The sequence below is a fragment of the Silene latifolia genome, chromosome 9 (assembly GCF_048544455.1).
Source record: "Silene latifolia isolate original U9 population chromosome 9, ASM4854445v1, whole genome shotgun sequence".
In the NCBI taxonomy this organism is placed as follows: Eukaryota; Viridiplantae; Streptophyta; class Magnoliopsida; order Caryophyllales; family Caryophyllaceae; genus Silene; species Silene latifolia.
In genome coordinates, this window is record NC_133534.1 from 687,076 (window position 1) to 829,927 (window position 142,852).

The 142,852-nt window shown below is 39.8% G+C and overlaps 6 protein-coding genes, 2 long non-coding RNA genes and 4 other non-coding genes across 16 annotated transcripts; 6 read left to right on the plus strand and 6 right to left on the minus strand.

Moving 5' to 3' along the window:
- Window positions 1-34,751: 34,751 nt before the first annotated feature.
- LOC141603484 (small nucleolar RNA R71) lies at window positions 34,752-34,858 on the plus strand. Its single transcript, XR_012525356.1, has one exon. It is a non-coding gene; the product is annotated as a small nucleolar RNA R71 (small nucleolar RNA).
- A 14,668-nt stretch (window positions 34,859-49,526) lies between these two features.
- On the minus strand, window positions 49,527-56,323 carry LOC141598582 (uncharacterized). Its single transcript, XR_012523597.1, has 2 exons — window positions 55,660-56,323; window positions 49,527-49,881 (listed from the first exon to the last, which is right to left on the minus strand). It is a non-coding gene; the product is annotated as an uncharacterized LOC141598582 (long non-coding RNA).
- On the minus strand, window positions 56,287-56,358 carry TRNAT-UGU (transfer RNA threonine (anticodon UGU)). Its single transcript has one exon. It is a non-coding gene; the product is annotated as a tRNA-Thr (tRNA).
- A 5,413-nt stretch (window positions 56,359-61,771) lies between these two features.
- On the plus strand, window positions 61,772-61,920 carry LOC141604049 (small nucleolar RNA snoR137). Its single transcript, XR_012525874.1, has one exon. It is a non-coding gene; the product is annotated as a small nucleolar RNA snoR137 (small nucleolar RNA).
- Window positions 61,805-76,600, plus strand: LOC141598589 (uncharacterized). 3 transcript variants are annotated; one of them, XR_012523600.1, is made up of 8 exons: window positions 61,805-62,206; window positions 68,141-68,231; window positions 68,330-68,503; window positions 71,132-71,234; window positions 71,335-71,580; window positions 73,406-73,491; window positions 74,105-74,266; window positions 74,911-75,292. It is a non-coding gene; the product is annotated as an uncharacterized LOC141598589 (long non-coding RNA). The 3 variants fall into 3 exon arrangements; XR_012523599.1 differs by lacking the exons at window positions 61,805-62,206; window positions 71,335-71,580 and adding exons at window positions 67,552-67,725; window positions 75,946-76,600 and having other exon boundaries at window positions 74,911-75,380; XR_012523598.1 differs by lacking the exons at window positions 61,805-62,206; window positions 71,335-71,580 and adding an exon at window positions 75,938-76,600 and having other exon boundaries at window positions 68,142-68,231; window positions 74,911-75,371.
- Window positions 62,036-62,214, plus strand: LOC141604051 (small nucleolar RNA snoR137). Its single transcript, XR_012525876.1, has one exon. It is a non-coding gene; the product is annotated as a small nucleolar RNA snoR137 (small nucleolar RNA).
- LOC141598583 (protein SIEVE ELEMENT OCCLUSION B-like) lies at window positions 63,911-68,576 on the minus strand. Its single transcript, XM_074418266.1, has 7 exons — window positions 68,322-68,576; window positions 68,118-68,222; window positions 67,128-67,576; window positions 65,991-66,100; window positions 65,582-65,724; window positions 64,787-65,278; window positions 63,911-64,697 (listed from the first exon to the last, which is right to left on the minus strand). Exons 1-7 carry the CDS (start codon window positions 68,520-68,522, stop codon window positions 64,083-64,085), a joined length of 2,115 nt encoding a protein of 704 aa, XP_074274367.1. The 5' UTR covers window positions 68,523-68,576; the 3' UTR covers window positions 63,911-64,082.
- Window positions 71,574-75,106, minus strand: LOC141598584 (protein SIEVE ELEMENT OCCLUSION C). Its single transcript, XM_074418267.1, has 7 exons — window positions 74,957-75,106; window positions 74,438-74,512; window positions 73,878-74,330; window positions 73,336-73,453; window positions 73,129-73,256; window positions 72,364-72,852; window positions 71,574-72,217 (listed from the first exon to the last, which is right to left on the minus strand). The coding sequence occupies exons 1-7, from the start codon at window positions 75,104-75,106 to the stop codon at window positions 71,609-71,611; spliced, it is 2,022 nt and encodes a 673-aa protein (XP_074274368.1). The 3' UTR covers window positions 71,574-71,608.
- A 2,162-nt stretch (window positions 76,601-78,762) lies between the features above and the next one.
- LOC141598586 (cytochrome P450 86B1-like) lies at window positions 78,763-82,121 on the plus strand. Its single transcript, XM_074418268.1, has 2 exons — window positions 78,763-80,098; window positions 80,941-82,121. Exons 1-2 carry the CDS (start codon window positions 79,427-79,429, stop codon window positions 82,015-82,017), a joined length of 1,749 nt encoding a protein of 582 aa, XP_074274369.1. The 5' UTR covers window positions 78,763-79,426; the 3' UTR covers window positions 82,018-82,121.
- Window positions 82,122-88,125: 6,004 nt separating this feature from the next.
- LOC141598588 (proteasome subunit beta type-7-A-like) lies at window positions 88,126-93,176 on the plus strand. 3 transcript variants are annotated; one of them, XM_074418271.1, is made up of 9 exons: window positions 88,126-88,236; window positions 88,642-88,822; window positions 89,978-90,119; window positions 91,258-91,354; window positions 91,461-91,530; window positions 91,619-91,723; window positions 91,865-91,963; window positions 92,081-92,168; window positions 92,840-93,176. In XM_074418271.1, exons 2-9 carry the CDS (start codon window positions 88,688-88,690, stop codon window positions 92,914-92,916), a joined length of 813 nt encoding a protein of 270 aa, XP_074274372.1. In that variant the 5' UTR covers window positions 88,126-88,236; window positions 88,642-88,687; the 3' UTR covers window positions 92,917-93,176. The 3 variants fall into 3 exon arrangements, with proteins under 3 accessions (XP_074274372.1, XP_074274374.1, XP_074274371.1); XM_074418273.1 differs by having other exon boundaries at window positions 88,662-88,822; XM_074418270.1 differs by having other exon boundaries at window positions 88,681-88,822.
- A 707-nt stretch (window positions 93,177-93,883) lies between these two features.
- Window positions 93,884-99,494, minus strand: LOC141598587 (E3 ubiquitin-protein ligase RGLG5-like). The gene is made up of 13 exons (XM_074418269.1): window positions 99,220-99,494; window positions 97,057-97,508; window positions 96,724-96,808; window positions 96,503-96,643; window positions 96,287-96,400; window positions 96,077-96,174; window positions 95,861-95,940; window positions 95,604-95,709; window positions 95,084-95,211; window positions 94,779-94,995; window positions 94,432-94,488; window positions 94,240-94,321; window positions 93,884-94,106 (listed from the first exon to the last, which is right to left on the minus strand). Exons 2-12 carry the CDS (start codon window positions 97,411-97,413, stop codon window positions 94,241-94,243), a joined length of 1,464 nt encoding a protein of 487 aa, XP_074274370.1. The 5' UTR covers window positions 97,414-97,508; window positions 99,220-99,494; the 3' UTR covers window positions 93,884-94,106; window position 94,240.
- A 1,540-nt stretch (window positions 99,495-101,034) lies between these two features.
- Window positions 101,035-104,511, minus strand: LOC141598590 (E3 ubiquitin-protein ligase RGLG5-like). Its single transcript, XM_074418274.1, has 9 exons — window positions 103,050-104,511; window positions 102,869-102,953; window positions 102,648-102,788; window positions 102,419-102,532; window positions 102,166-102,343; window positions 101,966-102,071; window positions 101,758-101,885; window positions 101,415-101,664; window positions 101,035-101,327 (listed from the first exon to the last, which is right to left on the minus strand). Exons 1-9 carry the CDS (start codon window positions 103,299-103,301, stop codon window positions 101,190-101,192), a joined length of 1,392 nt encoding a protein of 463 aa, XP_074274375.1. The 5' UTR covers window positions 103,302-104,511; the 3' UTR covers window positions 101,035-101,189.
- Between the last annotated feature and the right edge of the window lie 38,341 nt (window positions 104,512-142,852).

The window sequence follows — 142,852 nt, forward strand, 5'->3', positions numbered from 1 at the left end:
AAGTGATTGAGGTTTTTAAAGACTCTTAGCTTAAAGTCAAATTAAAGGAGTAGAAGATAACGGGAGATGACAATAACCCTACACATTGTGAAGCGAGGGAAAGTCTCACATTATGTAGATGGTGCTCTTAAAGTGATGGTGAGACATGCCGCAAGAAGGTGAAATGGGCAAACCCTCGGAGGAGAGGGTAACATTATGTGGGAGTACAGCCCACTAAGAAAGTCAGAAGAAAAGAGAAATATGGTGTTGGTACGTGTAGACCACAACCAGTTAGGTTGCCAAGAAAAGATGCATAAGGTGAGTAGACTTGGCAATTCAAACGGGTCAGGTTTGAGTTATTAGGGTTTGGCAGCATTCGGGCGGGACTAGGTTGAGTTGGGTCATTTCGCGTTCAAGTTATTTTCGGGTATATTGTTTTCAAGTTAATTATTTGGAGAGAATTAGCAGTTTGCGATAATAAACATTCAGGTTGGGTTAAATAGGGCGAGCCAATTTAGGTTTTGGTCATATTTGGATCCTCAATTCAGGTTCGGGTCGAGTTTTTTTACCGGGCCATTCGGGATGGTTTAGTTTTGCTAGATTTAATAGTGAAAGTAAGAGCACTCTTTAGAATAAGAGATGCCTAATGAGAAACTTTTGAAGGAGCAAAAGTTAAACTCATTGCCACAAACGTTCTAAGAGCCATTGATTATAATGGAGGAAATCAAACACCTGTTTAAGATGGAAATGAGAGGTCCAAAAAAAGGGATCTAAGAAGTCCAAAGGTGTAGAGTGTACCACATATATATTAGTCATTATCATACTTTAGTTACAAAGATGCAAAGAGAGAAGACGTACTGTGTACATATTGTATGCAAAACACACAATGTCAAATTAATTAAAACACAAATGAATTGTCATTTTTATTTTGTTTTATCAATAAAACCTCTCAAAACTACTATTTAAAGGAAAAAAATGTGCTATCGAAATGTCAATTAGTTTACCTTAAAAAATCTTTTGGTAGCTCATAAGATGGCTCACTTTGTGCCATGGCAAGAGGGACGTAGGGCTTGGACCGATACGATTCCTTTCGATATCGTTTGTATCGCGGAGCGTGATTCTATGGTAATGCATTGATCTCCTTCGGGGTTCACTTCAAAAAAAAAAAAAAATAATGATCGTTAATCAAATTATAAAGCAATAAAATTGTTCTACACTCCCCTTTACACAAAAAAAACTAAAACGTCCATACACGTTATACATTTAGCCAATTACTTAAAATATGCGCAACGCACGGGCAACATACTAGACAGCTATAATTTGGAAAGTACTAATAGCAGATATATCAATGAGTTGCACAATCTTAAGTACCAGTTAATTAATCATATGATCAATTTTTTTTTTAATAAAATTAGTCTAATCGAATTTTGGAGTAGTACCTATTAGCTATCCTAATCTCTAAAAAATAAAATATTTATTTAGTAATTCTTTCAAATATAAACATATATCTATATACTAGAGCTGGAACTTTATTAATGACTCATATCTCCATACATGCGCACGAGAATAGTGATGACTTCCTCGGATACAGAAATTTCTTTCATGCTTAAGCGGAGACAATATCAATTGTTGTCATGCTACTCCATTATATTAAATAAGAGTTAAGGGCACTCACTTAATCATGTTAAAGTTTTTCTACCGAAACTAGATTTTAGTCATGACTAGCTTTATGTAACAACGTCAAGAAATATCACCGAGGGATTAAAGTTCTATATACATTGATAATAGGGAACAACTGTACCTGGGCCACAAGAAAAATATCGTTTACAAAGAAATTTTTACACATCTACCAAATTAGGTGTCTTATTATAGAGCCAAAGTTCTCTCCATTTCCTAAAAGAAATGGATGGTCCATTTCTTTTTAACGGACCGGATCGTATTCTAGCTCCATCCAAAGGCTCCAATTTTATGCATGAAAATAAAGAGAAAATGAGGTATGATTTGCACTAATCTTTGCATATAAGTTATTTCGTGGTCGTGTATACTTGTTGTTTATGTTGAGAAATTTCTATCCACTTAGCTTTTGTTGATAAATTAGTTTTATATTACATTTTTAAATTCTTTTACAAGCATTCATTAATAAAACATGATACATGATTATAAAGAATATGTAGTTTATAGTTTTATTGTTAATTTAGATTACACAAATAGGATTATACATCCAGTTGTACCATGAGTATTGTACAACCAAGGTATAAGAATCCGAGCTTATATGTATTTTTTCTGAGCTAATTCAAAATTCATGTTTTTAATGTCTAAATGAATGAGTTCAGTATTTTCTACTAAAGCTCATATTATTTAACATAAAGCTCGAATACTTTATTACAAAACTCAGATTTTACACCGTACAACATATACAACTCGTTGTATAATCCATGAATTGTTTAGATTATGCAAGGAAATATAATTTAGGTTACTTATTATTTTGCAACCTCTAGTATATTATTATCCCATTCTTTTTTCCCCCTAACCAAATGCCTCGTAATATGTTTGGACATACCCTCTTAATATGTTGTTACTAACCTTCATGTTTTGTCGTGTTGTTGTAGGTGATCGTAAAGTGGTGGTTGGTCAGAATTTGGCTAATCAGTGGTTGAGTGTTAGACCAGCTGATTTGATTAACTTAACTGATTCTTATGAACCTATCCGCGAAGGAAAAGTCACCGTGTATTGCCTCCTGTGATTTCCACGGGTACAAAAAAGACAACAATAATAACAAAAATGATAACAATAATCGTGGCAAAATACTAATAAACATAACAATATTTGTACCAAAATACTAATAATATGTGGCAAAAATTTAGTAAATTGGTCATATAGACCACATAATTATACTTTGACGATATATTATGGCAATATACAAGCAGTAGCAATGATTGGTCCGTAATTATCTCTGATGCCAATCGGATTATTTGCGGAGACCGTACACATTCCAACAGGGACAATCACATGAGGCACTATACGGTTCACATCTACAAAATAAAAAACAACAAAACACTTACATAAACGTAACAAGAACATAAAAAAAATTCGACACACGAAAGGAAAAATACGTGCGTATATGAGAAAGTAAATTGCATATCGCATAATCGCGATAAGCTCTAATGCAAAATATGAGTATTAATACATGTAAGCTCACTTAGATTTTAATATTTGACATCAAAAAATTAAAATATAATGAAAATTTATAAAAGCTCGGAAAAAATACATAAAAACTCATTTAGATTTGTTATGGTTGTACAACGCTCTTGTACAAATGTGTACTTAAAACCTTTCGGCATATATCCCCTACTTTTCTAATAAAAACATCGCCAATATATAAGCAGTTGCCCTCGTGGTACGTAAATAAAACTTTACAAGTACCTGCATTCATAAGCACAATTTACGTTGTTTTCACCTTGTCTATTGATATGGTTCATGATTGATTTCTTATTAGATATCTAATTGGTTTATAAATTCCGAAAATATATACTAGTGGTAAAAATTCAATATGAAAGCTATAAAGATAAGAAAGGTTAAAATACTTACATATATGGACAAGTAAATTGTCTATCACATAATCTTGATAAGTTTGAATGCAATACATTCAGTTGCCGTTGGAGGTTACAAAGGGAATGTTGCGCACATGCCTCAATGCTGGGTTAACCGCTGTATGCCTAACTCGTCTAACATCCCGAGTTACCATACCACTATACAGAAAATAAAGGGATATCACCGGAAGGACTGCAAGTTCATGAGGTGGAATTAAAGGACAGGAGGATTGTTGGTCATGCCAGATGAAGATTATTCATGTCATGCACACCGTGGAGGGTGAGTCCAACTCTCGGCACCCTCTCCAACTGGATAAGAGAAGCACGGCTAGTATACATGGAGTAGCCCTCTTGGTACGTAATTGCCAGTTTACAATTACCCCTCCAACTCTCGGCACCCCCAGTTTATAATCAGAAAAATAAAGTAAATTTACCTCCTCCACCACCACCACCTCCACCTCCACCTCCGACAGGACCTGCACAGGCACCGACACCTCCACCTCCGACAGGACCAGCAACGCCACCGCCACCCCCACCGCCACCATCGTACCCACATACAATGTGATTTTGATTATTTTTTTGATTCCAAGATTTACAAAAACAAATACAACTATAAACCGTATTACACTAACTTGTGCAAAACCGATCTATAATTTCTATAAATATAAATATCGATGAATTAGGGTCAACAAAATTATAAAAATACATAAAACCAAAAATTAAGGATGCCTCTTCCTCCCTTTCAAGGGATTTTCACTTCGGTTTTGTGCCTTAGCAAAAACATAAAAATACACTAAAATAATCAGAAAAATAAAGCAAATTTAAACCTCACCGCCACCGCCATGCCCACCGACAATGTGATTTTGATCAACTTTCTATGATTCCAAGCTTTACAAAAACAAATACAATTACTCATAAGTCAAGTTTCAAAGTTTTTGACAGAATATAAAACAACTTGAATTTCACGCAAATCATCACAGGTCATCTCAATTAATTAGTCATAATTATTCTCGTGTAAAACCATATTACACTAACTTGTGAAAACCGATCTATAATACTATAAATATAAATATCATCACCACTTTAAATGAAAAGTTGGTTACTAAAATAATGCCGTTTTACAAATCTTTTGTATAAGACGGTTTTGCACAATAATTATCGATGAAACAATATCAACAAGATTATAAAATTACATAAAACTAAATTTTAAGGATGCCTCTTCCCCCTTTCAAGGGGTTTCCACTTTAGTTTTGTGTATCAGCAAAACCAAAGAAATAAGTCATAAAACGATATTGTTTTGTTCACATAACTCCCAAAAAATTTACCATAAACACACTAAAATACTAAAAAAAATAAAGTGAGCCCATAAAACATATCAAGAAATCAGTAAAGAAACCAGGTTGCGAAACGTCGTCGACGTTTTTCATAAAAAAAAAAAACAAAAACACCCTTAATCACTCAATCTCTCTATCTCCCTCTTCCCTCTCTTTCAAAAAAACCAAAAAATCCGTCCTCCCCACTACCACTACCACTGTCACTCCCACTACCACCACACAATCGAACTGCCACTGTCAATACCACTGCACCATCACCGTCGTCGAAGCCCCTTGCTCACCGTCACAACGAACAAACCACCAATTTGATGTAAGTCTCCCTCCCTTTTTGCAATTCGTTTTTTTTAATTGGTTTGTTGTTGTTATTTGAATTAGTTTAGTTGGATTTGTATTAGTATTGTTTGTTTGTGTTGATTTGTATGAATTATTGTCTCATTTTTGTTCGTTTTTCTTCATTCTCATTTATCATTAGATTTGTATTAATTCGCGCTTCATTATCATTTTTTATTAGATTAGATTTGTTGTTCTTGATGTTGATGGATTTGTTGTTGGTGGTGTTGATGTTTATATGAATAAGATGGATTTTTTTCTTGTTGTTTGACGGATTTATTGCTGTTGTTGTCGGGTTTGTTAATGGAGAAGGGTAAGGGACGTTGAATATAGACGTCTGGGTTGGAAGGGGATGATAATGATGGGGGCTCCATATGGTGTTGGACGTTGAATGTCCACGTCTGGGTTGGAAGGCGACGATGAAGATGAAGGTTTGTATGGGTGTTGGACGTTGAGTCTCAACGTCTGAGGTAGGAGGGACGTTGAATTGGGGCGTCTCTCATGGGGATGGACGTGCAGTTTCATGGTATGACCTGGGCACAGACTATGAAACTCAACATCTTAGTATCTTACCCATAGACGGACTTTGAAATTCATTGTCCGTCTATGGTTCAGACCTATAATTATGTTTAGACCGTTAATTTTGTATTTAATCAGTTTATTTATACTTGTTTTTTTATTAAACTTGTTTATTTTTATTTATCTAACATTTAATCTCGTAAATGCAGATGTCGGACAACGAAGATTACATTATGACTTCCTTGCGTCGTACGAAAGACCGAAGAGTAACGGGCTCTAAGCGGAGTATCCCCTTACTATTAGTGCCACGTCGTGGTCGAGGAGGTAGGGGTAGGGATAGAGGCATCCAAATTCGTTCTTCTCCCAACCCTACTCCCGAGCCCGGTATGATCGAGGTTGATTTACCAAGTGAGTTTTTTAGGGAGCCAGTAACCAATTCTGATGTTGAGGAGGAGGAGCATTTTGACTATGTGGTTCAGCATGAGGATGATGATGATGATGAGTAGGAGGAAGAGGAGGAGGAGTAGCACGGGGAAGAAGAAGACAAAGACTCGGGATCTATCTTGGCGTTTTCAGGTCCGGTTGAGGGTGGTCCGAGTGTCTTTAGCGTCCTACGTAAATTTGGTGGCCACGTAGCTTATAGTTGTTTGACCGGTCCGGGAAACGTGAGATCGTGGATCATGTGTTACAAGAGACCGGGTGCTCTAGAGAAGATAAGTAGGATGAAGGTCTGTGATGGTGTTACTAAGAGAGTTAGTAAGAATGGCCTTGATCATTTGAGGCGTTCTTTGACGACCGGTTTGGATGAGAACCTCATTAGTGCTTTTGTAGAGAGGTGGCAACCCGACACCAACACTTTTCATATGCCGTTTGGTGAGATTACTATCTTGTTGCATGATATTGAGAAGATTCTTGGGATACGGGTGGATGGCCTGAGGGTTATGGAGGAGGGTCCTACGAGGGAGGAAATCGGTATGAAGGGGAAGATGGCTGCCTTTTTTGGTATGCCTGTGAAAGTTGTGAAACCATCGTTTTACAAGGGTGGTAGAGTGACGGTTAAGAAATTGATAGAGCTTGCGGAGACGGGTAACCAGTATGACTCGCTCAGGGCTTACATGATATTGTTGGTAGGACATACTTTGTTCACGGACAAGTCTGGTGATAGGGTTATTGCACGTATGTTGCCGTTGTTTGATCAGTTGTCTGATATCAGCAGTTATGCTTGGGGAGCCGCGACATTGGCCTACTTGTATTGACAGTTGGGGATGGCTTCGCGTAGGGAGGACCAGGGTGTTAGTGGTTGTTTACCGTTGCTTCGAGATTGGATATATGAGTACTTTCCCATGTTCCGACCGCACTCCGGATATTATGTCGAAGGGAGACCACTTGTCGAGGCTTGGTCACGGGACCGCAAATTGTTCTACTCCAAGTTGACAAAAGTCCCTTAGTGTAGCGTGTCTCCAATGGTGCACCAATCGGTCCTTGATCAAAATCATCCACTGTATGTTGAACAAATGTCATCGCAACAGTAGAGCTGACTTCCTCTTTGCATGCTCAAATCCCAACTTATTCCGAGTAGTAGAACCCTGTTGGGGTTGGTGTCCTTAACAGTTAGTGCAAGGACTTATAAACCTCTAAAAGGATCAAAGGGCATACTTTGGTATTATTATCAGTTGATCCACGTTTATCAATAACGGTTGGCTTGCTAGATAAGTTTGACGTTATTGTCATACAGATGGCGGTGATCAACTGGTCCCTAAAAGTCACACCTATAGGATACGTTCGAGAGATGTGACAGTATGAAAATACTGTCATGTAGATGCCAAAATTGACTAACCAGTTAGTCCGAGTTATTTGACTAGTAAGGCCCTGTTCTTTCTGGCTTATTTTCACTACTTGATTCGATTCATTTCGATTCGATTGATTCGGCTTCGATTGATTCGATTCACTCCATTCGATTCGATTGATTGATTCACTCCATTCATTCATTCAGTTATTCAGCTCGACTCTCCATTCAGTTCGATTCGATTCGATTCGACTCCATTAAGTTCAATTTCATTTAAACCTTACTCATCTTAAATTTAATAGTTATTATTAATTTTGTTATCAATAATACTATTTTTTTAATATTATTCTTTATTATTATTATTATTATTATTATTATTATTATTATTATTATTATTAATAGTGTTAATAATAATGTTATTAATAATTTATTTATTATTATTATTATTATGAATATTATTATTAAAATGAATAATATTGTTGTTGTTATTGTTAAAATGAATAATAATGTTAATAATAATAATATTATTTATTATTATTGTTGTTATTATTATTATTATTAGTAGTATTGTTGTTGTTGTTGTTGTTATAATTATTGGTATTATTATTATTAAAATTAATAACATTTATTATTAATATTATTGATGGGGCACGCCCAACCGACTTGACCCAGTAGCCAATACGAGGTCATACAAGTCGACACGCTTGCCAACATGGTTACGGATTCGCTTGATACTCTACGAATCACGAATTGTTAAAAGCGAATTCTATCAACTGATTACTGGAAATACATATAACACATTTTCTATAAGCGAATCGCGAATCGATAAGGCGTATTCATAGCGAATATGGTAACTATGCTTGCCAGCCATCATTTGAGGTACACATAAAAATCTATAAATACCTCATTATTCACCCATCAATGGTAAAATACTTCTCACCAACAACTTCCTCTCTCTAGAAGTAAGACTATTCGAGCTACTATGAGAGGGCGCGGAAACCTTAGCTTCAAGCAAGGTCCCAACTATTCAATAGTACCGTAAGGCATCAGAAAAGGACCTATTGCGAACCCTCTGAGGCCCTATTTGTTACGCGTGAAAGATCCATCCGGAGAGAGCAAGCATAGGTTCGAGGTGCCATCGTCTGAGAGGAGCGCGTTGACCCGACCCGGATTCGAGCAACGCTTACTTGAGTGTTTTTATTCGAAACAATTATTTTTACTAATATCATTATTAATATTGACATTATTATTTATTATTGTTATTAGGAATATTATTAGTAAAAAATTACTATTTTTTCATTATTATAATTTATGATTATTCATATACTCCTCCCTCTATCCCGGTCAATCGTTGTCCTTTGGTTTTGGCACAAAGACCAAGGAAAGAGGAGTGGCCAATTATAAAATGACAAGCGGACCAAATTGAGTGTGAATGATCAAATTGTTCATCAAGTTCATTCTTAAAATAGAAAGGACAATAATTGAATGAGACACCCCAAAATGGAATAGGACAACAAATTACCGGGACAAAGGGAGTATAATATTATAATTTTTTTCTTAAAAATATTAATTTTAGTATAAATAGTATTATACTATGAATATTATTATTATTATTATTATTATTATTATTATTATAGTTGATAATAACAATAATATTAAATATTATTATTATTATTAATATGATTATTTCATTCGATTCATTTCAATTCACTTTATTCGATTCATTTCGGCTCTATTGATTCGATTGATCCACTCAGCTCCATTCGATTCATTGATTGATTCATTTCAGTTCGATTCATTCATTCGATTCGATTGATTCACTCCATTCGATTCGATTCGATTGATTCAGCTCTAAAAAGCCAGAAAGAACAGGGCCTAATTAGTCAAATATGTGATGTTGAGATATTATATTTAATACGGATTAAATATCATGGGCTAAGGCGAATTAACCCGATCACCATCTATTGCGACAATAGTGGTGCCATCTTCCAAGCTAAGGAGCCAAAGTCTAGCAACAAGTCTAGACATGTACAACGGAAAGCTCATCTAATCCGGGATTACGTGGAGCAAAAGACAGTAGTGATAGAAAAGATTGCTACAGATGATAACATAGCAGATCCTCTCACTAAAGCATTACGACAAGATAAGCATGAAGGGCACGTTAATTCCATGGGAATCAAACGTGTTCCTGAGTTGTAGTACTCTTTTATGGATCAGATTCATTCTCCTTTGTACTCTATACGACATCATCGTTTTGATATTTTATCTATATATATATTTTGTTTTTCATGTGGAATTGTACGACAATTTTGAACACCACAAAGTGAACTGAACAAACATCATATCTTGTTAGTCCTTAATTGCCCACATGAGCCGATAACTCGCAATTATTACGTGACGTTGGTTGATGGTGGGTTCAACGAGCCATAAGTCAACCGGTTGACTGACCAATCACAGAGGCGATTTATACGGATATTTCGTAGGACACAATTGTGACATCGACGTGGAGTCCTAAATGTTTTATAACATTCATTGCCCGGTCGTGGATAGGACTTCCGTGGTGATCCTAAGAGTCGATTCTTTGACTATCGACTGTCTCTTGAGACTACGGCAGTTTTTTGGGTGACTTTGGTTTCTTTCTCACGGTCATCCGTAACCGGGGGCCAAGTAGATTTTTTCTGGGTCATTTCATGTTGTGCTTAGATCGGAAGGAGTCGAGTTGAAGGAAATATTCAGCCTTTATCGGTACTCGATATTTCTCGGGGCCACTCGAGGAGTCAGAATCGAAATGCATGGCCATGCTCGGATACGGATTCGTTTTATCGGTTAAGTTACTCTCTAGTCGGGGAAACCACTCTAGATACAGATCGATTGTAAAATACGACCTTTGTGGATCCAGATCTGCAAATTGTTTTACATTGAGTGGGAGAAATTTTAAATGAATATGAGAATCGGTTATCGCACCTACACTTGTTCGGACAAGTGGGAGTTTGTTGGAGCTTGTGTCCTCCAGTTAGTGCGGATAACGTCATTGCACATACACTTGTACGGACAAGTGGGAGCTTGTTGGGGTTGGTGTCCTTAACAATTAGTGCAAGGACTTATAAATCTCTAAAAGGATCAAAGGGCATACTTTTGGTATTATTATGAGTTGATCCACGTTTATCAATAACGGTTGGCTTGCTAGATAAGTTTGACGTTATTGTCATACGGATGGCGGTGATCAACTGGTCCCTAAAAGTCACACCTATAGGATACGTTCGAGAGATGTGACAAGATGAAAATACTTGTCATGTAGATGCCAAAATTGACTAACCAGTTAGTCCGAGTTATTTGACTAGTAATTAGTCAAATATGTGATGTTGAGATATTATATTTAATACGGATTAAATATCATGGGCTAAGGCGAATTAACCAGTTAATTCGTAAAATTAAATATACGTGATTTATATTTAATTAAATGTATATTGAATGTAATTATACAATACTGTTTTGTCGGACACGTATTAATAATTCAGCTAACCCGTATTATTAGCTGATGCCTTAATTTCCGATAACCGATAACAGTTTATAATCAGACCGCGTCATATACACTTAGCGAGTTTTGGACCGGACCGCGAGCTTAAGTGAAGAGGAAATTAAAAGGCCCATGAGGCTCCCTCCTCACGGTTTGGCCGAGCCATCCAAGGACATAAGGAGAGCTTCTCCTCTTGTCCAACCTAATCATCATTAGGAAAAGAAATTAGGGTTTCGAAAAAGAGCATTCTTCTCTGGAGAAACCGAGATCTCACATCTCAAGCAAACTCACATCAGTTCTCCCAATATTGCAAGGCAATCGGAGAACACTGTTCTAGCACAAGGGCATATCTCGGACAAAGTCTTGGGTGTAACGATTAGGAGGAAATCTGCTTTGATTTCTGTTCTTTACGCCGCAATTTAAAGGACCCGAGGTTATTTCTATACATTAATCGTTTCTATTGTTTTTATCGTTTTATGACTATAAATTGCATGTTTAAATTTACGTTATAGTCCTGCAATTAAAGGGTAGTATACGGATATTAACCCACAAGTGGTATCAGAGCGAGGCCACGTAAATTTTTATATGTGTTTTTCATCAAACGATTGTTGAAACGATGAATTTTGGTTAAAAATTTGTCTCGGCAGCCTATTTTTTTTTACTCGGCAGAAATTTTTTTTTAATTTGCTGCGTGTTTTTTGGTTGCTTTGGGAACCGTGTCTTGTTTACACGGTTGCTCTTGTTGTTGTTTTGTCTCGAAAACCATACCGTGCCATGTTATACACGGCGGTTTTGCTACAAATTTCATGTTGTTTTTACATGTTGTTATTTTATACAGAGATTATAGCAACATGTCAAGTTTTTGTCAATTGTCAAATTTGTTTTAATGCGTTTTTGATCATATTTGCAATTGATTTTGTCTCGAAATATGTTTTCACGAGGGTTTTGAAGTTTCAGCCACTTTAGCATTCGATCGAGCGTATTTCTACTCGATCGAGTGCTGTTTCTGTCTTGTTTTTGATCGATCGAGTCCCTGTTGTACTCGATCGACCCTGTCTCAAAAACTTTTTGCTCGATCGAGTCCTTGCTTTGTACTCGATCGACACCGCTTCAAAACCCCTGCTTTCGATCGAGTTGTCCTCGTACTCGATCGAGTAGTTTTGCTTGATCTGTACTCGATCGACCTCCGAGTTTAGTCGATCGAGCACCTCTGATTAGCTTACCTCTCGATCGACTTGCAGTTCAGTCGATCGAGCCCTCCTGTCCCTCGATCGAGCACTCGTGTCCCTGGATCGAGGGATGTCGTCTTTAACAAGCTTTGAAAATTTGTTTCTTTTGATTTAAATTTTCTTTTGGCTTCAAAATGTACTTTATCCGGATATAGTACACTCGCTATGATTGTGAAACGGTTCACACACGTACCATTAAGTTATTTTAAATTATATTTAAAGTAACGGATTATAATAGATTAAAATTAAATGATAGAAGCGGTTTTATCACACGAATTTTAATCATTAAAAGGTGGTTTGGATAAATTTAACATAATTACAGAATTATGTCACGAATGAATTTGTTTTTAGTTGATGCATTTTTATTTATCGTTTTGTTGAATGCCGTGAATGCCTTTTAATTACGTATTTAATTTTACAAGCGATTGTAACTTAGTGTGGCCTTAGTAGAACGTGTTACCGTAATGATGGAACACGGTCTTGGTTGTATTTTGAGATCTTGTATCTCCGTTTTGGATTTTTCACTTGTAATTACTGTTTTAATTAGAATGTAAATAGGTTTATATTTGTAATTTTAAATTGTAATTTTTGAGAAGACTAAAGATGGAGACCGGATGCTCACTCCCGCTACTTGGATCAAGATGGAACATCAAGACAAGCTTTTCGGGTCCAACGGTGGATTCCAAAGTTGTATCTTGTTCTTTTACTAGGATAGGCCACACTAGGAATTTTTATTTACGTATCGCATTCCTTTATTTATTTTTATGCAACGATAATATGCATCATATTCCGCCTAAAAACCAAACCACCTATAATTTATTGCATGAAAACTGACACATATAGAGGTCACGAGTTAGTTTTCATTGACATTCTCATGTCACACGTTTTAAGCCATCATCCAAATAAATTCATTCACGACAGACGCTAGTTATTCGTTCACTTAAAATGAATTATAATTTTGTTGATGGGATCTTCCTCGTATAAACCAAAATTGAGAACGGTCTTTATAGGTCAAACTCCAATGAGTCCCTTCTTCGTCGGTAGGCATACTATGACCCCTTCTACGTCGGGTAAGTTGGAACCGATTGACCTATTTTATCTCAACACTATGGTCACTCGTACGATCCTGTGATCATGGTGGACTATAGATAGGATTTACGGAAATCTATCGACCAAGAGTTCTTCCGGAAGAATTAGCTAAACAGTTGGCTTATCAATTTACTGAAATTGAGTCTTGGGATCACTTGTATCATTCTTGAGGGAGATCAATTATGCAAGTGCGAGAGTCTACATGTTTAAAATGAATTTTAAAATAGACTTAAATCACCTCGATGAGTTGCTTTTTTCGTTTTGTTTTTCTTTCTTTTTCAGTGTAGATCACGTTTTAACTGCTAAACAACAAATGGCTGGTTCAAGTGATAACCCAATGCCAAGTGCCACATTGGACCGTGAGTCCTGGCTTAGGATCTTCATGAATCAGATGAATCAGTCTACTCGATCAAGAATGATGGATCCAACTTCGCGGACTGGGAGGCGGCATTACGGAATGCGCCACCGCTGCGACGGGAAGCTCAAATTTTTGTTAGAGCCCCTCCGGCAAACCCAGTCCCACGGCTGAGCTACCGAAATCGCCAAGTTTAACGATTTCTGTATGGAAGCGGGTGCGATTAAAAACGTACTCATTTTTGCAATGGAACCCAATTTGCAGAAACGCTTCATAGCCCATGGTGCAAACAAGATTTTCACCACGCTCACTAAGGAATTCTCGAAAGCACCGAGAATCGTGACCTATGAGCATACCACTCGCTTCTTTGATGCGAGACTCCAGAAGGGCCAACCGGTTAGCCCACACATTCTCAGCATGATTGAGAATGTCGAGAAGCTGGAGACCTTTAACTGTAACATCAGCGAGAACATTGTTATCGACCGCATGCTTCACTCACTCCACGATGGTTTTTCGCAATTTAGAGCGAATTACTATATGAATGATTTGAAGAAAACTCCCCATGAACTGCACTCCCTCCTCGTACAGACCGAGAAGGACATGAAGTGCAGTGGGAGCTCGAAACAGGATATTCTCGTTGTGTCAAACAAAGGGAAAGGTAAGGGCAAATCTCCCAAAACCTAACGTAGGTAAGGCGAAGTTCAAGAAGTCGGGTTCAGGTAAGAGTGGTCCTGGTGAGTCGAGTAACTCATCAGGCATGACAAAGAGCAAGAGTGAAAACATGGAATGCCATCATTGCCACAAGACTGGGCATTGGAGACGCACATGTCCTGTTTATCATGAGGACTTAAAGGCAGGTCGTGTTAAACCTGTTGGTATGTCTTCTCTCTCTTCTACTTTTATTCATATGATTGAGATTAACCACGCAAGTTACGGAACTTGGGTACTTGATACTGGTTGTGGTTCTCATCTGTGTAATCATGTGCAGGGGCTCCGAAACATCGAACCCCTCGTAAAGGGTGAGGTGGACCTGCGTGTTGGGAATGGAGCAAGAGTAGCTGCCATCTCCAAGGGGACATATGTGATCCAGCTTCCAAGCGGATTTGAGTTGTCATTATATGACTGCTATTATGTACCTAGTCTTTCCAAAAACATTATTTCAGTTTTTAAACTTGATAAACTCGGTTTTTCATTTGTAATAGAAAACAATGCTTGCATTTTCTCATTACACGATATGATTTACGGCAAGGCAGTTTCCATGAACGGAATTTATGTTTTAGATCAGACCTCGGAAATATTACACGTAATGAATAAAAGGTTAAAGGTTGGTGACAAAGATCAAACATATCTATGGCACTGCCGTATGGGACACATTAATGAGAAACGCGTAAAACAGCTCATCAAACATGGAGCTATCTCGGCCTTTGATTTTCAATCATTTGGCACGTGTGAATCATGTCTCATCGGTAAGATGACTCGGATTTCCTTCAAAGGTGTTGGAATGCGCGCTGCTGACCTATTAGGGCTCATACACACGGATGTATGTGGTCCTATGTCAATCACCGCACGAGAAGGCTATAGGTATTTCATCACTTTCACGGACGATTTGAGTAGATATGGCTATGTCTACTTAATGAAGCACAAAAGTGAATCCTTTGAGAAATTCAAGGAATACCAAAATAGGGTACAGAACCTGTTGGGTAGAAAGATAATAACACTGCGTTCGGATCGTGGTGGCGAGTATCTTTCTCACGAGTTTGATCAACACCTGAAGGACTGTGGGATTGCCCTACAGTTAACTCCACCTGGAACACCTCAGTTGAATGGTGTGTCCGAACGGAGAAATCGAACACTACTTGATATGGTTCGATCCATGATGAGTCACACGGTTTTACCTGATTCATTGTGGGGTTATGCTCTTATGTCGGCTGCTCTAATACTTAACCGAAGTCCGTCTAAAGCTGTTGACAAGACTCCATATGAACTATGGAAGGGAACGGTCCCTAACTTGTCCTTTATACGGGTTTGGGGCTGCGAGGCTTATGTCAAGTGGAGACCTGAAGATAAGCTCGGCCCGCGATCGGTCAAGACATACTTTATAGGTTATCCTAAAGGATCACGTGGTCATTACTTTTATTCGCCAACCGAACAACGTGTTTTTGTTGCGGCTAGTGCGACATTCTTAGAGAAGGAATTTCTCGAGAATGCAAAGAGTGATAGAACCTTCGACCTGTCGGAGATTCCAGAACCAAACACCGAGCAACCATTGGAGGAACCAATTCCTTCAATCCCGACTGCGGTGAATATTCCTGAGGAACCTAGGAGGTCGGGTAGAGTCTCTATTCCTCTGGACAGATACATCGGTATGGTCGAGGAACATGACATAGATGACGTTCTACTCTTAACGAGTAGTGAACCCGCAACCTATAAAGGTGCCATGACCGATTCGACTCAAAGCTATGGCTTGAGGCCATGCAATCCGAGATGGACTCCATGTATGAGAACAACGTGTGGGATCTTGTTGACTTACCTGCTAAGGTTCGTCCCCTTCAATGCAAATGGCTTTACAAGATAAAGCATTCTGTGGAAGGTCACAAAGATATCTACAAAGCACGACTAGTTGCTAAAGGTTTCACCCAAGTGCCAGGTTTGCACTACGATGAGATTTTTGCACCCGTAGTTATCTTTGCGTTCCATTCGGATTATCTTAGCGATCGCCGCTTTTCATGATTATGAAATTTGGCAAATGGATGTGAAAACCGCCTTCTTAAACGGCTTTTTGGAGGAAGAGTTGTACATGGTACAACCCGAAGGTTTCATCGATCCAGTACATCCTAAGAAAGTGTGCAAGCTTAAGCGTTCCATTTATGGACTTAAGCAAGCATCAAGGAGTTGGAATCATCGCTTCGACCAAGTGATAAAAGAAAATGGATTTACTCGATCTGTCGAGGAACCATGTCTATATATCAAGTCGAGTGGGAGCAAGATTGTCTTCCTAATATTGTATGTTGACGACATACTCCTGATTGGGAATGACATACCTCTCTTAACTTCGGTGAAAGTATGGTTGAAGAACCATTTCCAGATGAAAGATCTGGGAGAGGCACAAAGAATTCTTGGCATCCGTATCTATCGAGATAGACCACGACGGATGTTATCTCTCAGTCAAGAGTCTTACATAGACAAAGTCCTAGAGAGATTCAGCATGACTAACTCCAAGAAGGGGTTTCTTCCTATGGCTCCGGGGTGCATTTGAGCAAGTCTCGGGCACCGGAGACACGGAAGAGAAAGAGCGCATGACACGGATTCCTTATGCCTTGGCAATAGGATCAATCATGTATGCCATGATATGCACACGTCCGGACGTGGCATATGCATTGAGTATGACAAGTCGATTCCAACAGCAACCAGGTGAACCACATTGGTTGGCTGTCAAGAACACTCTTAAGTACCTCCGGAGGACTAAAGATTGGGCTTTGACTTATGGAGGCGAACAAAAGCTATGCGCAACCGATTCTGTGATGCTAGCTTCCAAACGGATCGTGATGACTCGAAATCTCGGTCGAGGATTCGTCTTTACTCTTAATGGCGCTGCGATCACCGGAAGAGTTCGAAACAAACTCATTACAAAGATTCTACGACGAGTCCGAGTACTATGCCGCGTCTGAAGCAACAAAGGAAGCGATATGGATGCGTCAATTCTTACATGGGCTCTCTGTAGTGCCTAGTTCGAATGACCCGATCACCATCTATTGCGACAATAGTGGTGCCATCTTCCAAGCTAAGGAGCCAAAGTCTAGCAACAAGTCTAGACATGTACAACGGAAAGCTCATCTAATCCGGATTACGTGGAGCAAAAGACGAGTAGTGATAGAAAAGATTGCTACAGATGATAACATAGCAGATCCTCTCACTAAAGCATTACGACAAGATAAGCATGAAGGGCACGTTAATTCCATGGGAATCAAACGTGTTCCTGAGTTGTAGTACTCTTTTATGGATCAGATTCATTCTCCTTTGTACTCTATACGACATCATCGTTTTGATATTTTATCTATATATATATTTTGTTTTTCATGTGGAATTGTACGACAATTTTGAACACCACAAAGTGAACTGAACAAACATCATATCTTGTTAGTCCTTAATTGCCCACATGAGCTGATAACTCGGCAATTATTCTCAGACGTTGGTTGATGGTGGGTTCAACGAGCCATAAGTCAACCGGTTGACTGACCAATCACAGAGGCGATTTATACGGATATTTCGTAGGACACAATTGTGACATCGACGTGGAGTCCTAAATGTTTTATAACATTCGTTGCCCGGTCGTGGATAGGACTTCCGTGGTGATCCTAAGAGTCGATTCTTTGACTATCGACTGTCTCTTGAGACTACGGCAGATTTTGGGTGACTTTGGTTTCTTTCTCACGGTCATCCGTAACAGGGGGCCAAGTAGATTTTTTCTGGTCATTTCATGCGTGCTTAGATCGGAAGGAGTCGAGTTGAAGGAAATATTCAGCCTTTATCGGTACTCGATATTTCTCGGGGCCACTCGAGGAGTCAGAATCGAAATGCATGGCCATGCTCGAATACGGATTCGTTTTATCAGTTAAGTTACTCTCTAGTCTTGGAAACCACTCTAGATACAGATCGATTGTAAAATACGACCTTTGTGGATCCGGATCCGCAAATTGTTTTACATTGAGTGGGAGAAATTTTAAATGAATATGAGAATCGGTTATCGCACCTACACTTGTTCGGACAAGTGGGAGTTTGTTGGAGCTTGTGTCCTCCGGTTAGTGCGGATAACGTCATTGCACATACACTTGTACGGACAAGTGGGAGCTTGTTGGGGTTGGTGTCCTTAAGAGTTAGTGCAAGGACTTATAAACCTCTAAAAGGATCAAAGGGCATACTTTTGGTATTATTATCGGTTGATCCACGTTTATCAATAACGGTTGGCTTGCTAGATAAGTTTGACGTTATTGTCATACGGATGGCGGTGATCAACTGGTCCCTAAAAGTCACACCTATAGGATACGTTCGAGAGATGTGACGATGAAAATACTTGTCATGTAGATGCCAAAATTGACTAACCCGTTAGTCCGAGTTATTTGACTAGTAATTAGTCAAATATGTGATGTTGAGATATTATATTTAATACGGATTAAATATCATGGGCTAAGGCGAATTAACCAGTTAATTCGTAAAATTAAATATACGTGATTTATATTTAATTAAATGTATATTGAATGTAATTATACAATACTTTTGTTTTGTCGGACACGTATTAATAATTCAAATAACCCGTATTATTAGTGATGCCTTAATTTCCGATAACCGATAACGATTTATAATCGACCGCGTCATATACACTTAGCGAGTTTTGGACCGGACCGCGAGCTTAAGTGAAGAGGAAATTAAAAGGCCCATGAGGCTCCCTCCTCACGGTTTGGCCGAGCCATCCAAGGACATAAGGAGAGCTTCTCCTCTTGTCCAACCTAATCATCATTAGGAAAAGAAATTAGGGTTTCGAAAAAGAGCATTCTTCTCTGGAGAAACCGAGATCTCACATCTCAAGCAAACTCACATCAGTTCTCCCAATATTGCAAGGCAATCGGAGAACACTGTTCTAGCACAAGGGCATATCTCGGACAAAGTCTTGGGTGTAACGATTAGGAGGAAATCTGCTTTGATTTCTGTTCTTTACGCCGCAATTTAAAGGACCCGAGGTTATTTCTATACATTAATCGTTTCTATTGTTTTTATCGTTTTATGACTATAAATTGCATGTTTAAATTTACGTTATAGTCCTGCAATTAAAGGGTAGTATACGGATATTAACCCACAAACCCTTCGGTCTCTCTTTGAGGTTTTCTCTAAAAAGAGGTGGTAGAATTTCCTCGTCTTTCGGATGAAGACCATCTCGCATTTTCTTAATAATTACCCATCTCTTAGCCGAGTCACTAGCTCTAGCTTCTGCTATAAGCTCCTCCAACACATCAGTATCGGTCTTAGGCATCGCTTGGCCATTGTCGTACTCCAAGATCCTCCAAAAAGCGGGAACCTCTTCAAGATGGACCCTCTTACCCATTCTTTGCAATTGGATCAATATACAAGCACAAGGTAACCCATGAGTAACTCATAGCACATATCCACAATGGTCTTCCAACTCGTTCCCGAGCTTAATCCCTATCTTAATCTCGACTTCCATGATCTCAATGGCAATGATAGACACATTTCATTGCAACTAGGAAAATACACAATCTCCAATTTGCGGCCTACTCCTTGATACTTCTAGCTCATACCTAATCGTGGAGTGTTGAGCTTCAAGCATGGAATGAATACGAGACCACATCGTATCAAGGTTTAGGTTATTACTCTTCAACCAAGACTTTAAAAGGGAATGAGAGGACTCAACCCGGGAAGTGGTCGTGTTTCCAAGATGGAAGTATTGGTTTGTATAGCATAAAACGAATTTGTTCCTGTATTTACCCCATGTCTTGATGACATAAGTCGCCAACTCTTCCCACTTTACACTAAAAGTTTCCCAAGCGCTCCTAAACTCATAAACGGTGGATGCATTGATCACGCGGTACCAACCTCTTTCTGGACTTAGCATTATGATATCTTTGTACCACATCAAATTCTCCTTTGAGAGTGCTTGTTTCTGCATAACACGGTTCAAGTGCCAACGACACAAAAGGTTAGGAGTGCTCGGATAAACGGACTCAAGAGCGGCGATCAGACCCAACTCTCGATCAGTGACAAAGGCAGAAATAGATGAACCCGTACAACTGAGTAGCTCCCATAATCTCTTCATCATCCACCCATAATCGTCTTCTGACTCTGACGGAAGGAGCACCGCAATAATTAAGAAGGAAGAACCACATGGTGTTACACCAACAACCTCAACAAGAGTAATTTTGTAAACATTGGTCTTGTATGTCGAGTCAATAAGAACCACATGTGGATAAGCACGAAAGAGTTTAACGGCTTTCGGATGAGACGTAAAAACATGACTAAGCTCCTTTGTCCCGGGATCTGATTTGTGCGTTCCACATACTTAGCAGCAACGGCTAGAGACAACATTTGTTGAGCGGTATTTAGTGTTCCTCTAATTTCACGCCGAACCTTGTTTGCCTCGCTATAAATTTGGCTGCTTGTAGATTGGGGTTTATCGGGGGTTCTTTGATGAAGACTGTTCCGGGTGTAATTCCAGAGCAGATATTTGATACCACTCGTAGCTCGTAAGATGTCGTCTTTGCTTGAATCCTCCTCGCGGCCTCCTGAAACGATGAACAAACTGAGGGCTCGGCTTTGGCCGAGCGTACTCACTCCGACGCTCAAGTCAGTTTAACTTAGAGAGGTAAGTTGTGGTAACTTGGCTAAGAGTGTATAGTAGAGAGATAAGGAAGATATTACCAAATGAACAGTGGTTATTAGGTCAATTTGTGGATCCTTTCCTCAATGAAGGTTGAGGAGTATTTATAGGCTTTCACCTTTTGTCGCGTAGTGGCCAAGTGGCCAAGTTGCTATCAGGTGGAAAGACCGTTCTACCCTCGGCCGATGGACCTGTGGCGGCCTGGCCGAGGGTCTTGGATATGAGTACGCGGATATGTGCCCCGGCTGGCAGGTTGTCAGGCCGAGACCCAGGTGACAGGCCGGTGGGTTGCATCGGCTGGGCTGTCTGAGTCGTTGACATTGCTGTGGATATCTTTGACCTTGCTCAGTGTGTTGACTTGGTCAGCGGTGCAGAATATGCCCCATCAATTTGCCCCCAGCGTAGTCTATGCCGTGGTATGGGCTCCGATGTATGTTGAGCGTATATTCTGCGCAAGTAATTTGCAAAATTTTCTGCATCGGCTTCTTCTGATTCTTCTGATGCATCGGCTTCTTCTCCGTCGGCATAATCATTCGTAGGCCGTACCATATCCCCCCTCCACATGGATGTGTAAAGGGCATCCGATGTGGAAAAGAAAGTGACGCTGGCCGAGACCAGGGTTGAGAGTGCCGGTTGTTTTTGATTGCCCCCAGGCCGGTGCTTTCTAGCTTGGTTGGCCGTGTGGCCGGCGGAGAGCAGTTACATATGAATTTGTTGAGGAAGATGAACAGGTGAAGAGATGTGAATGGGCGTGTTGAAGACGCTTGGTCACTGTTGCATTGATTGACATTCAACTGTTGCAACGATTGACATTCCGCGGTTGCATGTCTGACATGTGTATGTTCGCTGATTGGTTGACGCTTCATGGGCTGTGCCTTGATTGGTCCTTCTTCATGGGCTTTTCTCTATAAATAGGGCAGTTATTCCGTGATTTTGGCCTCCATTTTATTTTCGAAAATTTTCTCCAAAATCTTCATCTCTCCAAACTTTCAAGGGCTGCCTTTGTCTTCTTAATCTTCGGAGTATTTGATCCGGCGAGTGTTTTTTCTTTAAGGTAAACAAGAATTTTTTTTTTTATTTTTCTTGCTAGTAATTTGTTGTGAATCATGTCTTCTGCTGATGCTGGACCTAGTAAACCTGCGTCGGGGGGCCCTAGGTCTCCTTCTCCTGAAGTTGATCCTCAAGTTTTGGAGGAATGGGAAGATGATGATTCCTTTGGTGATCTTGGTGATGATTTTGGTGATGATGTGGAAAGGCCTTGCCCTAATGAGGGGAGGCAGTACGTTATGGATCACGGCGACGCCTGTAAGGTCCGTCTCGACCGTGCTTGGACTCATAAGCTTGCCAGTTGTTCTGGCGAGAAATTTTTCGAGGGTCATTTTTTCTTTGGCGAGGGATACAAAATTGTTATCCCTGAAGAAGGCCAGGCCGTCTGTTGCCCTCCACCGGGCTACACCGGCGTGTATATGCGGCATTTGGAGTACGGGCTCCGATTTCCGCTGAATGGGTACGTTATGGCCATAATTAGAGCCATGAACGTTGCTGTTGCCCAACTGCACCCGTTGGCTGTGAGGGCCATAGTCGGCTTCGTCTGGCTTTGTCTCTTCAAGGGAGAGGCTCCAACGGTGAATTTATTCCGCCGGCTTCACCATCTCAAACCATTCTCTGGCCGTGTCGGATGGTACAGTGTGCAGATGGAGCAGGGTTATGTCTCTGTTGACAAACTTTCTTCTTGCAAGGACTGGAAAGGTCGGTGGGTGTACGTTAAGGTGCCGGATGACTATCCACTGCCCTGCTCCTTCCAACACCAAGTTAATTTGCGGTGCGAGACTAAGGCGGAGCATGACAGATGGGTCAGCCGGAAGAAGCTTAAAATGGATGCCAGCAAGGTCCTTCTTACGGATGATGAGAAGCTGGCGATGAGGCTTTTTGAGGTGGACAAGAGTGGGGTGCCGAAAAGATGGATTCCCCCGGCGCAGATCATTCTTCAGGATGAGCCGCTCTGTTATGTCGGCCTCATACCGGCTCTGGCACAGGGTGAGCGGGGTCGGTGTGAGGCCCATCACCGCTCTCAATGTTCCTGTTTTTCGAACTACGATTTACTTCTTCTACTTAACTCTCGTATTGTTTCTTCCGCAGACCACTTTGGACCGGACCTGTCTGAGGATATCCTCCGGAGAATGGGGCTGCACAAAGACAAAACCGTTGCTGACCTGCATCCCAAGGCCCTAGCCCATGACCGTAGGGCGTCGCCGAATGATCTTATGGAGCAGCGGCTGAAGGGTTTGAGCAGGGAGGAGGCCCAGGCGAAGGTTGTTAGCGGTGTAGTGCGTCGAACGCGGAAAACAAGACCTTCGGCGGCGACCGCGTCGACACTGGTTCCACCTCCCATCCCTCCCCCTAAGAAGGAGACGGTGGAGATTGTTGATATTCTTGATGGGGACTCCGATGAGGAGGAAACTTCCCTTATCCGTAAGAGGAAAGGGACAGCCTCTACTGCTGGCAAGGAAATGTCTCCTCCGGCCAAGAAGGCCAAGCATGGTACCTTTCTAGCTTGTGGCTTAAATTTAGCCGTGCCATTAGGTGCAGTCGGCAGTCGGCTTTTGCTAAGTCAATGTCGATACTGATGTTTTAATTGAATTTCTGCAGACCAGCCGCAGTCGGCTTTTGCTCTCGTTGGGCAGCAGGCGGAGGGGTCCTCTGCGCAGGTTGGTGATCAAGGCGCCACCGTCAACCCTTCATCCCAGAAGGCTTCCGTCTCCCAGCCGCAGGCTGGTGGTCAAGTCGTCACCACCGTCCCTTCATCCCAGAAGGCTTCCGTCTCCCAACTTATAGAGGAAGGCACGAAGCTAATTAGGGAGCTGGCGAGGTGGAACGTGGTTACCGGTGCTCGTCTTATGGAGCAGGAGAAGGCCGTGGCTCGAGCTGTTTATGAGCGTAATGCCACTAAGCAGGTGGCTGCGTCGGCGAAGTCGGATCTCCTCAATGAGCGAGGCTTAGGGAGATGCGAGAAGGCGCTCTTGGCGAGAGGAAACTTAGGGAGGACGCCGAAAAAGGAGGTCCTTCTTGAGAGAGCTAAGGCCGAGGCTGCGCGCCGAAGGCTGCGGCTGCCTTGGGAAAGTGTGACCTTGTTCGGGCGTGCCGACCTCTATCTCCAAAGCAGAGAGAAACGAGTCCAGGGGCTGTTTAAGGCCCAGGCGGAGGTGGTCCGGAGCAAAGAGGCCATCATCAAGCAGAAGGAGGAGGACATTGAGATGCTCCAAACCGTCATGCTCCCCAACCTGTGCGCTGAGTTCCGGGACTTGGCCGAAGGAGCCGCTAGGGAAGTGATCGGGGAGCTTTTCCCTCTTGATGGTTCCTTCCCGTGGGGCAGATTTGACGAGCTGCTTGATAACAAGCTCGAGGCTAAGGAGAAAGCCGTGGCGGAGAAGGCCAAGGAGGCGGCGAGGGCGAAGATGGAGAAGGAGGCGGCCGCGGAGAAAGCAGCTCTTGCTGAGAAGGCTAAGGCGGCCAAGGAGGAAGCCGAAAGGATGAGGGCGGTGATCTTTGCCGAGGCCAAGGCTGAGGCTGCTAGAAAAGCCGCTGGGGTTGCCCTCTTTGAGAAGATGCGGTTACCGCTGCGATGGCACGAACAACGAGCTTAGGAGAGCAAGTTTACGAGATCGCTTGACTCCTCACCTACTACCATGTGCTGCTTGATGAGAACAAGTTTACAGCAGATCTGCTTCAGCTGTTCGGGGGCCAATTATTCAGCCCTTCCTCCCCGCTATCTTTTGGTGCTTCAAATGACATAATTGTAGCTTTTGCTTTTCTTTCTGTATTTTGTACAACTTTGGTAGGTTGTGTTTCGGCTTATCCCTGTGGGGACGGCCGTCGCCTGTATTCTTTTCACTTGTAATCTCACTTGTAACTTATCTTTTAATAATAGTTCGTTTCTTTTGCCTTCGGCCTGGCCGAGGTCTTTATCTCATCTTCGTCAGAGTTGTCTTCCTATATTCCTAATTGAGCGCCCCTTTTGTTTCCGCCTTGGCTTGGCCGGGGCAGTTTTAGAGTGCGTATCTCAACTGTGTTTCAACGCTTCCAAGGCACTTCGATTGTTTTTGCGAGTATAGACTGCGCTTGCCGTTACTGTCGCGGTGTCTGCCTTATGAGGGTGATTGCCGCTCTTGTCGGATTGACAGTGGGAGCCGGCGTCGGTTTCTTGATAGAGATTGCCGTGGCGTCTACCACTTGGAGTGACTGCGACGGCGCCTAACCTCTTGGGGTGACTGCCGTGGCGTCTACTACTTGGGGTGACTGCGACGGCGTTTATTTCTTCATAGAGACTGCCATGGCGTCTACCACTTGGAGTGACTGCGACGGCGCCTAACCTCTTGGGGTGACTGCCGTGGCGTCTACTACTTGGGGTGACTGCGACGGCGTCTATTTCTTCATAGAGATTGCCGTGGCGTCTACCACTTGGAGTGACTGCGACGGCGTCAAACCTCTTGGGGTGACTGCCGTGGCGTCTACTACTTGGGGTGACTGCGACGGCGCCTTTTTCTTCATAGAGACTGCCGCTCTTGTCGGTATGACAGTGCGAGCCGACGTCTGCTTACTAATAGAGACTGCCACCCTTGTCGGTATGACAGTGCGAGTCGGCGTCTGCCGCTTCCTAGTGACTGGGGAAAATGAACATTTTGATGGAAGATTTGGACGATTTTTCATTAGATAAAAACATGCGTCGGGGTGCCCACAGCCGCCTTGGACACCTCCGCCGTTACACAGAGTTTTCCCGGGATTACAAGTGTCCTAACGGTTTATCAAATGCACACTTTCCTGTTCAGCCGTTAGTTATATCCATGAGGTCGCCCTCCTGTTGTAAGGATAGACTTTTCCCTTTCTCTGATTTCTTTGCTACTTTGAGGGATTGCATGTTGCATCCTCTGGCAGCTATCTAGATGTTGACCACCTCGTCTTTCTCGTCTTTGGAGACCAGCTTATGCGCTTCCCCCCGGTCCGAGACATACATCAGTGTTAGAGCCCGGATGGACATTACTGCGTCAGCCTCGCTCAGGGTGACTCGGCCTATGAGAACGTTGTAGGCGGACGAGCCGTCGATGACCACGAACTCAGCTAGGACATTCTTAGCCGCGTTCTTTTCGCCGAACGTCATCGGGAGTCTGATCGATCCCAGTGGTACCAGGCCGGCCCCAGAGAAGTTGTATAGTGGGTTGGTGCAGGGGCTCAAGTCCTTGACTTTCAGGCCGAGGCTCAGGAAGCACTCTCTGAACATGATGTTCGTGTACGCGCCGGTGTCAATCAGGCACCTCTTGACCAGGTGGTTGGATATGTCCAAATTGACCACAAGGGGGTCGCTGTGAGGAGCGATGACTCCCTCGTAGTCCTTTTTCCCAATGGTTATATCGGGGATGTTGGAAGCAGGGATCGCTGTGTTGGGCACAAAGTTGATGGCCTGATATAGCTCGTTCAGGTGCCGTTTGTGCCCATTAGCGGACCCTCCGTTCTCGTTGCCCCCGATGACAACATGTATCACTCCTATCCGTTCGAAGACGGATTTCTTACCCGAACTGTCGGTGTCAGTCTTTTGGCCTTGGGCAATGTACTTGCCGAGGCTCCCCTTTCGGATCAACTCTTCAATGGCATACTTCAGGTGCCGGCAGTCGTTGGTTAAGTGGCCGGTGTGGCCGTGGTACTCACAGTACTGGCTCGTGTCACCGTCACCTTTTGGCTTGGGAGGTCTCTCCCACTTCTGGCCCTCGTTTTTGCTCAGGGCGAAGACCTCGGCGGCCGATACGACGAGAGGGGTTTTATCATTGTACCGCCTCTGGTGGTACGTTCCTGAACTCCACCCGGCGCCCGTCGAGTCCTGTTTCCTGGCAGATTTGTCCGAATGTGACCTATTATTCTCGCGGCGTCTTTCGTCGGATCGTGACCTTTTGTCGTCACGGCGTCTTTCCTCCGGGTTGTCCTCCCGGTGGCTCTTCTTTTCTGAGTGCTCGGCCTCGCTAGGGCCTACCCAGGTCTTGTGATAGTCCTCTACCTTGATGGCCTGGTCGGCCATCCTCCCCGGCGCATCCCGGCCCGTGCCTCCGCACTTGATGAGCTCATTTTTTAAGTCTCCCCTTGGGAGGCCCTTCATCGCCGCGAAGGCCGCCGCCGGGATTAATCTCTCGAATCTGCTGGACCTTTCCATCGAACCTCTTCACATAGCTTCGTAGAGACTCGCCCCCCTCCTGTTTGATGGTTAGGAGGTCCGATGTCTCCACGGCCCTTCTCTTGTTGCAAGAGTACTGGGCTAGGAAGGCGTCCCTTAGGTCGGCGTAGTAGTATACCGAGCCGTCGGGAAGCCCCTTGTACCAACTTTGAGCCATCCCATGCAGAGTTGTTGGGAAAACTCGGCACCAGACCTCATCGGGCTGCTCCCATACCGACATGTAAGACTCGAAAGCCTCAGCGTGGTCGGCTGGATCACTGTCTCCTTTGTATGATAGAGGTGGCAACTTGAGCTTAGTTGGCACCTGGACTTCTAGGACGTAGGCGCTGAGAGGCTGTCTGACCACGTGTCGAACGACACGAGGCGATCGGCTCCTCGCATTCCTAGTCCGGCTCCTCCCCTCGTATCGGGAAGGACTCCTTCTTCGACTCGGACTTCTCCTCCAACTCTGCTGAGTTGGACTCCTTTGGCTCCTTTGGGGTATGCCTCGTTCGTGCTGCGGGGACGCTGTCCCCCCATGAGTACGGGAAGGACTTAGGTCTACCACGCCCACTTTGGGCTCCCCCGGCGACTTGGCTGGGTCAGCTTCTCCTAGTGCTCCGTTCAAATTTCTCGGAGTCACGTTCTGGGCCCTGGTCTCCTGGACGGTTTCCGCCGCTCTTGTCGGCGTGACAGTGTGAGCAGGCGTATTACTAATCGGTCCGGAGCATTTTCGGTTTGCTATGTCAACCACATGTCCCATGATGGTGACCTGGTTGGCTGGCAGCGGCGTGTCTGGTATTATTGGCATTCCGAACTCCGGTTGGATTACTCCGCCGGTGGAGGGCTGCACGACTCCAGAATTGTTGAAGGTATCATCTTGGTAGAGCGCGGTTTCGTCGGTCACGACTGCGTCTTGTTGTTTTGACATCTTAGCTTTTTGGGTGGGTTTTTGTGTGTTATATTATTTTTTTTTTTTTTTGGGAATGAATGTGACTAGCTTCTAGTATCTTTCCCCACAGACGGCGCCAATTGTTCCGGGTGTAATTCCAGAGCAGATATTTGATACCACTCGTAGCTCGTAAGATGTCGTCTTTGCTTGAATCCTCCTCGCGGCCTCCTGAAACGATGAACAAACTGAGGGCTCGGCTTTGGCCGAGCGTACTCACTCCGACGCTCAAGTCAGTTTAACTTAGAGAGGTAAGTTGTGGTAACTTGGCTAAGAGTGTATAGTAGAGAGATAAGGAAGATATTACCAAATGAACAGTGGTTATTAGGTCAATTTGTGGATCCTTTCCTCAATGAAGGTTGAGGAGTATTTATAGGCTTTCACCTTTTGTCGCGTAGTGGCCAAGTGGCCAAGTTGCTATCAGGTGGAAAGACCGTTCTACCCTCGGCCGATGGACCTGTGGCGGCCTGGCCGAGGGTCTTGGATATGAGTACGCGGATATGTGCCCCGGCTGGCAGGTTGTCAGGCCGAGACCCAGGTGACAGGCCGGTGGGTTGCATCGGCTGGGCTGTCTGAGTCGTTGACATTGCTGTGGATATCTTTGACCTTGCTCAGTGTGTTGACTTGGTCAGCGGTGCAGAATATGCCCCATCAAAGACCATTTTTAATATCTCTCGGGGGAATGGATGCTCGGACTTGTTGCCTCACGAACTCTTTATCTCCGCCATCCAAACCCGCAAAATGCGTATCATCGTATTTGTACTTTGCTACTTGGTGTTGTGATATCCACCGCTCTCCGATGTCAAAATGTTCCAAAAAATCAACTCCTTCCCAATTATATCATTAGCCCGACTCTCCACGGCTCGAACCCGGAACAAACACCCACACTTAGATGTCCCTTTCTTCTTAGGCTTGTCGGGAATATCGGGCTCGTCGGGATCGATCTTATTTCTGGTTCGCTCGTACCTTGAACAACGAAAGTATGAGCCCTGCAACTCGGGTTGTTTACGATTTTTGAACCCATTTGATGTTTTTATTAAGGCAACCCCATTATCAAACGCTATTGTCCCATTTGTAGTACTTTCCTAAATTAATATTTAGGAAACTCTACCTTGATAATCATTTTTTTTTTTGGTAAAAGGTAAGTATATAAATAAAAAATAAAAGATCGTAACCATACACGAGTTATATTTGGGCCGTGTAAAAGCCCAACCAACTCACAAGACAACAAAACCGGATGGGAAACCGGATAGCTAATCTTATCCTTACAAGAAAATCAGATGAAATCCAACCCTGTCATTTCCCCTAATGCTCATTACCTTGATAATCATTTGATGTGGGACAATTCAATTATTTATATGTAGTTTATTCACCATACCTACATTATTTTTCAATGTGGGACAAATAATATACTTAGAAAAATCATATCGTATATATAAGTATAGAAATTCGTACGAATATAATGTAGTATTTTCTCATTATTAATCGAGTTGGATGTCGAACTGGGTGCGAAAAAGATAGTGTACTTCTGCTAATGTTATTTGTTCCATATTGAAAAATAATGTAGGTGTTGTTAATATATAATGTATAAATAGTCGAATTGTCCCACATCGGAAAATTACCAGAAGGTGGGGTGAACCTATAATTATAAATAGAAGTCATCTTTGAAACTTAAATATCAACCAAAAATCTTATCTTTTGAGTCTCTTAAGTATTGTCTTATTAGAGATCTCTGATTAGAGCTTCTATTATTATCTCTTTAATAGCAACATTTATTTATTATTATTTCTCTTGCATAATTAATAAACGGTAGGCATGTATGTATTTATCATTTATTTTCATTGAAAGAAATATTTTAATCATATGTAAACAAATCATTAGATATAAACATTAAAATTTTATATCACTTTTTTCATTATAATCAAGTTAATTAACATGTTACATCGCGCACAGACTTTCAACCTAATTAAGCAGTAGTACCAAACTGGAGCGCAACAAGATATGCACAAATAATACTATACAACCAGTTATATAATAAGCATTGTACAACCCTATACATTAATCCGAGCTTATGTGTAATTTTCCTGAGTTTTGTAAGAGTTTATTTTTTTTTTTGGTTAAGTGTGTAAGTTCAAAAACTTTACAGCATAGCTCAGATTCTTCTAAACAAAACTCGAAAAATTTAGTACACAGCTCGGATTCTGCATCATACAACTGCATACAACAGGTTGTATAATCTACTCATTGCAAGATATGAGGACCCGGGGCCTTCGGAGTTGAAACGCGTTAAAAGGCTAAAAGAAGAATTTAGAAGAGTATGAAAGCAGGTCAAATGCTTAAGTTGAGCTGGCTACATGGCTGGCATGAAATTGAAAGTTGGCTAAAATATTCATATTTTTTGGCAACTGGTTAGCTTAAAGTTGATACATTGGCCCCATGGTTGAGCATTTAGGTCCGGTGGTCCGTACCCATTTTGAGTTTTCTTTTTTCTCTTTATCTTTTCTTCCCAAGTTCGATGAATGTATATCGATAAAAGTGGCGGATTTTAGAGTAAACGATAAGGGGACAAGGGGCCTGTTCGGCTGTTTACTTCGTGTGTAAAGGTTTAAGATACGGTCACTAGTGAATCAAAGACGTCGAAAGATCATTTTAGACTGAATATGAAAACCAGCAGGGTATGAGTTCCTTCCGACATAACTAAGATCCTCTACTAATAACATAATTCAAATGCATATAGAAATTGAAATTGTAAATATTTTACAAATGAACACTTGATGTAATTTGTAATCCATTAGAGTGTTGAATACTTTGGACTTTGCAAATATTATATAGTCGTAGAATAGATTCATAAAATTTTAATACGAGTTTTCTAATGAGATTATTATCGATATTCCCCTATTAAGATCTAAAATAAATACAGAATTTTCGTGTTATTATTTTATAGTCGATTTATTACTTTGTGAGACAGTTGGACACGTGGTGACATTTTTAGCTGGCATGAATCTCGGAAAATTAATTATAACTTGCACTCGTTCTTACATCTTCTATAATTTTACAAACTATGCTAGTTAAAATCTGTTGGAGTTGGAAGTTGCTCCAAACTTAAGTGTGGTAATATTGTCCGGCTCGGCTCGGCTCGTGACACGGGCGCGGCGTGGTGAGGCCGTTTTTGCTACTGGTCCGAACTTTTTACATCGGATTCTTTTTCTAGCTGTTGTGAAATTTTATTACACAATCAATTCCGCATTCATTGTCCGATATTATGGCCATTGTAAAAACCTCACTCTTCCACAGTTTTACATACAACAGAAAAACACAAAACATGTTCTTCTTATTTCTTCTCTACTACCTTCTGTCATATTGAGAACAGTTCCCACCTCCGTCTGTGGAGTGCACCATTGTGCGGAAGGAGACGTTAACCCTGAAATCGATGACCACGAAACCCAAGGAGCACTTATATAGAAGTCTAACTGATTTAGAACAGTGTTTTACACAACGTCTCAATTAAGAGTATTTCTGATAAGCTAAGTTGATACTCCCTCCTAGTCTGAGTGTTGGTTCCCTTTCTTTTGGGCACCAAAATTATAGAAATGAATTTGGACCACACAAAACACCCTACCCCACATGGAATTGAATTTGGACCACACAAAACTTACCAAAAAAGGAAAGAGGAATCAACACCCGACTAGCATGAAAATGGAAAGAGGAACCAACACTCAGACTATGAGGAAATATTTCTTTCAAAATCTACATCGCTCCAAATCTGTACTTAACACTCCATAATACATTGACTAACAAAGTAACAAGTTGATGAAGTTGATTATGTTGAAGTGGACGTAATTCACGTAAACCATGAGGTTAATAGGCGCACTCATTTTTGTTACTCTTTTTTTTTTTTTTTTTTTTTTTTAAGAATCATTTTTCTTACTTTAAGGATCATTACTTCCCACTAATTCAGGTGTTTAATAATTTACTAATTAATTAATGGGTTAATTTAAAACGAGGAAAAAGTTGAACAGTGAAATGATAATCTTTGGGCCGACATACCGCATTTTGTAACCAGCATATATTCTATTTCAACTTTTCACTAATTATGTTCGTATTTTACAAGTTAATGGAGTTTGTTGCTAATATGGTGTATTCCAGCATCATACTTCTTTGAATTTGGCTTTTCATCTAATTATATTAAATTAGAGGCGATTAATAACGGACTTGATTATGACATATGTCGAAATTAATATAAATAAAATTTGTAGTCCACAAACAAGCAAATTACCAAATTTAAGGTAAATTAATATTCCTTCCGTCTCGGTAAATAGTTATCTATTTTTATTTTGGGATGTATCATTGAATTGTTATTTATTTCCATTTTTCCCACCCTTTTGTGGATCACATTTCATTGCATGTGAGACTATGTGATTTGTGTGGTCCAAATTCATTTATATTCTTTTCTTAATTTTTGCGCCAAAAGCAATAGATAACAATTGACTAATAAGTCGGTTTGTAAATATTTTACTTTGATTCTAGCTAATAATATCTATAATTTGTGTTAATTAAAAAAAAATTATGTAATTTGTCGAAATACATGTCCGATCCCAACCTTATCCCTTCAAATGGCCTCCATAATGACATTAATTATGTTTTAGTAAGATCGTTATGTATACAACGACCTTACAACGTCTCTTAATTTATCAAGTAATTGCAATAAATAAGATGTATAACCTACAACTGTCCTTGTACCTCACAGAAGCGAATACGATAGCAAGAAAAAGGAGACAATAACTGACCTACCTAAAACAATCAAAATTATTTAGTGGAAAAATGAAACAACGTCACTGTCACTGTATTTAAAGTCTTATTTGTTTTAGTACCATCTTCTTGCAACAAAAATGAGCACTAAAATAATAATGGATCCTAGGTTATTACAGGTATAAAAGAGAGTAATACTGAAACCCGATACTATTCAGTAACGTTCTGTCATCATCCTTATTATTTAGGGTTCCACAAAGAAGGGAGGAAGTAGAGATGAGATAGAGAATTGAGGAGGAAAAGGGAAGCCACCAGTCGAAGATCAGTAGATATGCTTACTTGACCTACATAACATACATTATTCTCATCAACTTGCATGTCCACTTGCAAATCGCAACATACAAGCATCATACCTTACCAACCGTCCCTTACCCTTGCCACTTTCTCTACCAATCCTACCGGTTTCCACATTTTAGGTTCGTTATACATTTATAATACTAACTCGCATTATATTAAGTGTGTATACACATAAGTGACATAACACATTTGGTAATATAAAAATAATAAAAATATCATAATAAAAATAATATGGAAATTGATAAAAATATCATAATAAAAATAATATAGAAAATAATAAAAATAACACATTTAGGGCTGTATTTAAAGAGTTAAAGGAGGAAATAAAACCTTAATATATGCATTAATTACATTGATTTATGTGTAATTTGGTCTTCAATTCCTAAATTGATACCAAATATGGATAACATTAAATGGTTAAATATAACCCTAATGGCTATATTTATCATTACCCAAATAATATATATACAACTATACAAGGCTATAAAGCTCACATTTAGCAAGTGTGCTCTCATAGTGTCAATAGTAGTCGTGTCATTCTATGTTACTCTGATTCAGATGCAATTGTCGGAGTGTTGGATACAGTTGTAACTTGCAAGTGTGTTCTTTATAGTCTTAAAGGAGTCGTGTCTCATGTTATATAGGACATTTCAAGCGTTGGATACGCAACACCTGACTAAAGTGAAGTGTTAGGGTAATATATCATTTAATTAACACTAACTAGTATAATAAGATCACATTGTTATGATAGTAATGGAATTTATAATCGCCACATTTATAATAACCTGTTACCTGGACAATTTTGGATATGCACAATGTGTTTATAACATCTAAATCATGCACAATGTGTATGATGTTTGTTGATGATATTGTGTTGATTGATGAGACAAAAGAGGGGTGGAAAGAAAGTTGGAATTGTGAAGGCAGACTTTAGAGACTCGTGGGTTTAGGCTGAGCAGGAGTAAGACTAAGTATTTGAGGTGTCAGTTCACTAAAGTGACAGAGTTGAGATCGACGGAGGCGGGAAGTATATATTATTTTCGATGGGAGTATGCCCTTGTTCACCACACAACTCACAAGACAAGACTTGCCTCATATCGGAGCCTTTAGGTTTTGAATTTAGCAAAGCAACTTGTTGGGTGAGTTCATCTAGCATACCCTTAACCTCCACATTCAAAACCGAATTAGAATCCTTGCTCTTGCCCTTCCTCATTTGCCTATCACTTCCCCATTCCATAGTTCTTGAGGTCATCTCCTCAATTAGTTCCTTTGCCGCTTTATGCCCCAAGATGTCTAAGGCACCTTTCCCCGATCCCGCATCCAATGAAAGCCTAAGGTCTTGAGTCAACCCTTTGTAGAAATTGTTCACTAGCTCGGCCTCGGAGATGCCATGGTGTGAGCATAACCGTTGGAGCTTCTTGTACCGTTCCCATGCCTCATATAAGGTCTCATCTTCTTCTTGAGTAAAGCTTTGTAGTTCACTCTTGACTTTGGCCGTTCTTGAGGGTGGGAAATACTTGTTCAAAAATGCCGAAGCCAACTTATCCCATGTCTTGAAGGAATCCGGGTCGCAATTCTTCAACCAATCCTTGGCCGAACCCCTAAGAGAACGGGGGAACAACCTAAGGCGAACCGCGTCATCGGAAACCCCATTTGATTTGTACATATCACAATTTTCAAGGAAATCATTTAGATGATCATTTGGGTTCTCCAAGGGACCTCCTCCAAATTGGTTGTCTTGAACAAGGTTGAGCAAGGCATTTTTAATCTCAAAGTTATTAGCTTGAATTCGTGGCCTTTGGATGCTTGGATTGACTATGTGCTTAGGAGCCATAGTGTCCCTTATCGGAACCGGATCAACCATGGTGTTAGGCTCTTCTTCTAAAACCCCAAAAGGATTTTCAAACACTTCGGTAGCTTCTTGGTGGTTAACTTCTTCAATCGGTGGAATATCAAGTAAACCCCTTCTTCTTAGAGAATTAAGTCTTCTTGCCGTGGCTTCAATTTCGCGGTCAAGTTGATATATCGGTTGACCTCGTCTTCGTCGCCTACTCATGCAAAAGACCTAAGCACTTGAAAGAAAGGATTAGTAACAAAGGACTTAGTCTAAACTAGAACAACAACGATTAATATCAAGCCGTACTCCCCGGCAACGGCGCCAAAAACTTGATGGTCTCAAGTTAAACCTCGCAAGTGCACGATTTTATCGTTGTACACTCTAGAGGGTCGATCCACAAGGAGTAGGTGTAACACCCCGATATACTGAGGAGCCTTAACTAGGCCTTCCTTAGCATATAAGGGCATTACCATCTCGGTTGCCCGAGGTAAGTAATTATCAAACGTCAATAAAAGAACTATTAAGTTATATTACAAGTGATTTAAACCCAAAATACAATGCAAGGTACAACTCAAGGCTACTCGCTATGACCGTCGTATGTCGTGAAGACTCCTCCCTGCCCGGACTCCAGCTATCGTCAATACCAACACCTGCTAAGACCGACTGCTCACCATAAGGGATCACGGCAGACACATAACAACAAACAACCACACAAGGTCAGTACTGAGACAAGACAAGGCAACGACAACTACAACAACAAGATAACCAACGACATCAGACTCAACCACAATCATAACCGTCCAACCAAACCTATCACTGACCGTCCACTGGACCGATCCTCGCCGATGGGGACCGCAGCCGTTCCCACCTAAGCCCCGCTCATCGTACGAGCGATAACCCCGCTCATTAATGTGCACATCCCTTCGTGGCGGGTTCCACGATAGAAACTAGGGCGTGAAGCCACTCCCGCAAGTGACTCCACTCGGTAGAGGACGCACCTCGAGAACCATCAACAACGATCACAACCACACAACACAACCACAATCATCATATCAAACAATTACAATACTATCACAACGACCGACACACTAGACAATCTACAGCAACTGAGTAGGCGAACCTACCTTTAAGCAACCGCGACCAATCCATGCTGACAGATAACATATCCAGCGACCAAGCAAAGCCTATTATCACCATACAAATACCTATTACTACAAGCAAACCCTAATCATAAAGATAAAGGCACGGATGATGATTATGACATACCTATAAGGGAGAGACCAGACAAACGACCGCTACCCGACTCAAGAGACGCTCTCCTAAGGCTTGAGGATCTTCAAGAGGTATCCATGGAGGTTTTGAGGTGAAAGGGAAGGGAAGGAGGCGACTGAAGGATAGGAGGAAAGTGGCGAAAGTGATTTGCGGATTTAACAAAACGCGATATATAACCCTCGCTGGAAACCGGGCACTCGATCGAGTACCCAACATACTCGATCGAGTAACCCCCTACTCGATCGAGTGCCCTAGCTACTCGATCGAGTAGCCTCTACTCTATCGAGTACCACTCTTAAAACGCACCCCAAGATGGTTTGGTATACTTCCCTAAGGCTACTCCCGCCCCCAAAGGGCAGTCAACGCCGGCCAACGGGGTCCCTAAAAGGGCGGGTATTACAGTCTTCCCCCCTTAAAAAGAACTTCGTCCCCGAAGTTCAACTCACCTCACCCGCTCATGGTACGGATCCAACACAATCTCACCAAACTTCCCGGTTAAACTATCACTCCTTGTAAATACTATTTTCCCCCCATGTCATCATCATCACCGTCCATACTTAAACCTATTGACTTTTGCCACTATATGCAAGCTTCATCACATTCAACCGTTATATTATATACACATAAAACATCCGACGCGCAGTGCGAATTGTCGGTCACGAACTTCCAACATACACTAATTACTGTCCAACCATCAACCTTCATGTGGTACAACTAACGCCACCCTGTTACTTGGCAACATGATTCGAATATGATCACACACACTTTGAAGCATTAAAGAAGGAAGTATGTCGTTTTTTTTTTTTTCAACATTCTAAACAACTACCGATGACTTATAATCAAGCAAAACATAATACCGACAACATTATGAATAAACAAAGCATTATTCCAAAAACAGCCTTTTTATTTCGCGACATTACTCTTCCCCTCTAAAAAGGAACTTCGTCCTCGAAGTTCACCACCCAAATACCAACGCGTATCACTTATTATTTGTATCTTACTTATTAAAGAAAACCGTGTTGTTTATTATGGACATTACTCACTAATTATACACTTGTTAAAATTAAAATCATACACACGTCCTCGGACTAACTAGCCACCGATTGATAACATATATTGATATGGTAAACACAACCATACGAGAAGCCACAACTCCGATAACTAGATCGTAAAAAGGCGTATATATAAAATAGAAGTAACAAGAAGTTATTACCGCCTCACCACTTGTGACAAATACGCTTAACAAACTTCAATCATGACTTGTAATGTGTGGAATTAACGGCTCAGGGGCGCCACTATGCGTTTGCAACAACTTAAAACATTAAACATGCAATCATAACACAATTGAACATTTTGAATTTTTAAAACCCCCTGTAACAGTGACACTCGATCGAGTAAGTATAGGTACTCGATCGAGTGCCATGATACTCGATCGAGTGTGTTGGCTACTCGATCGAGTAGCCCTAGGTCAGAAAGCTTTTTCTTATGCCATCCTGCAGCTACTCGATAGAGTACGGGGTACTCTATCGAGTGCCTACAGGCCAACTCCTCATAAATTTGTCACAAGCTAACACTCCTACGAATACTTCACATATAACATTGAGTCGGGACGACTTCCCGACTTCTATTACCCTGCAAACAGTTAGCATATCAGATTCGGCCTTATGGCCAATCATACAGGTCCAACTAAGTCTCAAAACAAAAGGAAACAACTATCAAAGTCTAACAACAATACCACCATCTAACATCAGCTACTATCAACAATCACGAACGAAGATAAAGACAAGGAGTATCACTCCTGCTGCTGCTGCTGCTGCTGCTCGAACATCACCTCATCATCACCACCACCACCTCCAGATGTACCTATTCCCGCATCACCCCCTGCTCCTGCTCCCGGGCCCACGTACCAAGGCGTCAAGCCTCCATAAGGAAAGGACTGAGGTGCCCCCCATGTCGACTGTTCCACCCCGTAGGAATGGAAGACCCCCGAGTAATCCCCAACGCCACTCCACCAAACTGGATGCGGTCCCTCGGTCCCTATCCCCTGAGCGTACGCCATCTCATGCATGTTCCGGAGTGTCAAAGTAGATGACACCCTCTCCGCTAGGTAACTGGATCGCGTCTCCGGGGTGTCGAGGTAAGGGTAGTACGGGAAGGGCTGCTGCTGCTGTGGTGCTACTGGCTGTGGCCTAGCCTCCGGGGCCCTCTCCCTCACGCGACGGGGTCCTCTCACCACTCTGGGTCTCTCCACCCTCTGAACTCCCGCATTCTCGCCCTTCGTCGGCTCCGGCATCTCCTGGAGGATCGTGCCATCAATGAGATAAGTCTGCAGCTGGCGGGGTGTGTCCTCATCCTCCTCCTCCTCCTCCTCATCGTCCCCATCCACAGTCACCACTGCCGGCTCCAAGGGCTCCGTGGCTGGGAGGTGCTCGGAGCCGGAATCTTCATCCAACTCATGCCAAGCACCCTCCACGCTAGGCTACCGTCGACCAAGGTTCTCAACCATTTCAGGTCGAGATAGTAGTCACGATCCATGGTAGGCACGGGGGTAGCTAGAGGCACGTACGTCGAAGAAGCCTCAAAGGAGGTTAGCTTTTCAGCTAACCGAGTGGCAATGGCACCACAGCTCAGTGAGAAGTAGAGGAAGCCATCAAGGCAAGAGCAGCACAAACTATGGAAGGAGCATTGAAGACCACTTTCTTGGCCCGCTCCGGATTGAGGTACGACATCAAAAGTAAAACCTCATGGTTATTCAACTTACTGATATCTTTCCGGTCATAGAGGAGGTTTGAAAGAGAACGGAGAAAGATTCTCAAAGTGATGTGTTTGAACGTCATTAATCGATATTGCTCGCGGTGGGAGCTTGCTTCCCAGTCAAGCAAGGCATTAGGCGGCAGACGCCGCACTCAGCTGGGATGTCGGTGATGGAGTCCTTGGGAGGCTTGGCCAACCCAAGGTGAGAGGCAAACTGGTCCATGGTCAACAGATAACTGGTATTCATCAATCTAAACTCAACCGTCTGACCCGCTGGGTCATAGTCAAAGGAACTCATGAATTCTAGGGTAAGAAAAGGGTAAGTGTGCTTCCTCAGTCGGTACAAACCAATAAAACCCAAGGTCTCAAATATATGACGGACATCCGTCTCTATTTCCAACTCCTCTAGCACACCGGTGTCTATACACTTTGTGGGTCTCATCTTGCGTTTCTGTAACGCTACAAAACGCTCCCTTTGCTTGAAGTCGACAAAAACAACAGAAGGGTACTCAGCAACAGCGGGTACTACCGGTCCACTAGCCTCCCCCCTCTCAAGTGGGTCAACCCTTCCCCGTTTACTCTGACGGATTCCAAGGTTTAGTCTCGGCATCTGTTTTAGGCATAAGTCCAAACAACTTGTATAAACATCCAAACACTTAATTCATGTAGCTTGAATTCGCACATCCAGCTAAGCACAGAATTTCCCAACAATTTTGACATGCGAAGCACATAATTCATGTTATTTAAACTTGAATATTAAGGTAAGTGTACATGTTTATCAATAGTTTCCAATTTTTGACATATAAGCTCAAGCAATTTGTATAAGACATGTTGGCGTACACTTTACACAATTCGAGTTTTATACAATCAGCAACTTCACTAACTTGCTAACCAATTCCATACTCGAGGCTCATAGTTAATGTCATTAAACTTAGATGTTTCGCCAAGTAGTCATATATCATCACTAGTTTCCTCACTTTTATCCTATGAACTCAGTTTGTAACCACTTATAAACCATAATTACGAAAGTTTGGCATGTAGACACATATACTCGGCAATTTGAATATCCTAGCATGCTTCTAAAGGTCGTTCCATTTATATTGCAAACTACACGTCACTAATGCAAGAGAAAGAATAATTTATGACAAACCAATATCACTCTTCACTATTGTGTAAAACAACTCAATCAAAATTTTCAGACGGTCTTTACAGCTGTGAAAATTGTGGCATGTATTCATCACTCATTGTTTCTTTTATCATATTGGAATCCTATTTAGGCTTACATTGCCAATTACAACATCAATTTTCTCATTCTCAGTCACGAATTTCTCATATGACACTTTTAAGACGGAGTTTTAAGGCAACTTTCTAAGGGTAAAATCATCAAAATCTATCCTCTAACATACTATAATCAATACTTGGGGCTCAATTCTACTATCTAATCATCATAAAAACAATCAAAATCGATTTCAATTTGGAAACCCAAGAAATTTCGGGTTCAACTATTGCAATTCCAATCTGATTTTACAACATATAATCACCAACAACCATGAAAGGAGACATATGAATCATATTTCAACAATTAAAAGCACCAATTTGATCATTATAATCGAAAATTTCAGATTATTATTACTCTATTTTATCACCTTCAAGCAATAAACCACATAGATTGAGTAGAATAACATACCTTAATTGATTAGTAAGATAAGGAACGAATTAAACAAGAAAATCACCCCTAACAATCGCTACCAACCCAAGAGAAAGAGAGGATTTGAGAGGAAAAAGGAGGTTGAGAGTGGTTTATGTGTACAAGTGTCGGAGTATAGAAGAATAAGAAGAAGATATAGGAGGATTAGGGGTTTTAAGAAAACCCGTAGAAGTCACTGTACAGTAACCTACTCGATCGAGTGCCTGGGGTACTCGATCGAGTACCACCCTACTCGATCGAGTAGGAGCTAAATCATCGAGTAACTGCGGGAATTTTTCCCACATCCGACATCATAGCTTCCTAATTAGATCGAGTGCGGTCTACTCGGTCAAGTAAGCACTCGCACTCGGTCAAGTATAGTTAAGTACTCGATCAAGAATACGAAGTGGCTTTGAAGATTCCTGCAAAAACAACACCGCGTGTCGATTCCAACTAAGTTCGGAACTTGACACTAATTATCGCATTCAATCATGTTTTATAACCGTCGTCGCACAAAATACAACTCTCCAACAACTAAGAGACATGTCATGTTACTTTATACAATTACCCAACTCGGTCTACCTGTCACCGAGTTACGTATAAATCTAGCCGTGTTATCTTATTACATTTAAACCTACTTTACATGCCATTACTAAACTCGTGGTTACATCAACTTGAAACGTATAGTTCACATTAATTCCCATATTTACTCATCACATAGTTATATACTTTGCTAATCACTTAATCAATTATGCTTTACATGTTATTCTAAGCAATCTATTTTGCATAATTCAATATATCGCAGCGGAAAAATTTCAACTAGCTAATAAATTTTATAACAAACACCTACGTGTTCGCTATCCCTATTACACATTCAAATTCACGCTTTCACGCATTCCATGACGAAAAATTTCGTCACGCATCACATATCTATCATATAGGTTCACTAATTATTCAAAGAATCCATAACTTCATCAACAATTACTATATTCAATCCAAGTACTATGTCGCACCGCTATTAATTCTAACAAAACTTAACCGAAGGTAGCTCCGGTACAATCATTATGCCGAGTACACACAAAGACACACGGACTCCACATTCCCCATCCCATGTGACTGGCTTAAGTATCATGGGGCCAAGATTTTGAAATGAGGGCGCCTACTCACCCAAAATCTAGCATCAGCTGGGGCTCCCATCTTACATACACCAGGTTCATTTTATTAGACTCTCTACGTTCATTATGTTCATTTGTTACAGGTTCCAAAATCGTCGCTCTGATACCACTTTGTAACACCCCGATATACTGAGGAGCCTTAACTAGGCCTTCCTTAGCATATAAGGGCATTACCATCTCGGTTGCCCGAGGTAAGTAATTATCAAACGTCAATAAAAGAACTATTAAGTTATATTACAAGTGATTTAAACCCAAAATACAATGCAAGGTACAACTCAAGGCTACTCGCTATGACCGTCGTATGTCGTGAAGACTCCTCCCTGCCCGGACTCCAGCTATCGTCAATACCAACACCTGCTAAGACCGACTGCTCACCATAAGGGATCACGGCAGACACATAACAACAAACAACCACACAAGGTCAGTACTGAGACAAGACAAGGCAACGACAACTACAACAACAAGATAACCAACGACATCAGACTCAACCACAGTCATAACAGTCCAACCAAACCTATCACTGACTGTCCACTGGACCAGCCCTGCCAGTGGGGGACCGCAGCCGTTCCCACCTAAGCCCCGCTCATCGTACGAGCGATAACCCTGCTCATTAATGTGCACATCCCTTCTGTGGCGGGTTCCACAGAAGGCGAAACTAGGGCGTGAAGCCACTCCCGCAAGTGACTCCACTCAGCCGAGGACGCACCTCGAGAACCATCAACAACGATCACAACCACACAACACAACCACAATCATCATATCAAACAATTACAATACTATCACAACGACCGACACACTAGACAATCTACAGCAACTGAGTAGGCGAACCTACCTTTAAGCAACCGCGACCAATCCATGCTGACAGATAACATATCCAGCGACCAAGCAAAGCCTATTATCACCATACAAATACCTATTACTACAAGCAAACCCTAATCATAAAGATAAAGGCACGGATGATGATTATGACATACCTATAAGGGAGAGACCAGACAAACGACCGCTACCCGACTCAAGAGACGCTCTCCTAAGGCTTGAGGATCTTCAAGAGGTATCCATGGAGGTTTTGAGGTGAAAGGGAAGGGAAGGAGGCGACTGAAGGATAGGAGGAAAGTGGCGAAAGTGATTTGCGGATTTAACAAAACGCGATATATAACCCTCGGCTGAAACCGGCACTCGATCGAGTACCCAACATACTCGATCGAGTAACCCCCTACTCGATCGAGTGCCCTAGCTACTCGATCGAGTAGCCTCTACTCTATCGAGTACCACTCTTAAAACGCACCCCAAGATGGTTTGGTATACTTCCCTAAGGCTACTCCCGCCCCCAAAGGGCAGTCAACGCCGGCCAACGGGGTCCCTAAAAGGGCGGGTATTACAGTAGGGGTGATTACTAATTGTCTATATTCTTGAGCTTAACTAAGTCGAAAGATAACAAAGGAGGAGGCAACAAACTAGCACTAAATTAACCAATTAAAAGACTATAAACTAGACAAGAAAAGAACAAGCTAAAATATAAGGGATAGATCAAATAAAGAGAAAGACTAGAGCTCGGTTCTCCCACAAGTATAAGTAATTCCACATACTAATCGTCTTGGCTAATCAAAAGGGGTAGAAAGGCGAGGGGGAGATGGCTCTAATTCGCCTAGAACCTCCCTTCCGGTCTCGCAATAGGACACTAGCAACTCCGACTAACCCCCCTCCCGGGTTCGAAAGCCGGTCTCCCTAACTCAAAACCCGACAACCCCAAGAACATGCATTTTCCCAAGGAGGTCAAGTAAATGGTCAAGGTCATTAAGCCCTCATCATATTCCGGGTCATCCCACTCCCCCTTCCGGAGGTCGATTTCAAACACTAGCCTAGAGGCACCCTCCCTCGGTTCTCCCTTCCGGTCTCAGCCTTAGTTGGTGACAAGGTCAAGCATCGGGTATCCAACTAGCAACCTAACCAACTTCCGTTGGTGGTCAAGGGTCACAAGTCAACACTACCCAAAACCCAAACCTTAAACATGCAAAATCCTCTAGACTACCCTCACCGATTTTCCCCACAAATTAGCCTTAATGATAATTAGTTAGTGAAATTACCCATATTGGGTCAAACCGAGTCCTAGAAGGAGACTACTCACTAATCATGTTTTTGGAGGCAAAGAATACAACAAAGATAGAGTCTTTAAGCATAAACATGGTGATAAGACGAATTCTACTTTTAAACATGCAACAACCCAACAATAATTAGGAAGAAAGATGGTTTTAATCTAATAGCAAGGATGAACAAACAAAAAGACACAATCTTTAACACAATCAACTCAAAGATTAAGTCTTTGAGGACAACTAGCCCAAGAAGAACAAAGGAGAGAGAATATGAAAAGATTAACAAAGAGAAGATGAACAAAGGTGAAAACAACAATAATCAAACAACAAGGATGCAAAATTACCAATAACAATCTACCAAACTTGAAGGAAAAACCAAAGTAAACAAATGAAAATAGGGAGAGAAATAGTACCAATCAAATAGTAAGAAAGGAATTAGGATAGAAAATTAAAGAAGGAGGAACCTTCAATTCTTCTTACAACCCAACTCCAATTACTAATTAATTGAAGAACTAAACTACTTAGGGAATGATTAGTAAAATAATTAACAAAGTTTGAAACTTGGAAAAGGAAATAATTCAGATCTAGGGTTGTGTGTCAAAACACCGAATTTTGGGGGTATTTATAGTGTCCTCCTACTTAAGTTACAAAAAGGGGAAATTAAGACAAAACACGGGTAGCGGCCGACCGGCCACGGCCGACGACGGCGGCCGCTGCCCATCCGGCGCCGAGGAATCTCTATTTTGAAGCTTGAAAATGCCAATGTGACGTCCCGCCGGTTGGCGTGGCCGTACGTCATTTCCCGCTCAGGTCTTCCTTCGTCTTCCCCTCCTCTTTCTTCTTTGCTATCTTCCTCTTGTGCCTTGTTTCTTCCCAAATTTCCTCTAGCTAGCTCAATTACCTACAATAGAGCACCGGAATCGATAGTAGCGGGAATATGGAGCAAAATGCAAGAAAAGGGCCTAAGATCGTGCCTAAGTAGTCCAAAAGATTAGCAAAAGAAGGGGTAAAAAGGGGCCGAATGTTCATTCATCAGGTATATTAGAATATACCATATATCTTACCGTATAAGTTATATTATATTATATTATTGTCTTGCATAATAAGTTAGTATTGAAATATTCTAGATCTAGGGTTAGCCACGGTGTTATGTATTCGTATCATCACACAAAGATTATCAATAATAAAGTCGTATTGTTTTGTCGTATCTTAAATCTTGTCATGGTATCAAAACCAGATTCTGATAACTACTCGTACCATCCAGTAACGTTCTACCGTTGTCCTTATTTAGGGTTCCATAAAGAAGGGAATGAAGAAGTAGAGATGAGATAGAGAATTGAGCAAGAAAAGGGAAGCCACCAGTAGAAGATCAGTAGATATGCTTGACTAAGTCCCACCATACACCCGTTTACTCGAACACATCTCCTTGTGCCTAGTCTGCCTACTACATACATTAGTCTCAACTTGCATGCCCACTTGCAAATCGCAACATACAAGCATAGTAGCATCATACCTTACCAACCGTCCCCTAATTAACCTTGCCACTTTCTCTACCAATCCTACTGGTTTCCACATTTTTAGTTCGTCATTCATTTATAATACTAACTCACATTACATTCATTGTGTATACACATAACACATTTATTGGTAATATAAATAAATAATAAAAATAATATATATACAAGGCTATAAGCTCACATTTAGCAAGTGTGTTCTCATAGTGTCAATAGGAGTCATGTCATTCTATGTTACTCTGTCGCAGTGTTGGATACAATTTTTTTTTTTTTTTTTAAACAGCCATAAAGAAAGGGACCTTAATTAGTCATAGCCTTGTAAGTAATACCATAAGCATAAACATTAAACGACCTAGGTAAATAGCTGAAAGATAAGCAATGAAAAAAAGGAACATAGACACTTGCAGTGTGTTTTTATAGTTTTAAAAGAGTCGTGTATACTCTCTAGTGTCACATTGGACACTTCAAGTACTAGATACGCGACATCTGACCAAAATGAAGTATTAGAGTAATACTCCCTCCAATTCAGTGTTTTCTTCCCTTTGTTTTGGGGCACAAGAATTAAGGAGGGAGTTAAAAAATGAATAAAGAAAGATGGTGGGTTTGTAGATTGGAGAGAGGAATGAATAATTGGGAATTAAATAAGGAATTGTGAGTTATGTGGGGTATGGTGAGAGGAGAGAGGGATGAATAAAATAAGAGTAAAAGTTAGGTGGGGTTTGATAATGGAGAAATGAATGAATAAAATAAGAGTAAAAAGTTTCCAAAATAAGAAAGGGGAAGAAAACCTGAATAATCCGTTTAAGGAAATAGGGAAGAAAACAGTGAATTGGAGGGAGTATATCATTAATTAACCTAACAATATAATAAGATGACATTTTTTATGATAATAATGAAATTTATGTGCCACATTTATAATAACCTGATACCTTTTTGATATGCATTACGAGTTTATAACATCTAAATCATGCATATATATTAGTCACCCATTTTTTCCCTTCAATTCAACAGAGCATATTCTTCAAAAAATTGAAGATTTGAACTCAATATACGTATGTTCTTCACTCGTATTTTACCAACTATGTCGATAATGTATCAAAATACATCAATATCAGCGAAAAAGCTCAGTGTAATAATTGATGTAAGTATATATAAATAATTAACAAATTCACTTTATATTGTCTAATTAATAACTTGCTCCCGTCCAAATTAAGATTGTTTTAAATTTTCAATTACTACAACTTTAAACAAACGAAGATAACATAAAAATTAATTTGTATTTGACAAAATACGATCACATCAATGATTTATTTGAGTGCATGACATCAAAATAGAGGTTGCGTTAATTTTTCAATTAACATAAATAAATTTAAACAATTGAAGATAAAATAAAAATTATTTGGACAAAATACAATCACATCATGCTCTATTTGAGTGCATAACATCAAATATAAAACGACGAATAGTGGAAAATTCACAGAAATTGCAAAAAAAATAAAAAATAAGAAAATTAGAGCATTAAAGCAAAGGTGTTAAATTAACGATGCAAGGCAACTTGAACTAGGGACCTTATTGCTTTTTATGAATAGTAAATATTTTAATTAATTAATGGACCTTACTATTTACAATCATCATTTTTTTAAGTGTTTTTGTTTCATGTACTTGATGAACTAACGTGGGCTTATGAGAAGCTTAGAGCTCCACTCTTAGACAATGTGATCAATCATAGTCATACCCATGCTTTTATTATTTCATTCTATTTTGTTATATAGAAGATTTTTATGAAATTTCGATAATTTCGTTAATTTCAGTTGAATTAAGTTAACTCGGACTTTAACTGGATAAATTAAATATAAAATTGAGATTTTTCTTTGTTTCAGGCTGATTGATCGTTTGGCTTTCTGAGACCTAATATGTACTATGCCATCCCACCAAAAAAACAGTAAATCTTCTAAGAGACGATCTCTCAATAAATATTTGCAAAACTATTCAAATGTTCATTTACTAGTGCACTTAAGGTACATGTTGCAACTTCCCGTTATAACTTAAAAAGGACAATTACAACATTTCCATACAAGTATTTGCGATGTCTAAAACTCAAAAGGGTCTAGAATCTCAAGAGCATGATGGAGTATCCAATTTAACGATCAAAAATCATCAAGACATATATGATAATGAAATAAGGCCATAATTTTTGGAAACACAAACTTATCATCACAAGTTCATATAATCCTCAGAGAATTAAATAAAGACACCCCATACATACAAAATTACAAATATACGGGGTACAATTCCTTATTCAAGTCTCCTGGGCTCCCCTGGTTGAGTTTTTCGAAGTTTTAGTTAAAATTTTCAAAAAAAAAATCGAGGGTGCCTTATATTATTACCCATTTCCCCCTCCTAAAATAAATAGTCGGTCGGTAAATCAATTACCGACCGTATTTGCGTAAATGCGGCCAACTAAATGATTCCGTCAGTAAATTTGGTCGGAGAAATTACCGACTATTTTCGGTCGTAGTATATTCAACCTACTATTAATGTCATTCGGTAAGTATCAGACCGTGTTATTCTGATAGAGTACCATACTTGACCCGTTTTAAGTTTAAAACGGATATTACCGTCTTAAACCATAATGTGTTCAAGTCATGCATGCAAGACAACTTGCAACATATGTCAAAGTCTTTTCGCAAGGGTTTGTCAAGTACACACACTACAAATTAAATCGCACTAATGGAAATGTCTAATGTACAATTTTTCTATGATGATAATGAAATATCATAAGCTTCCATTTTATTTATTTTAACATTTTATATAAAAAGTTAAGAAGATCAACTAGAAGCAACAGCTATCAACGATAAGACATTGATTTGTAAAACCAACTTGTTATTGTCTTCTTCATCATAATCATCAACGACTTTTTATAGGTTTAACCTTTCAATCTCGATCAGCGAAAGACCGGACTATACTTTATTTGGATTCGATTCATACTCGCTTTGCATTACTAGTCTTATCCGATACAGCTTTCATCGCATATCGGAGTATCGGACAAATATCGTAACTCGTAAAGAAAGCTCAATTTGTCTATTTTCATTTATATCCAAAATATATGAAGAAATTAAATATAATACGAGCATGAAATTTGTTTAGTTTGATGCGCCAAAAAAAAAAAAAAAAAAAAAAAAAAAACATTTTCGTATTATCATTTGAAAATGTGATAGCTATAGAATATCATTAAAAAAATATAAATGAAATGAATTAAGAATAAACTCCGCTTCTATCATACTCCGGCAAAGTAAAAAAAGAAAGGGGGCAACTTGTAGGATTTGAGCTTAGGGGGCGAAAAAATTTAGGAGGAGCAAATAAGTAATAATATAAGATACACTCGAAAAAAATTTGGAAAATATAACTAAAAATTTTGAAAATCTCAACCGTCAGAGAGGCGAGGGCCCTGCTAGCCCCTCCTAGCTCCACCACTGCTTGTGACTTTGTGAATTGTGACCGTACCAAGCAAGACTTGTTGCTACTACACATTATCTCCTCCAAACAAGTATTCTCATAACCTTCTTGCTTATAATCAACTTGATGAAAACATAAAAATAAATAAACTAGAAATTCAAATAAACTTAACCAAAAAGGAAAATATGAAATATAGAACCGTCAAAGAAATTCAAGCACAATTTATGCTACAATACTACACAAATTTTTACTTGTGACGTCTCACAACTATTTTAAAAAAATGTTAAAAAGGAAAGGGGGGTGTGAGATACTGAGACGCACAGCCTTATGACCGTCACAACTCCCAAGCAAGAATAGCTGACGATACTAGGCCAATTTCACAAACAAGATTCAGGAAATCGGGAACGCATTTCTTGATGAAGTCGGTGTATGTTATTGATAGTTTATCTAATGCACATCTACCCAATTAGGGATGCACAAAATTTCATAAACATTGATAAAAAAAAAAACATCTCTAAAACTTGTGAAATTTCACAATCTACAATAAAAATCAATCAAGGAACATCTACCAACTTGTCCAGGAAAATGAACTCAACTAAGAGAAAACTTGCACGCCTCGTACAGACAGTCAACCAGCCAAGGATCCTGAGAGCAAGTATTGTGTGACAAAGCTAACCGCAGAAGTACTCGTGATTGTTGATGGCATCTTGACATCAAAATACACGGAAACCTGATGGAAAAACAAAGGACAATAGTATGAACTTCTGTATGAGATAAAAACATGTGGTTACCAACTTACCATATATGCAATCATAAAAGCAAGAAAGATAGAATTTGACGATTCTTTGCAAGAAGGAACCCTCGACTAGGTTGGTTGTTCAGGACAGTCGAGATTATCGTTAAGTTGAGTAGTTGACAACAGGGTAGATCCCTATAAACTCAAGTACGAAACACTAGTTAATACAATAAGCTGGGTAAAGGAACAACGAACAAGGATGACAGGATAAACTTAATTACTCGAGTATCAAAGATAAGGCATTGCAATAAGGATAATTACTACAATTACAACCCTAACCGAGAACCTCAAAGACTCCTGTCTATGGCAACTGGCAAGTAGGAACCACTCATGATAGTGTCTTTCGACAACAGGTTAGGTCAAACCGTTTCAATCATAATGAAAATCAGTGCATAGACATGATATAAATCGATGGGTTTGAAACTTTGAATTAGCAACTACTGTAATAAAATATGGAATTACCAGTTTATATTCTACTGTAGCTTGTTACTTTGCCACTCAATTTTACACAAGAATGAGTAGAAGAGCCCAGGCAACTCTGTCTAATCCAAGTAACAAAAACAGTAAAGCATTTACCCAGCTTAAATGTTTCACATAAACAATGTCAGGCCAACAACTCAACCTATTGTAATCCCTGTTTCACGATTAGATGATTTTGGGTCGAAGTGCCGATTAATTGCAGTTTGGTTATTGTTTCATTGTACAATCCGAAATCACAGGTTGTTGAGATGATGTCGGGATATTTATTGTCAAATCTTGTGCATCTCTACAACTTAAAAATTTACCATCTTTACCAAGAAATTCACCCCAGGGAATAGCTGAATCTTGTTAGTGAAATTGCCTTAGTATCGTAGAGCTACACAGCGAGCCGAAATTGTTCTTGACTTTCTTACATGGTCCTCAGATTCAGGTTGTTTTTGGAATATGAGATGCAGGGTGGTACTGATTACTCGATTAGTACCACCCTCTCATTTGGATATTTATTAGCTTATCTTCATCTCCTTCCCCTACCACAACCACTATCTCCTACTTAGTCTTCTTTCATTTGTTTTTATCTCCATTATAGCCGTAATGATAATTCTTAATCAAAGCAAGCACCTATTGTTAGACTTGTGGTGATTATATGCTGTCGGTTAGGTTGTTACTCAATACTCGCTACAAGTATTGAAGGCCTGCTCTCTGCCACACACCAATATCCTTGACTTTAGGCATACTCCCTCCGCCCCGGTCAATTGTTGTCCTTTGGTTTTGGCGCAAAGGCCAAGGAAATAGGAGGGGGCCAATTACTAAATGACAAGTGGAACAAATTGGGTGTGAATGATCAAATTGCTCAAAAAAGTTCATTCCTAAAATAGAAAGGACAACAATTGACTGAGACACCCCAAAATGGAATAGGACAACAAATGACCGGGACAGAGGGAGTATGAATTATGACATCTTGTGATTGGTACTGGTAGGTATCCTTTGCCTCAGTACTTCTATCTAACTCGGCATACGAGGTTATATGGCTCTTAATTTATTCAATACATGTCATGAGTTTTATAGATTCTTGCAATCCTAAGATAATGTGCAACTTAAGAGATGGCCTTAAGTAGGACATCAATGGGTTAGAATCAATGTTTTGATCATGTTATAAAACGTTTCTCGATAGGTCGAGAAGTTGTGTTTATACATGGAGTTTAGTGGGAGTTACGGAAATTTTAATTAGTCTTATATATGGATGACATATTGATCATTGAGAATGATTTAAGACTTTTGGAGTAATATAATACATCTTTAATATCCGAATTTATGAAGATAAATCCACATGATATTAGCGTCAATAAGAAGTTAAAACCGGACTACCAGAGTAGTGTACATGTTTGGTAGTATTGACACAAGCTACTTCCGTAGTTCCGTGTCTAATAAAAAGGATTACAAAGTTAAAAAAAAAAAAAAAAAAAAAAAAAAAAAAAATCAAATCCGCCAAAACTTGCATGCCTCTTACGGACAGTCAAGCGGCCAAAGATCCTTAGAGCCAGTACTCGTAATTGTTGATCGGATATTTATATCAAAATACACATAAACCTGCTGGAAAAAGAAAGGGCAGTACCATGAACTACTCTATGTGGTAAAAACATATAGTTAACATTGATTTTGAAGGGAGTTACTTTATGAGAAAATTAATAAACCAGAGAAACTCTCTCCCTTAAAAACATATCTTATGTCATGTAACAGCTGAAAGTTTATACTTTAAATCACCAAAATTGAGAGATCCTCAGAATGTGATTTGCAAATATGGTTGCAGCAGCTTGTACGTTCGGGATACTTAAGAAAAATAAGGATGACAGGATAAACTCAAGTATCAACGACAAGATATTACAATAGGGACAATTACTACAATAATACTAGAACTTATGAATCCACTTAATCAGCTGGAACTACACAAGGGTCCAGAAGGAAAATAGCTCGACGCCATGAAGATATAAAACATATCGACTCATCTGTTGAGACTTACAAACCTAAGCCAGTGCCTAAAAGGCTCCTGGTTATGGCAAGTTGAGGCAATATATACGCTACCCTTCCCCACTGTACAATACACAATCGGAACAATTGGGAACAAAATTGAAGTAGGATAGGCCAAACTGAAAAAAAAAAGGTGACTAAATGATGGAGAGGGTAATGGAATAATAGCATGGGAAGTTGGAACCTAATCACTAAAGCATCTATAGACCAATAAGTTAGGTCAAACCATTTCACTCATGACGAAAATCAGAGCATAGCCATGATAGAACTTGATGGTTCGAATTACCAACTACTGTAAGAAAAGAATTACCGCTTTAACGATTTAAATTCTACTGTAATTGGTCACTTTGCCACCATATTTTACACAAGAATGACCAGCGACATAACCTTCTATAAAAAAAAAAAAAAAAAAAAAAAAAAGAGCCATATAACCTTGAATTAAAACTCATATACCTAATAAGATAAAATTATTGAGGCGAAGGATACCATCACAAGGTGTGAAAAGTCCTAAATCAAAACAAGACAGATATCTTGGTGTGTGGCAAGAGCAGGCCCTCAATACTTCTAGCATGTATTGAGTAACAACCTAACTGACAAGGAATGACAACACATAATCACCACAAATCTAAAATTAGGTGTCTGCTTTGATTAAAAATTATCATTAAGGCGAAAGTGAAGGTAAAAACAAATGAAAGAAGCCTAGTAAGAGATAGTGGTTGTGGTAGAGCAAGGAGGTGAAGATAAGCTAATAACTATCCCATAAAGGGGGGCTTATAGTTACCCCATATGAGGTGATAGTTTCCCCACCTTCCCTTCATCGTCTTTTCATCCCCCTTCCTTTACCATATAACTTCCTTCATTTTCTCCTTAACTTTTAAATTTTAACAACCGTTATCCCGTGACAATTACTTCCAATCCAATCGACCCCCAGAAAGTAGTGTGTCTTAACACTTCAAATGCAAAGCTTAAACCAACAATCTATTGTTAGGCTCCTACTTATCACCTATTTAGCAACAAGAAATCAACTCAAAGAATCGCTACAATTCAGCCTAACACCACTGTTTCAATCATAATAACCAAGTAAACAGCTGTATAACAACATTGTTACAGCATATACCTTCCATTCGACTCGTGTCATATCAATCGTCTACTTTTCATGTATACTATACTACCTAAATATCATAACAACATTAAAGTCCAATTCTTTGGAACTGAAATCTAAAATTAGGTGTCTGCTTTGATTAAAAATTATCATTAAGGCGATAGTGAAGGTAAAAACAAATGAAAGAAGCCTAGTAAGAGATAGTGGTCACGGTAGAGGAAGGAGGTGAAGATAAGCTAATAACTATCCCATAAAGGGGGCTTATAGTTACCCCATATGAGGTGATAGTTTCCCCACCTTCCCTTCATTGTCTCTTCATCCCCCTTCCTTTACCATATAACTTCCTTCATTTTCTCCTTGACTTTTAAATTTTAACAACCATTAACCCGTAACAATTACTTCCAATCCAATCGACCCCCAGAAAGTAGTGTGTCTTAACATTTCAAATGCAAAGCTTAAACCAACAATCTATCATTAGGCTCCTACTTATCACCTATTTAGCAACAAGAAATCAACTCAAATAATCGAAACAATTCAGCCTAACACCACTGTTTCAATCATAATAACCAAGTAAACAGCTGTATAACAACATTGTTACAGCATATACCTTCCATTCGACTCGTGTCATATCAATCGTCTACTTTTCATGTATACTATACTACCTAAATATCATAACAACATTAAAGTCCAATTCTTTGGAACTGAAATCTAAAATTAGGTGTCTGCTTTGATTAAAAATTATCATTAAGGCGATAGTGAAGGTAAAAACAAATGAAAGAAGCCTAGTAAGAGATAGTGGTCACGGTAGAGGAAGGAGGTGAAGATAAGCTAATAACTATCCCATAAAGGGGGCTTATAGTTACCCCATATGAGGTGATAGTTTCCCCACCTTCCCTTCATTGTCTCTTCATCCCCCTTCCTTTACCATATAACTTCCTTCATTTTCTCCTTGACTTTTAAATTTTAACAACCATTAACCCGTAACAATTACTTCCAATCCAATCGACCCCAGAAAGTAGTGTGTCTTAACATTTCAAATGCAAAGCTTAAACCAACAATCTATCATTAGGCTCCTACTTATCACCTATTTAGCAACAAGAAATCAACTCAAATAATCGAAACAATTCAGCCTAACACCACTGTTTCAATCATAATAACCAAGTAAACAGCTGTATAACAACATTGTTACAGCATATACCTTCCATTCGACTCGTGTCATATCAATCGTCTACTTTTCATGTATACTATACTACCTAAATATCATAACAACATTAAAGTCCAATTCTTTGGAACTGAAATCTAAAATTAGGTGTCTGCTTTGATTAAAAATTATCATTAAGGCGATAGTGAAGGTAAAAACAAATGAAAGAAGCCTAGTAAGAGATAGTGGTCACGGTAGAGGAAGGAGGTGAAGATAAGCTAATAACTATCCCATAAAGGGGGCTTATAGTTACCCCATATGAGGTGATAGTTTCCCCACCTTCCCTTCATTGTCTCTTCATCCCCCTTCCTTTACCATATAACTTCCTTCATTTTCTCCTTGACTTTTAAATTTTAACAACCATTAACCCGTAACAATTACTTCCAATCCAATCGACCCCGTAAAGTAGTGTGTCTTAACATTTCAAATGCAAAGCTTAAACCAACAATCTATCATTAGGCTCCTACTTATCACCTATTTAGCAACAAGAAATCAACTCAAATAATCGAAACAATTCAGCCTAACACCACTGTTTCAATCATAATAACCAAGTAAACAGCTGTATAACAACATTGTTACAGCATATACCTTTCATTCGACTCGTGTCATATCAATCTTCCACCTTTCATGTATACTACTACCTAAATCATAACCACAATAAAGTCCAATTCTTTAGGACTGAAATCGCCTGAACTGAGCTGACCTAACAAAAGGCAGTACAAAATTCACATTTTTTGTATACTTCTCCTAAGTCATAATAACACAAAAGCCCCGTTCTTTGGGACTGAAACCGTCTGAACTGAACTGAATTGAACTGAAATTACGGATATTAACTTCAACATTGACATTTGGGATCAAACAAAGGAAAACCAGAATTAGAAGATAAGAAATTTAGAATCAAAACCTGATCAAGGCTTCTTAGTCTTTCGACGAAGACGCTTTCGTAGCTTCTTAAACTTATGTTTATTCATCTTCTTCTTCCTCTTCTTCTTCACACTATCCGCCCACATCATTCCCGGATCCTCCACTTCATCCAGAACCGGCATACTCATAGTCATACCCGTACCCATGCCCACCCGGTCTAGCCCGAACCCAGATGATAAATTCGGGTTTAAAAAATACCCAAATGAAAAACTCGGATAAATCTGCAATTTAGTCAATTGGGTCTCCAATTCATCAACTTTTTCATCATTGTTCGATTTGAAATCATTGGTGAAATTAGGGTTTATGGTAATCTCTTGATTTAGGATTGATTTGGGATCGGAAAACAATTGAGGAGTGAGATTTAGGGTTGTTATCAATCTGGTGGAAGATTGTTTGGGATTAATTAGGGTTCTGAGTAAATTAGCCATGGATGAAAGAGGGGAAATTGAAATTAGGGTTTATTAGGATGAGGAAATTGGGGATTTTGGCATTGTTGTGTGAAGATGATGAAAATGAAAGATTGGGGATCTGGGTTTGGGGAAAAGAAATAAGTAATTTAATTTAATTAGGGTTTAAAGATGTAAAAAAAATTAGGGGAAAAAAGAATTGCCCTCACGCAGGATCGAACTACGGACCTTCAGTTTACAAGACTGACGCTCTACCACTGAGCTATAAGGGCTCTGATGATTGATTATCTTATGCAAGGCTTTAATGTAAAGCAATTTCTTTGATAATTAAACCTTTGTAAATTTTACTAGTGTAGTTCTTGTACAAATGTACGGTTTTTTAAATGAGAGTATTAGAGATTATAACGATTAAATTGATGTACGGTTTTTAAAATGAGAATATTAGAGATTATAACAATTAAATTGTTATTTATTTAACTCCATTAGAAATTTAATCATAAAATAACTATTGATAATATTAAGAATTGGAAAAGAGAAACTTCAATATTTTAACCCGAATAAGATTATGTTTACTCAAAATATTTTGTCAACATTATTTTTAAAAATAATATTATATTACTGCATGCACTTAAACCATCAAATTAACTAATGACGTTAATACTAAAATAAATTGAGTTTTTATCCAAAACAATCGAAATAATTGGGTAATGTCATAAAATGTATATTTTAATGATTTTATTTTCTAATTCTCAAACTATATTATATTTCGATTAAAAAGATTATGTTTTAGAGTTTAATGAAAAGATTATAGTTTAATGTAAAGATAATGGTTTAATGAAAGAAAAATTTATTTGTTTCCTTATTTAGGTGTTGTTTGGCCAAGCTTTATAAGTGTTTTTGTAACTGAAAAAGTAATAGTTAGGCCAAACACCCTAAATTATGGAGTTTTTAAACTACTTTTAAAAAGTGAGATTCTGATTATTGATCCCCAAAAGTAGAAGTAAGTATTTTCTACTTCTACTTCTACTTTTCACATAAAGTGACAAAACTCATTACTTTTTTATTTTATGAAACCATTACTTCTTATATATTTTGTTCCTACACGTTTTCTCTTCTATGTACAATATTTGCTTTTATCCTCTCACATACACCGTTAAAGTACCAGGATGTGTAAAATTATAATTTTGATTTGCTTTTACCCTCTCACAATATTTGTTGGCATAATTTTAGTTTGGCAAGGGTGTGTAAAATTATAAATTGAAGGGTAATTATATAATTTTAGTATAATTGTCGAGTTATTAAATAAATTTTTTAAACGTTTATTTTTATTCAAATGATGAATCTACAAATAACATGGTTAATGGAGAAAGCAAAAAAAGAAAAAGTTGGATGAGAGTAGTTAGGCCAAACATATTTTATAAGAAATCATTTTTACAAAAGTATGACCAAACAACCAAAACTTTTCCCAAAAGTAGCTTGTGAATAAGCTCCTTCTAAAAAGGAAAAACTATTTTACACAAGTAAGACCAAACAACACCTTAAGTAATTACACATTGGAGGGAAAATCGCAAAAGTGGTAAACGACCCCCTTAAGTTTGCTTCAATATGAGATTAACCCCCTTAACTTTGCTTTGGAGTAAACAAGCCCCTTAACTTTACTCCAAAGTGAAATCAAGCTCTCTTTATTTTTCCAGCCAAAATCTCGTCGGATTATTAATTTCTCACCAATATCTTATCCTGTTTTATATATTTAATGTATAAAAATAAGGTATGTGTGTATATTGCTAGGTGAAAATAAGAATTATATTCCCTGAAGTCATTATGATCATCTACACTAATTGCCCGATTTCCAGAAAATTGCTCACAATCACTGAGTTTATCTGAGGTTAGGTGCTCTATTAGATACTGTATTAGGGAGTAAGATGTTAGCAAACTAGCGATAGATTTATCTTTTTGTGCAAAAGTTGAGAAAAGGGAAAAAAAAAGGCGATATAGGATTGTCAGATGCGGATGGTAGCAAACTAAATGTCGCCTAAATGTTGATGTAGGGTAAGGGACTAAGGAGATAGGTTTGTCAGATGGACCTAGGAATTGTTGAGAGTGTACTAAAATGGGACTTCATAATTTTTTCGGTACAAATTTAATACGTAATATGTCTAATAGGATGAGATACTGGTGAGAAATTCATAATCCAACGAGATTTTGGCTAGAAAAATAAAGGGGGCTTGATTTCACTTTGGAGTAAAGTTAAGGGGGTTGTATACTCTAAAACAAAATTAAGGGGTAAATCTCACATTGAAGTAAACTTAAGGGGGTCGTTTACCATTTTCGCTGAGAGCAAACTTTTCATAGTTTTTATTCTCTTAATATATAGAGAGATTTTAACTTTTAAGTGTTACAATACATTTTTTTTTAGCGTCAAAGAGGCGATGACTAATACAATATCTGTTTTTCTAATGTGTGCCTTTAGAGAATCCGCAAAGGTGGAAAACTACCTCCCCATATACACTCTTTTTCCTCATACGAGGAACCTCATTATTGCACTAAGTTACCCTTAATTTGAGCACAAATTCTCATTATAGACGGACACTATCCGTCTATACGTATAGACGGATACTATTTTCCCTCACAAAATATCCATTTGACATAAAGTGGGAAGCACATGGAGGGTGCCCCACCTTGTTCCCCTACCCATTTTATTAGAGGTCTTTACCCGTCTGTTTGTCCCACCCGTCTATACCGAGACCTATTGTAATTTGAGTATCCACCATTTGTAGAGGAGGTCCAAAAAAAAGTAAGGGTAATTTGTGTGTTATTTTGGGAAGGTTCCCATATATTTGGGTGTGAATTAATATTAATGGGAACCAATGCAGATATAAATTAGGGTGGATGTAAAATTTAGTGGAAAATTCGTCAAAGAGCATCCGCAAAGGTAAACTTTTACCTCCTCATATGTCTTCTCTTTCATCATATGTCGAAACGTAAATCCCCTAATTTGATCGCTTTTCACTCCAACGCTCGTTTAATCGGCGAAAAAGCGGCCGGATTAGTGGATTAGTCGCACGTTACCCCGACAAAGTGTACGCTTTATTCTGCGACCTTGTATCCAAACCCTACGATTATGCAGACAGATTCACCAAATCGTTTTACCTGCCGTACCGAATCGTGGAAGATTCTCGCGGCGTTGCCGCGGTCAAGGTTGATGTCGGTGAGGTTTACTCGCGAAGTTGTGCATTTATACGCTTGACTTGGTTGAGTTTCATGCGAAATTGAAGGTGGTGATGGTGCCGACTTATTTTGGGCAGGCGTAGAGGAAGGCGGTTTTGCAGGCGGCGCAATTGGGTGGCGTTGATGAATGAGCATGCTGGAGGTTAGTGGTCGAGAAAGGATTTCATTTTTTAGGTTTTTTTCATTCTCCCTTGTTTCTTCTTAGGGTGAGAAATGAGAGGGGTATACTCGGAATAAAGGGAAAAAATACGCGACATTGAGTAAATTAGTACGCAGGATTTAGCAAGTCCCAAAAAAAGTTGACTTTGGGGTTTGACTTGATGAAAAAATGTGATTTATTTTCACCTTTCCGCAATCCATTTTTGTAAGACTAAGTAACCACATAATTTAACTCTTTTTCATCCTCTCCACCTATAGTTTCTTATATACTCCGGATTAACTCTTATCACTACATTTAAGTGTTGTTTAGCCTTACTCATGCAGTCATGCAAAAGAGTTTTTCCTTCTTAAAAAGAGTTTATTGCTTTGTACTTCCTCCATTCAACTCCACTCTACCTATTTGTATTTGCACAAATATTAAGAAGGGTGGGGTTGGGTGAAAAATATTGTAAATAAATAATGGGGTATAATGTAATTAAGTGGGGTATGAGTAGGGATGTCAATGGGGCGGGGTGGGTGCGGAGGAGGGGTAACCCGCACCCGCCCCGCGAGTCTATAATGCGTACCCACACCCGCCCCGCGCCCCGCGGCGGGTTGAACTTTTCAAAACCGTCCCCGCCCCGCGGGGACCCGTTGACCCGCCAAATTACCCATCTCCTCAAAAACAATTTTTAAAAATATAAATCTAAAATATTCTGCTTTGATTTCTTCCCAAACTTGGCCAATGCCAACTCGCCTCCGAACATAATCTTTCCAGACACGTGATGTATGCCTACTGGTAAGAGGCACAATTGAAGGGTCTGGTTGTGTTTCATTTTGGCTCTCAAAGTCAGACGGAATTGCAGTAGAAGAACCTTCACAACCAATTGGTTTGGGCTTTTTATTTTTTTGTTATAATTTTTTTTTATTTTTATAGTATAATTACTATTACTTATTATAGGTGGGTTGGAGATTTGGAGATGAGTGAGGCGGGTATAAGCGGAGCGGGGACATGCGGAGCGGGGCGGGCGGGGTGGGTGTGGGGCGGGGTGGGTATGGGGCGGGTTTCATGTGATACCCATCCCCGCCCCACGACCCGCGACGAATGATACTTTTGAAACCCATCCCCGCCCCATGACCCGTCAACTCATTACCCGCGCCCGCCCCAAGTGGGGTGGGTGCGGGGCGAGACCCGCCAAAACCCGCCCCACTGACATCCCTAGGTATGAGTGGAAATGGTGGAGTTTGATGTAGAAGTAGTGGGGTATGAGTGACAAATATTGTAAATAAGTAATGGGGTATGAGGACAAAATAGTCATTTAGTATTCCTTTTTAGGAAATAGGTAGAGTGGAGTTGAATGGATGAAAAAGGAAAGATGGTAGAGTGGAGTTGAATGGAGGAAGTAATAGCTTTGATTGTAACTTGGTCACGTATCAGTGAGAAGTACAATAAAACCGCTCATTTATTAGCTCATTCTTGTAATTTGGGTGGAAGCAATTTCTTCAATACCTCGACTATTCCTTATCACATCGTGGAAACTGCAAAAGCAGATTAAATAGCAAGTTCGTAACTCGTTTTATAGCAGGTTAGACAAACCGATCTAATGGATCGTCCCGTCCATTAACAACTATACTTTAAATGGACTACTTACCAAGTCAATTGGGCCTAATTTAAACGTACTCCTCATCTCAATTCTCAATCCATTCCCTCCCATTATTTTGCCAGGGTTTTGTTGCCGCCTCCATAACGCTCCATCTCCATTCTCTTTAAAACCCCTTCAAAATCCCTAATTTCATCAATCATCTGCACCTGCAATCGTAAACCCTAGATCTCCTCTCTCCCTCCCTCCCTTTTCCCCTCTTTTTCATTCGATCTTAATTATTTCATTAATTTCTGTGTTTATGTTAATTTTTCTTCGAATCGTTTGAAAAACATCTTCAATCATTATTAATTTTGCGATTTTTGATTCAATTTGTTTACGAAGAATGTTACGAGTATGAATATCGCTTTCTGAGGCGTTGCGTTTGCCGGTACTTCTACTCCGATGAACGTGTCAGTTGAAGCGTAAATTTAATTTCCAGATCCAAATTCTTAATTTTAATTAATTCTGCATTTACGATTAACTTTCCGCTTCGTAATTGCATTTTAATTTGGATCAAATCCGCGAAAATCTCATCAATCATCTTCGTAATTGCATTTTAGTTTTGTTTATTTTTTCGAATATTAACTGTTTGATTCGTAATTGCATTCGTCTCCGACTGCGATTGAATATTTATCGGAAAATAGCCGTATTCGATACTCCGACATGGTAATATCTTGTTGCTTCATATGGTGAACTATCTCATAAAAGTGAGATATGTTCTAGTTTCCGAAGCATAAATCAATTAATTTAATTTAAAGCCAGTTTTAAACAGCGCGGTTTTTAATTTTTCAATTTTTACCGTGTTACCTGTCTGCTGGTACATTTCACCTTAACTAATTAAGTTTCGTCTCACAATGTAATACCGTCTCACATAATAATTATTGAATTGATAGTATGAGATGGTTGTTTTATGTAAATTAGTTGATTAATTGTTTTTAAAAGTGCTTCTTACTTGTGAACTCTCTTTGATTGAAGTGTTCATCTTCTTTGTAGGATGAATACGAAGATCAATGGTGAGAGATGTTCATGTTTTGGAAGCGAAGATTTATATTATAGCCAGTGTTTTGACAGCGGAGATGCAGTTTTCTTGCATCTTAGCTCGCGAATGCTGGTAAATTTCTTGAATTTTATTGTTTTTGTAATTTATGACTTGATCATTGGTTATTCAACTCGAAAATTAGATACAGCAGATGTTTGTTAGTGATTGAAAGACATAACTAATAAATAATAATGTTGTACAGATGAATTAGTAAGAACAATGCAATACTCCGTATGAAGTTTAATTGGAGTCCTAAAATAATACCGTAAACCATAAAGAAGTTTAATTTGAGTTGGATGCGTTTGTATTAGACTTCGGTCGGAGAACTCTTGACATGACAACGATGACGGAGTTCCAACAAAAGTTTAGGTTGATGATGATATTGACTGTTTATGCCTATTTCTGATACTTGCGAGTTTCTGTTTGTAAATATAGGAATGATAGGATGCCTGTAAATAGACTGTCTAATGCTGAGGACTCGTATTTAGTCGGAATTGAATTATGATGAATCGGTTAGCTAGGGACTGTCCAAACTTTTGGAAGAACCTTGAAAAATGAAGATATGACTCAAATGTTCAGGATTTGTATCTCCATTGTTGGAAATTGGCTAGTGATGAATCAATAATAAGACTTTGTGATAGACTGTTTGGACATTTTGAAAATGATGCCTGAAAATAAACTAAGTAAAGTTGAGAACTCGTATCCATTGTCGAAAATTGGTTAGTGTTGTATCGATTAGGTTGTCTGGTGGGAGACGTTTAAACTTGTGGAAAAGAGACTTGTATCAATTGTCGGAAATTGACTAGTGACGAAGCGATTACTAAGAGGTGTGAGAGACTGTCAAACTTTTGGAAAAAGATGCTCGGAATTAGACTCTAATGTCAGAAATTGGCTAGTGATAAAACAAATAGCAAGAGATACTATCTAAAACTTTCGCAAAAAGATGCCTGAAAGCAGACTCTAATTTTGAGGACTTGTATCCATTGTCGGAATTTGGCTACCGATGGACTAGGTAGCACGGACACTCCTCCTAACTAGCCGTCCCGTGTCCGACACCGTGTCGGACACACGCCTAAAAATGTTTTAGTTTAGACGAGGAATAAATTATCAAAAGAGATTGATTAGAAGATTGGTTTGGGTGAAAAAATGAGAATTAGTTATAGTTAAGGTCGAATTTTACCTTCAGGTACCTAAATTAGTATCAAATACATTAAATTTAGAATCAAATGCATTACAAAAATAAAATCATACTTATTTATAACCATAAAATATGTTTTTTTATTAAATTTAAATAGTGTGTCCCGTGTCCTAAATTTTATGGGATGCCATGTCCGTGTCGTGTCCGTGTCCGTTTTGGTGCTACTTAGCTGATGGAGCGATTACTAAAGCCTTTTGAGAGGCTCTTATGTTATGCTGGACTGTGGATGTTTAATAATTTTTGATGGACAAACTTGATGAGCTTTACGGTATTCCCTGAAAGACTACAAGCTTTAAGTTGATGATTGTCTTGAGTGGGGTAATGCTTTAGTAACAGACATTTTCTCATGCAACTGATTCATCAAATCTTGATTTCTTCATATCCTTTGTTGGTCAAAAATCCTACCTTTGATCAGTGAAACCCAAATTGGAATGAGGTGATTGTGTGGTTGTTTGTTTGCAAACCTGCACCGAGTATTTCGGAAATAGCCAAATACCATTTTTTCTCCCAGAACGATGTACAATTTATGCTTCTAATGCTTCAACAAACAAGCAGTTACAGAACTGGAAGCTTTACTGTTAATCAAATAAAGGCGTATTATTAATGTACATTGGTTTTGTCTTCATGTTTGTTTTATTCAATCATAACTAGTAATTTATAAATATTCGATAAAAAAATATCAAATCTGGTACAATGTCTTGCATCAGTTATATGTCAATGCAGATCCTTTATTTTTTCTTTAGACCAAGTCTAGTCAGTGCAGCATCGATACATGATGAATTTCTCCATGGCACGTCCACATTCTGCACAAACCACTTGATCTGGGATAGTTCCGGTTGTTCCTGGTAGTATAAGTCGGTTGCAGTGATGTGGTGTCTGCAATCTTAGCAGATGGTCGTTTATTGCTTGCACAAAACCTTTGACCTCGATATCAGCTTTCCATACATTGTATTCATTCAAGCAGTTCAAGATCATTTCAGCCTTGGCTTTGGCCATATCTGGGCCCAGGCTGATAACTGCCCACCCTTGGTCACTTGCATCAAAGCTCATCATGGTCACGATCTCTTGCATTATTGGGTCTTTCTCTACCATCTTTCCGTGTTGCATCTTTGAGTGCCACATGCTCTCCAACCGCACCCAAAAATACCATACTAGAGTCACATCTGGTAACACATGGCTCAGGTCTTGCTCTATGATTGCTGCATTTATCTTTCGGACCTTCTCCTTGAGGTTGCTTTTACCGACATATAACATCTCGAGTGGGACTTGAGCTGCCTGTGCAACGGCACGTGCTGTAGCGGTGAATTTTTGTATCCAGTCCATGTCCTCTCCTCCATACAAGCAAATGCATTTCCCGTCTTGCATCTGTTAGATGAGCAGTTATGGAGTATTAGCATAATAATCAAAGGCAACAATGAGAGAGGGTAGTATAATGATTAAAGGCAGCATATTACCCACTGGAACATCATTGGCTCGATCGCATCTGCTAAGAGCTCAAGTCTCCAGGACTCTTCCCTCCAAAGTGAATCTTCCCTTGCACTTGTAAAAGGGAAGGCCATACTCCCCCAAATCCACATCATGTGAAGAGCGTTGGGATTGACGACTCTTCCTTGAGGGTCCAGGACTACAAGCTTGGGCTTCTTATCAAAGTGCCACACCTCTTTTATGTACCTAATAACTGCTGGATCAAGCAATGAAGGATGGTAGATTGTGTACCAGGGCATCATTTTCTGGATTTCCTCAAAGTGTTGCTGTTTTTGTTCAGTCCAAGTAGTATTTCTGTCAACTACTGGGAGCCACACAATCTCGTAGTGACTTTCCAACCTTCCTGGGTGTTGCCTTGATTCTACATACATTTGCTCAAGAATTGAAAGCTCATCTTGGGATATATCCAGGTCTGATAATAGTAACAGAACATTTTTTCTCCTCAGTACATCCGTGCTCACCTGTATATGGCAGAAACCAAGATTAAATTACACTATTACCTGAAACGGCTTACTTTACTATCTGCGGTTCTCATACTGTGAAATAGTCATCCATGATCCATATTACATGCAATTCTTGAAGTAGTTTTATGAGTCTGGGTCATCTGCAAACAAGCTCTCTGTGTTTCATGCCCAGGTAATGTCTTTTACATATGAAATAGTTCTTATGATCTATGAATTTCCGAAAGACATAAAACACATTCATTTCAAGTAAAATTGATTTTGAGTTGGCTTAAGGAATGTGCAAAGGAGAGAGTGAGCAACCCTTTTCTTTGAAGAGCCCTCAAGCAGCGGTAACTGATCATCCTTAAGGTAAATCAGAGCCCTAATAATCTTCATGTTGTCAAGATGGGGTATCTCAAATAAGTGACAGAGGGTCCGGTATGCTTCTACGTGTCTCTTTTCATCTGCATCACATGGAAATCTTTAATTAGGCATTTAGTCATCCAAATTATATGCATATATTTATCTTCATCATTGGTTCATATATATTTTTCTTTGTTTAAAGAAATGTATTATTAATTTTTTCATTTTTTTGATAAGGAAAGGAAACTAGGTTGATCCTCTAGAATAGGACCAACCTATCTCATCCTTTCGGATGAGGGAGGTGAGTGAGAGGAAATGTTGTATTATGATCTGCCCCTTACACGTTTTTTGTTTCGTTTTGACTTACCAATGTACTGGTAACAAAGATCCAGTTGCTTTCTAAGATGTTCATAGATGTTGTTGACTTTGTGAGCCAAACTTGACAGTTCCCAAGCCTCTGTTGTTGTAGATACAGACCTAATTGCACCGCCAATAGCATTGAGGCATCATAATGACATAACATATTAGTTCCGGTGAGAATTCATGATGCACATTGGGGATATTTACTCAAGTCTTAAAAGCTTCTGAACTAGATTCTTAACCTTAGCTTGCCGCAGGATGACAATCGTAGTGATTGATGGAAAGAGGTAAAATGCAGCAGCATGATGCACATTAATGTAGGATGCAAATTCTTAGACATACATGTTTACTTTAGTCTACACTGAATGAATTATCTATTTGCGTCTTTTTGCAAAGCAATGTTTTCCTGAGAAAAATAAAAATAAAACTTCCTTGCACTTATTTGGTATATATATACATGTGTGTTGTTACTAGGGGTGCTCACCGGTCCAAAACCGGACCGGACCGGATGAACCCGCGGACCGGATAACCACATATCCCAAGACCGCGGACCGGACCGGTTAAAAAGGGACCCGGACCGGACCGGACCGGAACCCTTTAGGTCCGGTTTTTTTCGGGTTTGGACCGGACCGGTACTAATTTATAAGGCAATTTAGTTTTATTTTTTTATGTGGACCGGACCGGACCGGAGACCGGTCACCATATTTTTTGGGACCCGGAGACCGGACCGGTAAGTATCCGGTCTGGACCGGACCGGACCGGCCGGTCCGGGTCGGTCCGATTTGCCGGTCCGGACCACTTTTTGTTCACCCCTAGTTGTTACTGCTGGCTTAAGCCAAATTTTAGGTGAGAAGTTCATGCTTCATTTTGCTTATTAGGTGTTATCAATGTTATGCGGCGCTTGCTGGTAAAGTCATTGAGTAATTATACTCATGACCTGGGTTTAAAACCCGGCACCACGTAATTGACCATGTGGGCTTATTGTACACCAAAAACAAATATTCTGTCACTATAAAGGCCACTTGCTGAAATTTGCTGGTATGCTTTTTTTTTGGTGAGAAGTTCTAAGAATTCTCAAATATATGGTATTTCAAATTTTCAATGCATAGAGGTTTTGAAAAAGTTTGGAAGTAAGATGACATACTCATAGCTCATGCTTAGTAGGCCCATAATTTGCGACGCACAGGCCACAATGCTTCGGATGATCCAGTATGCAGCTGTGGGAATTAGAGCATTGGCAGTTTCATACACTGGGGCCTCAGGGGATATGTATTGCGGTGGGAGTTCCTTGAATTCCACGATACACCTTGTAACATTTATCATGGCTCGGATTAGATTTCCAATTGCTTCGTACTTCGGTTTTAGGGAATCAGCACGCTCTACAATCTCAGGAATTTGCTTAAGGACTGCAACTGACTTGGCCAATGAATTTGATGGGTAAAGTTGGGCGACCAACCAGAACTCTCCGTAATACACTGCAAATGCCGCAAGAGCTAGGGCTACCTTTGCATCCCATAAGTAGCTTGAGACCATGTTAAATACTGCCAGAGTTGTTGCATGAGGATCTGCACTGCCAGAGCACTTGCAAGATATCTGTTGTAAGAGCAGGGACAGCCAGACTTATTAGATTCTCAGACAACAGTGGTTAACATGTGTTGAATATCTCATACACACCTTCCGATAGCTGCAGTCGGGTCACTTAGGGTTTATTTGGTCATGACAAGGCAGGTGGATCGTACCAGGTGGGGTAACCTTCCCCCATTGGGTCTATACGGGTTTAGGTTAGGACGGTTAGGTCATTACTGGAATACTGGGTCAAGTCTGATTTGGTCATTTTAAGCGAACGTTTCAAGTTAAAGTGTTAATGTCATATTTTTATTAAGCCTATTTCAAAAGATCTCTATAAAACTAATTCATTTTCAGGTCTTAAATTTGTCTTGTCATTTTTTGGTCGCGGGTCATCTCAAGTTGGTTTAAGTTTTGGTTAGATTATGGCCTATCGTTGTAAGCTTTTGTATGTTCCGGGTTTTGTTGGTTCATGTTAGGTAAAGCTTTTATGAGCTGTAGTAATGATACATGCAAAGTGCCTTATATTATCGAGCAGATATTATCGTCGTTGATAAATTAAACTGACCTCACATGTGACTTTGTTGATAGTGTAAGTCAGAAGCTCAATCATGTCACCATAGCCAGCTAGAAAGGCCTTGTCATCAAGAGCCTCCATTTGTGCTTGAGCTCCCTATTTCAGGCAAACAACTCTATTATTATTACAGCTGAGTCAACTTTTTTGTATGTCAGGAAAAAGTTGTCTGAGAAACTAATTAGAGAATTCTTTTACCTGAACAGGAGCTGGAGTGTTGGGTTGAGCACGACTGAAGACGTCCTCGATGATGTGAAGAAGAGGTTTGATATCAATGTCACGACCATCGGGGGAATGTGTCGCCTTAAGTTGACTGACCATTGCAGTGTCATCAGAAGTCGAAAACATGTGGCGATCACCTCTTTGTCGTCTCCTTGGAGGTACAGTAACACTTGCCATTTTTATGCTTTTTTGGCTGTAATTTATAAGGTGGTATTCTGATTATTTATTTAGTTCTCACCTTTGCCCCATTTTATATAGTTTAATTGGAAGGTTAGTGTGGAATAAAGGTCGAATGCATCTACTACCTTGCTTGTACGAGGGTAAAAACTTCTGAACTTCCGATGAGGCTAAGAATTTAGGATAAGACCTGATTGTGTTACAAGTGATCCTTGCTTTGAACTAAAGGTTTTTCTTAAAATGCATAAATGATGAAATATCTGATTGGTTGAGAATAGCACGAGGATGCAGCAGCTGACAGTAGTACTTAGCTAACTATTTGAATATCGCTGCAACTGTTTTTTTAGTTTTAATCGGGTAGACTACTTGGTATTTGATTATTATATGCAAGTTTTGTTAGATGCTTGCAATCACCCTTAACCATAATTTAACTGACTTACTGTATACTGTTGTGCAGTCCTTGTAAAATGGTCAGCAGCTGACTGAATGTGTTTTCTGCAGACCGATGTTATTTAGAATTGGTTAGATCATAGATGTATCTGTTTGCATTTAAAGATAAAACAATTTCAAGTTATTGGCCTAAAAAGAAGTGTCCGAGTGTCACGCATGTATCTGGTGTCGTGTGTCAGACACGGTTATGCGAGGTTATATACAGAATTGACATGACTGAATGTGTTTTCTGCAGACCTATGTTATTCAGAATTGGTTAGATCATAGATGTATCTGTTTGCATTTAAAGATAAAACAATTTCAAGTTATTGGCCTAAAAAGAAGTGTCCGAGTGTCACGCCTATATCTGGTGTCGTGTTTCAGACACGGTTATGCGAGGTTATATACAGAATTGCAGCATATATTAATCAATACTTTTCCTGCAAGATGATATGGTTATATTAAAACTTGCATTTGAAAGTTGGTATCCTTTAGATCTTTTATGTTGTCTCTGCTTTTCTAGGTAATCTTTACTGAATGCTAAACTTCCACTTCTGGTAATCCTTTTGGACCAGTATACTTTATCAATGCATTTATATACTTCGTACGCAAAGTGTTTTTCCCCATTATGCTTTTCTGTATCCATTAAGTAATTTTTTATGGCTTGCTAGTTGTTTATTTGGAAAAGTAAGACGCTTATTTTCGGGGGTCAACCGCCTAAAGTTAAACGCAAAGTGTTTTTCCCCATAATATTATTAATAATGCATGATTTTTTCTATAACACAAAAGTTTTGAAGTTTTTGCTAAGATCCAATTCATGAAAATAAACTATATTGTTAGATATTTTCAGTGGGAATAATTTAGAAGTGTATATCAGGTAGGGCACAAATACTGGATAGGCTGGAAAGTGTTGGCATCTAACCTACTAAAATCCCCCACAAGAAGCAAGGAATAGTAATAAGCCCTACAAGGAAACCAAGCTTTCTACCAAGAGGGCTCGGGACAAGGAACCGAACTTCTTAACCTCTTGGCCACTTACCTCCTGATAGCGTAGCCAACCGCTGAACTACTTATTGATCCTCCTAAGTAACCTCGTTTAGGGTTTTCATTTGGTCTCCCTTGCGACGGTCATAAGTTGCGATGGAGAAAAACGACGAGCAGTTTATTATTATAAAATGACTATTTTAGTGGTCACTTTTTTTATCATAAAATGGTCACATTTATTTCGTAAAATTACGACCGTCACAAATGAGAATTTGCGTAGAGTTTTATTCATCAACATGTAAATGTTGGCTTTTTCAAAAATAAAATAAAAATAATTTAGTTGCTTTTTTTTGTGTGTGTGTGTGTATCCTTGTAAGTCTGAAATTATGCCTTATTTTCTCGAAAACGTAAACTATCTAGAAGTATATCTGTACAAATTGCTCATCTAATGCTTTAAACATCCCCTAACTTAAGATTTGATTCTCCAACACATAAATTTATGGTGTTTTTTTATGGATAAGGGAGGGGTTGGAGTGATGCTTAGAGGAGTGAGCACACATTTGGATAGCTTAATCTTTGTTTAGTAACCCTTTAATTAATTTTAGGGAAAATTGTTGTCACAACTCACTAGATACAAAGGAATATATCTAAAACTCGAATGTCAAGAAAAAGGAAAAGACTTGCCATTGCCTGTCACATTGCATAATCACTAATGACTTTCTTTCTTTAAAAAAAACTTTACACTAATTTTAGTAATCTTTTACTTACTGTGGCCTGTGGGCTTCAATGCAAACTCCCAAAAGTGGAATAGTTCTCTCTTTTCTTTTCTACTTTTTGAGTCGGCCTTACTTGCTATTACAGTGTTAGAACTTATTACTGTGTTACAGACTTGCTGTTTCCGACTCTCGGTTCAAGTTACCTTCATGTTGAACTTATTTCTTCATATTGTACTAATTCAATGAATGGGGCATGAAATTATAGCTTAGGCACCTTTGAGAGTTTCATGTTTGTATGACAGCTTCTTGTTCTGTTGTTTTTAATTTATGTTATGTTCTGAAAATTTGGACACCAGTAGATTATCAAATCCCTGAACTGTGCATGATGCATACAATGTAAACAATATTCCTTGGAAGTTGGAAATGCCTTTTAGCAATTAGAATTTTTAACTGATGGTAACACTGTTATCCTGTTTACAGTCTCAACCAAGTGCGGTGTAATTGAGGGAGTATAACTTACAGCATACACGGAATCAACTCAAAATACAGCTGAGCTGTACTCCGTATCTTCTATGAATGTCAGGTATAGCATAAACTAAACTGTCATATGTCTGGTCCATATCACTGTTAGTTCTGGACGTGTTTATTAATCTTGTGCAAACTATGTTACATCGACTCTTCAGCTGTGTGGTTGCACCCATGTGGGTATGGACTCTATATCTGATCCCTGTCAATCCGACACTTTGCCAAGAAGAGCCAAAAGAGAGGCGAGTCTGACAAAATTAGAGGAAGAGACACTCATACATTTATCTACTGCACTCTAAAGATTTGAAGTATTCACATTAAAAGAAAACTATTTCTAGGAGAATCAGAAGTTTGATCTCCCTGATAACAAAGAGTTTCTCATACTTCAGCTTTTGCCTTGTTTGGTATGTTGGAAACCCTTTACCTAGCAACTTACTCTGCATCATAAATGATCGATTTCTTAATCAGATGCTTGCAGTTTCCACAAATTAAGGTTTCATCCATCAGCCCCTCTTTGTATCTAACGATTCGTGGATGAGAGCATGGTTCTGCTGCTGGAGGATCTAGGGAAACTCTAATTGCATTTACCAATCCAAATTTTGACAGATTATTTTTCCATGATGATTGAGTTATGAATTTGAGCCACTCGTTGCCATGAAGCCTTACCGTGTTTGTTGAAGAACCCTTTCCTATTATCATCCATCCTTCATTATTGGTATTTTCATTGATAGTTAACAATGCTTCTATCTCCTTTAGAATATGATCAGTATCAGTAGGGTATCCAAGCCTGAGTTTCGATCTTCTCATACTTTCAAGTCGATGCCAAAACAAATGTATCTTGGTCAAAGAGAGGCATTTGCTTAGCTTCTCTTTTTCTATGACACAGATTATATTGCTGTCAAGGTTACTGTGACCGTTCTTGCCAACGTAAACCACCTCTAGTTCTGGAACTAAGCTTTGAATGTCTTTAATCTTTGCAGTGAAGTCTCGTATCCAGTCAAGTTTGCGGCTTCCATATATGCAAAGTATCCTTTCTTCAACCTGACATTATTTAAGGTCAAGATCAGCTTACTAGACTTGACGAAACGAACCTACCTCTGAGACCTGATCCGACCCCTCAAAGAACAACCAAAAGTAAACCGCAACTATGCATTCAATATTTAAGAGACTCGGTGTTGAGATCTTACCCACATTGTCATTAAGGGGTCAACATTGTTGAGTAAGAGTTTCAGACTCCATTTCTCCTCTTCCCACAGCCCTTTTTCCCTTGAAGTGGAGAAAGGGTATGCTTTGGCTCCCCATGTCCATAACATATCCGCAGCATTTACATTAGTAATCTTTCCTAGCGAGTCCAAGATAACCATAATCGGTTTGTCATTAAACTCCCACTCCTCTTTCGCATACTTAATAGTTGTTGAGCTTAGTAACCATGGCTGGCTAATCGAGTACCATGGCAAGGAGTTGGATAAAATGTTGAAGATCGTGACTTCACTGTTACTCCACTCGTCAGAACCACAGATCGGGACCCACAAGATAGCATAGCTATCATCAAGGTCACTATGAGATGGATGATCATATGTCTGCTGTACTAGGAAAAACAGCTCCTCCATGGGGAGCAGTTCCGGGTTTGATATTAACAGTATGACAACCTTATTTTTAAGTGAGGAGATGCCAACCTGTGGAAACATAGACCATACCTGTTAGCAACTGTGGAAAAAATCTTCAGGAAATTTAGGGCTGATAATATTCGATTATTTGTTATAGAAAAATCGTTTACATTAATCCTGCTGTCATCTGTTTCCTATTAACCCTGGTCAGTTTCATGAATGATCATCCAATACATGGAATGGTTTAGCTTACAGTGAACCATCATTTTTCTATAAATATTGGTGACCTATGTTAGTTAACTTCAGGCAGATACTACATTGAATATTGTTTCGAAGTAGTGCAACCTTTTCTTGTTCATTGGACTGCTTCATTGGCAAGTCATCCCTCAAAGCAAATAAGATACGAAGCACTTCTTGGTTGTCGAGATGTGTTTCCTGGAATAGATTCACGAGCTTCTTACGAATCTCTTTCTCTGTTTTAGAGCAACCACTAGATCAGTAGCTGTGTTAGTACTTGGATAATCACTAATATTTCCCATAATTTTCACATACCTGTTTGTCTCTTACAATTATCCACCCGTCCTCTAAGCTCTGTACTAATGCTACTGATCTTGCTTTTCAGACTAACGATCTCCCATACAATGCTTGAAACTGCATAACGGTCCCTGAACTTCAGTATGAGGTTTGACAATCAGTCACACACATCAGGTAACTGGTATACTAATTTTTAAATACTGAATTGTACTCCGTATCAACTATTCCCGGTTTCCCATGGAGCAAAAAACTCACAATTAATTGTTATTAAGTACTTATGATATAACAAAGTGAAATGGTTCATTATAGTGGTTGCGCTTCCTTTTTTTTTGTTATGAAGCAACAATAGGTGAAATTTCGATTCAATTCTCACTATGGGTCATCAAGAAACAGCATATATGTGCTAAGCGCACGGGATAAGACTGCGTACCTCTGACCTCGTCTGCCCCGCCATTTGCTGGAGCCATTGAGGCACTGAGATTTTTTTTTTTATAGAATAGTATAAACAAATATGGAGACATACTAAATGAACTGCATAATTAAAGAGAAAGGAAATGCACTTGCTCGTCTTTGTCTTCTCCAACGGCTCTCAGATTGATAAGGAGTAAAATGCACTGTGTGATACTTCTGACCACCCAATAAGCTGCCATGTATATGAGTTTTTTTGTCGCTGCAACAGTATCACTCTGAAGCTCTACAAAATCGATTGGCAGAATTTCAAATCGCACCACACTTTTAATCACTTCTATCATAGTGTCAGCTAATTGAATCAATGCTTTGAAAACAGGATCGAGTTTGTTCAAGTTGCATGGAAATTGCTTCAGCAATGATATTGATCCAGCTAAAGAATTCCGGGTTTTTGATTGCATTACCACCCAGAACTGACCATATTGTGTTGCGAAAGCTGAAAGTGCTAAAAGCAGTTTTGCATCCCATCTATATCTTCCAAGTAAGGCTAACACATCTAATGTAATTGTATGTGAACTTTCCTTTCTGTAGCACTTGCCTAATATCTGTTATTATCACCAACAAAAAAAACTAGTATTAACCTTTTTTTTTTTTTTCCGAGACTAGCTCACCGACCATTTATGAAATACTAGGGCAAGAGGGAAAGAATAACCTCATTTGCTGTCATACATATTGTGTCGTCAAGTTCGAGTCCAGATGTTTCAATGCTATCTGAATGCTGGGAATCCTGTTGTAAAACATAAACTCTCAATCAACGAAAATTATTACTCAAGTGCCTCAAACTGTGCCTCAAAGCACTTGCTTTTGAGGAGGTAATGAGGTCGGATGTAGGAAGCCTTACCTACGTTCTAGTGTTCTACACAGGATTTCCAGAAGCCAACTAATACTACACTCCTATGTCTCAGGCATCGTATGAATTGATTGCTTCTTAACAATATAGTAATACTAGGACAGAAGCAAAAGAATCGGTGGATCTTCTTCCCTAAATTCGACTAGCATTCATAAAACTGTTTGTGTTATAGCAAATGTCGACTAGTTTAGCTGGTAAATTTATTCAGGAGTGATATTAATGACCTTTCTGTCGATTGTGCTTTGACCAATTTTAACACAGTTCGTAAACTATAGGTAATTCTAAAGAGAAAGGGAAAAGGAAAAGGAAATGAATGGTTACTTGTGATTCAATGGTGTGATGCATGATGCTTTCAATTACCCGAAGCAACATCTCAGAGTCAAGGGCACGTCCTTCAGGGTCATGATCGATAAGGATGCTATTAATCGGAATCTCGAGCTCTGAAGGTAATGATGCATAATTCTTGGCCATCAGCTAGTGATCACAACTTATTTACAGGTATATTTATTAGTTTAAGAATATATTTGTTTCCTGATTTAGCTAATTGTTTCAGATTATATAGGCTAACTACACTGTGTTCTTAGTTCTTACTGTGGTGAGCTTGTGACCCTTGAAACACAAGGAATTATAATGTTATTTTCCTAAATTAGTAATAAAGTAAGTTTGTGAACCGTAAGAAACCCTTTTGCTTTACCTATCTTTTAAACTTTAGTGTTTATTCTGCATGGAGAACTCTGTCAGCTAGGTTGCACGGACACTCCTCCTAATCGGCGTTCCCGTGTCGGACACCCGTGTCGGACACGACACTCGTCGGACACACGTCAAAACGTGTCGGACACTTGTAAAGCCGTGTCTAACTTTCATCTTTTATTTCGGCACGTGTCCGACACGTGTCCATGGTATTTTGAGCCGTGTCCTTGGTATTTGGACACACCTGGCCTCGAAACGGAATCAAGTTGAATTTAAGTTAAATGGTGAGAATTGTTATATGGTTAAATTTGGTGGGGAAATAAGTTGAATTGGAGACAAATGATGTTATTTAGACTAGTAATGAGATGTCGAAATAGATTGATTATAAGTTGGTTTTGGTTTTGGAAATGAGAATGAGTTATAATTAACGTAAGTTTTACTTTCACTTATTTAAATTTAATATTCAATACTTTTTCAAAAATAAAATCACACATATATAACTATAGAATATATATTTTATTAAATTTAAATGGCGTGTCCCGTGTCCTAAATTTCATGGGATGCCGTGTCACGTGTCCGTGTCGTGTCCGTGTCCGTTTTGATGCAACCTAGTCTGTCAGTATGTAACAGCGGCGTAACACAAATGATAGAATAAGACCGTCTTACAGTTGAAAATTACCCTTTGAAAGAACCATTTTACAACGTATTAACGGTTTTACACAATCATTACTGAATATGTAATTACAAAATTTTGTAGTAATTCTATTCTTATGTTGGGTTTGGGATAACAAAAAGTTGTTTGGTCTTTATTCCTTGCCTCAGTAATACGTAAACTACAACTTTCACTCCAATTATTTACCTTATTTTTCATTCTTTTTAACATCCACTTTACTTCTTTACTGTATTTGTTTGCCTTAACTTTCTTGAGCCCTTATCTTTCTTTTTAACTATACGTTAATCAATTAGTCTGGTAAATGACGGAATTACAAAAAATTATGTAAAACGGTCTAAATCACAAGAAAATCTTGTCTATATTGGAGTATAAGTAGTTACCAACGACCTGTTTTATACTCCGTAGTATATTTTATGTAAGACTATTTAATTTAGATCGTTTTATACAAGTATTTGTGTTTTTTGATCGGTTAAGGGGTGTCTATATATATTTACTTTCTACCGCGAAGCTGAGACATCACTAATGCAACATAAATGATCTGAAGTTCTGATCATATGCACAATTGTATAAAAAACCTTTCTTTACAAGCTGCCAAAAAAAAAGTATTCACAATTGCACGTGTAGAAATTTGTTTTTTTCCCCCTGATTATCATCACTAGGGTGCCAAAGCCTCCTCATGGGGTTTAGCATTGCTGCATTCCTAGAGCTTGAACCCGAGACTAGTGGTTAAGTTAGAACAACCTCTTACTAGTTGATCTAAGACCATCCCCAAGCAAGGTCACGAGGGAGGTCGCGACCTTGTTAGGTCGCCTTAACCAACAATTAAGCATGAGATTAGGGTGACCTTTTGGTTGCTCTTGACCTTATAAGGTCAATTTGTGACCTCTTTGGTTGCTCTTGATCTTATTAGGTCAATTGGTGACCCAATAGGTGTCAAATTATCATTGGTCGTAAACAAAACAAAAAAGGGTTGGAAAATGAAAAATGATTGGGTTGATGACCTAGCTCGCGACCTTCTGCTTGAGAGGTAAAAATGGGTCAAGGTTAATAAGGTGGGATTAAGAGTAAAATCGGGTCGCGACCTAATTAGCGCGACCACTGCTTGGGGATGGTCTAAGTGCTCATGAGTAATATACTACAGATTTAAGTAGTTTTTTTTTTTTTTTTTTTGTCATATGAGAAAAATTGAAATGAAATAGAGAGAATTTATACAATTATTTAGAGATACAAATACAATACAAGACCCCTAAAAATCGGAAGACATAGTTCAGCCATTAAAGTATAACGACCCACAAGACTGTGGTCTTTATTATTATGCAATGGTCCTTGCAGAAGCAGAGCCTTTAACGGTTTAACCTACCTCATAAGTCATAACATTCAAAATTTTATTTATGTAATTACTTTATTTTTATATTAATTTTTTCGACATTATATTAATGTAATTGTACACCAAAACTATGTTTATGTCCCAGAAAAATAAAAGGTAGATACAGGAAAATAAAACAAAAGGTAGATACTTATAAGGATTTTTTTTCCAAAATGGGCATTTATCGCAAATTAATTATCAAAATGAGTCGACTTTCAAATTTATTACCGAAAATGGATCCACGTAGGATCGGATTTAGCGAGCCTATGCTTAGGAGTCAAGTCGCCGCCTCGCTTGGCACTTGGTTTCGAGCTATATTCCCAAAATCAATCCCCCATTCCCAGTTTCCCACCTAGTCGCCATGGTGCATGGCGAGATCGCCAGCCCACCTGGCGTTTTTCCTCTGAGAGCTTGATCAATTTGTACAAACTAGGCCATGTACCGACTTTCCAAGTCGCCAAGGCGCTTGGCGTTCTTAGTCTTAATCGCCATCTTAGGTGGCGACTTGTTCTGATATGCAAATTTCAGGCTTGGTTGTGACACTTTCTGCATAGTCGCTGACCGACATGGCGACTTGGATCCGAACCTAGCTTCGGTGATGACGTTGACCCATTTTGGGTAATAAATTTGAAAGTCGACCCATTTTAATAATTAATTAGTAAAAAACGCCTATTTTGGAAAGATGTTCTAAGATAAGTCCCATTTTTATTTCACCGTTTTATAAGTTCATACGGTCTACGGAGTGGAGTATTATATAAGATCGTCTTGTAAAACAGATTACAATATATTAGTTCATTATTATAAGTACGTAATTTATGTGACATAAAAAATGACTGCTTGTATATTTAGACAGTTGGTCACCATACCATTAATGTATTTTATTGAGTTTATTGGTTCGGGAAAAGGAAATGGAAGGGATTACACCATACCATTAACGTATTTTATTGAGTTTATTACCCAACTCGGGCTGTAAATGATCCGAGACAGCTTGTTAAGCCCTCAGAATCAACTCGGTTCGAAATTAGTCAAAACTGATTCCGACCCGATTCCCAACCCCTATTTTTTTTCCCCGAATAGTACAATATACAAGAGAGGGGATCCAAAATTACGATCTATTGTGTTTATATTAACTCCGTCTTAACCATTAAACCATTTGTTAGTTATCTGACATTTTAAGTAGATATCATTGAAAACAATGCTACAAATCGATCAATATGCCAACCACACTTGGATCTATATATAAGTAGTTGGTTGATTTCATTAAACTAAAATAGTAAAATTTCATCGTACTATAGTGCCCTACATTCTTGGACAATTGTCACATAATGACCTAATGTACATTATAAGAAACTATTCCACATTTAATTTGACCTTTTTTTTGAAAATTTATTTGCAATTGAAATAAATACTCGATCAGTTGTACATTTTGACATTCATAATATCCTGGAAAGGTTGGTATCATCTTTTATATAGGTAGTTGGTAGATTTCATGCATTAACCAATCCACAATGATCGATTGATCGGTACCTATTACGTTCTAACGAAGGGGTGGTATGCACCTTCACACTCACCCCTCAAAAAAGTGATGGTTTGGATGGTTTTTACATTCTCGTTGTAAATTATTCTCATTTACAACTCATTTCCCGCGGTTGTAAATGAGGATTTGTGTTTCTAAAGATATTTCAATACCAAATTAAAATTCCGAGTCAAATTTTCAGTTCATTAAGCTGATTTATATATTAATTAATGAATAAATTAACAGTACTAAATGTTTTCATATTTTAAATTTCCAAATAAAAATATATGTAATCGCTCGTAATAGTATCGATCCCTAGGCATATAACCCGTTCCAATATAGGAATTCCTTCATCTTATTTTTTTTTATACTCGTTTATATTACCGTTAATCTCTCGATCTTGAGATAGATATATCTGTCTTAAAATTAAAACGGACAAATAATACTTTACTTGGATAGGTACACAATTTTTTTGTTATTCCCCCACATTCCGTCGGCATTTTATTTTGTCTTATATATTTTATATATTCGGTTTTAAAATTTAAAATGGAGATAATCATCTTAAACAATAATTTGTGTACATATACTCTATATATTATGGTCATCCTTCAATTTTATAGTCATCCCCATATCCAACAATTTTCCCCCAAGACTCACTTCCCTCAAACAAATTCAAATTTCCTCATGCAATTCCTAACAAATAATTCATCCTTCCACACTATGAAAGCAACAAATATACTTACTACAATGTCCACACAAATAAACATTTCCGATATATTTCTTATGTTACTCGGACTCTTCATATTAACCTGTATTAACGCAAAACTCGTCAACAAAGGTCCCATGTTATGGCCAATTATTGGCATGGTACCTTCATTTGTTCTCCATTTTCATGAAATGCACAATTGGACTACCAATGCCTTAGAAAAAAGTGGAGGAAGTTTTAGAATTAGAGGACTTTTTGGTGGATTTGAAGGTATTATGACTTCTAACCCTATTAATATTGAGTACATTCTCAAAACTAATTTCAAAAATTTTCCTAAGGGTAAGTACTTTAGGGAGAGATTTCAAGAATTACTTGGTGGTAGCATTTTCAATGTCGATGACCGTGAATGGAAGGAGCAACGCCGGATTGCGACCTCCGAGATGCATGCTAGCCGGTTCATGCATTACTCTTTGATGACCATGCAAGATTTAGTGCATGAAAAATTACTCAAGGTATGTCTTTCCCTTTTCTCATACAACTCCCTACATACGTACCAGTCGTTTGTTTATCTTTTATATATTTTTTATGAAAAATATTTTAATCAAACTATTAAAGGTAAACAAATAATGGGACAAGGGAGTATTGAGTTACTACCTGAATGCATTTTGCAATCATTTTGTTTTCAATGAAATCAAAGACTCGTTATTACTTTATTTTACTTCTTTGGAGTCATGACTCTTGAAGCAAATCGACTCAATGACTCCGTTTGGCAAGCCATTTTAGGTACCTGATTTGGTCAAAGTAGCTTATTTGACCAAAATTTCAGTGCTTTATTTTTCTGTAAGCATTTGGCAAGTAACTTATTTAATCAAATAAGCTACCTGAAATGAAATGCTACCTAGAGTAGCATTTGAGATTTCAGGTACCTGATTTGATTTGTTTTTCCCTTTTTAATCCTTAAATCTATATTATTAAATAATTATCATATCCTTTTACGTCATTTCATCAAAATGAATTATCTTTTCAGTTAGTTTGCCAAACATTTTTTTTATATAATCAGCTACCTGATCAGTTCCTAATTTTCAGCTACCTTATCAGTTACCTTTTCAGGTTTCAGCTACCTTTTTAGTTAGTTTTACCAAACAGAGCCATTAATATCTTGTTTGTGATTCTTATTACACCGAACCCTGTAAAATATTGAATTTATAGGATCGGAATATAAAACATCACTTGAACAACGTGAATGTAACTAGACGTGAATATAGTTTGTTAATGTCAATCAAATATTAGATACTCCATCTGTCCCGTTCATTTATTTGCTTTTGCCTTTATGGTTCAATTTTTCATGTTAAAGGTGATTGAAGAAAAAGTAAAGTCATCAAAGGAGCACACTATAGATCTTCAAGAATTGCTTCTCCGATTCACCTTCGACAATGTTTGTGTGGCGGTTTTTGGGGTTGATCCCGGTTACTTGGCTCTCGACTTGCCGGAGATCCCATTTGCCAAAGCATTTGAGGAAGCAACAGAGTATTCTCTGTTTAGGTTCTTAGTTCCACCTTATGTTTGGAAAACCATGAGGTTCTTTAACCTTGGTAAAGAAAAAAAGCTTAAGAAAGCAGTAAAAATTGTGCATGAATTTGCTGAGACCACGGTAAAAAATCGAAAAATTGATATAAATAAGCTAAGGGTAAATTCAGGATATGACCCTTGTGATCTCTTATCTAGACTTATAAGATTACAACAATCTCAAGTTTATACAAATTTATCAAATAGTTTCAATGACGAATTCCTTAGGGATTTTTGTATTAGTTTTATCTTAGCAGGGCGTGACACGACCTCTGTGGCACTGGTCTGGTTCTTTTGGCTCCTACATGAAAACCCATTTGTCGAAAACAAAATTGTGCACGAAATTAAAGAGATTTTGAATCAACGAGATTATTCTTCTAGGGAAAATAGTCACGAAATAATTTTTAAAGCCGAGGAATTGGACAAAATGGTTTATTTACAAGGTGCATTATCGGAGTCACTAAGGTTATACCCTAGTCTACCATTTAACTTGAAGCAAGCGAAAGAGGACGACATTTTGCCAGATGGTATGTCAATTAAAGCGGGTCATAGAGTGATATATCATATTTACGCGGTGGGTAGAAATGAGTCGATTTGGGGGAAGGATTGCTCGGAGTTTAAGCCGGAAAGGTGGATCAAAGACGGTAAATTCGTGGCCGAAAATCAATTGAAGTATCTAGTGTTCAATGCTGGTCCAAGGCTTTGTGTTGGGAAGAAGTTTTCTTATACACAAATGAAGATGGTAGCTGCCTCAATATTGTTAAGATATAAAGTTAAGGTAATTAATGGTCAAAATGTTGTTCCAAAAGTTACTACTACTCTTTATATGAAGAATGGCTTGTTTGTTACCTTCCAACCTAGGTAATTAGTGGTCAATATTTATGTATCCAGAAGTAGATTGTACCGTTAGATTGTATTGACCTTATGTCTTTTTTACCCAGCAAAAAACTTTCAAATAGTTTTTAAACAGTTTTTTTGTTAGTTATCGTGACTACTTTAAATAGTTTGATTTTTAGCGTGCCATGAAACTGTCACCCGATGAATATAACTCAAATCAGCATTGTTTTGTAAAATTACAACTTAATATTTTTGTAAAACTACAAATCAGCCATTTACATTTAACTAGCCTTGTGTTTCACTTAATAAGCGTAATAAATATATATAACTGCTATTTTACAGAGTTGTTTTATTATAAGAGATGACTAGAAAAATAAAAATCCAAAATAATTATTTAATTTGTGATTATATTGCGACAATTTGATATTCTATAATGATGAAATTAATGACAATATTTTATAAATCCATCCAAAATCATCATAGAAAATCAAATTATCAAAATAATACTCCGTAGTAAGGAAAAAATAAACACAAGTATTTATACTTTCACTCTAGCCATAAAATCATCATCGTGCTAAAGATCGTCGACACTTTTACTAATTATCGTCGAAATTAACACATCTTTCCAATATTGCCCCTCATTAACCCCATTTCTCTCTCTCTCTCTCTCACATCTTTCTAAAACAAAAAAGATGGTTTTTTGGAAAAAAAAAAAATCGTAATTTAATTTACGAACTTTTCGATTAAAACGGTTTTAAACATATCGACTAATGACGGTAACAACGATCAAGCTAGTAACGATGTTCAAGAGATAGGTTTACGTTTCAAGTTTATGATTTGAGGAACGGATTAGCGATTATCGATCCAAGCACCCAAAACTAATTTAAGACGGAAATTAATAATTTTTTTTTAAAAAAAAAAAATTGTTGAAAAAGGGCCTGGATGAAGAAATTTTTCGTTCAGACAAAAATATTTTTCATCCAGACGGAAAATATTTTCGTCCAGACCCAGGTCCAGACGGAAAATATTTTCGTCCAGAAAAATCAATTTTTTTTTTCCGGACGAAAATATTTGCCCTCTGGACCTGGGTCTGGACGAATTTTTTTTTTGTCTGGACGAAAAATTTCTTTGTCCGGACCTTGGTCTGGACGAATTTTTTTTTCGTCCGGATTTTTTTTTTTTTTTTTGTGAAAAAAAAACATTTTCTGACTTAGATTAATTTTTGGTGCGGTAATCGATAATCGCTAATCCGTTCTAACAATAACGATTCTATTCTAAACTACCTAAATCTACAACTAATTACAATTTTTTTAAAAATTAAACTAGTTTAGATTACTTGTCGTCGATTTCTTGATTTGCCAACGGAATTGAAGCGGTGGTGACGGAAATGTCGTACTTGAAAAAAAATGTTAATATATGGGAGCTTTAGAGTGAGGGGTAGATTAGGAAAGTCATTACAAATTGTCGACGATAATTAGTAATGTGTCGACGATCTTTAGCAGACAGGATTTATATTTGGACTTATTGTTAACCAAAAGTATGATTGGGCTACCTTAATATACTATTCATTGGACTATGTTTTTTTGGGCTATATAAATCTGAGCTTAACTGAATTGAATCGAAATTTGTTGAGATAAAGAGAGTCGAATCGAACTAAAATGGGCTAAAGTGAGCTGAATGAAAACTGAAATTAAGCTGAAAAGAACAAGCCTTAAAGCACCATAAACTTTTTTTTCCTCATATAAGACGGTCTCATACAAAAGCATATCATAAAACCTCTCCCACAGTAAAACTCATTAGCTTTAGTGGTAAAAACTCTCTCTCAACCATGAAGTTGAAGGGTCAACCGTCAACTCTCATCTGCGACGTAGTAAAAAACATTTGAACTCGTTAGCCAAAATTATGATTGGGGCATTGGGCTACCTCCTATGCTATCCTTTGGACTACAAAAGCAAATATTCAACTTAAAGCCCATGAGGCTGATGCGAAATTAACGCAGCGGAATAACACAAATAAGGATATTTGCCGTAACTAGACCTATAGCTACGTCAATGGTGATTGTATTCAAGACCTATTGAATACGAATCGGGTTAAAGTTTGAAAACGCGTCAAACAATAACAAGGGTGAATCGAACGCGTCAATTCAAAGAACAATCGAACGTTAATAAAACGATACAATTGAAACAATTTGATTTCTTTTTAATTCATTCTGTGTTTATTCAATCCCATAGCAAGGTTTATATAGCCAACTCACAGCTATATGGATACAAACAAAAGGCCACCATTAAGAGTGACCAATTAAGGTAATTCAAAGCTAATAATAAACTACAATTAACCAAATTAAATGTCTTGTCTAATAATAAAAATAACAATAAAAGTAAAGAGTAATGAGAGTAATTCCTCCAATTTTTCAGTGCATCGTATTCAATGAAAGCTCGAGATACATTTAATCATCCCGAGTTTCATCTAACCATCCCCAAATAATCATCGGGAATGCATTAAACTGATCTCCGACTTTCAATGAATTCGTCCCTCCATCGACTCATATCCATACTCGTATCATCCGCCCTTTCTTCAAAAATAATCGTCCCGATTCTTAGTCCGTACAATTCCACCCGGATCGAACACAAGGGCCTTGGATTTGCTGTTTATTGTCAACCCATCATAGGTTTCACCGAACCAATTTGGTCTGTCATGTCCCGATTCTATTTTTGAGTTCGAGTCAATGCACTCGTCCGTATTCGGGCTTCCTACTATGTAACCCTTAAGGATTAAGTATGGCAGTTCGCCAACTTTTCTAATAATAAAAATAGAATCGGGACATGACAGACCAAATTGGTTCGGTGAAACCTATGATGGGTTCGGTGAAACCTATAGTCTGGTACGATGATACGAGTATGGATATGAGTCGATGGAGGGACGAATTCATTGAAAGTCGGAGATCAGTTTAATGCATTCCCGATGATTATTTGGGGATGGTTAGATGAATCTCGGGATGATTAAATGTATCTCGAGCTTTCATTGAATACGATGCACTGAAAAGTTGGAGGAATTACTCTCATTACTCTTTACTTTTATTGTTATTTTTATTATTAGACAAGACATTTAATTTGGTTAATTGTAGTTTATTATTAGCTTTGAATTACCTTAATTGGTCACTCTTAATGGTGGCCTTTTGTTTGTATCCATATAGATGTGAGTTGGCTATATAAACCTTGCTATGGGATTGAATAAACACAGAATGAATTAAAAAGAAATCAAATTGTTTCAATTGTATCGTTTTATAAACGTTCGATTGTTCTTTGAATTGACGCGTTCGATTCACCCTTGTTATTGTTTGACGCGTTTTCAAACTTTAACCCGATTCGTATTCAATAGGTCTTGAATACAATCACCATTGACGTAGCTATAGGTCTAGTTACGGCAAATATCCTTATTTGTGTTATTCCGCTGCGTTAATTTCGCATCATATGGTATCAGAGCTTCGGCTCTTGATGTCTTCACCTCAAGACGATCCAATGGGGGGAATTTTCAATCCTGATTTGCCTCCTGTTTTTGATTTGTACGATGATGAAATTCCCTATAGTCTGGTACGATGCTGTTTGTTCAACCATGCCATATCGTTACAGTGCATCAACGAACCAGAAACAAAATGGACAGCCCAGGAGACCGCTAGCATAATATTTCTAGATTCATCAGCCGGAACTGGCTTCTTCTACTTGACAGCCGAAGAAGGATGGTCAAGCTCTGACACAAAAGCCTCAAATGAAGCTGATCAATTCCTAGTTAAGTGGTTGGTAGAACATCCCCAATACCTTCATGTTCCGCTCTTTATTAATGGGGATGCATACTCGGGAATACTAGTCCCGCTTATAACAAAATTCGCCCTGGAAGGTAATAAAGTTGGCGAACTGCCATACTTAATCCTTAAGGGTTACATAGTAGGAAGCCCGAATACGGACGAGTGCATTGACTCGAACTCAAAAATAGAATCGGGACATGACAGACCAAATTGGTTCGGTGAAACCTATGATGGGTTGACAATAAACAGCAAATCCAAGGCCCTTGTGTTCGATCCGGGTGGAATTGTACGGACTAAGAATCGGGACGATTATTTTTGAAGAAAGGGCGGATGATACGAGTATGGATATGAGTCGATGGAGGGACGAATTCATTGAAAGTCGGAGATCAGTTTAATGCATTCCCGATGATTATTTGGGGATGGTTAGATGAAACTCGGGATGATTAAATGTATCTCGAGCTTTCATTGAATACGATGCACTGAAAAATTGGAGGAATTACTCTCATTACTCTTTACTTTTATTGTTATTTTTATTATTAGACAAGACATTTAATTTGGTTAATTGTAGTTTATTATTAGCTTTGAATTACCTTAATTGGTCACTCTTAATGGTGGCCTTTTGTTTGTATCCATATAGCTGTGAGTTGGCTATATAAACCTTGCTATGGGATTGAATAAACACAGAATGAATTAAAAAGAAATCAAATTGTTTCAATTGTATCGTTTTATTAACGTTCGATTGTTCTTTGAATTGACGCGTTCGATTCACCCTTGTTATTGTTTGACGCGTTTTCAAACTTTAACCCGATTCGTATTCAATAGGTCTTGAATACAATCACCATTGACGTAGCTATAGGTCTAGTTACGGCAAATATCCTTATTTGTGTTATTCCGCTGCGTTAATTTCGCATCAGAGGCTTTTCACTTACAAAAAAAACCGTCAATTATAATATAAGACGGTCTCACACAAAAAAGTTTATTGTAAAGCCTCTAGCATATTAAAAAGTCGAATTTGTTAATCTTATTAGGGTTATTCTATAAGGTAACCCTTAGTTTTTTTGATTTCTATAAGGTAACCCTCTAGTTAATTATCCTTCCAGTGGTAACCCTATACTCTATATAATCTAATGATCATGACCTTATTTTTCCAATCCGTTAAATTTAGCTGTTAACTTTGGTGATGTGGCTGTTAACTTGTGACATGGACTTTAGTTAGTTCCCTCCACTTCTTCAACTCCTCTTTCCTCCTTTTAAATTACCTCCATTTCCCTCCACTTCTTTCACATCAATTTTTTGCTCCATTTTTTTTTTCACACAGACCAATTCACATCAATTTTTTGGTCATTTATTTCCAAATAGACGAACAAAAGGGATGAACTGAAAAAAGGACTAGCAAAACTTAGCATTTAAACCCCTTTTATGAGTTTCAAAACATAAACTCAAGCAACAATTAACTACTAATTATTTGAAAAGTGAATCTTTACCCTTAAAAGTTCTCAACTTGGCCAAAGATTTAAACAATTAACAAAGAACAACATCAGATGATATAAATTCTGTAATTTGCTCCTAATATGAAATAGACGTAGTCTCAAAATGTTGCTATAGCATACACATGGTGGTTACTAGCTATCCTTGATAGAAAGTGCTAATGGATTATGTAGCAGGGAGTTTATTAGCCTTAGCTAATGTATAAGACACAACAAACAAACATGACAAGAAGTAGTGCAACTAATGGGTAACACACAAAACGCAACTAACCCAACTACTGAGGCAGTTCAACTCGACAAATCAAAAAATAAAGTCCATACTGCATCTATAGAACCCAAAGAAAATGACCAGCCACCAACAGAAGATACGGTACCAATGGCCCAAATTTACGAAGCGAGTTCAGGAGCTTTCGAATATAATAAGGACGAGCCGGCAGTGGATGCAAATGCGCACTTTCGAGAGTGAATTAGCTAGTAGAATGGGAGAGGAAAGATGAAAGTTGATTAGACGATCAATTTTGGGTTCAGAAACCCTAGTTTGGCAGAGGAAAGATGAAAGGGTTTATTTGTGAATGAAACAGGGGTATGTGAATGATCATAGTTAAGGGGATTTGGGGTTTTGTTTTTATTTTATTTTCAAGTAATTGCTTATTGCTTAGTCATCAGTGATTCACCACCAATTGCCAGCGTAACATATCAACAATTAATGTCAAAGTTGACGGAATTAAAGTTTAATGTCACGTTGATGACTTTTTAAGAGGTATAGGGTTATTAATGTGGGTTTAATTAAATAGAGGGTTACCTTATAGAAATCGGAAAAACTAAGGGTTACCTTATAGAATAACCCATCTTATTTCTTCTTCTCCAAGTTTATACTTTATAAGCATCGGAAACTCACACTTCTCCTACACTTCTACACATCTCTCCAGATCCTCAATTTTTTTCGACATTAATCTTCGTAAGTTTTCGATTAATTCAATTTCTCGCTTATAATCACTTGATTATTGCTTATCCTTGTATTAATTTGTTTGATTATTAGGAGTTTTATGTATGTATGTTTGTTGATTTGATTTGGTTGTTGTGTGATTTAGGGTTTTAGTGTGATTGTTAGAGATTCGTCGATGATTTTAATGTTTCGGTAATAATTGCTAGATTAATTGATATATTGTATATTTGTATGTGATGTTAATTGTTAGTGGGAATGTTTATTGATTTGATTGTTAGTGATTTAGGGTTTTAGTGTGATTGTTAGAAATTCGTCAATGATTTTAATGTTTCTAATAGTTGCTAGATTAATTGTTGCTTTGTATGCGATGTTAATGTTATTATGAATGTTTATTGATTTGATTGTGGTGTGATTTAGGGTTTTACTGTAATTGATAGAAATTTGGTGAATTTGTAGAGAAAAGATGACGATTGAAGCGCCAAAAAAGGGAGGATTTTTCTTCGACAACTGCAAAAGGAATGAAATGATGATGGAGAAAGGTGCTAAACCTGCCTCTTTCCTCAAAACTGGTACCACCATTGTTGGTCTTGTTTTTCAGGTACACTTATATTTCACCTGTTTTAGTTATCTTTATGATTTACGGTGTTAATAGTGTTGCGATTAGTGAGTTGAATGATTGTTGATTGTTATTTGAATATTAGGGTTTGATTAGCCGAGTTGAATGAATGTTGTTATCAGAGTTCAGAAGCCATATTAGAAATATTGATACTCTTAACTTTGTTCTTTTTTCGCAAACAAAATATTAATATTTTTCCTAAAAGAGTGAAAATTTTCATAAAGCACAAGTATTGATATTTCGAATCCTACTACTTAAATCATGGAGATATACGAAATTGAAATCTTATATAAATAAGCGGGGTATTTCTGAAACAGAGGGAGTATGGACTTATTAGTTATTAATGTTCTTGTATCTTGTGAAAGATGATTTGCGATTTGTGGTTTGAGCTCCTTGATGTCGTGGTTAATGAGTTGAAAGATTGTTGGTTGTTATTTGCTGAGTAATGGGTTTTGACTGGATGTATAGCAATTTGGCCGTGAGTGTGGATAGGGGACGGAGTTAATCTATTGTTTTTCTGTTACTATACTCTGGTTTTTTATCCTGATTTTTCAAGTTGAGTGTGTTTGATGGAGCTTGTTGGTTTTATTTTTTATGGTCGTGGGATGACTGTGATGCTATGAGAAACGTCGGCATCTTAGGTCCAGGTCAATATGTCTAAATTACTTATATTGAAATTAGAATTCCAGTGGTGTAAGACTAGAGTGTGGTTATAGGAAGCCGTAGACCAAAATGCTACCTAGCCTGCACACGTTTGACAATCTACTAATCAATTGAGCATGAGCTGGCATACAGTTTTTTGAGGGAGGCGTACTTCACATTGTACATCAATCCATCTTGTTGTCTAGGAATTTCTTTATGTTTTGCTTGCTTATAGTCCATCTCTTTCTAGCTGTCAATCTACAATGTGATCAATATATAGACTGTTTTCTGCACAAGAATCGGAAAATAATTAACTTCCGACTAGTGGCGTCACTACAATAATCTGATTAAAGTTGAAAAGGATGTGAATTCACCGGTGCTACTTGTTGGTCAAATGTACTTTTAGATTTGTAATTTTCCCTTTTATTTAGTTCGATTGTTGGTTAGATAACATATTGTGATGGCCCCATAACATATCCCTGATTAATATGTTAGGATGGTGTCATTCTTGGAGCTGATACTAGAGCAACAGAAGGGCCCATTGTAGCTGACAAGAACTGTGAAAAAATTCATTACATGGCACCAAATATTTACTGTTGTGGTGCAGGGACTGCAGCTGATACAGAAAATGTAACAGGTGAATCCATGTTAATTTTTAATGGTTCTAGTGATAGCTGCGATTTGTTTGGTTTACTTTGGTACAGGCATCAGCTTTGGTAGGTCATGCTGATTCTCTCGCCATAATCCTATTAGATATGATATGCTTTTTACCTGGTTACGGATTAATATTAGTATTTAAACCGCAAGTTAGTATCTTTAATGGCACATGACATTTATGGTCCTAATGTTGAAGCACATTATGAGTATGGCAAAAAAAAATTACATTTGTTGTCACACCTTAAGATGGCTTCGGTTTTGATATTTGGTGCAACACCATATGTAAATCAAGATGCTTAGGAGAAAATATGAGTTACAACTTACAAATGGTTTGAAGGGAAGGAACCTCGTCATAAATTTTCTTAGAGAGTGAATTTTGCTGGTTTGTAAGAACTACTCGTATGGTGTTGGTTGGTATTCCTCCTTTTTGTCTATAGGCCCAAATTTTGTTTTCTGGACTGTTACTAGTTGCAATTGTGATGTGTGAAGTAGGCCAGTAGCATAAAAACATTCTTCGTTGCTCCTTATCGAGGGATCTGACTCTTGGCATTGGGATATATGAACATTTCTCCATTTTTATACTAGTTTGTTGGATTAGGTGAAGTTGCTGAAAGCCTAAAAATGAGATCTTCATAAGATAATCTGCTGAGATATGTATTTTACCATGTTATTGCAAGCGACAGCTTGATTTATATGTAAAATATTACTTCTAGAACTTATTAAAGCACTAGTGAAATGTTATTTCTTCATTGGTTCATTGCTTAATGTAGATTCGGGAGAAACAATATGACTGGTATCTGCTAGATACATGTTATGGTCATAGATCCGTGACACTGCTCCTGATCGAGTTATCAAGTTTTGAATGCTACCACAACCATATTTTAGGGATCGAATAGTCCCATTATAGTGCACTGATTGACATCAGGCTACATGGCTAATTCTGCGATCAGATCTCCACAACAACAACATTACCCCAGTGCCTCAATGGCTCCCGCAAATTGCGGGGTAGGGGGGGGGGTCGGATGTAATAATTAATACTGTAGTCCAGAGTGTAATAATTAGGACGGATTAAGCTAAATCTGATCATTTCCCATAATAATCTTTTCTTTTTTTGGCAGATATGGTGTGCTCTCAGTTGAATCTTCACAGGCATCATACTGGTCGTGAGTCAAGAGTTGTCACAGCTCTTACTCTTTTGAAGTCTCATCTTTTTGGGTGAGATTAAGATAACTGAGCAATTCTTCTTTGAAAAAAATAATTATTTGTGCTATTACATCTGTCTTAATATAGAACTCCTGACTATTCCACTATTGTGATCCAGCCATCAGGGACATGTCTCTGCAGCTCTGGTTCTTGGTGGAGTTGATGTGACTGGACCCCATCTGCATACTGTGAGCGTCTCTTCGGCTTTTTATAGATTTAACAAAATAATTAGTTTTGGTTATGATTATGAATTTACGTACTAAATTTGTTGCACAGATATACCCTCATGGTTCAACTGATACTCTTCCTTTTGCTACTATGGGGTCTGGTTCCCTTGCTGCTATGTCTGTTTTTGAGTCAAAATACCGTGAAGGACTTTCTGTAAGTCAGCTTATCCTGGAAGTATTGTATACATTTTCTGATAAAATGATCTGGAAAGCGAAAATTGGGTGCTTCTCTTTGGAATACTCTCTTGGCCTTTCTGAAAAATAAATACAATGTTTTGTTTTTTAATACGTGTAGAGGGAGGAAGGAATCAAGCTAGTCTCTGAGGCTATTTCATCTGGTATTTTTAATGACTTGGGAAGTGGAAGCAACATTGACATATGTGTCATTACAAAGGTGTGCTCATCTTGTCCTACTTTTGTGAAGCTTCATTTTTTTTCCTTTTTTTTCACTGCCCAATTAACAAGTACGGAGTAGTGGGTAATTGTTCATTGTGGTTGCGTACTTCCACAGGGAAATGTGGAGTATTTGAGGAATCATATGCAGCCAAATCCTCGTACATACACAAGTGCAAATGGATATTCATTTTCTAAGCCTACAGGTGAAGTTCTTAATCTTTCAGAATTTACCATATCATCTTTTGAATTTTACTACACTTGGTGCATCTGAAGATGTATTTCCGTAGTTATCTATAATAAGAGATGAAGCAACTATTGTAAGCATTGAGGAAGTTCATTCCATAGTCTTCAAGGCTTAATGGGCTTCTTTTTGCGGTCTATGTTCTAATGGAGCCAAAAGACTCGCTATTTTTTGTTTTTGCCACTATGATAGAATACAACAGGGGGACTCGCTAAGCTGGTTACACTTCTTGTACTGTGAACTAACCGTCATTGATTTGATTCTCGTTTGCAATTTTCATTGTCTATTATCAGGAAACATCTCGTGTTTATTAATACTAGATTTTACCTGGTTCATTCCGGATCCTTAACTCTATTTCGGTTTTTAAAAATCGTTTTAATCTTTTCTCTCGATTTAAATTTTAAGTTTTTATAAAAGAAAGACGAAATTCGATTTTAAAACCCCTAAGTTCACCTTGACTTTCCATTACATTTTCGTTCTCCCTTTTTGTTTTTCATCTTCCCTTTTTTTATTCGCATTTTGAGGCGTGCGTTCACCCATGGACGGTTCGAAAGGATGATTCATGTCAGCCGACCCCAAATCATTTTGGGATTAAGGCTCTGATGTTGTTGTTGTTGTGCTATTGTGTTTCAGAGGTCTTAATGACAAAGGTCACCCCCCTAAAGCAGAAGGTTGCGGTAGCTGCTGGTGGAGATGCCATGGAAGAATGATTAGCTGCTGCTGAACACTAGCGACTGCACGCTTGATGATTCCGAGTCCAAGATCTTTGAAATGACCCTTTCCCTTTTCAGTTAAGACTGCCCATTTTAATGTATGCCCTTAAAGGTTGATCGGGCGGTCAGCATGTCTTGCAAATGTTGCTTCATTGATTGAACATGGATGTGTATTTGTTGAGCTTTTACCTTTTGAGTATCACCAACTTGTACTATTAATTTAAGTAGACTTTGCATAATGAATTGTGTTACACCAATTCACCGTCTCATATAACGAAGGATTCTCGTATACTACTATAAATCATGTACTCCCTCCAATCCGATTGATTGGTTAACCTGCTTTTTCGACAAGATTTTAGGCAAACTAGTAGTAAGGAATATTGCAACTTTTTTTCTTGCAAACAGTTTTCGGTACAATAAGAATTAAGAATGTGGTATGGCGTACAATGAACCTGTACTTCGTTGTATGTTGTACAACAGCCTCAAAAGAGAAGGATCAGAAATTATAAAATTGCCGATCCTACTGGCTTACTATTGAAGCTAAAAACATTCCACTGCTTAGTTTTGGGCTGCAAATTGACTCGACTTTCAATGCGAGGGAAGACTACTATAGGAATAGGAGTTATATAATTGGTTGAATCTTAGTATTGTTGGATACCCTAGCAAGTTATGCTAGGAGCGCATCGGAGGTGGTGCAAGTATAAAAAGTGGACTAGTCGACTCACCCCAAGGTCCATCTACGAGCAATTATTTTGGAGCTGGAATTACGCGATTATAGGTTCACCTATAAATTTTGGATTAGATTATCATTGGATTGCTGTAAGCCTGTAACTCTGTAATAATAAGCTAACTTTTGAGTGTCAAACCGTGCAAGTTCGACGATTACTTGTGAACTAGCTAACTGACACCTGCATTACTTATTGTTGTAACCTTGTAAAAAAATGCCATAACTTGTTGAAGCAAGTTTTGACGGGCTGATGTCGATGTCATGTTGGTATAAATGAGAGCACTGATTCATTATTTGAGACAACAATACATTATTTAAATGAGAGCATTGATTCTTACAAACAATTACAAGTCAGATCGACAATGGCAGGAAAATCGGTATATACATGACTATCACAGTAAGCAGCTCCTATTTACATTAAGCTTGTGGTTTCGGGTTTCGACAACTATATCCTGAACATCTGAGTCAAGATAGTAAACATTATTAGACCGGAGTGCGAAAGTGGAAAAAGAAACATTGGGAAAAAGAAACATTGGAAAAGAAAACACGTCGTTATGAGACCGACACCGAGAGATGCAAGAGTAGCCGAGTACCTCAATAGAGCCTAATCCTGGTCTCGATTGCACGTCGACAAATTGGGCAAGACTCGAGAAACTCTCCACAATCGCAGCATGTCTAAAACAAGCATTAACAAATAGAGGAGAATTCATAATCATAAACTATGGAAAGTAGGTGATTACTAATTTACTATTGAAGTTTTAGACAAAGTAGATATATGACGATACCTGATGCCCGCAGCCAAATGCCATATCTTTGGGGTTGGTAATGCAAATCGGACAAAGCTGTTTCATATCAAGATAAAAAAAATTAACGAGTATTAAGTAATGATGTGCATGACTTTATTCCATTTCCGATAGGACCAAAGACACTATTCTTCAACTTTAGAATATGATGGAATAAAGTAAAAATGACTCGCCAAACTCTATATTTTTTGTAGGGTGAAGGCATTAGAATGCAATTCCATTATGGGTCACCTGCTCAAATCCAACCTCCGCCCGGCCATCCCCCAACACTCAGCCGGGTCATTATGATTGACTTAGAAATAAGGTTGCTTGCCATTACAAAGAGCTACCTGATTATCGTAAGCAGAAGTCGAGGGTGGAGCAGTGCCGCCAAAAGTAGGCGTAGCTGAAGTAGTGCCGATCCCTCTGTCACGAGAGGGATAAGTTGGAGTACTAGGCTGAAAGCTGTTTGATCGGGAATATGATTTTGAGCCACCGCGTGAAGCAATGTTGTTGTATTGAGGTGGAGGGAGAGAAACTCTCTCTGAACAACGTCCTGTTCGCCGACTGCTACGACAAAAAATAGTTAGTTCCAAAAATTATTGTCCTTAAGGAATATAAAAACACGAAAAGAGAACAAATAGCACGGATTTACCCTAATAAACTATGCTCAATAGTGGCTTTATATTGAGACGGTATTTCCATCAATGCAGAAAGAGCGAACTCTGTCTGCTTTCTTGAAATGTCCGCATTCTTTGACATTATTTCAGTGAAATTCACAAACTAGACACAAAAATAACTCAAGTTAGTACTGCATGTCAGAAGAATAAAAACATAATAATCTTTTAACCATGGTTCCGTAGATCAATTACAAGTGGATTATACATCTGATGTAGTACATCAGATGGTATAGTTTTTGAGCATTATGATAAATTTTTTGAGTTTTATTATAAAGTTTTTGAGTTTTTTTACTTGAAACTTTAATCTCAAAAAGTTACATTATAACTCAAAAAAATTACATATAAGCTCAAGAAAATTTGATTTTTGACATCATAAAACTAAAATGTAATTTATAAACTCTATAGTACTCGAAAAAAATACACAAAAACTCAAAAAGTCATTAAGTATGATGTAGTACATCTGATGTACAATCCTTTTTCTCATCAATTACTTACCTGAAAATTGTCGAAAGCACGAGCGGGAATATTATCATCAAATTCTCTCATCATATCCCAAGGCCCATCTCCCACCCCAACCAGCACTATAGACAAGGGATATTCACTGCAATTTAAAAGGGATGTACAGTTTAGGGAAGAAACGGAATGTTAACAGAACACAAACCCGCTAGTGTTCCAAGTGCATGTGAGCGCAAAATAAAGAGATTGAGCATTGTATTTATCTGAACTCTGAAGGGTGGAGTGAGGGAGAGTACCTTGCTTTAACAATTGCCTCGATCGTATTCTGCTCTTGAGGACTAAGGTGGCCTGGCTCAGTATCAACGCTCCTTGTGACCTGATGTGACAAAGAAGGACTTAGGGAGTGACAATAATAATCATAGAGTCCGCTATACCAGGTTCACAAAATTCACTCAATTATCCTAAGTAGTACAGAATGACAAAAGGAAAAAGAAATAAAACATATTTAAAACCTGTCCGTCTGCAATAATCAGCAGAACATGATACTGTCCGCCGCTTTGCTCGACAATAGTCATACCCATTTCAATAATAGGGGCAAAAGAGGTTGGCCCTGTCAAAAACAATCGTAAATATTAAATATTTAAATCTAGCTGAACTAGAATAGACATTAACTGACTTACAAAACCTCGATTCAGTAGCTGAAGTCGGAATGAAGCGATTACCTGCAAGCCGAAGCTGAGGAACTATCTCTCTATAACGAGACAAAACTTCTTCGAACCCATGACAGGATCTATCATCATCATAGAAACTGAAGACATCCTGGTCGTGTGTGGATGCTGTGATGACAAGTTTTAACCCAAAAAAAAAGGCTCAATTCGGAAGATCAGAAAAAATTATGAGGTCATTTGACGAAAATCTGAACATGCAATTGGACTTACCGTCCCCGAACCCATAACATGGAATCAAGTTATCCTCATCAAATGCAGATAGAGTTTTCCCAATGATTGATATAGCTTGCTCGTAAGGATTTGGTTGGTCTCCAATGTGATGTAGACTTTTTCGACTGAACGACTTTGCGCCTGAATTTTAAAAAGGTTAAGCATAATGCACCACGTAGCAACACGAACACAGAGAGTAAATTTCAATGATCAGGTTGAACCTGTCCACTCATTGCTCTTTGTGAAGTCGATGCCAACAATTAAATTGGAGGATTCAAGCCCCGCGTCTGCAAGTGCTCCAGTAACCTATTCCGAGAATTTCAGTCATCAATAGAATCCCGAACGTAATATTAGCATGACAATTGACAAGCAAATGGTTACTCTAATCTAACTATACTGCATTTATCTGGTTTATGATTAAACTACAGATGCTGAAACTTCCGAGGTGAAATCATATTTAAATGTAAACTTTACAATTTGTCCAAAGAAAATGTTTCTCCGACAATCATGAAAGAGCCTAGTTTTTAAACAAAAGGTATTAAAGAAAGTCTAACCTCATCTAAGGTGCGGTAATTATCAGCAATCCTGGAATATTTCCTTTCCAATCTCTTAGCAGGCCGTGGATTGCTCTGAGGAGGAGGAGCAGAGTAACTATGAGGCAAAGGTGGAGGCGGATGCTGAGGATGTTGAGGCATATAAGGCCCTTGTTGCGGGAATCCTTGGGGAGACTGATACGGAGGTGGTGGCGGATATCCCCCAACTCCATAATGCTGGTTGGCATAGCGATATGATGACGATGACGTTGACCTACTACCTGGGGAATTCTTGGAACTACTACTTCCCATGATTTCTGACCAGAAAACTCTTCCGGCGTACACCAAAGCACCGAAAAGCAACAACCAGAAAATCATACAAACCAACTCTCACCCTCACTACAACAAAAATATCCGCAAAAACTATCAAAAATCGACAGCTCACCGGAGAACCTTCAGACCACTATGTCTACCTGAATGTCGTCAAAACGACAGTAATTTACAAATTAGACAAAACAAACAAGGAAGACTTCAACAAACACTTTTTCAAAGTCTCTTCCTCCCTCACCTAAAATTATTCTTGTCAAAATATCAATCAACTACCAATTAAATATTACTTTAATACCCAGTAAATATAATGCCGCGAGAATATTCCTAGAAATTTCATCTGCTTACAAATCCACACACGCTAACAAAACCAATCAATCAAACTACCTATAAATCTTGTCATTTTATATTACATTATGTTAATTAATTACAAAGCTTGTTTGACCATGATTACGACGTCACTTTACAAAATCACATGATGTATTGTCTTAGCTAACATTCTACCTACTAGTTAGTAGCAGAACTACAGTACTAGCAGGGGTGGTCGCCCACCGTAGTCCGTAACCACTAGTTAAAAGTTCACACATTCTCATTTCTGACGGACAATAATAGTTTCAATCTTTTTGCTACTCGTGCACTAATAATTTGCTCCCTAAAATTTTCAAATATTTTTCACTCCGACTTAGATTCCTTATTGGCGAAACTAGCGGTTTGGGGTGGTTGATTGGTTGGTTGTCCACCCTAAGAAATCTATAAAAATGAAATTTTTGGTTTCCAGTTTCGATCTTTTTGTGACTCTTGCCATTATTATTAATTCGCGCCCCTAGAAATTGTCAATCCATTCCGACTTTAAATCCTAGTTCCGCCACTAGCTCATGCCATTAAATCCATATTTTACCCTCCTGACTTCCAATCCTGGTTCCGCCACTAACTCATGCAATTCAATCCATACTTTAATTACCCTCCAACTTTAAATCCTAGTTCCGCCACTACCTCACGCCATTAAATCCATATTTTACCCTCCCGACCTCCTCCTGGTTCCGCCACTAACTCATGCAATTCAATCCATACTTTAATTACCCTCCAACTTTAAATCCTGGTTCCGCCACTAACTCATGCAATTCAATCCATATTTTACCCTCCCGACTTCCAATCCTGGTTCCGCCACTAACTCATGCAATTCAATTCAATCCATACTTTAATTACCCTCCAACTTTAAATCCTAGTTCCGCCACTAACTCATGCAATTCAATCCATATTTTACCCTCCCGACTTCAAATCCTAGTTCCGCCACTAGCCAACTAACTCATCCAATTCAATCCATATTTTACCCTCGGACTTCAAATCCTACCTCCGCCACTATCTCATGCCATTAAATCCATATTTTACCCTCCGACTTCCAATCTTGATTCCGCCACTAACTCATGCAATTCAATTCATACCTTAACTACCCTCCAACTTTAAATCCTAGTTCCGCCACTAACTCATGCAATTCAATCCATATTTTACCCTCCCGACTTCAAATCCTAGTTCCGCCACTAGCCAACTAACTCATCCAATTCAATCCATGTTTTACCTTCCGACTGTAAATCCTGGTTCCGCCACTAACTAACTTATGCGATCAAAATGCAACTAAAAATCCAGAATCCATGATTCATGAATGTCATATCAATTATCATATGTCATTCAATTAATAAAAATTCCATTAAAAAATACTAATAAAAATCCTCGAGAAATTAAATATACAATTACTAGCAATCAAGAGGAATTGCTGTCACTAATCAAGCAAATGCACAAAAAATATTAAAATTGTAGCAAGAAAAATGGAAAGTAAAAATAAAAAATGAGAATGGTTACCTGACTTGAACAATTAAATAAAATATTTGTAAGTCTTTCTTAAGACCGTCTTTTTAAGTGACCCGATCCAAAAATATATCTGTAGCACTAACTAATAGTAATGCTCATTACTAACGGGGTTAGTAATGAGTCGATTTTAGATCCGTTTCACGCTTACAACCGTCACACTAATAAAATTAAAATTATTAGTTGAAAATAATGTAAGATAGAGAAAGTAGAGAAGAGAGAAAGAGGTGTGAGGGAGATGTCCGTGAAGATGATGTTTTCATAAAGTCGTGTTTTGTGCAAAGTCAATTAGCTTTTGATGTCAATTGTTGTTGAGTATTTTTACTTCTTTTTCCAAGTGGAGTATAGTGTTGAAAAAAAGTGGTTTGCATGTGAATTAATTGAGTAATTATATTTGGAACGTAAATTCTTATTTGTTGTTTTCCGGTCTGAAATAAAACAGATAAAATATTGCCATTTTTTAAAAAAATGTAACCATATAAACCAGAAAATATTATGACTAAAGGTGTCACTTTTTACCCTGAAAATGATGTGAAAAATAATGGTGACATGTTGTCCGTCTTATTTCAGACGAAAAACAATTGTTTGAAGAAAAACGCATTGTATTCGAAAATGCATACGGTGCCTTTGAAATTTGATACTTTGCCCGGAATATCCAATTTTTTTATCGGAAAAACTTTAAGATACCATAACTCGTGTTTACGAGGTCATAAAGTGATGATTCTTTTTTTTCCAAATCGATCAGCTTTCCAAGACCTACAATTTGAAAAAAAAAAATATTTATCGTACTTGGATTCCGTGGCTAGAAGTTATTGTATGTCAGTTTTTGACCGAATAAACTTTTTGTGACTATATCTCTTAGTCAAGAATTTTCAAACAAGTTACCATAAACTATATCATTATAGCTGTACAATTGGTAATTAGATTTAAATATAAAACCGTCACAAATGCCCATTTGAACCTTCAGAAACAAAAAATGAATAGGGCAAGTGTGTTGGATGCATCATGCATAGTACAAATGTACAATATCTGCACCGACAAACAAAAATCCATAGATTTGTCCGTCAGAAAAAAAGGAACTAATGCATGACGTATTGACGTATAATGTCTGTGGGTGCTATTTATGTACAAATGTGATCCTTTTCAAGAACTGGGAAAAAACTGCATTGTCAATTAAATCTAATTAGTATTCTCTTTATTTCCTACATTTTTTCTTAATAGTCGTGTCGATTTTACGGTTCTTGTTTCATCCTGAAAAATAATGGAAAATAAAAGAAATGTAATGATGCTTGCTCCCAAATTAAGAGTAAATGTTTGCATTATTTCTCATGTTAAGCGTGGGAGAAACAGAATTTTTTTCCAAAGTGGGGCTTTCTAACAAATAAATTAACGAAAGAGGTCGAGTTTCAAAGTTATTACCCAAAATGGGTCCACGTAGGATCGGATTTGGCGAAGCTGGGTTAAGAAATCAAGTCGCTCACCGAGACGACGACTTTAAGTCAAATCTCTTAGGGGGAGAGCGACTTGTTTCCTTGACAATTCAGCCTCTCTGCCTTATAAATTGCTTAGGGGGAAGACTATCTAAAGCTAAGTCGCTGGCCCCCAAGGCGATTTGCTTTGAAGTACAATAATGAGGTTAGGGTGGGTATAAAGCGACACTTTGGGTAAGGTCGCTGACCGGGTGAGCGACTTGAATACGAGTCTAGGTTCGGTGATGACGTGGACCCATTTTGGGTAAATACTTTGAAACTCTACTTAGTTTGTTAATTTGTTTGTTAGGAAGCCCCATTTTGGAAAAAAATTCGGAGAAACACGATAGAACATTATTATTTAAATGAGAGTACTGATTCTTACAAACAATTACAAGTTAGATCAACAATGGCAAGAAAATTGGCACACGTGAGCGTTAATAATTGGGAAGACGATGAAAAACACGCCTTTTAGGATTATACTCGCCGAGTACCTCAACAAAGCCTAATTCTGACCTCGATTGGACGTAGACAAATTGGGCAAGCGTCAAGAAACCCTCCACAATCAGAACATGCCTGATGGCCGCAGCCAAATACCATGTCCCTAGGGTTGAATATGCAAACGGGGCAAAGCTGTTTCATATCGAGATCATAAATTATTAAAGCGGAAATGAGTTCAAAACCCTTGTAGCTTGCTATTACAAATTTATGAAGAGCTACCTGACTATCATACGCAGGAATTGACATTGACGTAGTAGGTGTAGCTGAACTAGTCCCACTCCCTTTGTCACGAGTAGAAGTACTATGCAGGAAATTGCTTGTCCGCGAATCACTTCCTTTGTCACGAGTAGAAGTACTATGCAGAAAGCTGCTTGATTGGGAATACGACCTTGAGCGGCTGGGTGAAGCAAATTTGTTGCAGTGAGGTGGAGGGAGAGGTACTTTCACTTGACAACGTCCTGTTCGCCGACTGCTAGGCCAAAAAAAAAAAAAAAAAAAAAAAATTGGTTCCGAATAATAATGTCTAAGTGGAACAAAAACGGAACTAATAGCAAAACTTTACCCTAGTAAACCATGCTCAAGAGTGGCTTTGTACTGAAAAGGTATCTCCATCAAGGCAGAAAGAGCGAACTCCGTCTGTTTTCTTGAGATATCGGCCTTCTTTGACATTATTTCAGTGAAATTCACAAACTAGTCGCGGAAAATAGTTCAGATTAGTACTGTATATGAGATAAATAAAAGCATAATCATTTGATCAGTTAATTAATTACCTGAAAATTATCGAAAGCACTAGAAGGAACATTGTCATCGAACTCTTTCATCATATCCCATGGGCCATCTCCTACACCAACCAGCACTATAGACAAGGGATATCCACTGCAATTTAACAGCGACGGACATACAGTTCAGGAACGTGTGTGCGAAAGGGAAAGATTGAGCATACAATTTATCTGTAGGGGAGGTTGTTTACCTTGCTTGAACAATTGCCTCGAGCGAATTCTGTTCTTGAGGACTGAGGTGGCCCGGGATTGTGTCGACACTCCTTGTCACCTGTCCATCGGCAATAATCAGCAGAACATGATACTGTCCACCGCTTTGCTCAACAATAGTCATAGCCATTTCAATAATCGGAGCAAAAGAAGTCGGCCCTGCCAAAGACAAGAGAACATATTAAACTAGTTGCCTCATTTCAATTACTGAAGTCGGAAGTAGAACTGATTTACCTGAGAGTTGAATCTGGGGAGCGATCTCTCTATAACGAGACAACACTTCTTCAAATCCCTGGCAGTATCTATTATCATCACAGAAACTGAAGACGTCCTGGTCATGTGTCGATGCTGTGCAGACGAGTTTTAACAAAAAAAAGAAAAGAAAAGCTCAATTCGGAGGATCAGACAATAATATAAGGTCCTTTTACGAAATCTGACCATGCAATAGGACAGTAGGACTTACCATCCCCGAATCCATAACATGGGATCAAGTTATCCTCATCAAATTTAGACAGGGTCTTTCCGATGATTGATATAGCTTGCTCGTAAGGGTTTGATTTGTCTCCGATGTGATGCAGACATTTTTTATTGAATGACTTTGCGCCTGCGTTTAAAAATCGTTAAGCAGAATGCATTAAGTAGCAAAATGAATATACTGAACAAATTAGAGTTAGAAGGTTGAACCAGTCCACTCATTGCTCTTGGTGAAATCGATGCCAACGATTAAATTGGACGACTCAAGCCCGGCTTGTGCAAGTGCTGCAGTAACCTATTCCAAGAATTTTATTTTAGTCATTAAATTAATAGTCGTGAACATATATTAGCATGACAATCGACAAACAGAAGGGATTCGAGAAAGTCTTACCTCGTCCAAGGTGCGGTAATTATCAGGAATCTTAGAATATTTCCTTTGCAATCTTCTACTAGGCTGTGCATTATTCTGAGGAGAAGGAGCAGATGGGTAACCATAAGGCGAAGGTGAATGCGGATGTGGAGGCGTATAAGCCCCTTGCTGCGTAAATCCTGGCTGAAATTGATTTGGAGATGGCGGATATCCCCCGTACCTATGATGTTGGCCGTTGTTGCTCGGGGAATCCTTGGAAATATTACCTCCCATGGTTTTTGACCGGAAAGCTCTCACGGCATACACCAAAGCATCCAAAACCGACAACCAGGAAATCACACAAATCCCAACTTTACTACATTCAACTCTGATCCTCACTACCTCTTAAATATCCGGAAAATATCAAAGTCGACAACTTGCCCTAAGACGACTATGTCGACACAGGGAAAACATCAACACACACCAATTCCACAACCGATCAAGTAGCAATTAAAATTATTACTCGTACCAGGTAAACATAATGCAACCAGAAAAGGCCTACAAATTGCATTTGAATAAAAATCGACACTGCTATCAATTCCAATCAAACTACGAGTCAAAATCCACAGTCACTGTTAACCTTGTGTCATTACTCATTATATTACCTTGTGTTAATAAATTACAAAGTTTTGATCAATGCATTAGCTTGCAGCAATTCAGTGACTGTAAATAATTTCATTTTCAGTCTGTAAATCATTTTTTGATTAAAGTTTTCAGCTTTCTAGCTACTTTTGCATTATTAATTCGTCCCGCTGAAATTTTCAATCCATAATTTACTCCACAATTCAATTCCTGGTTCCGCCACTGCCTCATGCAATCAAAAATGGACTAGTCCTTTTTCCTACACTTAAAAACTCTAAAAATTATTGCTAACAGTCCAAAATTTAATATACACCATAATGTCGCGTAATGGCGGAACTAAGGAAGCTAGTAGAGGCGCTCGTCCAGCTAAAAAATGAAATTAAATGTTTTGCGTAATTTTTTAGTTTATCTTATTGTATTACTAGTACGTCCCCGTGAATTTTATCGCCCCCTAATTACAAATCCTGATTCCGCCACTCCTGTCATATCATATCATTCATACATATGCCATTTCTAAAAGAAGTTACACCATCAAATATTCAAATTGCAGCAAGAAAAATAAAAGTAAAAAGTAAAAATGAGAAAATGAGAAAATGCAAAGAAAAAGTAGGTTTACCTGAGCAATTTATTCTTCTTCTGTTTGCTTGTTGATCTCCATAGTTGATAGTTTGGCAATTTGAAGTCTTTTGCTACAATGGATGTTTTTTCGTCAAAATTTTAACCAACAGTTAGCCTCCCTTAAGATTTACAGGGTATAGGAACAAAATTCTCCGGAAATCGCGCAGAAAGTTCCTCGGGTCACATAAAGCGGCAACGCAAAATTTGAGTAACAATGGAAGACATTTAGAGGTGCCGTTATGCCATAAACCAGCATTCGTCGAACCTCGGATAATCGTGAAAAATGTATTAATACTCGTTAACCGAGGCTGAAATCGAATAGGTTAGCTCCTGAAATGACCTCTGACGCGTGATAAAAAAAAACGGGAGAAAAAGAAACAAGGTTCGGTATAACCTCCCGAACAGCTCAAATTGAAGTGTATAATACACGGTTTTTCGGGATTCCAGGGTACCGGAACAAAATTCTACGAAAATCGCGCAAAAAGTTTCTCGAGTAAGATAAAGCGGCAACGCAAAATTTGAGTTGCAACGGAATACATTTGGGGGTGCCGGTATGCCATAAACCAGCATTCGTCGAACGTCGGATAATCGTGAAAAATGTATAATACTCGTTATCCAAGGCTGAAATCGAATAGGTTAACTCCTAAAATGACCTCGGACGCGTGATAAAAAAATCGGGAGAAAAAAACAGGGTCCGGTACGACCTCCCGAACGACTCAAATTGAAGTGTATAATACACAGTTTTTCGGGATTCCAGGTTACTGGAACAAAATTTTCGGGAAATCGCGCAGAAAGTTCCTCGGTCCAGATAAAGTGGCCACGCAAAATTTGAGTAGCAACGGAAGACATTTGAGGTTGCCGGTATGCCATAAACCAGCAATCGTCGAACCTCGGATAATCGTGAAAAATGTATTAATACCCGTTATCCGAGGCTGAAATCGAATAGGTTAACTCCTGAAATAACCTCAGACGCATGATCAAAATACCGGGAGAAGAAGAAACAGGGTCCGGTACGACCTCCCGAACAGCTTAAATTGAAGTGTATAATACACGGTTTTTTGGGATTCCAGGGTACCGGAACAAAATTATCCGGAAATCGCACAGAAAGTTCCTCGGGTCAGATAAAGCGGCCACGCAAAATTTGAGTAGCAACGGAAGACATTTGGGGGTGCCGGTATGCCATAAACCAGCATTCGTCGAACCTTGGATAATCGTAAAAAATGTATTAATACTCGTTATCCGAGGTTGAAATCGAATAGGTTAACTTCTGAAATGACAATTTGTTCTCCTTCTGTTTGCTTGTTGATCTCCGTAGTTGATAGTTTGGCAATTTGAGGTCTTTTGCTACAATGAATGTTTTTTGTCAAAAGTTTAACCAATAGTAAGCCTCCCTTAAGACTCGACCTGACAAAAGAAACCCGACCTGATTGACCCGATCCGAGACCCGAAGTGATCCGAACTACATCACTCGAATGTGACCCGAAAATCCGAATTGACCGGACCCGACCCGAATATGACCTGAGCTTTCTTGACCCGAACATGCCTGGACCGAAAATTACTAGATCCGAAACCACCAAACCCAAAAATGACCCGACAAAATATAACTCTAATTGAATCGAAAAGACTTTAAATGGCGATTTCTCTATCATTCATTGACCCGAAAATGACCCTACCCGAAACAACCCGACCCGCTTGACCCGACAACAAACCCGAAACAGACCTGAAACCCGAAAAGACCCTTCCCGACCCGAGTTAACCCGAAATAATGAGAAACCCGAACTGACCCAACCCGAATCGGCCCGACCCGAACCCGACCCGTTAACCCGTTTTACCCGGTCTACAATTAAGACAAGAGTAAGTATTCGGTTTAACAAGAAAACGGTTAAATATCATCTGACTTAAGTATTTAAAACCAATTTTTTTTAAAGTTTTTCCTATACAATTTTCTTTTCACTTGTCCAAATTACATGACTCATCGTAAATTTTTTGCTTTTGTTTTCTACATTTTGCTTTTCCTTATACACACGACTTAAACAATAATTTATCTTTAATCTTTATGTATGTACGACGATTTCACAATCTATAGAAAGTCGATTTTGAAGATTATTATCCATGGTTGATTCCTGAAATGAGCTCGAACGCGTGATTGAAAAACAGGGAGAAAAAGAAACAGGGTCCGGTATGACCTTCCGAACGGCTAAAATTGAAGTGTATAATAATACACGGTTTTTCGGGATTCCGGGGTCCCGGAACAAAATTCTCCGGAAATCACATAGAAAGTTCCTCGGGTCAGATAAAGCAGCTACGCAAAGTTTAAGCACCAACGGAAGACATTTGGGGGTGCCGGTGTGCCACAAACCAGCATTCGCAGAAACTCGGATTACCTTGAAAAATGTGTTAAAGCTCGTTATTTGAGGCTAAAATCGAACAGGTTGATTCCTGAAATCGAACAGGTTGATTTCTGAAATGAGCTCGAACGTGTGATTGAAAAACAAGGAGAAAAAGAAACAGGGTCCGGTACGACCTTCCGAACGGCTGAAATTGAAGTGTATAATACACGGTTTTTCGGGATTCCGGGGTCCCAGAACAAAATTTTCCGGAAATCACATAGAAATTTCTTCGGGACAGATAAAGCGGCCATCCAAGTTTGAGCACCAATGGAAGACATTTTGGGGTGCCGGTGTGCCACAAACCAGCATTCGCCGAAACTCGGATTATCGTGAAAAATGTGTTAAAGCTCGTTATTTGAGGCTGAAATCCAACAGGTTGATTTCTGAAATCGAACAGGTTGATTCCTGAAATGAGCTCGAACGCGTGATTGAAAAAAAGGGAGAAAAAGAAACAGAGTCCGATACGACCTTCCGAACGGCTAAAATTGAAGTGTATAATACACGGTTTCTCGGGATTCCGGGGTCCCGGAACAAAATTCTCCGGAAATCACATATAAATTTCCACGGGTCAGATAAAGCGGTCATCCAAGTTTGAGAACCAATGAAAGACATTTGGGGTGCCGGTGTGCCACAAACCAGCATTCGCCGAAACTCGGATTATCGTGAAAAATGTGTTAAAGCTCGTTATTTGAGGTTGAAATCCAACAGGTTGACTTCTGAAATCGAACAGGTTGATTCCTGAAATTACCTCGGACACGTGATTGAAAAACAGGGAGAAAAAAAAAACAGGGTCCGATACGACCTTCCGAACGGCCGAAATTGAAGTTGTATAAATACACGGTTTTTCGAGATTCCGAGGTCCCGGAATAAAATTCTCCGGAAATCACATAGAAAGTTCCTCGGGTCAGATAAAGCGAGCACGCAAAGTTTGAGCACCAACGGAAGACATTTGGGGATGCCGGTGTACCACAAACCAGCATTCGTCGAAACTCGGATTATCGTGAAAAATGTGTTAAAACTCGTTATTTGAGGCTGAAATCGAACAGGTTGATTTCTGAAATCGAAAAGGTTGATTCCTGAAATGAGCTCGGACGCGTGATTGAAAAATTAAAACATGGAGAAAAAAAAACAGGGTCCGGTACGACCTTTCGAACGGCTGAAATTGAAGTGTATAATACACGGTTTTTCGAGATTTCGGGGTCCCGGAACAAAATTTTCCGGAAATCACATTGAAAGTTCATCGGGTCAGATAAGCGGCCACGCAAAGTCTGAGAACCAACGGAAGACATTTGGGGGTGTCGGAGTGCCACAAACCAGCATTCCCCGAAACTCGGATTATCGTGAAAAATGTGTTAAAACTCGTTATTTGAGCCTGAAATCGAACAGGTTGATTCCTGAAATCGAAAAGGTTGATTCCGGAAATGAGCTCGGACGCGTGATTTAAAAACATGGATAAAAAGAAACAAGGTCTGGTACGACCTTCCGAACGGCTGAAATTGAAGTGTATAATACACGGTTTTTCGGGATTCCGGGGTCCCGGAACAAAATTTTCCGCAAATCACATAGAAAGTTCCTCGGGTCAGATAAAGCGGCCACGCAAAGTTTGAGCACCAACGGAAGACATTTGGGGTGCCGGTGTGCCACAAACCAACATTCGCCGAAACTCGGATTATCGTGAAAAATGAGTTAAAGCTCGTTATTTGTGGCTGAAATCGAACAGGTTGATTCCTGAAATCGAACAGGTTGATTCCTAAAATGAGCTCTGTCGCGTGATTGAAAAACAGGGAGAAAAAGAAACACGGTTTGGTACGACTTTCCGAACGGCTGAAATTGAAGTGTATAATACACGGTTTTTCAGGATTCCGGGGTCCCGGAACAAAATTCACCGGAAATCACATTGAAAGTTTCTCGGGTCAGATAAAGCGGCCATGCAAAGTTTGAGCGCCAACGGAAGACATTTGAGGGTGTCGGTGTGCCACAAACAAGTATTCGTCGAAACTCGGATTATTTTGAAAAATGTGTTAAAGCTCGTTATTTGAGGCTGAAATCGAACAGGTTGATTCCTGAAATCGAACAGGTTGATTCCTGAAATGAGCTCGGACGCGTGATTGAAAAATAGTGAGAAAAAGAAACAGTCCTATTTACCTTCCGAACTTTGAAATTGAAGTGTAATACACGGTTTTCCGGGATTCCAAGGTCCCGGAACAAAATTCTCCGGAAATCACATAGAAAGTTCTTCGGGTCAGATAAAGCGGCCACGCAAAGTTTGAGCATCAACGGAAGATATTTGGGGGTGCCGGTGTGCCACAAAGAAGCATTCGCCGAAACTCGGATTATCGTGAAAAATGTGTTAAAGCTCGTTATTTGAGGCATAAATCGAACAGGTTGATTCCTGAAATGAGCTCGGACGCGTGGTTGAAAAACAGGGAGAAAAAGAAACAAGGTTCGGTACGACCTTCCGAAAGGCTGAAATTGAAGTGTAGAATACACGGTTTTTCGGGATTTCGGGGTCCCGGAACAAAATTTTCCGGAAATCACATAGAAAGTTCCTCGGGTCAGATAAAGCGGCCACGCAAAGTTTGAGCACCAACGGAAGATATTTGGGGGTGTCGGTGTGCCACAAACCAGCATTCGCCGAAACTCGAATTACTGTGAAAAATGTGTTAAACCTCGTTATTTGAGGCTGAAATCGAAAAGGTTGATTCCTCAAATGAGCACGGACGCGTGATTGAAAAACAGAGAGAAAAAGAAAAAAGGTCCGGTACGACCTTCCGAACGGCTGAAATTTAAGTGTATAATACACGATTTTTCGGGATTCCGGGGTCCCGGATCAAAACTCTCCGGAAATCACATAGAAAGTTCCTCAGGTCAGATAAAGCGGCCACGCAAAGTTTGAGCACCAACGGAAGACATTTGGGGGTGCCGGTGTGCCAATAACCAGCATTCGCCGAAACTCGGATTATCGTGAAAAATGTGTTAAAGCTCGTAATTCGAGGCTGAAATCGAACAGGTTGATTCCTGAAATGAGCTAGGAAACGTGATTGAAAAACAGGGAGAAAAAGAAACAAGGTCCGATACGACCTTCCGAACGGCTGAAATTGAAGTGTAAAATACACGGTTTTTCGGGATTTCGGGGTCCCGGAACAAAATTCTCCATAAATCACATAGAAAGTTCCTCGGGTCAGATAAAGCGGCCACGCAAAGTTTGAGCACCAACGGAAGACATTTGGGGGTGCCGGTGTGCCACAAACCAGCATTCGCCGAAACTCGGATTATCGAGAAAAATGTCTTAAAGCTTGTTATTTGAGGCTGAAATCGAACAGGTTGATTTCTGAAATGAGCTAGGACGCGTGATTCAAAAACAGGGAGAAAAAGAAACAGGGTGCGATACGACCTTCCGAACGGCAGAAATTGAAGTCTATAATACACGGTTTTTCGGGATTCCGGGGTCCCGGAACAAATTTCTCCGGAAATCACATAGAAATTTCCTCGGGTCAGGTAAAGCGTCCACGCAAAGTTTGAGCACCAACGGAAGACATTTGGGGGTGCCGGTGTGCCACAAACCAGCATTCGCCGCAACTCGGAAAATCGTGAAAAATGTGTTAAAGCTCGATATTTGAGGCTGAAATCGAACAGGTTGGTTCCTGAAATCGAACAGGTTGATTCCTGAAATGAGCTCGGATGCGTGATTGAAAAACGGGGAGAAAAAGAAACAGGGTCCGGTATGACCTTCCGAACGGCTGAAATTGAAGTGTATAATACACGGTTTTCCGGTGTCCCGAAACAAAATTCTCCGGAAATCACATAGAAAGTTCGTCGGGTCAGATAAAACGGTCACGCAAAGTTTGAGCACCAACGGAAGACATTTGGGCGTGGCGGTGTGCCACAAACCAGAATTCGCCGAAACTCGGATTATCGTGAAAAATGTGTTAAAGTTCGTTATTTGAGGCTGAAATCGAACAGGTTGATTCCTGTAATGAGCTCGGACGCGTGATTGAAAAATAGGGAGAAAAAGAAACAGGGTCCGGTACGACCTTCCGAACGACTGAAATTGAAGTGTATAATACACGGTTTCTCGGGATTCCGGGGTCCCGGAACAAAATTCTCCGGAAATCACATAGAAAGTTACTCGGGTCAGATAAAGCGGCCACGCAAAGTTTGAGCAACAACGGAAGACATTTGAGGGTGCCTGTAACACTCCGTGATTTTGAAGACCTTTATTATATTTTAAAAGTAATATTTTAATCTATTTTAATTTAATATTAATTTATTTGAAATAAAATTTATTTGATAAAATATAATTTTATTTTATTTTGAAGAAATGTAATTATTTTTGATAGTTTAGAAATGTTTAAAAGTGATTTAAACTATATTTAAACCTTTTTTCTTTGATAAAATAGGTTTCGGATAAAAGTCGTAAAATTGGGATTTTCCCATTTCTTACGGTCGTTGGATAAACGAGTTTGGATATTCGGCATATGAGTAATTAATCTTTTAGTAAAATCGTGTTTAAGAACTTTTATTTTCTCGGAAATCGCGTTCGACGAATATTTCTAATTATCGTCGAAACAAACCCCAAAACGTAAACAAATGACCCATCTCCCCATGCCTTTTGGCTGGCCACCTACCCTCCATTGTTCCCTCTTTCAATTCTCATTTCCTCCATAATTCACTCTCTCTCTTCCGTTCATCAAACACCAAATTCATCTCAAAAATCCTCCTTACAATTTCTAAATCCACCATAAATTCTTCATTTCTCCACCAAATCTCATAAAAATTATATATTTGGAATCCTCTCTTCAATCCTCATCTACTAGTAAGCTTTATTTTCATTTCCCCCAATTTTTGTTTAAGACACTTTTTTTAGGGTTTTCGAATCTAAGCTTAATAATTGTGTTTTTGTTGTTCTTATAGGTGAAGAATTTGAAGATGAGTTAGGTGATTCATATGTGGTTGAAGATGAAGAGTAATTTTGGGTTTTAGAAGCTTTCTCAAGTTATTACTTGTCTCTTTGCTAGCTTAAGGTAACTATTCCGAGTTACTCGACGAATTAATGTCACATTAGTAGTTGTATTTGTTGTTTGTTGTTGTTTGTTGTTGTTTGTTGTTGTTTGTTGTTGTTTGTTATTGTTTGAGACGATCTTGTTGATAAATGAATGAATGGAATAAGATGAGTATGCTTATGTTTAGTTTATGTTACCCATTTGTATATTATTGTTTGTAACAAATTTGGATGAGGAATTATGTGTTGTGACAAGTCCGTATTTTGGCTGGAACGCGTCAGTACCGGACCGAGATGGTCTCCAATGTTTCCAAAAATATGACAGATTGAACGGCATCGAAAAATTAGGTGGTTTAGCCACTTGAATCACTCAATTCGGAGTCCGTATGAGTAAATGGCGTCGTTTTATCGATTAAAATTTATAGAAAAGTTTACCCTTGTGTGAGACGGTTATTTATGCTATTTTATCATGCAAGAATTTTGTGGAATTAGTTATTTTGTAAGTTGGAATGTTTTCTTTATGTTGATAGTGTTCACATGATAGAAATTGGAAATAGCATGAGAATGATATTGTGATGAATTTTGTGATTTGGGCCAAAGTAGGCCAAGACTCTGAGCTGGGCCAGATTGACCGAACGAGTTTGGTCAAACTAGGTTTAAACCGGTCAGCCTCGATTTGACCAATGACCCGTCGCGGGACTCGGGTCGAGGGTTTGTCTTTGAGGTGAGATTGGTTGTTATTGGATGTTTTATGTTATGCCTTGATGTTTGTAATTATCATTTCACATGTTGGTTGTTGGATGCTTTGGATGCCTTATGCTTGAGTCTTGTTGCCTCTCTGCCATTTTAGCTTGTTCTCATGGATTATGGTACTGTTGGTTAGCTGGAATTTGGATTATTATTGATATTGGAGATATTATTGGATTGTCAGCTGAATATGCTCTTGCGTAGTCTTTCATATGCTAGGGTGTGTATGATCATTTGTGTGTGTGCAAGTTTGGTCTCTTTGCCCCTCTTATGGTTAATTGGGTGTCCTACTTGTCTTGTGTGGTGTGGGCTAAAGTATTCAAGCTGGGACTAGGTCCTAGGTGAGTATTTCGGCCTTCGTCATAGATAGGCCCGTATTGTCTTTGACGAGTGTATGTTCACAGCTTAATAGCCTTTGTGTCTTAGCTTGATGGGCTTATATCCAAGTTAGGGTATGACTGAAAGAAATGTAGATTCATAAACAAACTAACATACTCGTATATGTTTAAATTAATTTGTCATAAAATTAAAACGGATTTTATGCATGCAAACAATAATAAAATAGAGGAGAAATCATGTCCTTACAATGATGATTTCGGTTATATTGGGCACAAGAGAGATCACCTTTCTCTCTTGTTCTTGAGCTTTTCCTTATGGATGAACCAAGATCCAAGTATAGGATCTCTCCCTAAGCTTTATACCCAAGGCTATCTCTTAATACAAATTAATATTATAAGTACTAGTATAATATTAATAAGGTAGAAAATTGAACCAAAATATTATTTAACACTTGAATATTTCGGTTTTTATGAGAGAAGAAGAGGAGGATTTTTCTTCTCACTAGAACTAATTTTTGGATGATAAGTTGAATGAAAAATAATACATCACACTTAGTATATTATTAGGTAAAATTATAAGAAAAACAATGATGGGTTTTTCTTCTCTAAACCGTGTAAGTGGAGAGGTTAAGGGGAGCCAATGCATGCCCACATTTGTCTTCACAAGGAGTAGTAGGGTTGCATGGCTACTAAAGCAAAACAATCATTATGTTTAGCTACTAATTAAACAATTAATTAGCTTAATCCTCTTCTTGTTATTTCGGTCCATTTGATAATATGGAATCCATATTATTTTTGTCAATTGTCAATATGTCACATGTCATATGTGACATAAATTTGTTATGTATTTTTAACATATTAAAAATCAACGTATTAATAAAAATACGTCACATACAAAATCAACTTAGTAATTTCATAATTACTTGTGCCAAAATTTTACCATTTTATAAATCACAACAATTTGTATTTATAACAATTCATTCAAATTTAATTGTTACATTAAACAATTATTTCATCCGAGTAACGATACAATTCAATTACTCAGACCGTATCTCATTTAATCACATTTCAATTTGATACGTAAATTTTACTTCCAAAATCGTCCGTCAATTTTCAAGTAATTTAATTAACTCGTAACATTATACGATTAATTAAATAATCAATTAAGAGTGTTGCCCTATAGGTATGACCTAGGGGGTCAATCGATCACCACCGTCGCACGACGAATGTCAAACTCTAGTCGACCAATCATTACCGATATATGTTGACCAGTTGACAGTAACAAAATTACTTCCCAATTGTATTCTTTTTAATGAGATTTAAATATGTGATCATCATGATCAACAGTCGTGATCGCATTATTGTCGGAGGACACATATTCCAACAATGACCTCCTGACGTACTCTTAGAAGTATGTGGTCAGCTTAAGTACTAGCCAACCCTTTGGTGGACTCCTTAGGGGTACCCATGTGTGTGATCATGGGTCTTGGATGCGGTATTTTCCGCATGTCGCTAGGTCTGCGCAGGTTTAGGACTAGGGTGTTTACCTTACCTCGTGGTATAGACTCGAGTTCTGAGTGACTATTGATTGTCCTAAGAACTTATGCCTGTCTCTAGATATATTGTCCTTTCTTGTTTGATGATTCTATGAATCATAGAAGGTGAGATGCAAGCCGGCTATGGTTGATAGAGTTTGGATTCCTGGATGTTATGTGATTCACATGATAGTGTAGTGTGAGTCGATCTAGTATTCACATGCTAGGACTATGTGTTGTTATATTGTTGATCACATGATAAGCACGATTGTCTAGCACCTATATGCTAAGGCTATGTGTTATCCATATTCATACTCTTATGTTTACATGTTATATTAGTTATGACATTTCGTGGCTGGGAGAACTCGGAGTTACTCCCCACTGACTGTGACTTTCGTATTTGTATGAAATGCGATTGACAGGTAGGTGATGCATATATGGGGTACATGGACGAGCTAGCTAGCAAAGTAACCTTGGGACCTAGATTGGCTTTATTTTATTATGACCCTTAAACACTTTTTATGTCATATGCTTTTTAGAGACATATGTCTCCCTTTTTCATATTTTGGTTGTATAACTTTGTTTCGCGACTTTAGCGATGTTTTATTCATGAGATTTATTTTAGACCTTGCATGTTTGACACCTTCCCATTTGGATATTTTTATAACAGGTTCAGGTTTTTAAAATTTACAGGTTTTTACCCAAATGAACCTATTACAAACATATTCATGCAGTTTTTATCTAGAATTATGTGTTTACTTTTCCGAAATAAATGAGGGTGTCACAATGCCGGTGTGGCACAAACCAGCATTCGCCGAAATTCCGATTATCGTGAAAAATGTGTTAAAACTCGTTATTTGAGGCTGAAATCGAAAAGGTTGATTCCCGAAATCGAACAGGTTGATTACTGAAATGAGCTCGGACGCGGGATTGAAAAACAGGAGAAAAAAAAAACAGGTCCGTCGACCTTCCGAACGTTTGAAATTGAAGTGTATAATACACGGTTTTTCGGGATTCCGGGTCCCGGAAAAAAATTCTCCGGAAATCACATAGAAAGTTCCTCGGGTCGATAAAGCGGCCACGCAAAGTTTGAGCACCAACGAGAAGACATTTGGGGGTGCGGTGTGCCACAAACCAAAGATTCGCAAAACTCGGATTATCGTGATTAATGTGTTAAAGCTCGTTATTTGAGGCTGAAATCGAAAAGGTTGATTCCTGAAATGAGCTCGGACGCGTGATTGAAAAACATGGAGAAAAAGAAACAGGGTCCGGTACGACCTTCCGAACGGCTGAAATTGAAGTGTATATAATACACGGTTTTTCGGGATTCCGGGGTCCCGGAACAAAATTCTCCGGAAATCACATAGAAAGTTCCTCGGGTCAGATAAAGCGGTCACGCAAAGTTTGAGCACCAACGGAAGACATTTGGGGGTGCCAGTGTGCCACAAACCCGCATTCGCCGAAACTCCGATTATCCTGAAAAATGTGTTCAAGCTCGTTATTTGAGGCTGAAATCGAATAGGTTGATTCCTGAAATCGAACAGGTTCATTCCTGAAATAAGCTCGGGCGCGTGATTGAAAAATAGGGAGAAAAAGAAACAGGGTCCGGTACGACCTTCCGAACGGCTCTCATTGAAGTGTATAATACACGGTTTTTCGGGATTCTGGAGTCCCGGAACAAAATTATCCGGAAATTACGTAAAATGGTCCTTGGATCAGATAAAGCGGCCAAGCAAATTTTGAGCACCGACGGAAGACATTTGGGGGTGCCGGTGTGCCACAAACCCGCATTCGCCGAAACTCCAATTATCGTGAAAAATGTGTTAAAGCTCGTTATTTGAGGCTGAAATCGAACAGGTTGATTCCTGAAATCGAACAGGTTGATTCACTGAAAGCAGCTCGGACGCTTGATTGAAAAACAGGGAGAAAAAGAAATAGGGTCCGGTACAACCTTCTGAACGGCTGAAATTGAAGTGTATAATACACGGTTTTTCGGGATTCCGGGGTCCCGGAACAAAATTTTCCGGAAATCAAATAGAAAGTTCCTCGGGTTAGATAAAGTGGCCACGCAAAGTTTGAGCACCAACGGAAGACATTTGGGGGTGCCAGTGTGCCACAAACCAGCATTCGCCGAAACTCCGATTATCGTGAAAAATGTGTTAAAACTCGTTATTTGAGGCTGAAATCGAACAGGTTGATTCCTGAAATCGAACAGGTTGATTCCTGAAATGAGCTCGGATGCGTGATTGAAAAACAGGGTGAAAAAGAAACAGGGTCCGGTACGACTTTCCGAACGGCTGAAATTGAAGTGTATAATACACGGTTTTTCGGGATTCCGGGGTCCCGGAACAAAATTCTCCGGAAATCACATAGAAAGTTCCTCGGGTCAGATAAGGCGGCCACGCAAAGTTTGGGCACCAACGGAAGACATTTGGGGGTGCTTGTGTGCAAAAACCAAGATTCGCCAAACTCGATTATCGTGAAAAATGAGTTAAAGCTCGTTATTTGAGGTCAAATCGAACAGGTTGATTCTGAAATGAGCTCGGATGCGTGATTGATTAACAGGGACAAAAAGAAACAGGGTCCGGTACGACCTTCCGAACGGCTGAAATTGAAGTGTATAATACACTGTTTTTCGGGATTCCGGGGTCCCGGAACAAATTTCTCCGGTAATCCTATAAAAAGTTCCTCGGGTCAGATAAAGCGGCCACGCAAAGTTTGAGCACTAACGGAAGACATTTGGGGGTGCCAGTGTGTCACAAACCAGCATTCGCCGAAACTCCGATTATCGTGAAAAATGTGTTAAAGCTCGTTATTTGAGTCTGAAATCGAACAGGTTGATTCCTGAAATCGAATAGGTTGATTCCTGAAATGAGCTCGGACGCGTGATTGAAAAACAGGGAGAAAAAGAAAAAGGGTCCGGTACGACCTTCCGAACAGCTGAAATTGAAGTGTATAATATACGGGTTTTCGGGATTCCGGGGTCCCGGAACAAAATTCTCCGGAAATCACAAAGAAAGTTCCTCGGGTCAGATAAAACGGCCACGCAAAGTTTGAGCACCAACGGAAAACATTGGGGGGTGCCGGTGTGCCACAAACCAGAATTCGCCGAAACTCGGATTATCGTGAAAAATGTGTTAAAGCTCGTTATTTGAGTCTGAAATCGAACAGGCTGATTGCTGAAATGAGCGCGGACGCGTGATTGAAAAATAGGGAGAAAAAGAAACAGGGTCCGGTACGACCTTCCGAACGGCTGAAATTGAAGTGTATAATACACGGTTTTTCGGGATTACGGGGTCCCGGAACAAAATTCTCCGGAAATCACATAGAAAGTTCCTCGGGTCAGATAAAGCGGCCACGAAAAGTTTGAGCACCAACGGAAGACATTTGGGGGTGCCGGTGGGCCACAAACCATCATTCGCCGAAACTCAGATTATCGTGAAAAATGTGTTAAAGCTCGTAATTCGAGGCTGAAATCGAACAGGTTGATTCCTGAAATGAGCTCGGACGTGTGATTTAAAAATAGGGAGAAAAAGAAACAGGGTCCGGTACGACCTTCCGAACGGCTGACATTGAAGTGTATAATACACGGCTTTTCTGATTTTCCGGGGTCCCGGAACAAAGTTATCCGGAAATTACGTAGAATGGTCCTTGGGTCAGATAAAGCGGCCACGCAAAGTTTGAGGAACAACGGAAGACATTTGTAGGTGCCGGTGTGGCACAAACCAACATTCACCGAAACTCCGATTATTGTGAAAAATGTGTTAAAACTCGTTATTTGAGGCTGAAATCGAACAGGTTGATTCCTGAAATTGAACAGGTTGATTCCTGAAATGAGCTCGGACGCGGGATTAAAAAACAGGGAGAAAAAGAAACAGGGTCCGGTACGACCTTCCGAACGGCTGAAATTGAAGTGTATAATACACGGTTTTTCGGAATTCCGGGGTCCCGGAACAAAATTCTCCGAAAATCACATAGAAAGTTCCTCGGGTCAGATAAGGAGGCCACGCAAACTTTGAGCACCAACGGAAGAACTTTGGGGGTGCCGGTGTGCCACAAACCAGCATTCGCCGAAACTCGGATTATCGTGAAAAATGTGTTAAACCTCGTTATTTGAGGCTGAAATCGAACAGGTTGATTCCTGAAAGCAGCTCGGACGCGTGATTGAAAAACAGGGAGAAAAATAAACAGGGTCCGGTACAACCTTCCGAACGGCTGAAATTGAAGTGTATAATACACGGTTTTTCGGAATTCCGGGGTCCCGGAAATTTTTTTTCCGGAAATCAAATAGAAAGTTCCTCGGGTTAGATAAAGTGGCCACGCAAAGTTTGAGCACCAACGGAAGACATTTGGGGGTGCCAGTGTGCCACAAACCAGCATTCGCCGAAACTCCGATTATCGTGAAAAATGTGCTAAAACTCGTTATTTGAGGCTGAAATCGAACAGGTTGATTCCTTAAATCGAACAGGTTGATTCCTGAAATGAGCTCGGACGCGTGATTGAAAAACAGGGTGAAAAAGAAACAGGGTCCGGTACGACTTTCCGAACGGTTGAAATTGAAGTGTATAATACACGGTTTTTCGGGATTCCGGGGTCCCGTAACAAAATTCTCCGGAAATCACATAGAAAGTTCCTCGGGTCAGATAAAGCAGCCACGCAAAGTTTGGGCACCAACGGAAGACATTTGGGGGTGCCGGTCTGCCAAAAACCAGCATTCGCCGAAACTCTGATTATCGTGAAAAATGTGTTAAAGCTCGTTATTTGAGGCTGAAATCGAACAGGTTGATTCCTGAAATCGAACAGGTTGATTCACGGAATTGAGCTCGGACGCGTGATTGAAAAACAGGGAGAAAAAGAAACAGGGTCCGGTACGGCCTTCCGAACGGCTGAAATTGAAGTGTATAATACACGGTTTTTCGGGATTCCGGGGTCCCGGAACAAAATTTTCCGGAAATCAAATAGAAAGTTCCTCGGGTTAGATAAAGTGGCCACGCAAAGTTTGAGCACCAACGGAAGATATTTGGGGGTGCCAGTGTGCCACAAACCAGCATTCGCCGAAACTCCGATTATCGTGAAAAATGTGTTAAAACTCGTTATTTGAGGCTGAAATCGAACAGGTTGATTCCTTAAATCGAACAGGTTGATTCCTGAAATGAGCTCGGACGCGTGATTGAAAAACAGGGTGAAAAAGAAATAGGGTCCGGTACGACTTTCCGAACGGTTGAAATTGAAGTGTATAATACACGGTTTTTCGGGATTCCGGGGTCCCGTAACAAAATTCTCCGGAAATCACATAGAAAGTTCCTCGGGTCAGATAAAGCGGCCACGCAAAGTTTGGGCACCAACGGAAGACATTTGGGGGTGCCGGTGTGCCAAAAACCAGCATTCGCCGAAACTCTGATTATCGTGAAAAATGTGTTAAAGCTCGTTATTTGAGGCTGAAATCGAACAGGTTGATTCCTGAAATGAGCTCGGATGCGTGATTGATTAACAGGGACAAAAAGAAACATGGTCCGGTACGACCTTCCGAACGGCTGAAATTGAAGTGTATAATACACGGTTTTTCGGGATTCCGGGGTCCCGGAACAAAATTCTCCGGAAATCACATAAAAAGTTCCTTGGGTCCGATAAAGCGGCCACGCAAAGTTTGAGTACCAACAAAAGACATTTGAGGGGTGCCGAAGTGCCACAAACCAGCATTCGCCGAAACTCAGATTATCGTGATTAATGTGTTAAAGCTCGTTATTTGAGGCTGAAATCGAACAGGTTGATTCCTGAAATGAGCTCGGACGCGTGATTGAAAAACAGGGAGAAAAAGAAACAGGGTCTGATACGACTGTGGACAGCGGGCCGCCCACGGGGGCGCTTGGTGAGAAACGAAACAAGCGTTTGCATTTTGTATGGAGTCGCCACCAATTTTTATGGGAAATTGGAACCATTTGAGTACCTCGTGTCATGTCAAGACACAAAGTAGTGACATGAACACTAAGTAATCGTTACCCTTAGCATTCTATGTCTAGAATGACTCTCGTGGATGTCAATGAACACGGGTGCTCACGGAGATCTGGAGTAAGGGGTGAGGGTACGTATTAGGAAGCTCTTTTGATCGAACACCTAATCCCGCCCGCCTCTATAACGGCCTCTACTAATGATTAGGGAAGTTGTCTATACTCGATATATCGTCGGCTATATGCATGCAATGCAACATCCAAGTTTTAATCCTAACATGTGAGAATTAACTAAGTCGGTTGACACGTAATTAGCATACAATTGGGTCGAAGTAGGATTTAATGTTGATTTACATGTGAAAACATACAAATGATAAAAGAAATACAATAATTATGAATTACAATAATGAAAATTACAATGATTACATTGGAATAAGCGATTTAGGTCGAAAATACCTTTAAAACAGATAATTTGATAAAAAGAAATAAAAGAATAATTAACGAACAGGAATTAGCGATAACACGGATAATAGTTAGTTAATTACGTAAGCTAATTAAACTATGTCAAGGCAGAAACGGAGTTCGGGACGAACTCGGCCGAGAACAGCGCAAAGAGAAGCTGCGTCCTTTGGAATAGGCGCAGCAGACGCTGCGTCTGTTCCTTGGCTCAGTTCTGGCTATGAAGCCGTGATTGCAAGCCGTTAATGTCGATTGGCGATTTAAAGGATTAATTGATGATATTTACTCGGATGAAAGTGATTAACAGGTTAATTACATGTGAATGATGGTCATAAAAGCGCTAAACATGAATGATACGGATGCAAACGAATTAATTACAAGGGATTATGATGAAAGCATTAATGAGTCCTCTGTTGAAGTAAGTCAATTAGGCTAAATACGACGGATATACAACGAATATGCGAATAAGCAGATGAAAACTATATCAATGGCGAATTCCAGAAACTCAATATGAACAAATTGAACCTCTAAAATCCGGGTTTGAATTTAATGACGAAAACCCGCAAATATGAATTATTTAGGATTTAAGTCGGATTTATGACGATTAAGACATGCTAATGAATGATTAATTATATGAAACAATATACATGTGAATTATCAGTGACGGTTATACCAAAGAATTAACGGACAAACAAACAACAAATAAAAAGAAACGAATTACAGAGGACGAGGAAGAAGAAAAGAAGCGAGAATCGCTGCGCGGCCTCACGAAGAGGCGCAGGCGAGAATCGCGCTCCTTCGAAGAGGCGCAGGCGATTCTTGCGTCTTTTCTCGGCGTCTGTCTACTGGAAATCCGCAAAAACAGAGTTTTAAAGCACGGTTTTAGAAATCGGTTTTAACGGTGTTTTCGACATAAATCTTACAATGGTGATACGATAAATAAAATACAATAAATAAATAAGGATTATACACCCTCAGACTTACATGTTGACGAAACGAGATGAACTAAGATATCGACTAGTGAATGCTCGACGCGAATGCAAAGAGAGTGCCCTCGTAAGAGGAAAACGATTGATTAATTAAGTTGATTATTGGTGTAGTTGGTCAAATTGGTCGGTCATGCAACAGAGAGGCTGGTACCCGGAAGGATCCGAGCTTACGTGGTCGGAAGTCCAAGCACGTAGGCGCCAATTAGTAAGAACGAAGTCTAGAATGCAAAGGGAGAAGAGAAGGGCGGACACTCGCGTCAGAAATATGAGGAACGAAGGCTCCTATTTATACTAATCACGCGACGGAATTATGGTAAGACTAGGATACGGAAGGAAAGATCCGGAAATAACCGACTTAGGTTAAACACGGAAACTTGGACAAAAAGAAAGCCCAGGGAAAAGGCGCAGCAGGTGCTGCGTCCCTTGGAAGAGGCGCAACACTTGCTGCGTCCTTTCCCGGGTAGGTTCCTCTGCGCGTAGAAAACGCGTTTGACAGCCTGTCGTATTTTAGGCATAACTTTCTCTACAAGACTCGGATTAAGGTGATTTCGGTGGCGTTGGAAAGCTAAGAAAGAGATCTATAACTTTCTCTGAAATAGGCCTGGCCCAACAAAGTTGTTATCACCTCGAAAAGTGGGCCTAAAGGTTGGGTTATCATTTTAACTAAATGAAATGCACATTTTGTGATGTAAACTTTAAGTTTAGCCTAATGAAGTGACATGAGACTCGAAATGAGATATAATCTCAATATTTTGTGACATCCTATCCTTAGGTAGACAAGCACATTGCTTTGACTCGGGATTTGACGGTTTTAAGAAATGAAGACGGTTTTTGACCCGGACTCCAAATGTACTCTAATTACTGTCGAAACGACCGTATCGGCGCGTAGATGACAACTAAGAGGTAGACATTTAATGTTTGAGCAATCACTTGACGATAATTTTACGAACTGTCACAAATCGTTCCGCGTACCAAACATGCGGTCCAATCATCACCGGGTGGTTTGCGAGGGGTGCAAAAACGAGGTGTCTACAACGACCTTCCGAACGGCTGAAATTGAAGTGTATAATACACGGTTTTTCGGGATTCCGGGGTCCCGGAACAAATTTCTCCGGAAATCCTATAAAAAGTTCCTCGGGTCAGATAAAGCGGCCACGCAAAGTTTGAGCACTAATGGAAGACATTTGGGGGTGTCAGTGTGCCACAAACCAGCATTCGCCGAAACTCCGATTATCGTGAAAAATGTGTTAAAACTCGTTATTTGAGGCTAAAATCGAACAGGTTGATTCCTGAAATGAGCTCGGACGCGTGATTGAAAAACAGGGTGAAAAAGAAACAGTCCTGTTTACCTTCCGAACGGTGAAATTGAAGTGTATAATACACGGTTTTTCGAGATTCCGGGTCCCGGAACAAAATTCTCCGAAATCACATAGAAAGTTCCTCGGGTCAGATAAAGCGGCCACGCAAAGTTTGGGCACCAACGGAAGACATTTGGGGTGCCGGTGTGCCAAAAACCAAAGATTCAAAGAAACTCGATTATCGTGAAAAATGTGTTAAAGCTCGTTATTTGAGGCTGAAATCGAACAGGTTGATTCCTGAAATGAGCTCGGATGCGTGATTGATTAACAGGGACAAAAAGAAACAGGGTCCGGTACGACCTTCCGAACGGCTGAAATTGAAGTGTATAATACACGGTTTTTCGGGATTCCGGGGTCCCGGAACAAATTTCTCCGGAAATCCTATAAAAAGTTACTCGGGTCAGATAAAGCGACCACGCAAAGTTTGAGCACTAGCGGAAGACATTTGGGGGTGCCAGTGTGCCACAAACCAGCATTCGCCGAAACTCCGATTATCGTGAAAAATGTGTTAAAGCTCGTTATTTGAGGCTGAAATCGAACAGGTTGATTCCTGAAATCGAACAGGTTGATTCCTGAAATGAGCTCGGACGCGTGATTGAAAAACAGGGAGAAAAAGAAAAAGGGTCCTAGATTTACCTTCCGAATAAATGAAATTGAAGTGTATAATACACGGTTTTTCGGGATTCCGGGGTCCGGAACAAAATTCTCCGGAAATCACAAAGAAAGTTCCTCCGGTCGGATAAAACGCCACGCAAAGTTTGAGCACCAACGGAAGACATTTGGGGGTCTTAGGTGTGCCACAAACTGAATTCGCGAAACTCGGATTATCGTGAAAAATGTGTTAAAACTCGTTATTTGAGTCTGAAATCGAACAGGCTGATTCCTGAAATGAGCGCGGACGCGTGATTGAAAAATAGGGAGAAAAAGAAACAGGGTCCGGTACGACCTTCCGAACGGCTGAAATTGAAGTGTATAATAAACGGTTTTTCGGGATTCCGGGGTACCGGATTAAAATTCTCCGGAAATCACATAGCAAGTTACTCGGGTCCGATAAAGCGGCCACGCAAAGTTTAAGCACCAACGGAAGACATTTGGGGGTGCCGGTGTGCCTGAAAACTGAATTCGCCAAACTCGGATTATCGTGAAAATGTGTTAAAACTCGTTATTTGAGTCTCAAATCGAACAGTGATTCTCAAATGAGCGCGGACGCGTGATTGAAAAATAGGGAGAAAAAGAAACAGGGTCCGGTACGACCTTCCGAACGGCTGAAATTGAAGTGTATAATAAACGGTTTTTCGGGATTACGGGGTCCCGGAACAAAATTCTCCGGAAATCACATAGAAAGTTTCTCGGGTCAGATAAAGCGGCCACGCAAAGTTTAAGCACCAACGGAAGACATTTGGGGGTGCCAGTGTGCCACAAACCAGCATTCGCCGAAACTCCGATTATCGTGAAAAATGTGTTAAAACTCGTTATTTGAGGTCGAAATCGAACAGTTGGTTCTGAAATCGAACAGGTTGATTCCTGAAATGAGCTCGGACGCGTGATTGAAAAAAAGGGTGAAAAAGAAACAGGTCCTAGATTTACCTTCCGAACGGTACAAATTGAAGTGTATAATACACGGTTTTTCGGATTCCGGTCCCGAACAAAATTCTCCGAAATCACATAGAAAGTTCCTCTGGTCAGATAAAGCGGCCACGCAAAGTTTGGGCACCAACGGAAGACATTTGGGGTTGCTTGGGTGCAAAAACCAAAGATTCGCCGAAACTCTGATTATCGTGAAAAATGTGTTAAAACTCGTTATTTGAGGCTGAAATCGAACAGGTTGATTCCTGAAATGAGCTCGGATGCGTGATTGATTAACAGGGACAAAAAGAAACAGGGTCCGGTACGACCTTCCGAACGGCTGAAATTGAAGTGTATAATACACGGTTTTTCGGGATTCCGGGGTCCCGGAACAAAATTCTCCGGAAATCACATAAAAAGTTCCTTGGGTCAGATAAAGCGGCCACGCAAAGTTTGAGCACCAACAAAAGACATTTGAGGGGTGCCGAAGTGCCACAAACCAGCATTCGCCGAAACTCGGATTATCGTGATTAATGTGTTAAAGCTCGTTATTTGAGGCTGAAATCGAACAGGTTGATTCCTGAAATGAGCTCGGACGCGTGATTCAAAAACAGGGAGAAAAAGAAACAGGGTCTGATACGACCTTCCGAACGACTGAAATTGAAGTGAATACACGGTTTTTCGGGATTCCGGGGTCCCGGAACAAAATTCTCTTGAAATCCTATAAAAAGTTCCTCGGGTCAGATAAAGCGGCCACGCAAAGTTTGAGCACTAATGGAAGACATTTGGGGGTGCCAGTGTGCCACAAACCAGCATTCGCCGAAACTCCGATTATCGTGAAAAATGTGTTAAAGCTCGTTATTTGAGGTTTGAAATCGAAATCAGGTTGATTCCGAAATCGAACAGGTTGATTCTGAAATGAGCTCGGACGGGTGATTGAAAAACAGGAGAAAAAGAAAAAGGGTCCTGTCGACCTTCCGAACAAATTAAATTGAAGTGTATAATATACGGTTTTTCGGGATTCCGGGGTCCCGGAACAAAATTCTCCGGAAATCACAAAGAAAGTTCCTCGGGTCAGATAAAACGGCCACGCAAAGGTTGAGCACCAACGGAAGACATTTGGGGGTGCCGGTGTGCAAAACCGAATCGCAAAAACTCGGATTATCGTGAAAAATGTGTTAAAGCTCGTTATTTGAGTCTCAAATCGAACAGTGATTCTGAAATGAGCGCGGACGCGTGATTGAAAAATAGGGAGAAAAAGAAACAGGTCCGTCCTGACGACCTTCCGAACGGGCCGAAATTGAAGTGTATAATACACGGTTTTTCGGGATTTCGGGGTCCCGAACAAAATTCTCCGGAAATCACATAGAAAGTTCCTCGGGTCAGATAAAGCGGCCACGCAAAGTTTAAGCATCAACGGAAGACATTTGGGGGTGCCAGTGTGCCACAAACCAGCATTCGCCGAAACTCCGATTATCGTGAAAAATGTGTTAAAGCTCGTTATTTGAGGCTGAAATCGAACAGGTTGATTCTTGAAATCGAACAGGTTGATTCCTGAAATGAGCTCGGACGCGTGATTGAAAAACAGGGAGAAAAAGAAACAGGGTCCGGTACGGCCTTCCGAACGGCTGAAATTGAAGTGTATAATACACGGTTTTTCGGGATTCCGGGAACAAAATTCTTCGGAAATCACATAGAAAGTTCCTCGGGTGAGATAAAGCGGCCACGAAAAGTTTGAGCACCAACGGAAGACATTTGGGGTGCCGGTGGGCCACAAACCAAAGATTCGCCAAACTGGATTATCGTGAAAAATGTGTTAAAGCTCGTAATTCGAGGCTGAAATCGAACAGGTTGATTCCTGAAATGAGCTTGGATGCGTGATTGAAAAACAGGGAGAAAAAGAAACAGGGTCCGGTACGACCTTCCGAACGGCTAAAATTGAAGTGTATAATACACGGTTTTTCGGGATTCCGGGGTCCCGGAACAAAATTATCCGGAAATCACATAGAAAGTTCCTCTGGTCAGATAAAGCAGCTACGAAAAGTTTGAGCACCAATGGAAGACATTTGGGGTGCCGGTGTGCCTCAAACCAGCATTCGCCGAAAATTGAATTATCGTGAAAAATGTGTTAAAGCTCGTTATTTGAGGCTGAAATCGAACAGGTTGATTCCTGAAATCAAAAAGGTTGATTCCTGAAATGAGCTCTTACGCGTGATTGAAAAACAGGGAGAAAATGAAACAGGGTCTGGTACGACCTTCTGAACGGCTGAAATTGAAGTGTAATACACGGTTTTTCGGGATTCCGGGGTTCCAGAACAAAATTCTCCGTAAATCATATAGGAAGATCCTCGGGTCAGATAAAGCGGCCACGCAAAGTTTGAGCAACAACGGAAGACATTTGGGGGTGCCGGTGTGCCACAAACCAGCATTCGCCGAAACTCGGATTATCGTGAAAAATGTGTTAAAGCTCGTTATTTGAGCCTGAAATCGAACAGGTTGATTCCTGAAATGAGCTCGGACGCGTGATTTAAAAACAGGGAGAAAAAAAAACTGGGTCCGGTACGACCTTACGAACGGCTGAAATTGAAGTGTATAATACACGTTTTTCGGGATTCCGGGGTCCCGGAACAAAATTCTCCGGAAATCACATAGAAAGTTCCTCGGGTCAGATAAAGCGGCCACGCAAAGTTTGAGCACCAACGGAAGACATTTGGCGGTGCCGGTGTGCCACAAACCAGCATTCGCCGAAACTCCGATTATCGTGAAAAATGTGTTAAAACTCGTTATTTGAGGCTGAAATCGAACAGGTTGATTCCTGAAATCGAATAGGTTGATTCCTGAAATGAGCTCGGACGCGTGATTGAAAAACAGGGAGAAAAAGAAACAGGGTCCGGTACGACCTTCCGAACGGCTGAAATTGAAGTGTATAATACACGGTTTTTCGGGATTCCGGGATCCCGGAACAAAATTCTCCGGAAATCACTTAGAAAGTTCCTCGGGTCAGATAAAGCGGCCACGCAAAGTTTGAGAACCAACGGAAGACATTTGGGGTGCCAGTGTGCCACAAACCAGCATTCGCCGAAACTTGAATTATCGTGAAAAATGTGTTAAAGCTCGTTATTTGAGGCTGAAATCGAACAGGTTGATTCCTGAAATCGAACAGGTTGATTCCTGAAATCAAAAAGGTTGATTCCTGAAATTAGCTCTTACGCGTTATTGAAAACAGGGAGAAAAAGAAACAGGGTCTGGTACGACCTTCTGAACGGCTGAAATTGAAGTGTAATACACGGTTTTTCGGGATTCCGGGGTCCCGGAACGAAATTCTCCGTAAATCATATAGGAAGATCGTCGGGTCAGATAAAGCGGCCACGCAAAGTTTGAGCAACAACGGAAGACATTTCGGGGTGCATGTGTGCCACAAACCAGCATTCGCCGAAACTCGGATTATCGTGAAAAATGTGTTAAAGCTCGTTATTTGAGGTTGAAATCGAACAGGTTGATTTCTGAAATGAGCCCGGACGCGTGATTCAAAAACAGGGAGAAAAAGAAACAGGGTCCGTTACGACCTTCCGAACGGCTGAAATTGAAGTGTATAATACACGGTTTTTCGGGATTCCGGGGTCCCGGAACAAAATTCTCCGGAAATCACATAGAAAGTTCCTCGGGTCAGATAAAGCGGCCACGCAAAGTTTGAGCTCAAAAGGAAGACATTTGGAGGTGCCAGTGTGCCACAAACCAGCATTCACCGAAACTCCGATTATCGTGAAAAATGTGTTAAAGCTCGTTATTTGAGGCTGAAATCGAACAGGTTGATTCCTGAAATCGAACAGGTTGATTCCTGAAATGAGCTCGGACGCGTGATTGAAAAACAGGAGAAAAAGAAACAGAGGTCCTCACGACCTTCCGAACGGTACCGAAATTGAAGTGTATAATACACGGTTTTTCGGGATTCCTGGGTCCCTGAACAAAATTCTCCGGAAATCACATAGAAAGTTCCTCGGGTCCGATAAAGCGGCCACGCAAAGTTTGAGAACCAACGGAAGACATTTGGGGTGCCGGTGTGCCAAAACCAAAGATTCGCCGAAACTCGGATTATCGTGAAAAATGTGTTAAAGCTCGTTATTTGAGGCTGAAATCGAACAAGTTGATTCTTGAAATCGAACAGGTTGATTCTTGAAATTATCTCGGACGCGTGATTGAAAAAAACGGGAGAAAAATAAACGGTCCAAAGATCGACCTTCCGAACGATCAAATTGAAGTGTATAATACACGGTTTTTCGGGATTCTCGCGTCCGGAACAAAATTATCCGGAAATCACATAGAATGATCCTTGGGTCAGATAAAGCGATCAAGCAAAGTTTGAGCACCGACGGAAGACATTTGGGGTGCTTGCAGGTGTGCCCAAACCGGCTTTCGCCAAACTCGGATTATCGTGAAAAATGTGTTAAAGCTCGTTATTTGAGGCTGAAATCGAACAGGTTGATTCTCGAAATGAGCTCGGACGCGTGATTGAATAACAGGGACAAAAGAAACGAGGTCCTAGACGACCTTCCGAACGGGTGAAATTGAAGTGTATAATACACGGTTTTTCGTGATTCCTGTCCCTAACAAAATTCTTCGGAAATCACATAGAAAGTTCCTCGGGTCCGATAAAGCGGCCACGCAAAGTTTGAGTACTAACGGAAGACATTTGGGGTGCTTAGGTGTACCTGAAACCAAAGATTCAAAAACTCGTATTATCGTGAAAAATGTGTTAAAGCTCGTTATTTGAGGCTGAAATCGAACAGGTTGATTCCTGAAATCGAACAGGTTGCTTCCTGAAAGGAGCTCGGACACGTGATTGAAAAACAGGGAGAAAAAGAAACAGCGTCCGGTACGACCTTCCGAACGGCTGAAATTGAACTTTATAAATACACGGTTTTTTGGGATTCCGGGGTCCCGGAATAAAATTCTCCGGAAATCACATAGAAAGTTCCTCGGGTAAGATAAAGTGGCCACGCAAACTTTGAGAACCAACGGAAGACATTTGGGGGTGCCCGTGTGCCACAATCCAGCATTCGCCGAAACTCGGATTATCGTGAAAATTGTATTAAAGCTCGTTATTTGAGGCTGAAATCGAACCGGTTGATTCCTGAAATCGAACGGGTTGATTCCTGAAATGAGTTCGGACACGTGATTGAAAAACAGGGAGAAAAAGAAACAGGGTTCGGTACGACCTTCCGAACGGCTGAAATTGCAGTGTATAATACACGGTTTTTCGGGATTCCGGGGTCCAGGAATAAAATTCTCCGGAAATCACATAGAAAGTTCCTCGGGTCAGATAAAGCAACTACGCAAAGTTTGAGCACCAACGGAAGACATTTAGGGGTGTCGGTGCGCCACAAACCAGCATTCGCTAAAACTTGGAATATCGTGAAAAATGTGTTAAAGCTCGTTATTTGAGGCCGAAATCGAACAGGTTGATTACTGAAAAGAGCTCGGACGCGTGATTGAAAAACAGGGAGAAAAAGAAACAGGTCCTGTACGACCTTCCGAACGGTTGAAATTGAAGTGTATAATACACGGTTTTTCGGGATTCTGGGGTCCCAGAACAAAATTCTCCGGAAATCACATGGAACGTTTCTCGGGTCAGATAAAGCGGCCACGCAAAGTTTGAGCACCAACGGAAGACATTTAGGGGTGGCAGTGTGCCACAAACTAGCATTCGCCGAAACTCGGATTATCGTGAAAAATGTCTTAAAACTCGTTATGTGAGGCTTAAATCGAACAGATTGATTCCTGAAATGAGCTCGGACGCGTGATTGAAAAACTGGGAGAAAAAGAAACAAGGTCCGGTACGACCTTCCGAACGGCTGAAATTGAACTGTATAAATACACGGTTTTTTGGGATTCCGGGGTCCCGGAACAAAATTCTCCGGAAATCACATAAAAAGTTCCTCGGGTCAGATAAAGCGGCCACGCAAACTTTGAGCACCAACGGAAGACATTTGGGGGTTCCAGTGTGCCACAAACCAGCATTCGCCGAAACTCGGATTATCGTGAAAAATGTATTAAAGCTCGTTATTTGAGGCTGAATTCGAACATGTTGATTCCTGAAATCGAACAGGTTGATTTCTGAAATGAGCTCGGACGTGTCATTGAAAAACAGGGAGAAAAAGAAACAGGGTCTGGTACGACCTTCCGAACGGCTGAAATTGCAGTGTATAATACACGGTTTTTCGGGATTCCGGGATCCCGGAATAAAATTCTCCGGAAATCACATAGAAAGTTCCTCAGGTCAGATAAAGCAGCTACGCAAAGTTTGAGCACCAACGGAAGACATTTAGGGGTGTCGGTGTGCCACAAACCAGCATTCGCCGAAACTCGGATTATCGTGAAAAATGTGTTAAAGCTCGTTATGTGAGGCCGAAATCGAACAGGTTGATTCCTGAAATGAGCTCGGACGCGTGATTGAAGAACAGGGAGAAAAAGAAACAGGGTCCGGTACGACCTTCCGAACGGCTGAAATTGAAGTGTATAATACACGGTTTTTCGGGATTCCGGGGTCCCGGAACAAAATTCTTCGGAAATCACATAGAAAGTTCCTCGGGTCAGATAAAGCGGCGACGCAAAGTTTGAGTACCAACGGAAGTCATTTGGGGGTGCCGGTGTGCCACAAACCAGCATTCGCTAAAACTCGGATTATCGAGAAAAATTTGTTAAAGCTCGTTATTTTAGGCTGAAATCGAACAGGTTGATTCCTGAAATGAGCTCGGACACGTGATTGAAAAACAGGGAGAAAAAGAAACAGCGTCCGGTACGACCTTCCGAACGGCTGAAATTGAACTGTATAAATACACGAGTTTTTGGGATTCCGGGGTCCCGGAATAAAATTTTCCGGAAATCACATAGAAGTTCCTCGGGTCAGATAAAGCGGCCACGCAAACTTTGAGCACCAACGGAAGACGTTTGGGAGTGCCAGTGTGCCATAAACCAGCATTCGCCGAAACTCGGATTATCGTGAAAAATGTGTTAAAGCTCGTTATTTGAGGCTGAAATCGAACAGGTTGATTCTTGAAATGAGCTGGGACGCGTGATTGAAAAACAGGGAGAAAAAAAACAGGGTTCTGTATGACCTTCCGAACGGGTGAAATTGAAGTGTATAATACACGGTTTTTCGGGATTCCAGGGTCCCGGAACAAAATTCTCCGGAAATCACATAGAAAGTTTCTCGGGTTAGATAAAGCGGCCACGCAAAGTTTGTGTACCAACGGAAGACATTTGGGGGTGTCGGTGTGCCACAAACCAGTATTCGCCGAAACCCGGATTATCGTGAAAAATGTGTTAAAGCTCGTTATTTGAGGCTGAAATCGAACAGGTTGATTCCTGAAATGAGCTCGGACGCTTGATTGAAAAACAGGGAGAAAAAGAAACCGATCCGGTACGACCTTCCGAACGGCTGAAATTGAAGTGTATAATACACGGTTTTTCGGGATTGCGGGATCCCGGACCACAAAATTCTCCGGAAATCATATAGAAAGTTCCTCGGGTCAGATAAAGCAGCCACGCTAAGTTTGAGCACCAACGGAAGACATTTGAAGGTGCCGGTGTGCCACAAACCAGCATTCGCCGAAACTCGGATTATCGTGAAAAATGTGTTAAAGCTCGTTATTTGAGGCTGAAATCGAATAGGTTGATTCCTGAAATGAGCTCGGACGCGTGATTGAAAAACAGGGAGAAAAAAAAACAGGGTCCTGTACCACCTTCCGAACGGGTGAAATTGAAGTGTATATAATACACAGTTTTTGGGGATTCCAGGGTCCCGGAACAAAATTCTCCGGAAACCACATAGAAAGTTCCTCGGGTCAGATAAAGCGGCCACGCAAAGTTTGAGCACCCACGGAAGACATTTGGGGGTGTCGGTGTGCCACAAACCAAAGATTCGCCAAACTCGGATTATCGTGAAAAATGTGTTAAAGCTCGTTATTTGAGGCTGAAATCGAACAGGTTGATTACTGAAATCGAACAGGTTGATTCTTGAAATGAGCTCGGACGCGTGATTGAAAAACAGGGAGAAAAAGAAACAGGGTCCTGTACGACCTTCCGAACGGGTGAAATTGAAGTGTATACACGGTCTTTCGGGATTCCAGGGTCCCGGAACAAAATTCTCCGGAAATCGCATAGAAAGTTCCTCGGGTCAGATAAAGCGGCCACGCAAAGTTTGAGCACCAACGGAAGACATTTGGGGGTGACGGTGTGCTACAAACCAGCATTCGCCGAAACTCGAATTATCGTGAAAAATGTGTTAAAGCTCGTTATTTGAGGCTGAAATCGAACAGGTTGATTCCTAAAATCGAACAGGTTGATTCCTGAAATGAGCTCGGACGCGTGATTGAAAAACAGGGAGAAAAAGAAACAGGGTCCGGTACGACCTTCCGAACGGCTGAAATTGAAGTTTATAATACACGGTTTTTCGGGATTCCAGGGTCCCGGAACAACATTCTCCGGAAATCACATAGAAAGTTTCTCGGGTCAGATAAAGCGGTCACGCAATGTTTGAGCACCAACGGAAGACATTTAGGGGTGTCGGTGTGCCACAAACCAACATTCGCCGAAACTCGGATTATCGTGAAAAATATGTTAAAGCTCGTTATTTGAGGCCGAAATCGAAGAGGTTGATTCCTGAAATGAGCTCAGACGCGTAATTGAAAAACAGGGTGAAAAAGAAACAGGGGACCGTCGACCTTTCGAACGGCTAAAATTGAAGTGTATAATACACGGTTTTTCGGGATTCCGGGGTCCCGGAACAAAATTCTCCGGAAATCACATAGAAAGTTCCTCGGGTAAGATAAAGCGGCCACGTAAAGTTTGAGCACCAACGGAAGACATTTGGGGTGCCGGTGTGCCTAAACCAAAGATTCGCCAAACTCGAATTATCGTGAAAAATGTGTTAAGGCTCGTTATTTGAGGTCAAATCGAACAGTTGATTACTGAAATCGAACAGGTTGATTCCTGAAATGACCTCGGACGCGTGATTGAAAAACAGGAGAAAAAGAAACACGATCCAAGATCGACGTTCCGAACGGTACCGAAATTGAAGTGTATAATACACGGTTTTTCGGGATTCCGGGTCCCGGAACAAAATTCTCCGGAAATCACATAGAAAGTTCCTCGGGTCAGATAAAGCGGCCACGCAAAGTTTGAGCACCAACGGAAGACATTTGGGGGTGCCGGTGTGCCACAAACCAGCATTCGCCGAAACTCGGATTATCGTGAAAAATGTGTTAAAGCTCGTTATTTGAGGCTGAAATCGAACAGGTTGATTCTTGAAATCGAACAGGTTGATTCTTGAAATTATCTCGGACGCGTGATTGAAAAACAGGGAGAAAAATATACAGGGTCCAAAAGATCGACCTTCCGAACGATCAAATTGAAGTGTATAATACACGGTTTTGATTCAGCGTCCGAACAAAATTATCCGGAAATCACATAGAATGATCCTTGGGTCAGATAAAGCGATCAAGCAAAGTTTGAGCACCGACGGAAGACATTTGGGGTGCTTGGTGTGCCAAAACCGACTTTACACAAACTCGGATTATCGTGAAAAATGTGTTAAAGCTCGTTATTTGAGGCTGAAATCGAACAGGTTGATTCTCGAAATGAGCTCGGACGCGTGATTGAATAACAGGGACAAAAAGAAACAGGGTCCGGTACGACCTTCCGAACGGCTGAAATTGAAGTGTATAATACACGGTTTTTCGTGATTCCGGTGTCCCGGAACAAAATTCTTCGGAAATCACATAGAAAGTTCCTCGGGTCCGATAAAGCGGCCACGCAAAGTTTGAGTACTAACGGAAGACATTTGGGGGTGCCGGTGTGCCACAAACCAGCATTCGCCGAAACTTGAATTATCGTGAAAAATGTGTTAAACCTCGTTATTTGAGGCTGAAATCGAAGAGGTTGATTCCTGAAATCGAACAGGTTGATTCCTGAAATAAAAAAGGTTGATTCCTGAAATGAGCTCTTACGCGTGATTGAAAAACAGGGAGAAAAAGAAACATGGTCTGGTACGACCTTCTGAACGGCTGAAATTGAAGTGTAATACACGGTTTTTCGGGATTCCGGGGTCCCGGAACAAAATTTTCCGGAAATCACATAGAAAGTTCCTCGGGTCATAAAGCGGCCACGCAAAGTTTGAGCACCAATGGAAGACATTTGGGGGTGCCGGTGTGCCACAAACCAGCATTCGCCGAAACTCGGATTATCGTGAAAAATGTGTTAACGCTCATTATTTGAGACTGAAATCGAACAGGTTGATTCCTGAAATCGAACAGGTTGATTCCTGAAATGAGCTCAGACGCGTGATTGAAAAACAGGGAGAAAAAAAAACAAGGTCTGGTACGACCTTCCGAACGGCTGAAATTGAAGCGTATAATACACGGTTTTTCGGGATTTCGGGGTCCCGGAATAAAATTCTCCGTAATTCTTATAGGAAGAACCTCGGGACAGATAAAGCGGCCACGCAAAGTTTGAGCAACAACGAAAGACATTTGGGGGTGCCGGTGTGCCACAAATCAGCATTCTCCGAAACTCGGATTATCGTGAAAAATGTGTTAAAGCTCGTTATTTGAGGCTGAAATCGAAGAGATTGATTCCTGAAATCGAACAAGTTGATTCCTGAAATGAGCTCGGACGCGTGATTGAAAAACAGGGAGAAAAAGAAAAAGGGTCCGGTACGACCTTCCGAACGGCTGAAATAGAAGCGTATAATACACGGTTTTTCGGGATTTCGGGGTCCCGGAACAAAATTCTCCGTAAATCTTATAGGAAGATCCTCGGGTCAGATAAAGCGGCGACGCAAAGTTTGAGTACCAACGGAAGTCATTTGGGGGTGCCGGTGTGCCACAAACCAGCATTCGCTAAAACTCGGATTATCGAGAAAAATTTGTTAAAGCTCGTTATTTTAGGCTGAAATCGAACAGGTTGATTCCTGAAATGAGCTCGGACACGTGATTGAAAAACAGGGAGAAAAAGAAACAGCGTCCGGTACGACCTTCCGAACGGCTGAAATTGAACTGTATAAATACACGAGTTTTTGGGATTCCGGGGTCCCGGAATAAAATTTTCCGGAAATCACATAGAAGTTCCTCGGGTCAGATAAAGCGGCCACGCAAACTTTGAGCACCAACGGAAGACGTTTGGGAGTGCCAGTGTGCCATAAACCAGCATTCGCCGAAACTCGGATTATCGTGAAAAATGTGTTAAAGCTCGTTATTTGAGGCTGAAATCGAACAGGTTGATTCTTGAAATGAGCTGGGACGCGTGATTGAAAAACAGGGAGAAAAAAAACAGGGTTCTGTATGACCTTCCGAACGGGTGAAATTGAAGTGTATAATACACGGTTTTCGGGATTCCGGGTCCCTAACAAAATTCTCCGGAAATCACATAGAAAGTTTCTCGGGTTAGATAAAGCGGCCACGCAAAGTTTGTGTACCAACGGAAGACATTTGGGGGTGTCGGTGTGCCACAAACCAGTATTCGCCGAAACCCGGATTATCGTGAAAAATGTGTTAAAGCTCGTTATTTGAGGCTGAAATCGAATAGGTTGATTCCTGAAATGAGCTCGGACGCTTGATTGAAAAACAGGGAGAAAAAGAAACCGATCCGGTACGACCTTCCGAACGGCTGAAATTGAAGTGTATAATACACGGTTTTTCGGGATTGCGGGATCCCGGACCACAAAATTCTCCGGAAATCATATAGAAAGTTCCTCGGGTCAGATAAAGCAGCCACGCTAAGTTTGAGCACCAACGGAAGACATTTGAAGGTGCTTAGGTGTGCCTGAAACCAAAGATTCGCCGAAACTCGGATTATCGTGAAAAATGTGTTAAAGCTCGTTATTTGAGGCTGAAATCGAATAGGTTGATTCCTGAAATGAGCTCGGACGCGTGATTGAAAAACAGGGAGAAAAAAAAACAGGGTCCTGTACCACCTTCCGAACGGGTGAAATTGAAGTGTATATAATACACAGTTTTTGGGGATTCCAGGGTCCCGGAACAAAATTCTCCGGAAACCACATAGAAAGTTCCTCGGGTCAGATAAAGCGGCCACGCAAAGTTTGAGCACCCACGGAAGACATTTGGGGGTGTCGGTGTGCCTGAAACCAAAGATTCGCCGAAACTCGGATTATCGTGAAAAATGTGTTAAAGCTCGTTATTTGAGGCTGAAATCGAACAGGTTGATTACTGAAATCGAACAGGTTGATTCCTGAAATGAGCTCGGACGCGTGATTGAAAAACAGGGAGAAAAAGAAACAGGGTCTGGTACGACCTTCCGAACGGCTGAAATTGAAGTGTATACACGGTTTTTCGGGATTCCGGGGTCCCGGAACAAAATTCTCCGGAAATCGCATAGAAAGTTCCTCGGGTCAGATAAAGCGGCCACGCAAAGTTTGAGCACCAACGGAAGACATTTGGGGGTGACGGTGTGCTACAAACCAGCATTCGCCGAAACTCGAATTATCGTGAAAAATGTGTTAAAGCTCGTTATTTGAGGCCGAAATCGAATCAAAGTTGATTCCTAAAATCGAACAGGTTGATTCCTGAAATGAGCTCGGACGCGTGATTGAAAAACAGGGAGAAAAAGAAACAGGGTCCTGTACGACCTTCCGAACGGGTGAAATTGAAGTTTATAATACACGGTTTTTCGGGATTCCAGGGTCCCGGAACAACATTCTCCGGAAATCACATAGAAAGTTTCTCGGGTCAGATAAAGCGGTCACGCAATGTTTGAGCACCAACGGAAGACATTTAGGGGTGTCGGTGTGCCACAAACCAACATTCGCCGAAACTCGGATTATCGTGAAAAATATGTTAAAGCTCGTTATTTGAGGCCGAAATCGAAGAGGTTGATTCCTGAAATGAGCTCAGACGCGTAATTGAAAAACAGGGTGAAAAAGAAACAGGGACCGGTACGACCTTTCGAACGGCTAAAATTGAAGTGTATAATACACGGTTTTTCGGGATTCCGGGGTCCCGGAACAAAATTCTCCGGAAATCACATAGAAAGTTCCTCGGGTAAGATAAAGCGGCCACGTAAAGTTTGAGCACCAACGGAAGACATTTGGGGGTGCCGGTGTGCCACAAACCAGCATTCGCCGAAACTCGAATTATCGTGAAAAATGTGTTAAGGCTCGTTATTTGAGGCTGAAATCGAACAGGTTGATTACTGAAATCGAACAGGTTGATTTCTGAAATGACCTCGGACGCGTGATTGAAAAACAGGGAGAAAAAGAAACACGATCCAGTACGACGTTCCGAACGGCTGAAATTGAAGTGTATAATACACGGTTTTTCGGGATTCCAGGGTCCCGGAACAAAATTCTCCGGAAATCACATAGAAAGTTCCTCGGGTCAGATAAAGCGGCCACGCAAAGTTTGAGAACCAACGGAAGACATTTGGGGGTGCCGGTGTGCCAAAAACCAGCATTCGCCGAAACTCGGATTATCGTGAAAAATGTGTTAAAGCTCGTTATTTGAGGCTGAAATCGAACAGGTTGATTCTTGAAATCGAACAGGTTGATTCTTGAAATTATCTCGGACGCGTGATTGAAAAACAGGGAGAAAAATATACAGGGTCCAGTACGACCTTCCGAACGACTGAAATTGAAGTGTATAATACACGGTTTTTCGGGATTCTGGCGTCCCGGAACAAAATTATCCGGAAATCACATAGAATGATCCTTGGGTCAGATAAAGCGATCAAGCAAAGTTTGAGCACCGACGGAAGACATTTGGGGGTGCCGGTGTGCCACAAACCAGCTTTCGCCGAAACTCGGATTATCGTGAAAAATGTGTTAAAGCTCGTTATTTGAGGCTGAAATCGAACAGGTTGATTCTCGAAATGAGCTCGGACGCGTGATTGAATAACAGGGACAAAAAGAAACAGGGTCCGGTACGACCTTCCGAACGGCTGAAATTGAAGTGTATAATACACGGTTTTTCGTGATTCCGGTGTCCCGGAACAAAATTCTTCGGAAATCACATAGAAAGTTCCTCGGGTCCGATAAAGCGGCCACGCAAAGTTTGAGTACTAACGGAAGACATTTGGGGGTGCCGGTGTGCCACAAACCAGCATTCGCCGAAACTTGAATTATCGTGAAAAATGTGTTAAACCTCGTTATTTGAGGCTGAAATCGAAGAGGTTGATTCCTGAAATCGAACAGGTTGATTCCTGAAATAAAAAAGGTTGATTCCTGAAATGAGCTCTTACGCGTGATTGAAAAAGGAGAAAAAAAACATGGTCTCGCATACGACCTTCCAACGGTGAAATTGAAGTGTAATACACGGTTTTTCGGGATTCCGGGGTCCCGGAACAAAATTTTCCGGAAATCACATAGAAAGTTCCTCGGGTCATAAAGCGGCCACGCAAAGTTTGAGCACCAATGGAAGACATTTGGGGTGCTTGGTGTGCCACAAACCAAAGATTCGCCGAAACTTCGGATTATCGTGAAAAATGTGTTAACGCTCATTATTTGAGACCGAAATCGAACAGGTTGATTCCCCGAAATCGAACAGGTTGATTCACGAAATGAGCTCGACGCGTGATTGAAAAACAGGAGAAAAAAAAACAGTGGTCTGCATACGACCTTCCGAACGGGAAAATTGAAGCGTATAATACACGGTTTTTCGGGATTTCGGGGTCCCGGAATAAAATTCTCCGTAATTCTTATAGGAAGAACCTCGGGACAGATAAAGCGGCCACGCAAAGTTTGAGCAACAACGAAAGACATTTGGGGGTGCCGGTGTGCCACAAATCAGCATTCTCCGAAACTCGGATTATCGTGAAAAATGTGTTAAAGCTCGTTATTTGAGGCTGAAATCGAAGAGATTGATTCCTGAAATCGAACAAGTTGATTCCTGAAATGAGCTCGGACGCGTGATTGAAAAACAGGGAGAAAAAGAAAAAGGGTCTGGTACGACCTTCCGAACGGCTGAAATAGAAGCGTATAATACACGGTTTTTCGGGATTTCGGGGTCCCGGAACAAAATTCTCCGTAAATCTTATAGGAAGATCCTCGGGTCAGATAAAGCGGCCACGCAAAGTTTGAGCAACAACGGAAGACATTTGGGGGTGCCGGTGTGCCACAAATCAGCATTCGCCGAAACTCGGATTATCGTGAAAAATGTGTTAAAGCTCGTTATTTGAGGCTGAAATCGAACAGGTTGATTTCTGAAATCGAACAGGTTGATTCCTGAAATAAGCACGGACGCGTGATTGAAAAACATGGAGAAAAAGAAACAGGGTTTGGTACGACCTTCCGAACGGCTGAAATTGAAGTTCTTCGGGTCAGATAAAGCAGCTACGCAAAGTTTGAGCACCAACGGAAGAAATTTGGGGGTGTCGGTGTGCGACAAACCAGCATTCGCCAAAACTCGAAATATCGTGAAAATGTGTTAAAGCTCGTTATTTGAGGCCGAAATCGAACTGGTTGATTCCTGAAATGAGCTCGGACGCGTGATTGAAAAGTAGGGAGAAAAAGAAACAGGGTCCGGTACGACCTTCCGAACGGCTCAAATTGAAGTGTATAATACACGGTTTTTCGGGATTCCGGGATCCCGGAACAAAATTCTCCGGAAATCACATATAAAGTTCCTCGGGTCAGATAAAGCGGTCACGCAAAGTTTGAGTACCAACGGAAGACATTTGGGGGTGCCGGTGTGCCACAAACCAGCATTCGCCGAAACTCATATTATCGTGAAAAATGTGTTAAAACTCGTTATTTGAGGGTGAAATCGAACAAGTTGATTTCTGAAATCGAACAGGTTGATTCCTGAACTGAGCTCGGACGCGTGATTGAAAAACAGGGAGAAAAAGAAACTGGTACGACCTTCCGAACGGGTGAAATTGAAGTGTATACACGGTTTTTCGGGATTCAAGGCCCCGGAACAAAATTCTCCGGAAATCACATAGAAAATTCCTCGGGTCAGAAAAAGCGGCCACGCAAAGTTTGAGCACCAACGGAAGACATTTAGGGGTGTCGGTGTGCCACAAACCAACATTCGCCGAAACTCGGATTATCGTGAAAAATATGTTAAAGCTCGTTATTTGAGGCCGAAATCGAAGAGGTTGATTCCTGAAATGAGCTCAGACGCGTAATTGAAAAACAGGGTGAAAAAGAAACAGGGACCGGTACGACCTTTCGAACGGCTAAAATTGAAGTGTATAATACACGGTTTTTCGGGATTCCGGGGTCCCGGAACAAAATTCTCCGGAAATCACATAGAAAGTTCCTCGGGTCAGATAAAGCGGCCACGTAAAGTTTGAGCACCAACGGAAGACATTTGGGGGTGCCGGTGTGCCACAAACCAGCATTCGCCGAAACTCGAATTATCGTGAAAAATGTGTTAAGGCTCGTTATTTGAGGCTGAAATCGAACAGGTTGATTCCTGAAATCGAACAGGCCGATTCCTGAAATGAGCTCGGACGCGTGATTGAAAAACTGGGAGAAAAAGAAACAAGGTCCTGTTACCTTCCGAACTACCAATTTGAACCGTATAAATACACGGTTTTTGGGATTCCGGGTCCCGAACAAAATTCTCCTGGAAATCACATAAAAAGTTCCTCGGGTCAGATAAAGCGGCCACGCAAACTTTGAGCACCAACGGAAGACATTTGGGGGTTCCAGTGTGCCACAAACCAGCATTCGCCGAAACTCGGATTATCGTGAAAAATGTATTAAAGCTCGTTATTTGAGGCTGAATTCGAACATGTTGATTCCCGAAATCGAACAGGTTGATTCCTGAAATGAGCTCGGACGTGTCATTGAAAAACAGGGAGAAAAAGAAACAGGGTCTGGTACGACCTTCCGAACGGCTGAAATTGCAGTGTATATTACACGGTTTTTCGGGATTCCGGGATCCCGGAATAAAATTCTCCGGAAATCACATAGAAAGTTCCTCAGGTCAGATAAAGCAGCTACGCAAAGTTTGAGCACCAACGGAAGACATTTAGGGGTGTCGGTGTGCCACAAACCAGCATTCGCCGAAACTCGGATTATCGTGAAAAATGTGTTAAAGCTCGTTATGTGAGGCCGAAATCGAACAGGTTGATTCCTGAAATGAGCTCGGACGCGTGATTGAAGAACAGGGAGAAAAAGAAACAGGGTCCGGTACGACCTTCCGAACGGCTGAAATTGAAGTGTATAATACACGGTTTTTCGGGATTCCGGGGTCCCGGAACAAAATTCTTCGGAAATCACATAGAAAGTTCCTCGGGTCAGATAAAGCGGCGACGCAAAGTTTGAGTACCAACGGAAGTCATTTGGGGGTGCCGGTGTGCCACAAACCAGCATTCGCTAAAACTCGGATTATCGAGAAAATTTGTTAAAGCTCGTTATTTGAGGTCAAATCGAACAGTTGATTCCTGAAATGAGCTCGGACACGTGATTGAAAAACAGGGAGAAAGAAACAAAGATCCGGTCGACCTTCCGAACGGAAATTGAACCGTATAAATACACGAGTTTTGGGATTAGGGTCCGGAATAAAATTTTCCTAAATCACATAGAAGTTCCTCGGGTCAGATAAAGCGGCCACGCAAACTTTGAGCACCAACGGAAGACGTTTGGGAGTGCCGGTGTGCCATAAACCAAAGATTCGCCAAACTCGATTATCGTGAAAAATGTGTTAAAGCTCGTTATTTGAGGTCAAATCGAACAGTTGATTCTTGAAATGAGTGGGACGCGTGATTGAAAAACAGGAGAAAAAAAAAAAAAACAGGTTCTGTATGACCTTCCGAACGGGTGAAATTGAAGTGTATAATACACGGTTTTTCGGGATTCCAGGGTCCCTGAACAAAATTCTCCGGAAATCACATAGAAAGTTTCTCGGGTTAGATAAAGCGGCCACGCAAAGTTTGTGTACCAACGGAAGACATTTGGGGGTGTCGGTGTGCCACAAACCAGTGTATTCGCCGAAACCCGGATTATCGTGAAAAATGTGTTAAAGCTCGTTATTTGAGGCTGAAATCGAACAGGTTGATTCCTGAAATGAGCTCGGACGCTTGATTGAAAAACAGGGAGAAAAAGAAACCGATCCGGTACGACCTTCCGAACGGCTGAAATTGAAGTGTATAATACACGGTTTTTCGGGATTGCGGGATCCCGGACCACAAAATTCTCCGGAAATCATATAGAAAGTTCCTCGGGTCAGATAAAGCAGCCACGCTAAGTTTGAGCACCAACGGAAGACATTTGAAGGTGCCGGTGTGCCACAAA

What these genes read in the sequence shown, in the direction of transcription:
- LOC141598583 (XM_074418266.1), bottom strand. Translation starts at nt 68,522, where the DNA reads ATGGCAAGTGTTACTGTACCTCCAAGGAGACGACAAAGAGGTGATCGC. An exon ending in TCAACAAAGTCACATGTGAG is followed by an intron (nt 67,577 to 68,117) that starts GTCAGTTTAATT and finishes CTCTTACAACAG; the next exon opens with ATATCTTGCAAGTGCTCTGG. An exon ending in CTACTAAGCATGAGCTATGA is followed by an intron (nt 66,101 to 67,127) that starts GTATGTCATCTT and finishes CGGTGCAATTAG; the next exon opens with GTCTGTATCTACAACAACAG.
- LOC141598584 (XM_074418267.1), bottom strand. Translation starts at nt 75,106, where the DNA reads ATGGCCAAGAATTATGCATCATTACCTTCAGAGCTCGAGATTCCGATT. An exon ending in TATGTATGACAGCAAATGAG is followed by an intron (nt 74,331 to 74,437) that starts GTTATTCTTTCC and finishes TGATAATAACAG; the next exon opens with ATATTAGGCAAGTGCTACAG. An exon ending in TAATTGTAAGAGACAAACAG is followed by an intron (nt 73,257 to 73,335) that starts GTATGTGAAAAT and finishes GCTCTAAAACAG; the next exon opens with AGAAAGAGATTCGTAAGAAG.
- LOC141598586 (XM_074418268.1), top strand. Translation starts at nt 79,427, where the DNA reads ATGGAGATAATCATCTTAAACAATAATTTGTGTACATATACTCTATAT. An exon ending in TGCATGAAAAATTACTCAAG is followed by an intron (nt 80,099 to 80,940) that starts GTATGTCTTTCC and finishes TTCATGTTAAAG; the next exon opens with GTGATTGAAGAAAAAGTAAA.
- LOC141598588 (XM_074418271.1), top strand. Translation starts at nt 88,688, where the DNA reads ATGACGATTGAAGCGCCAAAAAAGGGAGGATTTTTCTTCGACAACTGC. An exon ending in AATACCGTGAAGGACTTTCT is followed by an intron (nt 91,724 to 91,864) that starts GTAAGTCAGCTT and finishes TAATACGTGTAG; the next exon opens with AGGGAGGAAGGAATCAAGCT. An exon ending in TTCATTTTCTAAGCCTACAG is followed by an intron (nt 92,169 to 92,839) that starts GTGAAGTTCTTA and finishes ATTGTGTTTCAG; the next exon opens with AGGTCTTAATGACAAAGGTC.
- LOC141598587 (XM_074418269.1), bottom strand. Translation starts at nt 97,413, where the DNA reads ATGATTTTCTGGTTGTTGCTTTTCGGTGCTTTGGTGTACGCCGGAAGA. An exon ending in AAAGAGCAATGAGTGGACAG is followed by an intron (nt 96,644 to 96,723) that starts GTTCAACCTGAT and finishes TTTAAAATTCAG; the next exon opens with GCGCAAAGTCGTTCAGTCGA. An exon ending in ATTGAGCATAGTTTATTAGG is followed by an intron (nt 94,996 to 95,083) that starts GTAAATCCGTGC and finishes TTGTCGTAGCAG; the next exon opens with TCGGCGAACAGGACGTTGTT.
- LOC141598590 (XM_074418274.1), bottom strand. Translation starts at nt 103,301, where the DNA reads ATGGGAGGTAATATTTCCAAGGATTCCCCGAGCAACAACGGCCAACAT. An exon ending in CAAGAGCAATGAGTGGACTG is followed by an intron (nt 102,789 to 102,868) that starts GTTCAACCTTCT and finishes TTTTAAACGCAG; the next exon opens with GCGCAAAGTCATTCAATAAA. An exon ending in ATGTTATGGATTCGGGGATG is followed by an intron (nt 102,533 to 102,647) that starts GTAAGTCCTACT and finishes TCGTCTGCACAG; the next exon opens with CATCGACACATGACCAGGAC.